At 35.6% G+C, this 144,179-nt stretch overlaps 1 protein-coding gene and 1 pseudogene across 2 annotated transcripts; one reads left to right on the forward strand and one right to left on the reverse strand.

Annotated features, from left to right (window-relative positions):
* Nucleotides 1-26,538: 26,538 nt before the first annotated feature.
* LOC149568036 (regulator of G protein signaling 1-like) lies at nucleotides 26,539-115,843 on the reverse strand (annotated as a pseudogene). Its single transcript, XR_016362482.1, has 12 exons — nucleotides 115,709-115,843; nucleotides 105,943-106,063; nucleotides 105,771-105,834; nucleotides 105,468-105,552; nucleotides 105,103-105,176; nucleotides 69,329-69,520; nucleotides 56,995-57,086; nucleotides 28,034-28,266; nucleotides 27,799-27,923; nucleotides 27,499-27,620; nucleotides 27,051-27,361; nucleotides 26,539-26,716 (listed from the first exon to the last, which is right to left on the reverse strand). The product of XR_016362482.1 is annotated as a regulator of G protein signaling 1-like (transcript).
* Nucleotides 96,265-99,062, forward strand: LOC149568037 (uncharacterized). Its single transcript, XM_089821041.1, has 4 exons — nucleotides 96,265-97,469; nucleotides 97,608-97,904; nucleotides 98,027-98,425; nucleotides 98,552-99,062. The coding sequence occupies exons 1-4, from the start codon at nucleotides 96,336-96,338 to the stop codon at nucleotides 98,936-98,938; spliced, it is 2,217 nt and encodes a 738-aa protein (XP_089677167.1). The 5' UTR covers nucleotides 96,265-96,335; the 3' UTR covers nucleotides 98,939-99,062.
* Nucleotides 115,844-144,179: the final 28,336 nt, after the last annotated feature.

Consider the following 144,179-nt stretch of genomic DNA (forward strand, 5'->3'; position numbering starts at 1 on the left):
TGAGGTAGTACCATTTTCCTTCATGTTATAAAATGTATTAGTCAAGCGACTATTTGTCTTCTCCCCAGTATAGTCGTCAAAAATTTGTGGGTAAACATATTTGTTCTTTCAAATTTTGACTCTTAGATGCCCTAATTTGTGAACAATATCTGATTACAATAGTTGGAAAGTTGCTTCTAAAAAAACTAACTTCCCTTTGAATAATTAGGTACAACTCCCTATTGTGGATTTGCAATGAATTTTGTTTGTTCCTAAATCTAAAAAGGTATGTATTTTAACCCAAGAATAGGAGAGGTAAACTGAGCCAAAACTATACAAGATTTAACTCAAGCAAGAAATGATTTCCTAGTATTAACTAAGTTTATAAATTCACATATCCTATGAACTCATAAGACTGAATAATTTTAAATTGTGTATTAACTGTTACTAAACTGAATTCACTTGAAACTGAAATGTAAAGAAAGGAAAACTAGTTTGCAGAAAAACACTTAAAAGATCTCTTTTGAACCTATGATGACAGTACTTACCATGTTCGATTCACTATCCCAAAATAGGGGAAGGAAGCTCTATTGTTTCCTCATTTTAATCCAGATAAAGAGAAGATAACCACTAATAGTTGACAAATTGGAATAGGAAATAATTGATACAAAATACTATTCAATTGACTCTTGAACACCAAGTACCTCACACAAAAAATTAGCCGGCCCTTTATTAATCTTTCAAGTTCATACATATAGAATTTTGAGATGACCATTATAAAATAAGTTCAATCGGTTCATCACCTTAAAAAATGACAAATGGCAAGGAGCCAATTTGTCGATTACAATGATTACATCGAAATATGGAAATAGGTGGAATATGAATCACTTTTCCTTCTTTCCCTTTTCCACTTTTGTCCTATAGGCCTTAGCAGCTACAATGATTGGGATTAACTCTTCATGCCTATGGACATGTACATTGGTGTATCTCAAGAGCCATTTAGCATGTTCTTGGGCTAGATCTTTGACAACACCCAACTGATCTTCTGATTCTTCCATGGCCATGTGCACACATCCGCCAAGCTTCTGAAGTTTGGAGACTCTATTCCGATGACCAGAAGCTATTTTTGTCAAACCATCTATGAAATTGGAGAAATTTGTTTGCATGACAGCTACTCCAATGATAGCCTTCCCTTGCCCACTAGACAATAAATCTATGTGCAAACCTCTTAATAGCTCATAATTTCTATCCTGCTCCTTTACTTTGGCTTCAGTTTCCTTTAGTCCCTCCTTTACTGCCATGATCATTTTGGACTTGAACTGCATGCTCTGAAACCATTCGACTAAGGGCTCATCTCTGCTAGGTAGAATATTTACTTCAATAGCCTCCTTTTCCTTCATTTGGATGATCATCTTCAATAAGGTAACATAATCATCACTATTGGTTTTTTCTGTGGCCAAGGTGGCTATATTTGATGATATGTTAGCCTTCTCTATTTCCGCTCTCAATATAGTATTACCAATCTACTCTATAATGGAGAGTTCTTCAACCTTGATTTTCTCACTCCACTCCCTATTGATTTGTCCAAAGTGCTTATCTTCTTGGAGCTAGGAGATGGATACTTGAACATCTATAGTGATGGGATCACTAGTTATAGGCATCCCGAAGATGCTATCCAATGGGGTAACCAATTGCTTGATGAAGCCATTCAGTTCTTGTATCTTCGCCTTCATTCTAACCTTTGACAACTTGAGGCTTTCCAATTGTCTTTCAATCACTTCATTTGTTGACTTCCACAAGCCAACCTTGGTGTCATGCCTGGCTTCTCCAAGATCTGTGGAATGCAGAGTGAAATCATCTGTAGACATATCTTCAAATCTTCCTTCCTTGGTAGGCTTCGCAATTTCCATGGTCAAATGCCCTATTTCAAGGTCTTATCCGAGGATGGACAAGGTCCTACCTTGCATAATGTCAATCCAGAGCGGATAGCAAGAGAGAGTATCTTTGTTTAGGGCTTCTTCATTTTCCTCCTTTTTCTATCTAAGGTATCCTCCAGCCATGTATTTGTGCTTATTAGGTTGGAGGCAGTCCCAATAGATTCTATGCTAAATATCTTTCTTTTGGCTGAAGTGATTGCTTTCACAATCGAAGAAAAAGAATTCTTTGGATTCTATGAAACAAGCTGCAAAGAACCTTGGCCCTTCACTTCTCAGACTTCTTTGTTGCTTCGTCAAATTCAGTGCATTTTCTCTGATTGCTTCCACCATCTCCCAAATCCACCACTTGTACATGAGGGCTACTTGGAAAGAGAAGTGCAAGACTCGCAAACAAGATTGGATTGCTATGAGGTAAAGGAGGAGGAGTAGCCGCATTGTCTTTTGTTTCTTCTACCTTCTTCTTCTCTGCCTCTAATGGGGATCCAATTACTAGGAGGGAGCTACCTAGAAAATTTTGAGTAAGGGGAATGTTCTTGTCAGGAGGTTGATCACCACCGCCTGATGGTTGGGTCGATCCTTGAGTGATAGCCAGCGTTACACCTGATGTGTCACCTTGAGAGGAGGCAACTATAGCAACTACTAGAGAGGCCTGAGCTGTGGCACTTTTGCTTCGGCTCTTCCCTGTTGTGGTCCACTAGATCCATTTTCCAGTCCTTTTAATAATTCATGCCATCATAACATCTAAATCTTCCCTCGCATCTTCATAAGGTTCAGAACTAATAGGAGTGCCTCTCAACTTTGTCAGATAGGTTTTACTATACATATTTTTCCCATTGTCTTCAACTCCTTCAACATCAAGATCAATTTCATACATCTTTACTTGATCCACTGTAAGCTTGGAAAAAGCACGGTCAAGGCTCTCAAACTCATCTCTACAGTTGGCCCAATAGTCTTCTATGGTTTTTATATGTTTAATCACACTTCCAATCTACAGAACATCTCTTGCATACCTGTTTGGATCAAACATAGGTCTCAAGACCTCATACATCTCCAACTTGTATTTCATCTCGAACACTTTTAGCATGTTCTCTACATTCGAACAAGACTCACAACTAAAAGTTCCCACCTTCATAGGGAACTTGTAACCTTTCTTCTTTAAACTCCCGCTCAGCACATTCAATTGAATTATTTTCCTTACGATCTTGATCAACATGATCATATCACTTAGATATCTTGGTAGCTTCAAGGGAAATTTGTCAAAAGCTACAAGACACAAACACAAAAAGGATGAGAATTGGATGAAAAAGCTCCCAAACTGACTAATAGTTGCCATAGCTTCAAGGTTGAATCTCCTTTTTGGGCATCCCTATAGCTCCTTGCAATTTCTCATGGTAAATGCGTCATGAACTCTCACATACTCTGCATAATTATTTTCCAACTGTAAACATGGGTAGAACTCATAAGATTTCACATCATCAGGGAAATTTTCCACCCTTGGGAGGCCTGGCTATAATTCCAGAGAAGCTAACATGTAAATGAGGAAAGAAGACATATAGAATGTGTTGTAGAATCTTGCAACACGAAGAGGATTGGATAGATTCTCGCTTACCTCATAAGCCCAATCAATATATTGGGTGCTAGAGCAAATTTTCACTTTACTAATCGGGTAGAAGAAGAAAAGTGGGGGCAACAAAACATTCAATGGTATCATGGATAATGCACTGGAGGGATCTTGTTTATATGCAAAAGTTGATATGGCTTCAAAAATTGGTTGTTTGACCTCATTACTAACCAGTTGAACATTCAAAACCTCCTTACCCTCTACACCCCTTGAACTAGACGCCATTATATGAGACTAGGGATTGTGAAAGTAGAAATAGCGTAGCTCGACACACAATAAATACCTTGCTAAATTTGAAGAAATGGTGTTGAATAGTTGTTCAGATCTTCTATAATCAGTTTTCATGAATTTCTTGATCGTCTTTAGCTCTCTATGCTCTTTCTCAATTTTGAAATGATGTAAAATGAGCTGAAAATTGATCAAATACCCTTTTGAAACACTACAATTAATGTTGAGTGCTTACATAGTTGTAAGCTCGTAACCAACTAATTTCAAGCTCACTCAGCATCCACTAGCATTTTCATTCATTTAGCAGCCATTTCGAGCTTCACATCAACTAGCAAGTTTGTTAGCTCGGTATCCTCTAGCATTTTGCTTGGCAATCATAGGAACATTTTCATGCTCGGCAATAACATGAAAGACTTAGAGATTTTTCTTTGATTCCTAATAACATCTTGCATCTTTATTCATGCTTATGTAGACTTTTTAGTGCTAAGTTCTTTTCGAACTGATATATGATATAACTTAAGAATATCAATCCTACATACCTCTTGATTACTTAGTTTGATGAGGTGTGATCACCTAACCCATTGGGTAAATGAGGTGTGATCACCTGACCCATTAGGTGAAGTGATCCCTTCTCCTCTTGGTGTGTTGCAATCCTCCTTTTTCTTTCATGTCTTGTTCATTTCATTTCTGACATTTTCAACATTTTCCTTACCTTTACCTTTACTATTATTTAACTCACAACTTGGTGCCTTTGACCTTGTTGGACAATATCGACTAATGTAACCAATCTTCAAACAGCTAAAACATGTGGTTTGACTCAACCGCCTTTTGTAGTCACTTCTAAAGTGTGTCCTAATGCAATTCCTAAGAACATGCCCATACTCTTGACAATAATGATAGTTATATCTTGTATTATAATCCCATTTGTAAGAGTTGTCATTGTTCCTTACCTTTGTTTGCCTGTCGAATGAACACAGGGGTTTGGATCTGCACTCAAAATCTCTATGTTCATACTTCTGACAGTTATAACAATACCGTTCAAATCTTTGTGTGTGCATGGTCATAGTTCTGCATTCATATGTTTAATGACCTTGTTTGTTGCACTTATGGCAGTGAACCATGCTCTTATGTTTGACATTATGATTTATAGTCTTGCACTTACACACATTAGCAGTATGTCCTTTCCTACCACAATTATGACAAGTAGGTTTGAAGTATTTACCTTTGTTGCTCCTTTCTTCAGCACTTTTGGATGATTATCCTTCTTCAATGCTTGTGTATCCGAGTCTAGATGTATCATTATTGGATCTAGGGGATCTCAATAATTGCTCAAAGTATTTGATGACTTCACTTGGTTTATTGAAACTTTCAGCAAATTCCTTTTCCCTTTTTAGATCATTTTTCAATTGTTCATTCTGCAACTTTAATGTTGTTATCTCAATGTCTTTGACAATCAATTCATAGTTGACACTCATCATTTGACTCAGAGTATCCAATTGCATGTTGGAAATCTTGGTTAGCTCTGATGATTTCTCTTCCAGTCTGTTGATCAAAACTCTTTTATCTTCTTCAATCATGGTTTTTTCTTCCATAGTTTTCTATTTTTGTTCAGTCACCTCACATAGTAATATGGCTTGTGATTCTTGCTCTAACTTGAGATTTTTTATTTCTTCAGTTTGGGATCTATTCTTTTCCATTAGATTTGCAACTATTGCATCCAATTCATTTGAGTCTCCATTGGCAAATAGCTTAGTGGTGTCCATCTCTGTGTATTGTTGTCATTCTCCTCAATGACAATTTCCTTTCTTCTCTTCAAAGATTTCTTTAAGTCTTCACTTGCTTCATTTAGTTGATGTAGAATGAGTTGTATTTCAATTCCCTAATTCTCAATTATCTTTCTTAACTTGTAGACTTTCATTTTCAAGATCTTTCCTCAAAGTTGCAAAGCTTCTCTTTCAAAGAACTAGGCTCTGATATCAATTGTTGGAATTACAATAGGAAAGGTAAACTTCTGAGAGGGGCGGTGTGAATCAATAGTTAAAACTTTGACCCATAGAATATTCACCACCCATCTATCTCATACATTCAATAAGTTAATTGAAAATACCATGTAAAGCATGTACATCTAAATCATGTAAACAAGCATTCACATGCACACACACACACACACACACACACACACACACACACACATGACACAAGATATGATTACCCAGAAACCCTCCATTTAGAAGATAAAATTTGGATGTGAATGACACCCACAAATCTTCACTACTGAAGTAATAAAGTGTATCTAATGAAGGTTACAATGTTTGATCATGAAACATGATCTACCCTGTGAAAGGTTTTCCTTGTTAGAGGCTCACAAAGATTGTTAGGTCTCACCCTGTTAAAGGATTTCAACACCCTATTAAAAGTGTGTCTTGCCAAAGGACTTTAACTCACAACTAAGTAAGCACCTTCTTAAAGGATTTCAATACAGCCTGTTAGGACTACTCTATTAAGAGATTTAATTGATTCAACTATTAGAATCACTCAGCATTGATCCTGTGGTTAGCACTATGTTTCTTGATGCTAGATCACCTCTAAACTAATGTATTCTTGATCGTTCTTGATCAAATGTCTCACTATTGTATACTATTCCCTTCCTCTGTTCTCCTTTAACTAATTCTGCAATGCAATTTCAATTCACAATTCCTTAGCCACCATGAAAAAAAAATTGCGCTTGCAAACTTCTCTCTTTGCTCCTTTCACATTACACTAGAAAGTTTAGGGATTGTCCTCCTTAAAAAGACTTAGATGAATTAGACTTAGGTATGAATCAACGGCTGTGATTCATCCATTTTTCACTTAAACCTTCCCTTTATCTGATTGGATGCATGCCCTTCATACGGATTCCAACTTAAGATTCGTCCTTATCTCCAAAATATCATGATTCAATCTGTAAGTCAGTTCAAAAATGGTTTACATAGTAGTTTGTGCCATTAGAAACAATTGTGTCGAAATTGTGTTACTCGACATCTAAAGTCTCTAATGATTAGCATATACTGATTTCTATATTGTGACTTGGCATTTGAATGACTCAGCATGCACTACTTGCTCGACTCTTGAATCACTCAGCATACACTATCTACTCGGCACTTGATTGACTCAGCACATGAGTGGCTCGATACTCACTGTGGACTTGGCATGCTCTATCTTATACATGTTGTGCTCGACATGTACTACTTGCTCGACATGAACTAAGTAAATGACTTAAGTGTATAGACACTCACTTGTCAAAACCAATCTAAGATCAACACCCAATTTGACATTGTGCTCAATGATCATTGTTATTCATCACAAGATAAACTCCTAATTCGTGTAGGCATGATTAGTGTGTACAAAATAAGATTTATGCCAACATTGGTAACCAAACTTCATAATGAACAAGTCGATGTTTCTACCTTTCATTTCTAGTTGACACCCTCCACTAGGCCAGACACGCATAACTCCAACAAAAGGAGTATAAATCAAATAATTCTTGTCTGAATTATCTTCCAATGTAATGAATAGATTTCCAATCTTCCACCCTGCTCTCATTAATCTGTTCTCCTTATAAATTTAGGGAATCAAGTATTCCTGTGAACTGCTCAGAACTAGTTTTTGGTTAAAAAGCTTAATAAGCATTAATTCCACTACATTAATAAAATACGCTTAACATACAATAAGATTAATTTATTACTTTCAAAAAAAATAGAAACTATAGATATTATTAATTAATTTATATTAGAAAGGAAAAACTAATATAAAATAACAAATATTTATTTACTTCTTGACATCCAAAATAAAGTCCTCACGGAGGGATATTATAGAGTCTAAAAAGAACCATACAGAAGATGATTCAACAACACAAGGAATGTTATAAACCTCATAACCGGTCGAGCGAATTGAACTCGAGTAAGCATAAGATGGCATTTGAAGGAGTTCACTCTAGACATTGATTCTTACCTAGATACAAATAAGGTATTGGGAGGGACAAAGGAACAATTCAATTCCAATGTTCAAGAAGTGATCAAGCTCAAGTCAATAAAGGTGGAAACTGTCACAAGAGTTGAGACAGGAAGAAGATATGAAGAAGAGAGATAAGAAAATCCTAGTCTGGAAAGAGAGGATGATGTTCCATAGGTAGAGGAACAAGAAAAGATTAGTGAGACTCAAGAAGACTCAACTATGCCTAAGGAAACTAGTATAGAAAGGCCACAACTAAAGCCAAAAGAGATGAACAACTGATAGTTTTCCCAGAAGTTACACAAGAAGGTGAGAAAACTACAAAGGAGAGAGTTGAATTGCCAGGAGACATGACTCAACAATAGATCAATTTAACAATCAAGATTGCAACCATCTCTATTGACTCACCACCAAAGAAGGATGAATCACCTAAGCCGGTACAAATACCAAATGGTGAACCCTTAGAAGAAAATTCTCCATAAATGGAAGAGGAAATAGATTCATTATCAAAGAAAGGGGAAGAGGCCAAAGAACAAGGAGAGCAACATAAAGAAGGTAAGGGTATTGCTACCAGACCTACATCTTTGAAATCAAGATTGTCTAAAAGAAAGACGCATGAACAAGAAAGAAAAAAAAAGAACCAAGTATATCAAGAACAATGGGTGGTGAGTATTCTAGGAAGAAGAGAAGGCCAATTAGGCACATGATGACATCATCATAATCCTCAAGCTTTCAAGATGAAGGGGAATTCTATGAGAAGGAATCAAGAGCAGCTAAAGGCAAGGAGGAACTCGATACAGTCATAGCTGCAAAGAAAGAAATGATAAATGGCATGGATCTAGAAGAGATCAATGAGTACAAGAAGCACTTTACGAAGAATGAAGAAGAATGAAGAACTTAAGAAGCATCAATTACAAAGGACACTGGTAATCACCAAAGACATTACTGTAGAGATAACTACAAATGTCTCATATGATCTTAATATGAATCTCATCAACCATCTCTCTACACTAGTTGAAAAGGTGAAAGATAATCAAGGAAGTGTATAAACACTAGTAGAGAAGAAGCTTGGAGCCAAGAGAATGATCACATAACAAAATATAGTAGAGCATAACAAGGTCACACTACAAGAAGCAAAGGACAATTTTATAAAAAATTTCCAAGCTTCAAAACAAGTAATGAAGGAGTCCTCAAATCCACGTACACTCTCAACAAATCTGGAATAGAAGTTATTGCGAGCTTAAGATGACTTGCATGATCTAAAAGATAATTTCAATATAGTTGATCACTCTGCAACTTACTATCTGTCCAAAACTCAAGGGATGCTAAATATCATTCATCAACTTAAGGATGAGCACGAGAAAAGAGCCATCAAACTCATGGAGGTACAATGCAAGCTATCCCCAATGAAAAGTGGCATCTAAACACACATTGCAAATGTTGATGCACCACTCAATAAAGCTATGGACAACACCATGAGTGAACTTCAAACACTCTAAGGGGACATAAATATTGAGACCATTTATCTCACAACTCTAAAGACATAATGAGACACCCATGTTGCCACCATATAGGGTCAATACCAAGGCATATTTAGTAATCTGTAACAATCTTGTTAAACCATTTGTCATTGATGACAAAAAGGGGAAGAATAAGAAAGTCAAAATATAAAGGGGAGAATAATAAGGGGGGAGAATAGACATTTAAGGAGAATATAAAAGATTCAACATCAAGGGAAGGAATATAGAAAAGGGAAGAATACAAAAATTGAATAGGGGAGAATTCAACCACAAAAAGAAAAATAGGAATAGAAGCAAAAGGATATAGAGACAAAAGAAGAATGGAGACAGGGATGATTTCTAGGGGGAGCTTCTAAAAAATATTGGCCAAGTCCATCTACCGTAAACATCTACCAATACAAGCAAAGGAATGATAACCAATTTTTCCATCAAAGAAACTTTGCAAAGTAGAAAGGGAGAGACTATTGACAAATCATGTTTTTCCATCAATGCCAAAGGGGGAGATTGTTGACCATACAAGTATCTTTGGCATTAAGAATGAAAGAAGTATGATGTGTTGTCATTAATGGCCAAAAGTATGTAAGTGGTAAAATGTGTGACAATCGATCAAAGGAAGAAGAAGATGAAGGAAGTCGACAATCAATCACGAGTCTCACCAGCATACACTAGCATATCCATGTTGGCACAAGTAGTTTGGAGTAAGTTTGATTTAATCTGAGTCATCAACACAATGAGCCACCAATAATGTAATAGAAAGAAAAAGAAAAATAGCAGAAGCACACAAGGGAAAAAGGCCACCATTAGTTTACAATAGGACAACTAGAGCTACCAATCTAGACCCTAGGCATAGGGATCATGAGTCTCCTATGAATGTAGAGGACAACAAATTCAAATTTTGAATTCAAGATTGACTAGGATATTATGGTTATGGGTAACTATGCCCTGACACTAAAGAAGGGTATATACAACTAAATTAGTCGTAGTTAAATGTAGTTGAAAAAGGAGGTTGTTATAACATGATAGAAGTAGAGAACTGAGAACAAAGAAAGAAGAAAGAAGAAAACCAACAAAGGAAACTAATATCGAAAAAGAAGGAATAACAAAAAGTTGTTACAAACAACCAAGGGAAAGGTGAAAACAAAACATTCACCAAGAAAATAGGAAGATTAGTGTATCTTCGAGGAGATAGAGAAGAGATCTACATGGTAATCCAGTGCCATATTCAAGGTCAAAACACTTAGTATGTTTTCTTATCATTGCATCGATTTGTAAGCTCCTAATAGGGAAACCTTCGTTGGCAAGCTTTTTGTAAAATCATCTAACAAGGTGTCTCTCAGAAGGAGACTTGTAAATCCTCTAACTAGGTATCACTCACACAGCTTTCGTAACCCTAACAGGTTACAGGCACTCCTAACAAGGTGCACTTCTAGAAGAATCTCTTGTAGCTCCTAACATGGCAACCCTTGACATGAATTATAAGGCTCAGTGGGCATATTATCCCCATTTTTATTTTCATCCTCTCACCAAGGGTTTCCATGTACAAAAATATCTAAGTCAACTTGATGAATGCCTTTTCATGTGAGTTTAGTTGTTTTTATCTTACTACATTTATCTTGGTTTCAGTTGTAAAGTGGATCACATTAAGATTAGTTGAAATGGTTAAAATACCAACCGATTTTGTGGATGGTATTGATTTACACCTCGTCCTCTCTTATGTCAATTGGGACCAATAGATAAAGACTATGTATTTTGCATCACTCTAAAATGCATCACTCTTCACTATCTCCACCCTTCTCCCCTACTCTATCTTGAACCCATCCCACAAATTCAATTTATTCGTCATAACCATGAGTAGTAGTGGCTATTGCGACATAAGAATTCTCTCCAAAAGAATCAAATAGGATGCATATTTGGTCACGTTCAAATTTTAAATGTCTTGCACTATGAAAATAAGTTTCCATCTCATCATGATGCAAAGCAGAGGGAAAAAGGAGTCATCACAACTATCCCCACTTAGAGTTACACACGGAAGACAACAAATAGGAGAAACCACAAGAAAGTGTAGAGGAATCAATGCAGGAAGGATCATATAAATTTCATTCAACATGCTAGGCATAAGGCCTACCAAGTTGTTGCCATATATAGTCGTATTACAATAAGAGACCTTAAGAGCTTGGACATACAGAGCCAAATTTTTGTGTTTTCCTTATATCTAACTTCATTTCTAATTTTCCTAATCTTAGATCTCTTCTTTTATAAATGGTAAGACCACAAGCTAGTTTGTGAGGCAAATTATTATAGTTATAGGTCCTGACCTAGAGGAGAATTCAATGACCTTTCAAAGAAGAAAATTAACTTCCATAGGGACAAGGATAGGTCCACACGTGATCCAAGAAAGGATTACCAAGTCCGTGGAATGTCATGATCTCACACAAAACCTTGTTCAAGGAAAACTTTCACGTTACTTGAATTGTCAGGTAATTAGCATGCCACAAACAAAGAGAAGGATAACTCTCGCATTTCATGGAATTAAGTTATACGCCCTTAGAAAAAGGATCCACAATATGGCCACATTAAGATACTGACTGTGCGAAAAGTGAAACCATGAATATAAATTGCTATTCTCCAAACAAGAAACAAAATCAAAATAAAGAAAATCCTTTTGATTGATGCAAGATTGCCAAGGTACCCAAGATGCTCTAACATCAGACACTTGGGGTAATAAAGAATTGATGTCTACATCAGGAAGCCCTGATACTCTAAGAAGTATCATAAAGATCCAACTCAACCTTTGTGATCCAATAATTGTCCTCAACAAGTTTATTCTTCCACTGAACCAAGTACTCTTTGTAATCTCTTTGGTGCTTACTAATTATGGATTAAAATTATTTTCAATCATTTCTATCTTTTTCTTAGGATGGTTAGGTTTATTAGTTGTCTCTTCATCTGACTCATGATACCAAAGAATGAATTTAAAATCCTAGTTTTTTAATCACTGAATGGCTTAATCATGATAGTGGACACCTTCGTGTTCCCAAAACACTTGAGGGACGTTTATACATCCCCCTTAGTTTTCTATGAACAAAAAAACATCTTTTTGTTTCCAAAGACAAGCGGAGTTTCTGATGGTGTCACTAAAGACATTTAAACATCATCCCTATGTCCTTGAACATTGGGGAATGGGGGGAAAGTGATGCATCCCTAAGGTTCACAACTTTCCACAAATCCTTAAAATCACACCAACACTCAAAAATGACATCAAACTATTTATTGGGCAGAAAGAGAAACCACAAACACCAACAGCTATTCTCCAAATAATAAACAAAATCAAAATAAAGGAAATCTATTTGGTTTATGTAAGATTGCCAAGGTACCCAAGATGCTCTTGCATCAGACACCTAGGGTAACAAAGAACCAATGTCCACATCAAGAAGCCCTAATGCTCTGAGAAGTATCATAAAGATCCAACTCAGCCTTTATGATCCAACAACTATCCTCAATAAATTTATTCTACCACTGAACCAAGTACTCTTTGTAATCTCTTCCTCTAGTGCTCTTACTAATTCTGGTATCCAAAATACTTTCCATTCCTTATGTCTTTCTTCTAAGATAATCAATTTTATCAGTCATCTCTTCATTTGATTCATGATACTCAAAGATGTTTGAAATATTAAACACAAGTGAAATGCCCATATCCTCAACCAATTCCACTTCAAAAGCATTGTCACCATCATGTTTCTTCAAGATTCTACAAGGTCCAAACTTTTTCACCTTCAGCTTGTTGTACATACCAACTGGAAATCTATTTTTCTTCAAGTGTACCATTACCTCGTCTTCAACCTCAAAATTCTTATTTCTACTCTTTTTATCTACTCTATCTGTGTATCCTTGATTACTATCATGTAGGTTACTTTTCACTTCTTTATGTGAATTCTTGAGCTCCAGCATTATTCTTTATTTCAGCATCTAATTTTCTCAATTTAGTAATTCCTCTAGGACTCATGTCATTGACAATCTCAGGAGTCTTCTCTATACTTCTATTCACGAAATTGTTATATGAAAACTTAGCTTGTGCCAAAATCAAATCCCAATTTGTAAGTCTATCTCCCATTAAACATCTCAAAAGGTTACCCAAACTTTTGTTCACAACTTTAGTCTTACCATCAGTTTGTGGATGGAATATATCACTAAAATTAAGATTAGTATTCAACTTCCTCCAAACAATCCTCCACAAATAACCAGTATACTTAGTATCTTTGTCTAAAACAATAGTCTTAGGCAATCCATGAAGTCTCGCAATCTATGTGAAAAATAAATCTGTTGTATATTGCATATGATGTCTTTTTACAAGGTATAAAGTGGGCTATTTTAGAAAATATGTCAACCACTAAAAAGAAAGAATCATTACCTCTTTGAGTTCTAGGTAATCCCAAAACAAAATCCATATTGATATCTTCCCAAGTCAAGGAATAGGTAAAGGTGTGTAGAAACCAACATTCTGACTATTTCCTCTAGAAACTTGACATATTCTACAACTCTTTACATCTTATGTACATCCTTATATATCTATGGCCAAAAGTACATGTCTAAATCTTTACTATTTTGTCAATCACAAAAATTCTAGCAAGTCCACCACTGTGTTTCTCTTTAACACTATTCTCTCTCATGGATCCTCTAGGCATACATAATTCAACTCATTTAAACATGTCTTCCCGAATGAAATAATCAACCCACTTGTATTATTCATTAGTCACAAGGTTCTTACAAGTTTTCTAGGGTACTTTAAAATTAGGGTCAATTTTGTACAAGTTCTTTAAATCTCAAAGCCAAGCACTTCAACTCTCATTTATGTCAACAAACTTCTTCTACTCAAAGCAGCTGCTACCTTATTAGATTGTTCGCCCAAATACTGTAAAGCTTGATGATTAGTGTATAGCACAAACTCTATAAGCATCAAATAATGTCTCCGTTTCTTCAAAGCTTGAATAATTGTGTAAAATTCTTGATCATAGACTGAATATCTCCTCTTACCATCATTCAACTTCACATTGTAGAAAGTTATAGGCTTACCTTCTTGACTCAAAACAACACCAATGGCATTACCACTAGCATCATAGTCAGCTTGGAAAACTTTGTTAAAATCAAGTAAAGCAAGAACAGGTAGTTTTGCAACTTTTTCCTTCAATGTTTCAAAGCTTCTATTTGCTTCATGTGTCTACTTGAATCCTTTTTATCACATCTTATGGTTTATGTCATAGCATTACAAATTGATCTAAATTTATGATAAATTTGACTTCCCCAAGATTCTCAAGTATAGGCCAGTCAAGAATAGCTTTTACTTTTTCATGATCCATCTTTGAACCATCAGCAAAAATCACAAAATCAAGGTACGCAAGTTCCCCCTTCATAAAAGAACATATCTTCAGATTCATCAACAACTTTTTCAACCTATGCAAAGCTTGTCTAATATGCTCAAGGTGTTATTCCTTAGTGTTATTGCAGATTAATATATCATCGAGGTATATAATCACAAACTTACCTAAGAATTGATTCATAACCTCATTCATCATCAAAAATGCCCATGGCAAAGGAATTGTTCCTCTAGGGTTGCAAACTAATCACTATGTGGAGGCAATTACGCAACACCAAACCATCAAACTTGCTCGGGACATGAGAGTCAAAAATCTATTGTTGGAAGGAGATTCTAAGGATATAATAGGTTGTCTTAATGGGAAGAATGAGCCTACATGGACGATTGTGAATATCGTTGAAGAGTGCATTCAAATCCTTAAGTCCTTTGATAATATATATGTGGTGCATGAGTATAGGGAAGCTAAGCAAGTGGCTAACTAGTTGGCCAACTGGGCAATCAAGAATGATGAAATGAAAAGATGGATGGATGGACAAAATATTTCGTTTTAAATCTTAGATTTGATAGAAAGGGAGAGGATCTCGAGCAGATTGGGAAATATTAACAGTTAATTATCAAAGGTTATGTGCTATGGGAAATTAGCCAAAAATTGATGCGTAAGTATGATAGCAAAAGTATGAAACACGTTATTATTATTCATCATCACACTTTGAGGCCTGATTTTGGGTATAATTTGCATAAGGCTAAAAGAAGATTTGTGAAAACAATACATATCAATTGGAACCAAGCTTCAAAAGATATCACAACCAGAAGAAGAGTTTGTAGAGAGGAAGAAAGAATGGTGGGATAAGACACAGGAGAGAACCTGAGGATGAAGCAAATAAATGGCATCGACACTCTAAGGTGTGGAGTATTTCGAAAATAAGATGAAGTTACCACGTTCATAGAACGGCTTCATGGATGGAAACCCTCTATTATGCATATCATAGTTAAGAGTTGGAACAAGGGAATTGTCAAAATTGATGGGGTGGATTTCACAGTGATGAAGGAGGTTATATCTGCGATGACGAGCATACCCATTATTGGAAAGAAATTCTACAGAGATAGACGTATTTTTGGGCAGGGCGTGATCGAATTTACCAAGGATGTGGAGAAAAAGAAGGCTTTAGTGAAGAAAAGTACCTATTACCTACCAAGCTCTATCAAGCTGTTGTGGAAGTTTGTGTTGAGGGTTATTATCAAGTACATCTCACTAGACACAAGATTTGACTGCCTCTGCACTCATCACTTCATGCTACTTAACCATTTTAAGTATGGAGTGAAGGTTTCAATTCCTTTTTTCCTATATTCATCTATTAATGAGAACATCAATGACTATAGGGAGAAGTCCATTGCTAATCACGCTTTCCATGAGGGGCTTTTGCTATTAATTTATGAATTTTTAAGGCTAAGACAATGGGGGAAAAAATTAAGAATAGGAAGGTGGGAAAAGAGGGTAAAGATGAGTCGAATGAGTTGGGAGAAGATTATATCCCATCTAATACTATGGAGAGTCAAGAGATGCATTTGGATACGGATGAGAATGCTACCCCATAGCATAAAAAGGGGAACAAGAAAATCAAAATGGAGAAAAAGGAGACTCCTGATCCTGAACAGAACATTGAGATCTCGTTTGACAAAGACTACAATGAGAGGGCAGAGGGCATCGATACAGAGGGTGACAACGCTAATGGGGAGGAAGATACAAACTTCAAAGAAGAGGAAAATAAGGAGAGGACAGGAGGAAAGAGAAACATTACTATTAAGATGCATGTCAACAGAGAGGAGGATTCTGTTGGTAAGCCTTTCAGGAGGCTGCAAAGAGGAAGAGGGAAAGATATCAAAAAAGAATCAAAGGGGAAAGGCAGGAGGAGAGGAAGGATAGGGATGAGGAAGAAGAGAATCAAGGGAGTGGGGAAGAGAATGAGCAAGTTTTTGAGGAATTTGGGTCTGGTCATTACACTTGCAAGATTTCGGGCAAAGACAGGAAGGTGGTTTGGAGGAATTGTGATAATGTTTCTACTAGGATAGGGATCAATAGAGAGATGATGAAAACTCTAGTTAAGCAGAATGAGGAGGGCAAAATTCAAAATGTAGGAGCTAATTTTGCCCTTGTTATTTTGAGCAATATCACTAAGAAGAACCCTCATATGGATGTGCTTAATAATGCAAAGAACAACGCAATTGACAAGCATAGAACCACAAAATGGATTTACCATGAAATCTAGGAGCTTATACACAGAGTGGGCAGATTGGAGAGGGATAATTGCAACAGTAAGAACAAGACCATCGAGGAGGAAAAGGATATGGAAAAAAGAGTGGAGGAAGTGAAGACGAGTTCAGCACGTGGAGGGCACCCTGCAAAAAATTGATGAACAAAGCTATAACATTCTTAAACCTTTTAATGACAACATAAAGATGTTGATAAACGAAATTGAGGAACACATGGTTAGTAAGGAGGATGACCATTCTCCCAATAGTGGTAAGGATAAGTCTCTTGAGGATGGCTCAAGGAAGAGGACTAGATCCAGCATAAAGAAAAAGGACACCTAGGAACCTGATAAAGATCTTTTTGACCTTAAGGAGGCTGGAAGAATGTCTGAGCTAGAGATTCGTGCTGCAGAAATTCTCAGTGAAATTGCTTGAGTTGTTCTCCTGGCTTTGGGTCTTTCTGTGTTTTTTGTTCTGTTTCCCTATTTTCTTTTTCTCGTTTTTTTGGCTATCTTGAGGGAGGCTATTTTTTTTTAGCCTTTGGCTAGTTTTTTTGTTGATACTTTTAGCGCTTTATCTTTGTTAATCTTTTAGTTATGTAGGTTTTCAAGGCCCTATCAAAACCTGTTTTCCTTAATCAATAACTTCATTCATCAACTTCATTAAAGTACTAGGTGTATTAGTTAAGCCAAAAGGCATAACCAGCCACTCATACAAACATTCATTAGTCTTTAAAAAAGTCTTCCATTTAGCTCCTTCTTTGATTCTAATCTAATGATAGCCACTTTTCAAATCAAACTTCGTAAAATATTTTGCTCCACTTAGTCTTTCCACAATGTCATCCATCCTAGGCAAAGGAAACCTATACTTCACTATTATATGGTTTATAGCTCTAGAATTTGTGCACATTCTCCATTCTCCATTTTTCTTAGGTTCCAATACAATAGGTATTGCACAAGGACTAAAACTTTCTCCAATCAAACCTTTCCCAAGCAATTCTTGTCTATTCAATTCTTCATTTTTTGCAAGTGTTAATCTATGTGGTGCTTTATTAGGTAAACTAGCTCCAAGAATCAAATCCATACGATGATGTATACTTCTCACAAGAGGTAATCCATCAGGAACATTATCAAAAATAATATCTTGGCTGAGCTCAAGTGCATCACTCCTCCTAGGAATCAAGGCAAAGAAAACATTTTGTTTCTCCATATCTTCCACAAACTAACTTCGTTTAATCAAGAAAACTCTTACTAAAGTACATTGACTTTCCTCAAATTTCTCAACCAAAGGCAACAATATTTGTTTCTTTCAATTAGCCCAAATAGTATATGAATTCAATCTACCATCATGCAAAGCTTTCTTGGCATACTACTAAGGTCTTCCCAAAAGTATATGACAACAATCCATAGGCATGATATCACACACAGCTTCATCAAAGTAATTCTCAATCTTGAATTTCACAAGGTATTGTTCACTTACTAGAAATTTATATTCATCCTTGATCCAAGTAATGTGATTAGTGTTAAGGATCTCCAACTTCTACAAATTCAACTTAGCCACTAATTTTTCAAATGTCAAATTCTTTATATGACCACTCTCAATGATCACATAACAACATTTGTCTTTAATTTTACATCTAGTTTCAAAAAGAATTTTACTCAAAACATTTTTGTTATCCAAACGCTCATTCCATAGAGTTCTCATCATCAAGTTTTCTCCATTCTCTGATTCATTAGGTACATGAATAGATTCTTCCTAATCAAAGCATTTCTACTACTATTTCCAACCTTCTTATCGGAGATGTTAAATCCAAAAGCTCTAAGTCCTTTACCACATTTAAAACAAATTCCTTTAAACCAAAATTTGTCTTCTCTCTTTCTAGTACTATTATTCCTAAAGTAACCAATATAATTATCTCCAGTGCAATTACCTCTTCCTTTGTTTCCACTATCTTCTTTCCATTCAAATTTACCTCTATCGTCAAGTGTGTCATTAAATATGCTACTTCTTCAATAAAATCTTCCCCTACTTCATTGATATCTTTCACCTCTTGTTCTATGCCTACTTTCTTGTTTCTTTGCTAACTTTTCTTCAGCCTTGAACACACAAATATGTTTTCTCAACACTTTCCATCTTTATAAAAATTAATTTCATCTTGAATAGAAGTCCTCAAACCACTCAAGTATCTAGCAACTTTCTCAACCTCGTCATATAACATGTCCAGATTCAATGTCCAACTTATAAAAGTCTTCAGTATAATCCTTCACAGTCATATTTTTTGTCTCAAATTTTTCTTTCTTCTCAGCAAATTAACTTGGTAATCAATAGGAAGGAATTTATTTTTCAACATACCAACCATCTTCACCCAATTCTCGATCTTTCTTTTCCTCTTCTATGTCTATCAATTAGCAAGTGTTACTACCAAAGAGAAGTGTGTCCTTTGAACTTTGTAGTCGCTATCATCACTTTCTCATCCACAAGAATACTTTCATACTCAAAATATTTCTCAATCTTAGAGATCCAATCCAATAAAGCATCAATATCAAGTCTTCCACCAAAGCTCTCAAAAGTCTTGTTCCACCTTATACCAGGGGTTGGTGTTGTTGCTTCTTCCTCATCACTAACATCTTCAAGATGTACATCTCTTCTCTAGGTTGTTTCAACAACTTCAAGTCTAGCACCAATCTGTCTTAACATATCCATAATAACATTGTATGCATTTCCTCTAGCTCGAACCATTTTGACAATAATTCTTGCAAGAACCACAACCTTCTACAAGTTATGCGTCAGAAACCAATTCTACAACCCGACAACCAATCTTCAAAAAGGTTCCACATGATCCCAAACTTTGCCAAGAAAGTAACTAGGCTCTGAAACCACCTAACACAAAACAGGGGTAACAAAAGACACCTCCCAACTATCCTTGCCGAGAGTTACACATAAAAGCCACCAAATAGGAGAAACCAAAGGAAATTATAGAGGAATAAATGCAACAAGGACAAGGTAAATTTCATTCAATATGTCAAGCATAAGGCCTACCTAGTTCCAGCCATATACATTCAAATTACAATTAGCGAGCTAAAGAGCTCAAGATTACAAAGAAAAATCCTCGTGTTTTTCTTATATCTAACTATATTTCTACTTTTCCTAATCTTAGATCTCTACTGTTATAGCCAACAATACCACAAATCGGTCTATCAAGAAAATTACTACAAATTATAGGTCCTGCCCCAAAGGAGAATTCACCGACCTTTCAAACAAGCAAATTAACTTCTGCGGGAGGAAGGATAGGTCCACACATGATCCGAGAAATGATTCCCAAGTGCGTGGAATGCCATGACATCGCACAAAACCTCATTGAAGCCAAGCTTGCAGATAACTCAATTTGTCAGGTAATCAACAAGCCACAAACAAAGAGAAGGATAACTCCCACATTTGATGGAATTAAGTTTTGCACTCTTAGAAAAAGGATCCACGATAGATCCACATTAAGATACATACTACATGGAAAGAAAAACCATGAATAGCAATGACTATTCTCCAAACAACAAACAGAATCAAAATAAAGGAAATTGTTTTCATTGGGGGGTGAATCAATTATCCAATAATTAAGCCAATTATTTTCATTAAACAAACTTAACCATTCAATCAAAGTAAACAGCAACCATACAAAGATGCACATAGAGAATTACACCAAATATGTTGACTAGGGAAACCCTTGCTCAAAGGGAAAACCCTGGTGGGAATGATGCCCACAAGATGATGTACTAATATAAATATTCCTTATTAAAGGATAGACCCTATTATGAGTCTTTTACAACATTTAGTACAATGAGTCCCTGTTAGGAGTTGTGGTATAATGTATGCAAGAAGACCCCACTACCCAAACATGTAATTTCAACTAGAAGAAGAGCTCACTGCTCAAACAAGTAATTTACTGGTATCTTCTTCTTTCCTTTGTACTTTCCTTTGTCCTGTCAATCAGACCAATCACAGTTAGACCTTGTAGACTAGGTCACGAACCTCGGATCCAAATACCAAACCTCGGATCACTCAAAAAAATCTCGGCAATGAAATTTCCTTCACTTCTGCACTACTTTGCTCAACTTTACATTTCGTACTGCTCTGCTACTTTCCAAACATTTCCAAGTCACATATATCCATATTATGATAAAGGAAAATATCCTTCCTTTCTATCGAGTCCATAAAACAATTCCTGAGTTGGTTGTTAGTCTTTCTCAACTAATTATTATGGGACCTCACTAAGAACATGTTAAACTTAGCGATAACATAAATCTTCCACCTTGCAACTTGAATAACTTTCTGTACACTCAATATTATGACGAGCGAGTTTATCCACGTCATCACCAACATGTCTTCTTCATGTCCTCAACCTCAATCATCAAGATATCAACTCTACTAAGAGATATAACTAGTTTACCAGAACATGCCTCTATAAACTCTTCAGAACAGGTATCACCAAAACTTACATAACTTCTTCTAGACTTGTCTTTTCTACTTCCAACGTTAACTGCATATACCAAATACTCAGAAGTATCTCTCATAACCTCGAGTGGTTATTATGCTCAACTAATTGTCTGTACTAACTTAATCTTGCCACTGTTCTTCTATCATATAACACAAAAGACATCAAACATGCTATGTTGACATCAATGACAAACTCAGTCATGACTGTAACATATCATCATCAAACCAATCCCAACAATCTTGCCAATCTCTCAACAAGATGCTCCTACGTTAGACACCTGAGGTTAGAAAGAATTGATGTCTACATCAGGAAGCTCTAATGCTTTAAGAAGTATCATAAAGACCCAACTCAACCTTTATGATCCAAGAACTATCCTCAACAGGTTTATTTTGCCACTGAACCAAGTACTCTTTGCAATCTCTTCCTCTGGTGCTCTTACTAATTCAGGTATCTAAAATCTTTTCAATCCTTTTTGTCATTTTCTTAAGATAATTAGGTTTATCAATTGTCACTTCATTTGATTCATGATACCAAAGAATGAATTTAAAAATCTACCTTTTTTAATCATTTAAATGGTTTTTTGTGACAGTAGACACCAAGGTGCCTCTGAAACACTTGAGGGGCATTGTTGCACCCCCCTTAGTTTTCTACATCTTTGTGTTTCCAAAGACAAACAAAGTTTTTGATGGTGCCACTAGGGACACTGAAACATTGCCCTCACATCCTTGATGTGTCCCCTTTCTGATTTCTGGGAACATTGCGAAATGGGGGGAACTGATGCATCCTCGAAGTTCACTACCTTCCACAAATCCTTAAACTTGCACCAACACTCAAAAATGACATCAAACTACTTAACAACTATATACCAGAAACCCACATCAAAAAATAGAAGTATTTCACCATTCCAAACCCAACATATTCCTAAAAGCTTCAAGAACACTGAAAAAACCTACAACTATGAAGAACGCCCATCTAGGGTGTCTTTCACCACTAAAACTAGTATTCCAAATGAGGAACTTTGCCCTCAACTAGTCCAAGATGAATCTCTAGATCCAATTAGATCCAATCCAACAACATAACAACAAATATAAATTTTAGCATACTAAATAAACAATTACCAAGACCATTTTTCAATAATAGAAAAATGGGCCTCAATTTGGGGGCACTATTGGGCAAGGTTGGAAAGGATGGGTGTTAATACTATACATATAAAATTTGAAATGCTAGTTATGAAATGATGTTTCAATATAGCATACCAAATTGATTCTTAAAATACTTGAACATGGAAAAATAGCAACACAAACCAAAATCGTTGAACAATCAACATAGTAACTACATAGTAAGTTGTAACATACCCAATAATATAGTAATATTCAAAAATCAAAATTCAAACTACCAGCAAATAGGATTTACATTTATATTAGTTCTATCAAAGATTCACATATCATAAATATGTGTTATGAGTAGCATGATATGATATCAAAGTGAGTACAAAGTCATCTCACAATGAGAAAATGTAGTGAAGGAAGGCCTCTAATCATCCCCCAAGCCAAAGTCCTTGTCACTAGAACTACTAGACTATGAGTCCTCGTGGTCAAGTTTCACCAAAGGAACACCAAACAGTCCACCATCAATCTTTGCAGCAATGTCATCCTCATTAATCATAGGTGGATCCTCTAGATCTACATCCCATAATGTTGTTGGGCTCTCTTTGTACACATATTGTGTGATACGCAAGACACTGTAGAACAACTAGCTTCTCTACTATCTTAGAGGTAAGTATATTCCTCTTAACATAGTGGATGAAGCTTTGAGTAGACTAGTTCCTCTCTATAGTTGAGGAAGTAGAAACTTGAGATAGAAAACAAATTGCCAATGTGAAAAAAAAAACTGAAACTTTTGAGTTTCCTTAAAAACATATAGGTTATAAAGCTAAGGAGCTTGAAACATGAGATAGAAATTGGACAAGTAGTGTGGTAATCTTTTCCCTCTATAATCCATTACATTTCCACCATACAAGAGGATGCTTTTGCGACATAGTTTTGATAACCATCTTCGCCAAATTCAAGTAGCCTAGAACATGATAAGATATAACATAATGTCATAAGCATGCCCAATAGTACAACTAAAGTTTTCAAACCCTAAATAGTAATATGTAATTTATTTATTTTTAAATGAGTTACCCATTACCATTAGAGTGGAAAATTTCATGCACTTTGAGCAAATCTCACTAACAGTAGTACATCAAACATCATACCAATGCACCTAAAAAACCCTACCTACACCTCATTATCCTAACATGTTGCTACTCTACTAGGCCTAGGCATGTACCACTTATGATTCAGTGCATATGCAACCACGGGCAAAGGAATGTTTAGATTGTCCCATATACAATGAATGATTGGTTGAATGCGCTCATTGTAGAATGCTAAAGCCAAGTCTCTCTCTCATACTACCAACCTCATTGGTCCAAGCATAGATTTGATTCACTCATAAACCTCTCCAACTGGAAGTACATCTCCATCATCATATTTGATCCTCTAGAAAATCGGACTAACAATGGAGACTGTATTTTGCATCACTCCAAAAACTCATCACTCTTCATTATGTTCTGTACCCTCTTTACCATGCTTTGTCCTTCTTGTGTCATAATAATGAGTTGCAATAGCTCTTGCAACTATCCTCTCCAAGTGAATGTAGTACAGTGCCTATCTAGTCTCAACTACTTGCAATAACTCCTTCACAAAAAATCATGTGCATGTGAAGTGTGTTGATTGTAGATAAACATTTGAACATCTCTTACATCATTGACCGATCATTTAATCCAATCAATCTTACCCATGTCCTTGAGTGCATTGTTCATGGCATACACAAATGGAATCCACCGAATATGTCTATAAGTTGCCTCAACAAGCTTCCCTACAAGCATGCACACATTTTGCATCTATCACTACTTGGACCACATTTTGTGGCCCAACCTCCTCAATAGCTTTCTTAAGAACGTGAAATTGAAATCAGCATCTTTGTGGTGCCCTCAACAACCAACTACCCTTGAAAAGTATGGGCCCTCAATGTGTGTGACCATGATATTGATGAGTGGATGATGTCTAATTTTTGTCCACCCATCCATAAGTATGTTGCAACCTAACTCACTACATCATGTTGTCATCTACTCCATCAAAACACAGATCTTGTTATGCTGCCTATCGAAGACCGTGGTCTTCAATTTGTGCTCACTTGCCGACACAAATGATGGGCCCCCTCCTTTGTCACCAAGGACATCATTGCCTTCTAATAAGGAAATCACGATACATGCAATGGTATGCCATTGGCAAAGAAGAACCTACCAATGACATCCTCTAACTACTTTATGCAACAAATCAGCTATGGGACTAATCCAACTTCTTGCTTTGTGTTTCCCCTTGTTGCCCTCCCCCAATGAATTATGAATCCATAAAAGTCAAGAAGTTGATTTTGACATGTTCCTACTTACTTCTTGACATGTTCCTACTTTCTGATGCATGATATAAATGGAAGTATGTTATTGATGTTGTAATTGTTGTTTGAGCTTGTTGCTTAATAGCCAAAGACTTGGGCACATGAATTGTTGTATCATCAAGAATGCCCCAAAGATTGTTTATCTTTATTTTGTACTTGACATTTTCAACATTTAACAAAAAATGCATGTAGTCACGCCATATCTTGTCCAAAAGAAAAAGTGTGCATTAACTCTAGTAATGCTCCCAAACAATTCTACACCACAAAAAATGTGTTCTAGTTTTTGTATGCTACCACTTGTAGGTGTTGGGGTTGATACTCTTATTGCAAATTGTTCGAGAGGAGACTTGTCATCATAAGGATCCTTAGCAAATTCTCTCAAAATTTGAGGGGCGATCTATAGCAGTTGGTCCTAGTGCAACATAACTAGATTTGACTTCTAAATCAACCCCATGCTCACTTCCTTTATGCTCATGTTCATCCTTTGATAGACCAGCACCCTCAAAATGCATTTCCATGTCGTATCCATTATATTCTTGATTGTGGGAGGCCATTTAGACACTATATTTCACAAAATGATAAAAAATCAGCCAAATTAGTAATTTTAAAAAGTAAAAATAGATTGTTAAGAAACTAATTGGAAGTGTCGAGCTAATTTAGATATTCAAATAAGTTGATAACAAGAAATAACAATAAGTTCGAACATTTAGAAATAACAATGTATTCAAAGTTCAAACAACAACATTGAAACTGAAAATACTTACAAGAAGAAACAATAGTACGAATTTAGAGATAACAATCAGTAATGCATTCAAGTTCAACATTTAGTTTTAGAAAAAAACATGAAAATCAGAAAATAAAACAAAAAAAAATTCTAAAAACCCTACCTTGTGATTGATGAAGTGTGCTTCTCTTGATCTTGCAATCACACTCCAATCACTCCCCAATCACTCTTTCAACTTCTTTCAACTCTTTTCACTCAATTGTAACAAAAATGCGAAAGTCAAATTTGAGAAACAAATGTAGTTAATGGGACCCGCAACATTTTAAGGATCAATTAGAACCTATTAAAGAAACAAAACAAAAAAATTTTAAAAATAAAAAAATTCATCCCCAAACACCGGTCACCAACAAGAGACGTCCAGACACCCCCTAGATAGTCAAGGGACTTTTGGGAGTTCCCTGGTTGTCTTGGGATGTCTTGGAGTCCCCAAGAACCCAACCAGTGTCGCAGGGGTGCGGCTGAGAAATGATGGAGTTTGGGTGGCGGAGGGGGTATTTGGGTAACTCCAAGTACCTGTCCCAAGGACATCCCTGTTCCACGTACTTCGGGGTTTTAGGCTGGGTGTGCATCCGTGGGATTCACTACAAACGAGAGCCCTAGTCTCCTTTTTATAACTGTTGACAGCTATTGTAAGGAAACATATTTTGCTTTTTGCTGCTTATTTGTAAAAGCACATTTTTTCGCATTTCTTTCAGAAGAATGTTTTTTTAGTTACTTTTCCCCAAGAAAAGGCATTTTTATTTTTTCATTATGAACAAATTTTTTTTCTATTTCAGAAAAGCACATTTTTCTTTTTTGCTCTTTCTTCTGGAAAAACACTTTCTTTTGCATTTTTTTAAGTGTGAGAAAGAGACATTACAGTGTGACAATCTTTATACTGAAACTTCCTCGATATACAATTATGTTGTGATAATGTAAACAATATCATTAGCCGAATCACAACTCTACCTGAGATTCTAAATTACATGGGTAATAGCCACATAGGGCTTTTGATAGAATTAAATATATTGTACAAAATGTTTGTTACAGTCCTCCAGGATTTTCTTCTCCTACATACCAAAACGTAATGAAAAAACTTAATTGTCAATTATATTAAACGACTACACACATTCCAGAATACTGAATATGCTGGTAATCTTGTACACGGAAAAGAACACCTGTTATAGACAAACAACTCAAATTGCAGCTTTATTAACTCATATAGAAACTTACTAGAAGTGCACTGAGCTAAACTTGTTAAGTTGACCATAGCAACTCCAACCTAGATTGAGACAGAATTCAAGCACTTAAAATTGTAAGCTTATTTGGTTTCTATTTAGCAATAAAGCAGACCATTCAAAAAAGAAAATTTCAAATTTCCAATCGAAGGATCATGTGCGATACCTCTTTCAATACTTGAAAAGTTTGCCAAAGAGCACCTTGAACTAGACAGAAAACTTGGTTTGAGAGCTTTGTGAACTTGTTTCTTCTGCAGAGTCTTTGTTGCTTTGCAAGGAAGATTGGTATCCTCCCTCAGAATTCTTGGTAAGGCTGTCCTGGTGAAATGGATCATCCGCAGCATTGACAGAGCTTACTTTAGGAGAACAATTCCAACTAGTTATGTTCTCCAAAGGCTCACTCAATTCAACTTCAGTTTTCATCTCTTCCTTGAATTGTAAATAGAATAGGGAACTCCAGTAGTCCTTTTCCAGGTTCTATTAGCACAATAGTATAAAAAGCCAATTCATGTCATACTTCTTTCTCAAAGTGTGTGCATGGACACAAGCCATAAGTGTAGCATAAAAAAAGAATGTTACATCTGAAGGTACTTGAAAAGAATGGGATCCATTACCATTCGTATTAATTGCAACATCTCATTAATTGCATGCTTAAAGAGATCAGGATGAGCTAGGTCAGTTGTATTCAAAACTTCTTGGCGCATCTGATGTGATATGTTGATTTCCATGGGTGAACCTACAGAAAAGAGGGTACAGATACTTAAGTAAACAATTGAAGTGGTACCAATTGTTACAATTCCTGAATCTCAATGTTCATTGGATATTATGATTTGAAAAATTAATTAAAAGCATTCTCTAAAGAATGACATTACATATATGGGGAAACCTTCCAAACCATTTCAGTTGATTCATACCAACAGATATATATTGTTCAATTATATGTCCCGACAAATATATCCTCCGTGCTGTATCAGCAATAGGAATTTTATTCAGCTCATGCACCTCATCATAGAAGTGCACACTCTCACCAGCCATTCGACTGAGATGAAAGAGATATTAGATATAGGTTACAATGATCTAAGATTTGAAACAAAAGCGTAAGTAAAATACATTCTGAAGATGCATGTAACAAGCAGTAGGGAAACCAACCTGTCCGCAAAAGCCATAAAAGAGTGTCGAAATTTTTTCTGGTCAAGCAGTTTTTCAATAGGTTCATCCAAATTCAGAGGCATGCCTGTTGGAAAAAGCAATCCACTATCTGGGATTCCTAGTACTTGCCCCATTGTTTCAAACTTGTCAGATTCTCGCTTCCTCGTGCTTAGTTGGTTAAACAGAGGCCGTGACATAGACATAAGAAAGAAAGATAGAACCACAATATTTGCCTACAAATAGTGAAATGCAGAGACAGGAACTTGTGTTTAGAGAAATATCACGCTTAAAATAAATGCCATTATTTCTTTTCAGCTGGAACATTTCCTTACATTCACTGCATATTTTGGCAGAGATGATAGCATTAAAAAAAGCAGAAAATAAGCTATCTCAGAAAAGCCTAATACAGCCCAAATTTTGAGTTCAATTATTAAGGCAATTACTTTGGTTCGAGAATCAATACCCAAAGAATGGAAACAAGAGAGTCACTACAACAACAAATACATATTTTTAATTATTTATTGTTCTTACATGAATGGTAAAGATAACAAACATTTGGCAGAGATAGTTCCTACAAAGCTTGCTTCTCTGGATGGCTTCTTTGCAGCAATAGACAGTACGAATTGTAGTGCATTAAGTTGTTTTGATATAGTTTTACTATATAGTATATATAAAATTCCAATACCTTGTCATTTGTTCCTCATCAGTTCCTTTTTTATAGATGTTTCACTGTGGCATTTGAAAAAAAGTATGAATTCTTCACCCTAAACTTCTTGAAGTGCACACCTAAGTATAATAATAATTAAAATATTTAATGATTGAGAAATAGTGCATTCAGAATTGTAATCTGTCGTATGAATAAAATATATGTTTGTGGCACGTATGACTTTGCATTGTTTATTGTTTTAGTATTATCTCTGATAGAGTATTAGTCATTTTTAGTTATAAACAGACAGGTTGATGGTCGTCTTAACTGACATCTGTTTATTCTTATAAACCACAATTTGAACATACGGAAAATGGCAACTTTTGAAAAGTCTGCCAAGCCTTGTAGTGTACACTACTAGATGCAGTAAATCTTGCTTTTCTCTACTGTCTAATCCCATATTCAAATTCAGGAAAAGTCAAAGTTGAGTGAAAGAAGAAGCTAACATTAAGTTTTAACCATTAATGACAAGGCATGGCATTATCCTGCAGGATCTCTATGCTCAATGTGACCACAAAGCCAAATGACAAAGAATTTACATCAGTATGGGGAGATGTATCGGTATGAAAAACAGGATAGAAATGACGACTGGTGTCCACCATGAAGGATTTATGCTAATGAACCCAAACAAAGGCTGTAGTAGGAGACAAAACAATCATAGAATAAACAATGAAATCAGATGGTATGTGAAATCGGTGGAAAAAAGAAGAAATTAAAAAAAAATGATTAAAAGAGACAACCAATTACAAAAATCCATCAAAGCAAGTTAGTAGCAGCTATGGAATCCCAAGTCAAAGCAGAATCCAAGGCTGAAGTATCAATACAAAAATGAGCTGATTCAAAACCAAGGGAGGATTCAATTGGAGCTAAAGAACAGTATACCGGTCATGAAAAATGGACTAGGCATGCATTGCACGACAGATGGCCTTGAACAAAGTTAACAACAGTAGAGAGACACTTAATGGTGACTGAGAGTAAAGTGAAAGAAACAGTATAGGCTTCTGAGTTAATTTTACTTTGAGTTCTTAAAGAGCTAGTTCTTTAAGATTCAAACAAAACCCCAACTTAACAATTTAAAAATTGCTACACAATCAAATCCAGAAGCTTATGCTAAAAATTTAAAAGCTATAAATGATATTTTTTGAATTGGTTATTTTTACATTTTACATTTTCCTCCAAGTTCTATTATTCTCAACAATTGTAGGATATTTTAAAATTAATCTTCTTTATTTTTATAAATATTAAATTTAATAGCACAACAATATTAAAATTCTTATTCTATTTGTAGGAATAGAAACCACCCTCTACTAGTTTATCTCATGGTAAATTTTGGCCCAATAAAAGATTAGAAAATAATTTAATAATGTAGATGATTGGCCTGTGCAGTAATGTGTGACAATTGATTCTGGAACGTAGACATCAGATCTTGAGTGTGTTCTCTATAACTGATCTATCTTTGATGTCTGCTCTAGTACAATTCTTTCTTCCCCGATGTCTGCTCTAGTACAATTCTTTCTTCCCCAGCATGGTCCTTGTTGTTTTTACAAGATTTAAAAGTATGGAAAACCCACAAATCCCAGATACCCACTAGAATGTAGTAACTATTGATGCAAATTGATCCAATGTGCTCTCTATTTGAAGATTCTAAAGTTTGTTGTATCCACGTTATTGTTTGTATTAGTCACTTTTGAGTCAAATCATTATCTGCATCAAGTTTTGTGAATCAGTGCCAAAACCTTCTCTCCCTTGGCCATAAATGTTATATTTGTCATCTCTAATCAATTTCTTTGTAGGGCCAATGAAAGGAGCTTTCCAATGTCTCAGGTAGGCTGAAGATCACATTTTCGATAAACAGGCAATAATGGTTAAGTCATGGAAACAGCCAAAAAGGTGGGAACAAAAGTGCCTGAGTTTGTGCCTAGCTATCCTTCGACCAGCATCTCCTCTCAGCTAGTTGGAACAGTTTGCAGTGTCATTGATCATCATTCCAAGTGTTTAAAGCAATATATTTGGGGCTAAAAGAACTTCTGTGCTTGAGCACAATGGGAGAAGTTTGTTGTCCACAATTTTGTATTTGGAAAATTGGACAATTCTATGCAATTTTCATGAATCCATAGCTAAAACTCTGTAAACTAAGCATTGTTAAGATGTTTTCCAAAGGCAATTGATAATACCTTGAATTGGCCTAAGTTGTCCATTCTACACAGACCATTTTGGGAGATTTCCAACAAGTTTTTCTTTGTTTTTCTTGCAAAATCAGGTTTTCATTTCCTAATTGCAAGTACTCAATTTTCGAAATCGTCAAATCTTTGTATGGTTATTCTTGATTTAATTGTTTGTTTTTGGTTTTCTTTTGGTCCTAGGTCTCTTGCTTTTTGAATCTTGGTCAATTCAAGGTATCACAAGCTTAATTCCAAGCTATCTTCTAAGAGAAATTAAAGAATTAAGTTACCTCCAAGAAGGGTTTTTAAAGCCCAACTGTATTAAAATCAATGAATTTAACTAAACTTTGAGTAGAAACTATGCTAAATGCTAAAACAACGCATGAAGATCCACCATATCTTCAATGAAAGTTGTATATTAGCTTAAACATAATCTTGGCAAAAATTTCTAATCTCCTCCCACTACTAGTTATAATACTAATCACTTTACAAATAAGGTTGAGCTATATATAGACCTCCAATTATATACAACAGCTAGGATATTTCAAAGCCCTAATTAGGGTTGAATACAGCTAACATTTACAAACATTAAATGTCATCCAATTATATGATTACAAATCCTTAAGGATATTTTCTTTCAAGGATGAACCAATGAGAAAATTGATTTATGCATTTCATTAAATGTCTTCTACATGTCTACCTGTGAAATATTTAAGTTGGATGAACCTGGACTCGCTGAAGTGGAATTCTTTAACTGGTTGAAGATGAGTAGGCACCAGCTGTATCTTGTGAAATTTATCATTCATTCAATGAAAAGATATCTCTTGGTACTCAGTATTATCTTTCTAGCCATCTACTTCTTGTGAATGATTGTGATGGCTCAGATTCCCAAAGATCTTTGTCTTATTCTTGTCCAACATTCTTTTTCATCCTCTGGAATTCTTTGTTGTTCTTGGGGTTCTTCCCCTTGGATGTCTTGACTTTGCAGTAATTGAGTCCTTTGTATTTCCATCTTCGTTGTTTGAGATTACTTATCTTCATCTTCATGGCAATCTTCTACATCTTTGACCTAAACGTTCTTCACCTTGTCACTATCCTCTTTTGTGATATTGATATTTGGCATAGTCCTTGACTTCACATCATCTTGCCTTTCTTCATCATCATCTTGGATGTTTCAATGCTGTCTTCCATCGATCATAGTAAGCTCTCCATCATAGGGCAATCTTCTTCCTCAATGTCTTTACTGTTGTAAAGTCCTCCATATTGAATCCTAGATTTCCAAAGGAAATCCAAGGGTCTTGTAGCATCTTTAACTTGTGAATCAATTTGGTTCTTTGAATGGCTTGATCTTGGAATCCCTTGCCTTGCATCTTCCTTGCAATTAAACTTGCAAAAGAAAGAGAAACACTTTGGATCAAATCACCAATAATAATGATCAATACTTCTTCAACAGGGACTTTATTGGGAACATGGATAGAATTCTGGATTCTTAAGTTTGGAGTTTTGAATTGTAGAATTTGGAATTGGACTTGGATCTGATCTTGTCCTTAAGGATCTGGAACGTTGTCTTGAAAAACCTTTGAAATACTGGATCCAAATCTGAAATGCCTTCTTCGTTCTGACTTTTGCACTTCCCGCTGATGGCAACTCACTGTTTTTGCCCTTGAATTTTGATGTGATCTTGCTCTTCAAGTCCGGAATTTCACCTTTCTTTGAGCGATTTCGCACTTGAAGTCTAGGATTGCCCTAAATCAGATCTGACTTTCACACTTGGTCTTTGATTTTCTCTTTTTTTGTTTTGCACCTCAATTCTGGAAATTCATCTCTAAATGCTACCTTAATTTCTGATTAAATTCACCTCTTGCTGAAGTTGATATTTTACTGATTTTTATTGACAAAATCACCTAAACTTGCTCAAATTCACACTCTTCTCTGATGGAAATCAGGTTTTTTCACTGAGGTTTGTAGATAAATCAATCCAATTAATGCTTGATTGGTCTTGATCGAATGTTATTCACCTTTTGTAAGAACCCCTGCTAATTCTGCCCTGTTTTCTCTATTTTAAATGTTTGATATTTTGTCAAACACTTGTAGTACACTTCAATAAAAATAGTTTTGAATAGTATTATCTCTACGATTTGTTTAATGCTTTCATTATACTTTCCACTTCATATAATTTATCTTGACTTTCATATAATCAAGGAGATATTGTAACAAACAGTTTGCAAAATATGCCTGAATATCTAAAGTTTAAACATTATGGACTGCCATATACAATTCAAAAAATCAGAATGATGCACATATAATGCTCTGACCTTAGTGAACAACAAAAATAAATAACTCAGAAATTGGAACAGCTGAAACAATGAATTTCAGTATAAATACCTTGTTGATGTATAGGAATTGTAATGCACTGATCCTACCATTCAGATAACAACAGCAAATAGACTTTCATTTATAGCATACAACTCCAAATTACAATAACACGCCAAAAATGATGCCCTTATAATTGTTTGGCAATTACAAAATAAATTCAAGCAGCACTTTAAACCTACATATCAGATTTCAATCTCCATTTCCCGACTATGTGAATTCATATGCAAAGATACCCAAAACAATATAGGCAATGACTTAGAACATATAAGCAAACATGAGGATTTTGTCTCCACTACAGACTTCATAATTTGCCTGTCAAACCATCTAGAGAGATTTCTAATTGAATCCTTGAGCAATTTGATAATGAAGTACAACGGTGAATTCTGGATGAATCCACACATAAGATGAATTTGGGTTTCCATCCAAACCACGGGAAAACTCCAAGGGCTTCCATCCTCGAATTTCCTGAAATGTCAAAGAAAAAATCTATTTCCCCCCTTCCCTCCTCTTATAACCTTCTTTTCCAATGTTTAAAGGATAACTTTATTTCTTCTAATTCATTTTTCCTCCAAAAGCAACTTTATCTTATTTTAGCAATTGAAACTCCCTAGTTGCTCAAAAAATGACTTTTTCATTAATATAATGAAATTTTGACACACAAGGCCCCCGTTGTATGTGCCCAAGGTTTAAAACTTCTTATCCAAAATCCAACAAGCTATAACAATAAGGTTCTCACTTGCAATTCTCATTTAAATAGAAACCTTAGTAAATTTAATTAAATAATGGCCAATGGTATGCCTGCCTTGCAAAAAAGACTGAAAAGCATCGAAATCAAAATCTGGCATGGCAATGATTCTAATGATGAAAGATGACAAATGATCCTAACTAGGTAACTTACTCAAGATAGACACTTCCCCAAGAATCTTGGAGCCCAAACTAAAAGCTAAAAAATAACATCTAAAAGCATCATTCAACTCCAATAAACCATTGTGTAATGTCCCCTTTTTTGAGACATTAAAAAATTTAAGGGACACACTCATATGATATTAAAATTGACTATGAAAGCATGGACTCAAATTATAAAAGGTCAATTTAATATTCAAAGTGGACTAAAAATGACAAGGAGAGATAAGACGAAAAGCCAACAAGGGAGTCAAAGAGTCACGGCTGTGAGGATAAAAGGAGAAGAGACTCATTCATTTGGATGCTTGATTTATGTATCAAATTTCAGTTTCTCTCTTGCGAGAGTTATTCAGAAAGTTTCAGCTTTCAGCCAATGTGAGGACGCAGCCCCTCGTGTCGACAGGCAGTGGACACAAACCCATTGTCCATGTAGACGTCACTTCAAATGTTTCATATGCACTTATAGGTTCTTCTCTTAGTGTTCCAATCTGACAGTAAAACTGTGTTTAAAATTGGAGTTTGAATGCTGGTTATTGTATTGCTGTTGTATAATGTGATAACATGTTTTAAAGGATTTTATGAGAGTTTACTAGTTTTATATTGTTGGTTTGTAAAACATTTTCATATGCTTGAATCCTGAATATTATTTTGAGAAAGAACGGTTTAATATCTATAAGAGAACCTACTAGTTTCTATTGTTGTTCCGTAATCCATTTGCCTATGTTTATGTTCTGAATGATATTGTGAGGAAGAAATCGGGCCAAGATCCATTTGGGATATTTCAGTGGTATCAGAGCTATTGAACCTGCCACCCTGTTGGGCAGAAACAAGTTTACCAGAAAAATTACCAATTTTTTGAATAGTGCTGAAACCTTCTCAGTGTTTCCATGCAAGTCTTGAAAAATTATCTTGAAACTGGATTCTGAAGTTTATGCATCAAGAACAGCAAATGGAGTCATTAGAAGAACCTTTCGAGTGTTCTTTTACAAAGTTCCAAATTGCCACATGTGTGTGAAGATTGTCATGAATGGAAATACCGAGAAGTTAAGTATTGGACATCTAAAGGAGTTGTAATGCCTTAGGAGCAGACGTGAGCAACTGCAGGAGCAATGCTGAAATACGCAGGGCTCATCATTCCCCCTCTCGCATGAGGTGTACACCAAGTCAAAGCACTTAGACAGTCATCTCCGACGGCAACTCCAAGGCTCAAAATTTACAGTCAACAGTAAATCTTGAACGCGTGAAGAGCCTAGTCACCCATGAAAGTATCAGGCAGGAGTTCAAACTGTGAAGGCATTACATAGACCTTCCTTTGTAACCATTATGAGGAAGACGGTTGAGTGGTAGGTAATGGTTTAATGCTCCCTTATCGCCAATGGCTTATAAATGGTTGTAACGCCCATTGATAATGGGAATATCAGTGGCCAGAACAGTTTGAAAGAGATGTGCCAACTTCAAATTTTGACCTTCACCATGTTCACTGTATACAAAATTTGGAGCGTTGCACTATTTGTGGAGACATGATTCCAAAATCTCGTGCAAAGGAACACTATGAGGATACTCACGCTCCAGTAACTTGATCAAAGTATAATGAGTCCATAAAACGTGAATTATTGCTTATCCATGAACGTGTTAAGTATCTTAAGCGGCTTGTTACATGTAGGTTTTGCGATTTCCCTACCAGTAGTAGAGTTGAATATACATCTGGAAATAAGTGGGAATAGGACAAAGTTATGTCACCCTTGCGGCAAACATCTCAAATTATGTGAGAAGCTTGACCATGATCTACAATTTCATGAAGAGAATTCTGAAGCCAGTGGAGTTTTGTCGAGAGATCAAAAAATGGCCATAGTTCATCAGAATTATCTCAAAGAATCCCTAGGGATAGAACCCTAGAGACTTAGAAATGTTCTTGGAATAGGCATGTCAAACAAAATGTGGGAAGGAACACTCGATCATGCTAAGGCTTGTGTGCTTGATAACAAGCTTTTTACTTATTATGTTGATGGGCAACACACACTTGGAGTAATAATCAATGTTCTCTGTGAACCAGTGGGAGTTGGTAGATACATTCTTGTGGATGAACTGTCAAAAACTCAAAAGGTTTTTGTGAGCAAGATGGTAAAATATATGTATGAGCACTAGAATGAAGTGGTTGAATATGATGCAAGCTTACCAATGGGTATGAGCATACAACAAAATAACTTTTTCAATGACTCAAAAAGGTATGAGACTAAACAAGGTTTTCACACAGTGAAGAAAGAGCTCAATAACAAAATGATAGTTCCAAAAAATCTAAGGGATGCTAGGAGACAAAGGCTGGGATTAGTTGTGCAACAAGCTCTCAAATGACTAGGAAATTAAAATCTTGATTTCCAAATGTCAACATAACATTGGAGGATCAATGCTATAGTAAATATGGAAAATTGGGAAGGTCATTTTACAACTATCAAGTAGCAAGCACAGTTCGGTGGCTCACAACCTCAAGTATGGAGGAAATTCAGAATTGAATAGAACCTGATGTTGTAAACGATAATAAATCCATGTCATCTTTACCTTTGAAGGAGAGTGATTTTTCAAAGCTAACAAATTCTTCTTTAATTTAGCACAAGACATGCAATATAGAGACAATGTGACACCCTAAAACAAAGCTAGAAAATAAAGCAGCTTCCTTAAAATTGGAGAATATTTGGGAAAAGAATGAAGATGCTTCACCAGTTGTGTCAAGTGTTCGGCAAATCAAATACTAGAAATGGTATTGCAAAACAGAGGTACTTGATATGTATGTTGAGTAAAAGAAAACTCCCTCCAAAGATTCAAAAAGAATTAGCCTTCAGTAATTTCATGGATTTCCATCCAAAACTCCAAAATAAGACTGATATGGCAAAAAAGAAGTATTTTGAATTAGCTCAAGATCTCCTTGCAAAAGACCAGTACAAAAATATGTATGAAGAATTTCCAACAGACCAAAATCATCTAATAGAGGGACTTGGAAAAAAAGAGCAGTCAACCACCATTGATTTGCAACCCTCTTGTGATCACATAGAAGATGTTACATAGGGTGCAAGTTTCTACGTTGGTGATTTGGAGGTTAGCCTTGATAGATAGGTTAATGAGATCGGTTGCACACGAGATAATAGCAGGTTGGAGTCTTTGTATGATGAGCCTTTATATACAAATCAACATGGCAACACTTTTGCCTTTGCATACAAATCAAAAGAACGGAGGAAAGGAGGCCTATGATTTTGAGAGGGGTGACAAACCATATGCTTCTTATGCCCATGACACAAATTTAGAGGAACAATCCAAGATGACACTGCAAGACGAGGAACCACTTCAACATGACAACAATGAAATGCATACCTTAAAGAACAAGTTGAATGTTAGTAAAGGTGTGGTTGTGACATCTTTGGTACATTATGAAAGCACTCACAAGATGATTGAGAATCTCTACAAGAAGGCTCAAAAGGGAGTGGAAGGAGATTGGCTTGTTGCTAATTTGCAGGTGATCAAAACCACTCTTGAAACTATAAAATCAGATTATTTGTGTTTACTTTCCAACAGGGATTATATTCTTAAGGTTGTTGGAATATATGTTGATCAGTCAAATAAAGAAAAGAATAATATTATGGAGCTCAACAGGGAGCTTAGGGATGCTCGTGAGGCATTAGATGATACTCTATTTTCTCTTTAGGAAGCAGAAAATTAGATCAAGATCATGAATCATTTTCGGGAATATGAGGAAAAAGAGAGGTAAGAGTTTTTCCAAGAAGTAATTGATGAACTTGATAGCATTCAGCAAACTTATGACTTGGACAGCTGTCCCAAAAGACAAAGTACCAACTCTTCAAATCACATTCAGCTTATAGAAAACCCCATGTTTGAAGTGGATGTTGATTGGACTTCCAATAATCCCCTTTTTGAGATAAACAAGGACACTCCTTTTGATTGCCATGAAGAGGATGATCCCAACTTGAGATCCTTGGATCCAATTATAGTTCCTAGCAGAGAATCTTGGTCACAGGATTGGTGTGGTGAATTGACTACATTTGCTCGCTCTTTTTTCAACCCAAATATGGCTCCCGCTTTCAACCCATTTAGGAGTTGGATGGATTTCATACATCAGCCATTAAATAGATCTTGGTGGAGAGTTAATAAGAGTTATGTTTCAATCACAAGGGATGGTTTTTTAGCTTCATTCTTGTTCATAGTACCTATGTACCCGAAGGTTCTCCAAATTGATGACGACAATAGGGTATTTGATGCGCCCAAGGTGTTATTTGCAGCTTTTCAACAGCTTGTTTCTTACATCATCTATTTAGGTCAAGTCATCACCATCTACTGGGTTATACATAGCCCCTTGATACATTTCTACCTCATCATATCAACTGGTCCTGACAACAGGGTTTGGGATCCAGGTGTTGATAGTATGTATCTATGACTTGTTGAGGATTTTGTTGTAGTTCTACTCAATTTGAGACTGGATGCAAGGATAATCAGAGTTGTACAGACTACATGTGCAGCGATATTTCATAGTTTTGTATGGGATCCAGGGATCTGGTTGATGGATGGGTTATAGAATGACACCTTGCTTCACAGTGTGGCCGGAATTGTTTTCAGATTGGGCCACAAGGCTACCTGCAGATTCATATGGGATCCTGGTACTAATTGCTTGAGGGCAAGCAATCTCGAGGGAAGATTTGTAATGTCCCCTATTTTGGGACATTAAAAAATTTAAGGAACACACTCATATGATATTAAAATTGACTATGAAAGCCTGGACTCAAATTATAAAAGGTCAATTTAATATTCAAAGTGGGCTAAAAATGACAAGGAGAGATAAGACAAAAAGCCAAGAAGGGAGTTGAAAAGTCACAGCTGCAAGGATAAAGGAGAAGAGACTCATTCATTTGGATGCTTGATTTATGATTCAGATTTCAGTTCCTCTCTTGCGAGAGTTATTCAGAAAGCTTCAGCTTTCAGCTTGTGTAAAGACGTAGCCCCTCGTGCTGGCAAACAGTAAATGCAAACCCCTTGTCCGTGGAGACGTCACTTCAGGTGTCTCGTATGCGCTTACAAGTTCTTCTCTTAGTGTTCCAATCTGACTGTAAAATTGTGTTTAAGATTGGGGTTTGAATGTTGGTTATTGTATTGCTGTTGTATAATGCAATAACATGTTTTAAGGGATTTTATGAGTTTACTGGTTTTATACTGTTGGGTTGTAATGCATTTTCATATGCTTGAATCCTTAATATTATTTTGAGAAAGAACGGTTTAATATTTATTGGAGAATCTAGTAGTTTCTATTGTTGTTTCGTGATCTGTCTGCCTATGTTTATGTTCTGAATGATGTTGTGAAGAAGAAATCAAGTAAATATCCATTTGGGATATTTCACATTGAAGCCCATTGGAAATATTAAAACACCCCTTGCATTTATTAAGGAAAAATCATCTCTACAAATGTAATAATACTACCATATTTCTATGTTCCGAATGTAGATTTGAATGTATATAAAAATGTGTAGAGGAGACATGTCTCTATGGTAAGTTTAAGTTAATAATCATTAAGACAATATTAACATTAACATATAAAAAATATCTATACATACATACATATATATATATATATATATATATATATACAAGAGTTTGTCTAATTGATGATTAACCAACAACCATAGAAGAATTATCTCTAGGTCAATTCAATCTGACTAAAGCTATAACATTAACATTCCCTCTTAGCTAGGGACATTTGTTATAGAACACATTATGCTCTCAAGCATATAGAGAGATCATCTAAATATGATATTCTTGAAATGGCATATTTAAGGATATCAACATATATCCATCAAATTAGATATAATCTTTTGATAACATTTGAAGTATAATTCAACAAGAAATATCAATCATATCATATTCATTGTACTAATATTCTCTTGGTATGTGCACTGGCATCATGTCCATGATGCCTACCAAGAAAATATTTTCTCTATATCATACCCTAGAGCAGGATAGGTGTTATTTGATCTCCGAGACATCTACTCAATGTAGTCCATTAGATTAATAATAGACTATTATGATCTCTAGGACAACAACTGAATGTAGTCCATCATGAATAGTAATTAGGTTGTCATGATCTCCAGGGCAACAACTAAATGTAGTCCACCACGACAAGTAAGTTATCATGATCTCCAAGGCAACAACTTAATGTAGTCCTTCATGATAATTGGTCAAGCCATTGTTAAGATGGTCACCTTACAATAGGGACCATAATCAAACATTAATGAAAGACTGTCAATTTTCATAATATTTTTCAACAGAATCGTGTAGTGCCTCGCATGATATCCACCATGAACCATGTCAGAGTGGATCCACCATAGCTGCTCCTGGAGGGTGGAGCAAGAGCTTTCACCCCAAACTTCTCTCATAGAGAAGAATGTGTTATGAGGGATTGCTCTTGGAACTTATTCTTCGCAAAGATACACTAGCCTTTTGACCTCCTTGTCATGGTTACTTCCAATAAGGTGTCAAAACTCTCTTTGAATTTAATATCAACATTTGAGCTCCTTGTTCAAAGTTACCTCTAATGAAGTGTCAAATGTCAAACTCCCTCAAGTTAACTGAAACATATCCTCCATCTGCTCCTCCTCTTTGTCCAAGGTTGTCTCTCATGAACTGTCATGCTCCCTCTTGATATAGAAGGATACTCATAATCTCAATCATCAAAGATATTTGCTTCAAAAGCCTCACATTATACAACATGATCAGCAGATGGCTAATGAATTCTAGATCAAAACTTCTTTGGAGCTACTGTCATAAAGTTGAGTTCAACAAAATATTTGGCAGCATGTGTAATGTGTAAAGTACCAACCTTCTTTTCCTACAAGAACAGCCTCAGAGACAAAGAAAGAGATCAAGGTAAATGACTCTTTATAGTACATATAGAAATACAATTAATAGAGAGAATACAGTGAGTAGATAAATTATAAATGTAATACTCAAAGATAAGAAATACTTATCTGCACATGAATGGAACATCTCCCCTTCAAAGACGGTTCAAGTGGGAATGGAACATTGTTTATCATTTTCCCCCACAATGTGGAGTTCCCACATTGCCAAACAATTTTGCATCATATTCAAGTATGGCAAACTTTTTAGTTATTTTGTCATGCTAGTAGATCACTCCAAACTCTATTCATAATTTAATGCTAATAGAATATGATTACACTTTTATCACTCTTGCCTTGAATGATGACAATTGGTGAATCAACTATTCATCATCATGATCATCAGAGATTGCTTCAAATGTAGATATCCATGCACACAAAATTAGTTACCAAGACTACCTAGATTTCCATGTGGCTACAAAAATGACTTGGATCGTCTCTTGATTAATTTAAATTTGCAAAATAAAATTTGTGTCTCTGAATAATCTGCAAGAGTTTCTCTAATGGACCTTCAAATATAATAAGTGGATGTGATCTTTGTTTATTGAAGTTATACTATCGTCCTTCTTGAGAGTCCTTGCTCTCTTAGGAAATAGACATATCCTTCCCCTCTAGACTTCTATTCAATATTGTTTCAATATATATTCTGCATCATTGGCACCAATGTTTGATATGTCAGTTCCCCTAACTGATTCATCTCCATGGGATATCAACCCCCACTGAGATGTCCATCCTAAGAATATAATTTATTTATCCAATAATTCCGAATTAATGTTTTAATTTTGCTTCCTCAAGATATCATAAAGTCCTTATTTTATATTTACACATTACTATTCTATGTTCCATAGTTAATACTTCTTCCTTAGAGATAGAGAAATTATACATAAGTCTTAATCTTCCATCCAATGCTAGAGATCGATCCTTCAATATGCTTCACTATACAGAGTTTCCAATTCCTTAAATTGACTGGCATCAGACTTTTCCTTTGGCTTCTATTCTTGAATGTTCCAATTTCATTTAATTATTCTTATCTTCAAGATATTGATGAGATGGCAATATATTTATTTGTAATTTAAATGAAGCTGACACAACCACCTTTGCGCTGTGATCTCCTGAAATATTTGAACATTAGTATTCAATGGTTCACAATGAAATGTGCTGCAGATATATTGAACTGATCCTCTTTATGATCAAGAAAATTTGTCTTTGTACTCCGCTGGTACAATTGATCGATGTAATTGGTCCTATTCTATAGTATAATTTAAAATTCTATTTTGTGGAGATATACTCTAATTAGATGTTGTAATCAAGTCTCTCTTTTAATTGTTGTTTCTACATAATAGTCATGTATCAATGATTTGATGGATATAGCTCAATCTGTGAACTCAGTTTCATCTTAATCTTGAGATCATCGGTCCTGCTCTAACCCTCTGGTCCTTTGAGTATATGTCTATTTTATTATACCCCCCAACCATTGTACTTGAGGGACGTTTTATCTCCTTTCATATTCGAATCCATTGATTGTTTGTTCAATGTTGTCTGTTTGGTATTCTTCCAGAATCAATGATTTGGGATGTGCGTATATGTTATAAAATTGTATCATTTTCCTTTCTTTCATATAGTGCCATTCTTTCATACTTGTCGACTCTCTTTTATCGAGGATGCTGCATGCCTTCACAGTAAGTAGACTGTTGAACCACTTTCTTTATATGTGCCTCTATCCTCGTTTTGCTCTCGTATTTAATAATTGAGATGTTGACAGTATATCTATAAAATGCTGATTAAGACTATTGTTTATCTATTTGACTTGGGCGTTGAACAGTTATTTGGTGCTGCCAGTATTTTATCTCTTGAATCAATGCTCCTTTGTGATGATCGTCCATCGGTCTGCAATTCTCCCTTTGCTTACTTATTATTCGATTCTTTTTGGCTAGGATTTCTATGCACTTAATATTCTGCAGCTCTGATTTCTGCATGGTCTTCACCAATGCACTCCTCTTTTCACTCAAAACTCAGCTCAGCAACCTTAATTTCAGCGATCAACACTGAATCACATAACGCTTCTTTCTGCAAGAGGTTTCTTATGTGAAAGAGAAGAATAGCCCTCCAAGAGGAAGCTATAAACCAAGCAAAATATAGATGCAGAAAACCAATGAGAATGGAAGCTGATAAGAAAGAAGCTCATGATGCAGTGGAGTCCACACTATTCAAATTATCTACAGCAAAACAAAATGACCAATACCTTAAAAACCTTCTTACACTTTCAGCAACATATGGTATGTTTCTGCTTTCATTTATGGCTGTCTCTGCAGCTAAACACTAGTCTCACAATGCTTCTTACATTTGTAGGCTAGCTTTGATACCATATTAAGGAAAAATCGTTCTCTGCAAATGTAATAGCACAGCCATTATTTCTGTGTTTCAAATGCAGATTCGAATGTATATAAATATGCTTAGAGGAGACATGTCTCTATGGTAATTTATAAGTTAATAATCATTTAGACAATATTAAAAGTAATATATAAACATATCTATGTGTATATATATATATAAGTAGATTTATGAGAGTTTATCTAATTGATGATTAATGAATAACCATAGAAGAATTATCTCTAGGTCAATTCGATTCGACTGAAGCTACAACATTAACAGCATCATGTTGACACAAACTCAGAATGTCGACAACAACTATGTTTCTAGATGGCTCAAAAATGGGGACTTTACATTTGAATAGATCCAACTTTCACCCTTCATGCTTAGTCAAATAACCTCTGAATTTTGCCTGTCCACTCAATTGGCATTTATCCAAATTGGGCTTGCAGTTGATTTATGTTTGATTTGTGTTTGAAATATGATTGCCATGTCTCTATTTATAGCCTTCAAACTTGAAGTCACACCTCTTGGTGTCGAAGGCCGACCTAGCCTATTAAACTTGCTTCAATCTTGTGAATTCCCAAATCACATCCCTTTTTTATTTTGCATTTTTTTAATTTCAAATTACCTCCTTAGGGTAGAAATCTGACCCCATTAAGGATTCTTTTGGTGGAAATAAGAAAGGGTCGGAGTTTTGGGTAGAGATTAGCTTGGGAAAGAGTGGAAAATGAAGTCTTGAATTTTTGTGTGGAAATTTTCTTTGTTCATGGAATTTTGGGGTGGAAATTCAACCTTGGAATGGAAAATGAGTAGAATTTTGGTAAGGTCAAGGAATTTCAAGTGAAAAATCATCGTCATGGAAGTTCGAGTGGAATTTCACCCTTGGCATGGATTTTATTTGTGGAAAATCAACCTTATCTAGAATTCGCAAGCTGAAATTTGATAGGCTTGTCGAAAAAATGGGTGGAAATTCAATCAAGCCATTGAATTGTGGGTGGGAAAATGCAGTCCTACTGGAATAAATTATAATGAATAAAAAGTCAACTTGAGCATGGAATTTTGATAAGAATTGGCATTTTTCACTTAGAATTCATTTCTCAAATTTTAATTTTTATCTTCATTTTAGTTTTCCACTTTTTATGTTGAATTTCAATTTCCTGTTTGATGGAAATTTGCTTAGTCTTGAAATGTGAGGGGGAAATTTGACTTCGACAAGGAATATTAGAGGAAATTCACCCAACTAATGCAATTGAATGTAAAATTGGAATCGTCATAAACAAAGTCGGTGGAGAATTAACCTCCTCATAGAATCTAAAGGGGAACTTCGCTCTAGTCTTAGATTTTCTTGCAAAAATATAAAATTTCAATTTATCCAAGAATTTTTAGAATTTTCTTGATTTGTTTTACCTATTTTCCCTTTCAAAGTTTGGAATTTCCCTATTTCTCCATATAGCATATTTTCAAAATACTGATTATTTCTTTTCCCCACATCACAACTTCACAAATTTCATACTTCAAACAAGGATTTTTCAAAACATCATCATCCCAACTTAAGCAAGGATTAAAGGGTTAACATGACCTAGAGGGGAATTCTCCTTAAACTCAGATTTTGAAATTGAGACTCGGCCCTTGCAAAACTTTCATCCTAGACCTCAAGCTAGTAACTCTTGACTCAACCCACTCATTCATTATTTACCAGTAGCCAAAGAAACCCAGAAAAAAGTTGCCAACCTAAGGATACTAAGCTAGACACTATGCCATACACTAAGCCAAAAAGTTAGAAAAGATGGGGATCCTGATGCAATAGGCTTTAGTGCCAACCTTAACTATGACATGGATTCAATCAGGGGTGTTCTTAACCTTCCCAAGGTCAAGCTTACTAGAGCCTTCCCAAGGCTCCTAAAAGTGGATTCTTTCCCTCCAAGGCCTATGGACTATCCAATCTAATCATAGGTTCCAAATGCACTAGGCTTCTCCAAGAGCCCTTGTCACTTCCACTAGCACTCCTACCCTTCTGCTATAGGATCTGATCTTTCTAAGGTGTCTGTTGGTTATCAAAATCACAGGTTAGAAACCTATGAGCCTTGCCTGCTCGATGTTGGGTATCTAACTGATTTTGGCCAACGTGACAGGATCAAATCCTCTGCGCTTTAGGTTCCGCTGGACCAAGGCCTGTTTACCCTAATCCAAAACTCAGATGCAAGATGTATTATAGCGGATTAAAGAAAAGAAATTCCTCAATTGGCAAGTATCAAGGAAATGTGTTGGATTATTTATCTTCAAACTTCGATTACTTTATTTAAGATGTTATATGTCGCTGAAACAGAAATAGACAAATTACTAAATAAATTTAGCTTGCCAAAAGAAAAAGACTACAAAAATGCCAGCATTGGGTTCAAACTTATGAGCAATTTTATGATCAGTGTTGAATTCTATTTGGGCGATAGAGTCAAAAATACATTCCTTACATACAACTTTACAATATTGTTGATAAAATATTTATTAGCAACTTAGTTAATTTGATGCTACTAATTGTCACAACTTAACACGTTTAGATTAGTCTATTGTAATTTAACCATCACACGAGCATAATAGATACAAATAATGAGAACAATATGATATTCTATACTATTTGTATTGATCAAATCCGAATAGTAGCGAACAATTTAATATACTTATCAAATCAATAAATTACAGACAAATAAACAACTCAACTATAAAGGACGAGTTATGTATAATTCAACTCTAAGACAAATGAAAATTTCTTACTGATTTGTTGTTGGACAAACAGTGATGAAGGCACTCAAAATCTTGATGCTTAATTCAACATAACTGAATACGTACACTTTCTGGAAAAAAAACTCAAAAATCAAACTCCCCTTTGCTTTGTTCGAATCTCCAACTCCTCTTTCAGACAAAAAGATATCAACAGTATGATAGGAAGTTTTACAAATCTGGAAATGCAGTAGTCTCAATGTCCCTTTAGGAAATATATAAAAATCTGCCCTCTTTTTACTTTTACATCTCCTCTTTATAATAAAGGGAAGGGTATGTTTAACCATCATACCTCTTCATAACTAATAACGACCAAAATTGAACTTTAATATAATCCTGTTTTAATATGATGGGCGGTTTATAACTTTGAGTATTATATTTTAAACAAAAGCTAGATTGCGCCCGATCATCTCTTTCCATGCGCAAACAATTGAACTCATACGCTGCGTATTCCAAACTTGGTTCCTCAGATGCATCTGGTGTAGATTTGTTCTCTCCTTCAGACGAACTTCTCCATGTGCTTGGTTTGCAAATAGTGCTCCTCGTCTCATACACTCATTTCCGCCCAGATGTGTCTGATTCGATACCTCTTCCTTCATTCGCGTGCACGCTCCTGATCCAGTCAGATACCCTTTTTGACAATGCTGTTACCAGAACGAGTTTATCTCTGATATATCCATTCATCGCGGAAATATGGTAAATAGTACAGACGCTTCCATGAACCTGCTGCTACACAACGTACAAACTGACGCCCTTCTCCGGTTTCTAACACTCTTTCCTCCCAACTGTGCTTGCACGTTCCACACTCCAGGCATTGCGAATTTTATTCATTTCGGTGAGATCCTCAGACCGCTGGGTGTATGCTGTCCGTGGTTTTCTTTATTTATCAATTGCTTGTTTGATGGTTATAAAACAAGGTCTGAAGATGAGATCTAAATTTGCTCCTCACTCGCTGATAGAGACCCCTGATTTATTCTTCCTTCTTTTAGCCTGAGATACTCATTGACATCCATTGAAGCTGCTGGAGGCGATCACCAAGAAATTGACTGGCATGGCAATGTGCACTTGAAGAGAGCATTGAGATCTGTCAACTGTGTACAATTGTATAGATTCCACAGGCACACAAAATGTTTCCAATCTTTTCTCTTTATATTTTATTTCTCCTGTCATCCTTTTATTGACAAACCATAATATTGAATATATTCCATTCTGAAAATCCTCATGACCTGGATTATCTGTGATTGAAACTGTTCATCATATAATGTTCACATACGTCCATCACTTTCTTCGCTAGAGTTTATTGTTTTCACTTACAAACTGTGAGCATTTAATCAAGAGGTTTCAAATTTTACTGCTGAAGAGACTGCTGAATCAAGCAAGGAGCACACACGCTGATTATGACCTATGATGAGGTCCCTGATAAGTTTGGACACTGATACCAGTAGTTTCACTGTTGGTCAGACCTTAGGAATACACCTCTACTATGTCTGTCAGATCTTGTGGGTATTTGACATGCTGTCAGTGCACAAATATATGGGGCACAGATAAGATAATCTGAAAAGAACAACAGTAGTTAAAAATCACTGTGATCTAAATGCTGCCCATCTGCTACTCTCTATGCTGGCTCAGCCTGTGTGTTCTATTCATTCCTCCTTTATGAATAGTTAATGATGGCCTGCGACATCCTCTAAATACTATAATGGCTGAATGATTAGTTTAATTGAAAGCTGCTGGAAGGAAATAGGATAATCTGATCATCTCTGGGTTGCTGCCAAAACTTATAACTTCCACTGCAGACAACAGAAGGTGCATTTTCCTTGGCAGCAACTGCTTTTGCTAGTAATGCTTTCCAGTCCCAGATTCCACACAAGAGTATGCCAGAAATTATATTGATATTGACTCTACTGCAGTTGGGTAAAACATGAGTAAAATCAGAAAACTTGATCTCATAAGCTCTGTTCTTGTCATGCCAGTTATACAGTGAACCACATTTGCATTTTCAACATCCTCCTTCAGCCAAGATCATGCATATCAATTATAATCTCCAACATATACTGTTCTAGACCTCTATGACCATAACTCTTTTGAAGCTCTCAATATCATAAATGGAAATCAAAACTTTGGTGTCCATCAGTGTCCAACACCTATACTAGTCCCTAATCATCTCAGGTTTCCATCCCCAACAATGGGTTTTGCTCATTTTCTCAGACTAGCTTACTAAACTAGTTCAATTAGGCCTAATCCAATTAGCCCTCTAAAGCCAGTTTTTTCGTTCTCATTCAAATTTGGCCTTAACAAGGTATGCATTTCTTTAAAGTTTCATTCCCATTTGGATGCGTCATACAATATACCCAAACCCAAATAGCCTCCTTAAACCTAGGGTTTCCTTGATTTTAGGCTTGTCCACAAAGTTCTTTGATTGAAACTTCCAAACCAATTTCAATACTTCAAAGACCATCACCCATGACCATCTATGTAGTTTGGTCTTGCATTCACGCCCACAAGACACTCCGGCTACTCCAGAACCTCAATTTGATGGCTTAACAATCCAAGTGATCAGCGACAATTTGGTTGCAAAACTCCCAATCAATGGAACTGATGCTCGGGCATTCCAAGTATTGCCTATTATGATTGGAATTTCCTGATGGCAGTCCTCCAAGCTTTTGGCTTTGATTCCCAGGTGTGTAAACTCATCTTTCAGCTTGTCTCTTCCCCCTCTTTGTCTGTTATGGTAAATGGTTCCCCATCAAATTTCTTTTTCCCTTCAAGAGGGTTGAGACAGGGTGATCCCCTTTCCCCTGTTCTCTTCATCATTTTGGCTGATTGCTTGGGAAGGATTATTTCAAGAAAAAGATAGGACCGGAGTCTACAAGGTCTCAAGCCTTCGTCTGGTCATCATTCTTTCACCCATCAACAATTTGTGGACGATACTATTCTGGAGGGAGAGGCTACTGTCTAGGAGGCCAGAGTGTTTAAGGGTTTGCTGAATACTTATACTAAGGGTTCTGGCCAGGCTATTAACTGGGATAAGAGTTCGGTCTACTTCATCAATACTCCGCTGGAGAGACAGAGGAAAATTGCTCGTATCCTGGGAAGTGGTATTGGAACTCTTCCTGCAAGTTATCTTGGAATGCCTTTGGGGTCCAAACCCCCAGAATCATTTTCGAACAGCATCATTGATAGATTCAACAAGAAATTAGCCAGCTGGAAAGGTGCTACCCTCAGCCAGGCTGGCAAATGCACTTTGGTGAAGTCTATTTTCCAAAATCTCCCCACTTATGCCTTAAGCCTCTTTGGGATCCCGTCTAAACAAGCTGACAGAATGGAGAAGATTTAGAGGAACTTTCTTTGGATAGGGGTTGAAGAGCACAAAAGATATCATGTCGCCTGGGACCTTGTTTGCCTTCCCAAATGTTATGGGGGCCTTGGTATTAGGAAAATCAAACATCTCAATAATGCCCTTTTAGCCAAACAGATCTGGCACATTTTTCACAGTACCGGCGAATGGAGGGAAATTATGATTGAGAAATACCTAAGAAGGTAGTCTCTCAGTTTTTTGCTTCATCAGACTGAGATTCCTCAAGCATCTTACATATGGAATGGGATCCTAAAGGCAAAAGTCTTGGCTAAGTCCAAGGCTAAATGGAAAATTGGTAAAGGTAAGAATATCTTATTTTGGCAAGACAATTGGACGAGTCAAGGACCCCTTATTGATCACCCAAATTAAGGTAGATGAGTAGAGCCATGTATGAGAAGATATGGCCTGAATGTCAGTGATTACAGAACAGGTAATGGATGGCATGGCCTGTCTATGATATCCCCGGACCTTAATCCTTTGATGATTGGCCTGAATGCGATTTCCATAAATAATAAGAGCGATGAAGTCATCTGGAGAGATAACTTAAATGGGCAATACTCTGTTGCCTCTGGGTATTTTTCAATGTGGGATAGAATGGAGAAACCCATCTGGGCTAAGGCATGGACTCTTGGCCTTACCCCAAAAATCAACATCTTCTTCTGGCTTTTGCTCCAAGACAAAACCCTTACTCTGGATAATTTAGCCAAGAGAGGTCAGATCATCCCCAATAAGTGCAGTCTATGTAAGCACAAGTTGGAGACGGTCAATCACTTATTTATTCATTGCTCCTTTTCCTCCAAAGTTTGGAACCTCCTGACCACGGACTTTGGGGTCAGCTGGTGTCCGCCGGCCAACATTCAAGAATTCTTCAGCCAATGGAAGAGTGCACACTCAAATTTGATCACTCAACTTATATGCTCCTGGTCCCTCCCACACTTCTACTAGGGCATTTGGAAAGAGCGCAATAACCAAATTTTTAGAGACAGGGAATCCCCTGAGTTTGTTATTGCTGAGAAAATTGAAGGATTAATGAAGGAAAATTTCGCCACCACAAAGGAAGGAAATATTGAAGGTGGGAACAGCAAACAAAGGAAAAAGGATAGGGACAGGAAAAGACAAGAGGCCAGATGGTTTTTTCCCCCTAAAAATTGGTACAAAGCCAATTTTGATGGGGCTACAAAAGGGAACCCTGGCCCTGCGGGCAATGGAGGCATCATCAAAAACAGCTATGGTGGAGGAGTTACGGCTTTTTCCAACCCGCTTGGACATCAAATGAATCACTTCGCAAAAGCCAGTGCTGCTAGTCACATTGTTAAACTAGCCTTGGCTTCTAGGATAGAGAACCTTGGCTGGAGGGGGATTCATTAAATATCATAAATTGTCTCAACGATAACTCTATGCCTTCTTGGACCATTGCGAATGTAATCGAGGAGTTAAAGTCTGACCTGGGTAAGTTCAGCAAGACCTATATCAACCACATGTACAAGGAGGCCAATTCTGCTGCCGATTGGCTCGCCAACAAAGCGGTCACCAAAAATTTGGAGATGACGTGGCATGTCGGCGACAACTTTTCGGCGGCAGTGAATAATTTAATACTGCAAGATCACATCCAGGGAAGTACAAAAGAAATCCAAAATTAATAATGGGAAGATTTGTAAGATTGCACGTCGGGGTGGGAGTTCATGAAAATCATGCGAAACTCTTTTCAAAACTTGATAGCATATACATATGGCACACTTCAAGGGTTGTCTTGAATACAACCATTAAAACTGGTAAATTCAAAAACATTTTCGAGTTTCACAGTTTGAAGTAGGCCGAAGTTTATAAGCAAATTGTGAGTGGGTGGAGGCTTATTGAATCAGAGGAAACCATGGTAGGGGAGAGAAGTAGGAGGTAGCCGTCGGGGGAGGCGAGAAATGGAAAGAGAAACCGAAGGTTTGGCATAAGTTGGAAAAGGGCGAAATCACTAGATTCCTAGAGAAGCTCCATGGATTTGATGTGGGGATCACCAAGATTATGGTGGACTCCTAGAAAAATGGAAGAGTCAAAATCGACGAGGTCACCCACCATGTCAATGCGAATTTGATAGCCTGGGTTGCGGAGATCCCTCTGGAAGGGAGTAACTTCTTCAGAGACAAGAAAATGTCGACAAACGTTGTCAAAGTTTTTGCGAAGGATGAAAAGGAGCTGGATAAGCTCGTCAAGGTGGAGATGTATTACGAGATGGAGTCAATTAAAAAGCTATGGAGGTATTTCCTTAGGATTATCATTGAATATATTTCCCTAGACCCCTGATTTGATAGGATCAGAATGCATCATTTTGTTTTGCTTAACCACTTGAGGCATGGAATCAAAATCTCTTTTCCTTTTTATCTTTTCACCTCCATGAGCAAGGGTATCAAGGGTTTTAAGAGGAAACCTACTACTAACCCAGCCCTTCACGAGGGATTACTCCTCCTGGTCTATGAGTATCTGAAGACTCAAACCAAGGGAAAATCTCTTGGTGATACTGGGTGTGCATCTGAGGAAACTGGGAGTTTAGATTCTGAGGATGTGCATAGCATAAAATCGGAAGAAGAAGACAATGTTTCCTCTAAAGGTAAAGCCCCCAAGGAAGAAAAGAAACCCTCTGCCCGCATTCCCTGCAAAAAGAGCCCCAGAGGACTACCCCCCATTCCCCCTAAGCCTAAGCCTTAGGAGGAGGAGGATAACGATGATGATGTGGACACAGACTCAGAGGAAGAGACGACGGGGGAGGATGATGAGAAGGAGAGGGAGAAGGGGAGGGAAAGTGAAAAGGAGGAGGAGGATTCTGCTGACGCATCAAGGAATCCCAAGAAAAGGAAAGTAGATGAGGCTTTTGATACCAATGCCCAGATCCCTGAGATTCCAGGCCCTGGCCCCACTACCTTTCTGTCTGTAGATATTCAGGGTAAAGAGAGTGGGGAGGTGATAATGAAAAATAGGATGTCTTGGAGGAATTTTAATTCGAATGTAGCTAAATTGGGGATTGTCAGGGAGCCGTTGAATATCCAAGTGATGGAGGACATTGATGGTAAAGACCACTATGATGAACTCATTGACCCTACTTTGGTCGTTATCTCTGATAATGCAAGGGAAACTGGGCTTAACCTTCTGAACAATGCTAAGAACAGCATGATAGACAATTTTCGGTCTATCAAATGGTTATTCCATGAAACTGAAGACCTAAAGGGGAAAAGAAGCCAGGAAGGAAGCCAAAAAATCGGCAACAACCAAGGACACAATGAAGAGGAGAGAAGCCAGGATGGAAGCCAAAAGCACTTCAACGTCCAAGAACACAAGGTTCACTAGGAGGGCAAAATCACCAAGGTTGAACAAAGAGTCTAAAGGATGGAGTTCTCTCATCAGAACCTGGCCAATCAAGTGATCGCCACTTTGAACGCCCTGAATGAGAACATTAACAACCTGGGTGAATTACTGATTAGTGCTGGATTTGGCAGGGAAAAGATAGAGAAGGCCAACTTGGACATTGGGCAGGTTGAGGATGATCCAAAAGAAACCAAGGACCAGGTGGATGCTCAGAACCAAGACCAGGAGGACGCAGACGACAGGAAGACCAATGAAGCTGCAGAGACCCTACAGGTTCTTGATAGAGAGAACTGATAGTTAGTGCTAATTTGTTGTCTTGTTTTTTTCCTTGTGTAGCTGGTTCTTTCTTGTTCTAGTGTAGCTGGTTTTTTGTTTCCTAGTCACAGGCCTGTTGTTTATGGTTGGCTTTTGTTATGCAGTTTCTCTGTAGCTGGACTTTTCTTAATATTTCTATTTCAGCTATGTTGTAAAAACTTTCGGGTTTCAGGATCCCTGTAAAACCTTTTTTACTTAATCAAAAACACCCCACAAAGCCATGGTTTGTTTCAGCCCGTGGAATGGCAGGACAGACCCATTTAGACTCAAAACCCTAGCTGCTAGGAATCTACAAAATCAACAAAAATATGTACAAATCCAATCTACCACAGCATGAATGGGCTCAAACCAATTAGATAAGCATCCACCGCCTATGTAAACCAAGAGTATTCAATTTCAATCTGCTACAAACATGAAATCAACAAAATCGTACAAAATCAAGATGTTGCTCAATAGCAAGAAATTGCTCAAACTATGCTCAATTGATTGTACTCCCTCCAAGTTGGTTACTTACAAGTTTTATATGACTCTTGGATTAGTTAGTGCACCCTCTAATTGATTGGGATCCATAACTTGGTGATTTGGCAACTTTTCACCAAAAACTTGAAAAGTTGCAATGTTTGCACTTTTGAGGAACTTTTCAACTTTTGAACAACTTTTGCTCTACAGTCCTCAAATCTCTTCCTCATGACTCCAAATCACATAGGAAGATGAATTTTTAGCCAAGATGGCATTTCCAAGTCTTAGTCAACCTTTGACCAAGCGCTGACCAGCAATGCCCAGTCAGAGCAACTTTGCCTAGAAACCAATATGACCTATCTAATGAACAACTAGTGTTCCCAACCTTGTCTAATTGTTCTCTAGGCTCAACCTAACTAGGTTTGTTTCCTTAAGGGTTTATTACATTCACACAAACTCCTAATCCTATTTCTACCCTCTAGAAACAAAATAGACTAGGTGCTCCTGCACCAGGTCCCTATTTGTAATGGGGCCTATGTGCTTACAACACAACAATAAGTTAATAACTAGACCTAATGTTAAGCATGTCACAAGTATTGGTGTTTATTATATTTAGGAATATGTAATATACACTTCAAGATATAAACCTTTCCTCTTCCTTATATCTTTTACTAGGAGCCAAACCTCTGAGCCAACAAAACGCCAACATGGTCAAGAACCTGTCCAAGCCCGCCAACTTCTCAAGGTTCAACTAGAACAGTGCAAACTAAATCTTCTCCACTATAAAAAGGGTATTCAACATCTTTACTTTGTTTCATCAATTAAACCCAAGATACAATCCAAGATCGCATCATCCCAATTATTAGTCTGAGGATTTCAAGAGGCAAAGAGACCTTGAAAGTACCTCTCAATCTCGGCCCCAATTACAATTTTAGTCCTTCATCGTCGGTCCATATGTATAATCCATTCTTTGGTACACAACCCACTAGTTATGTTTTATAAATAGTCGTTGAAATTCATCAGCACCCTTTGTTTTCTTTAGTTGTCCATTTCTTTCACTTGGATCCAAAATTGCATCCAAATCACTGCGTAGAATTATCCTATCATTGTTTAAATCCTTAATATTTCTACCCACATAATCCCAGACATCTTATTTTCCTTGGTTCCTATATGACCATAAATATTAAATAAGTCAAACTCAATATTCACTTAACACCTTCTAACTGAACATAGCATCTAGTTGTGGTCTGATTTAGTATGTGAAATACGTATGTTATTTGTATCCCACATTATCCCCATGTCTCTACTAACACCTTGGGCATCCTGGAAGTGCCCTAACCAGATTTTGCAATATTTAATGAGTTTTCCTCCATCCTAACTACATATCTTGGTTTCCTAAAGTAAAATAATATCCAGCATAAGCTTCTCAATGTGATGCCTAGCCAAGCGTCTTTTGTCAGGGGTAGTTAAACCCTTGACATTCCATTAAACGATCTTTATTGTTCTCTACTAGAGGTCATGGCTCCCTTGGATTTAATCAAAAATTCCTTGATACTTGGAAGGCCTTTCATTAATGCCTCCTTGTTTTGTTTGTTAGTTTTCTTTCTCTTCCCTTCTCCATTCTTCCCAAAAGCCCTTGTCACTAATTGACTTATGGATTGAGGATCTATCACCCAAAGCCCATCTTCTCCAAAAACAAATGCTCTGAATTCTCTGTCTGCAATTTCTTTCTCCTCCCCTCCTCTTGTTATCTCCATACCTTCTCTATCTACCAATTCATGTTGACCTTCCACAAACCACTCCAAACTTTCTTGTTTTTGACATTTCTCTGCTAACCATTTGTCAGGTTTAAATTGTTTCTTGTCTTTTGTGGTGAGTCAACCACATTCTAACCCAGCTCTCTCTTCCTATTGGTCCAATTTGACCCTGCCTATTGTGAGCCTTTGTTGCTCTTACCAATGCCAAGAGGGCATAAACCTAATTGTTTCTCCAAAGTCCCCAAAGATTTGTGCCACTCCATTCAATTTCTTTCCAAGTCTAGCACCCTCAAAATCGAGGATACCTCTAGCCCCTCCTGATTTAAATTTTTCTTAGGAGGTTGATTGTCAAGTCAAAGATTTAGGGATCCATTTTTCCAACATTTTGGGTTTTATTCAACAATCATCTTCACCAAGATAGATTTTCCTACATCTCATACAAAACATTTTCTCCTCCTTGATTTCTACTTTCTAGATCAAGTGATCTCCATAAACATATAACCATGGTTCCTCTAGCATCAACCTAACTGCCGCAATTTTTAGCCAAGCATATAAGTATGAACCGCTTTCTATTATATTCTTGTTTTATCCTAGCACTCCTAAGACCAATACTTCATAGGTATGTTGTGTAGCCAAATCTAACGTGGCAGATCATATGGTTATAGTTGTAAAGGGTTGAAAATGGCAAACCACTTCTGCATATATAATGGACTTTCTCCCACTATCCAAAGACCTCCCAGGAGAACCTTTTCTCTTTCTTCCTAAGAACCAAAGATAGCAACAAAAAAGCCCTTTAGCAGAAACTTGATAATTTATTGTATTTTCCATTTTCTGAAATTCATACGCTAATTTTCATCCTCTCAATATTTTCATCCTCTCAATCTTGGGCCCCGTAAATTGACAAACTATAGCCAATTCTTGTCACTATTGAAAGATACTACAATTCTCTATGGAATGTTGGAATCATATTACAGTCTATATTATTACAAATGCAGCAGGCAAGGAGAAGGTGAATAAACATGAATCACAACCGCTTTAATAATGAATAGCATGTCCCTCATTAAGAGATACAACTAATTTCACATAATATTGACTTCATATTTGGACCACCACCTTTACAAATAAAGTTTTCTACTTCAAATCAAAGATCGTTTGAAACTAAAGAATGATGCAGCTGGAATATTAGTGAGAAGCAAGAGTTACAGCTAACACAATGTAATTAGAATCTGCAATAAATAGTTTCAGCTGAGCCTATTACAACCACCCAAATTAAAATCCATCTTCAAAACTAAATATTTAGCACTGATACATGAGACGTGACTTGCAAAGTTGAAAGGAATTTGTGATGATTCAATTATTAATAAATACAGCCAGCAAATGCCACATTCAAAGCAATAAGATTAAATGCATTTCAAAAAATGCTTAACAGGTTGGAGATGTAAATTTTATTTTCTTGACAAAGTCAAAAATGTTACATACCGTAAGCATCAATGTAAATCTAGATGCAACCATAAGTGATGTTGTTTCTTCATGGCGCACTTCATTTGCAATGTAAAATGCAATCCAAACTCCTGAGATGAATTTTTAGAAGGACTGTATATTAGTTTTGTCAAATGAATATAATGAAGTACATCATACATGACATATTAATAAATGTAAAGCTAATGTAACCATAAGCCATGTCGTTTTTCAACACTACAAACTATTGTTTGCAATGTAAATTGCATTCCAATCTTCTATGCTAAATTTCTTACTGGACTAGTGCATTAGTTTTCTCATATGAATATACTATGATACATTATACACAAGAAAAAGATGGCATGAGATAAGTTACATTTTGGCGCATATGTTCAAACAAATTCAAACTTGGCTATTCCTATAAGGACATCTACTTCTTTTAAAATGTAAAAGCTCTAGTTAACTCCACATATATGCATGTACACATATTTGCTAAGTAGAAAATAAGCTATAATCGAAATCAACCAAAAACATTGTATGGTCATTGATAAGTCTCATGTGCATTGGATTAAACATTTAATGTCGTTTATAAAGAAGGCACAAACTTTCTTCACGAGTCTATTTTCAACAGTGAAACCTAATGATGCACACCTGGCCCAAACCTTGGAATACCCAAAACAGGGACATCCCCAAGAAGGGTACTTGGAGTACCTACTCCACGTACCCTTGTCACTGCATGAGCTCCATCGTTTCTCAATCGCACCCCCACTACACCAATTGCGTTCTTGGGGAATCCAAGACGTCCCGAGAGAAAAGGAATTGAAAGAGTGATAGGAGTGTGGTTGGAGTCATTGGAGTGTGATTGCAATTGATTGTAAGATCAAAAGAAGCAGGATTCATCAAGCACAAGCTAGGGTTTTCAGAATTTTTATTTTTATTTTTTATGATTTTCATTTTTATTTCTAAAATTAAAAGTTGAAATTGAATGCATAGTTGATTGTTGTTTCTAAATTCTTTTTCATTGTTTCTTGTTAAAAGTATGTTCATTTTTCAATGTTGTTTTGGAACTTTGAATACACTCTTGTTTCTAAATGCTTGAATGTATTGTTATTTGATATTATCAACTTATCTGAATTTCTAAATTAGTGTAATGCTCCCACTATTAGGGTTAGCTTGGAACGAATATTACCTGCAAAAAAAAGTCAGACTTAAACAATAACAAGTGTAAAGATATTATTCTACAACTACCCTCTATCTTAACCCCAAACCATAAAAGATGTCTCCAGATTGGGATAACTAAACTCCTAAGGATCTTTGGGTCCTAAACAATATATCAATTCTAGTATCATCATCGATTACTTCTCTGTCTTCTCTAGAATTCTCCCTCTAAGTTTCTTCCTAGAAGAGGTAACCTTTGTCCAAGGCCCTTAACACGTATGCATATGATGACATCAAAGAAATGTTTAGGCCATTTTATCAATCTAAGGCATGTCAATCAGGTGGAGATTATATCAATCTCACATACCAACATTATAGAGATGATATCAATCTCAGGCATGTCAGTCATATGGAGATTATAAATCTCGCCTACCAGCATTATAGAGATTCATTAGTCTCGAGTCTGTCAATTAGATGGAGATTACATAAATCTCACATACCAACATTATAGAGATTATAACCATCTAGGTGGTGCCGGCTGCATGGGGAGTTATGCCCATCCTTGGTACTAACACTAAATATTTTTAAGATTACTCTCTTCCCTTTTCAAGGAACTCTCTTGATATCTTCAATAAATAAATATTTTAATAAAATAACATCATCTATACATATCATCCATTTGAAGTTTCACACGTGTACATTTTATATGAATGAATATATATATATATATAGACATAGACATACATATGCATAATTTATTATCAGATATATTATGCAATTACAATATCTCATTTTATATTTGGCTATATAGAGATAAATAATTACGAAAGTAAAACTAATAATATAACATACCTTATATATGCATACCTTTACGATGCCTTTACTACCTTTTAGAGCTTCCTTTCTTCTCATGTTAAATGTATGCCAAGAGGTATGCAATCATATCTCTTTGTTTTCTTATTATAATTTCTCCTTTTGATACCGTTCTCTGTAATGTCTCCTTTTGGGACATTAGAAGATTCAAAGACATATTCATATAATATTAAAATTGTCTATGAGAGCGTATATAAATAGGGGCAATTTAATATTATAAGGTGGGCTAAAAGTGACAAGGAGGGATAAGACAAAAAAGCCAAGAGGGAAGTCAAAGAGTACAGCTTTGTGGATTAAAAGGAGAGAGGCTCATTGAGTCAGATATGCTTGGTTTATGATTCAAATTTATGTTTCTCTCTTGCAAGAGTTATTTAGAAAGCTTCAGCTTTCAGCCAGTGTGAGGACGTAGCCCCTCGTGTTGGAAGGCAGTGGACACAAACCCATTGTCCGTGGAGACATCACGTCAAGTGTCTCACGTGTGCTTACAAGTTCTTTTCTTAGTGTGTCAATCTAACTGTTAAACTGTGTTCAGATTGGACTTTGAAGACTAGTTATTGTATTGTTGTTGTATAATGCAATAACATGCTTTAAGGACTTTTATGAGAACTTATTGGTTTTATATTGTTAGTTTGTAATGCGATTTCATACGTTTGAGTTCTAAATATTATATTCAAGAAGAAACCAGGTAAATATCTATTGGGAATATTTCTTATGGTTTATATTACTGGTTTTTTATAATGCAGCTTCATATCTTTATGTTCTAAATGTTATCTTAAGAAAGAAAGTGGGTCAATACCCATTTGGAATATTTCAATGGTATCAAAGCCTATTTTCTTGCCAGCCTATAAGTTACAATAGAGCCAGATTTATAAAAGGGTTTACCAAGAAACATTTTATGCTAAGAGGAAATTTATAGAATTTATGAGATTGAGTTTTGAACATACAATTGCGTGAATCTGTCTTCTTATTTCAGAAAACCATTACAAACCAGAACCAAGAAGTTAGGCACCTTTTTGAGGTTCATGTTCTGACGCTTAAATCATCCTGAAAAGTTTGGCAAATATTTGTGGGAACTGTTCAGCTTTGGCGCTCTCCAATGAGAAGATTTTATTTGCAGTGTTAAAGTGGAAGCAAATATATATATATATATATATATATATATATATATATATATATATAGATATATATATATATATGTTTGGACTCTAAAGTTTTTATAGACAAACTTTTGAATATATTTCTATTGGGGCTCTATTGTTTACTCAAAAGCCTTTAGTTTAAAAATGGAATCGCATGTAAGCTATTTTATAGTGACTGGATTAAAACGAGGCTAGTTAAATAGGTGTTTGTACTATAGGGAACATTGGGCAATAGTAACAATAGGGTGTAACATTACTCTAATACCCAGAGCCACTTCTATGGAGCTCTAACCAGTATAGACAGGAGATGATAGCGTTGTACAAGTTCTATCGTATATGAGGCTGTAGATGGGTAGAGTGCGGGCAAGCCAACTCGCAGATCAATCCCAGCAGTAGACACGGGAAGTAGAGGCAACAAAAAGGTTGTTCGGGAGTCTTAGTCATTACTAAACAAGTCGACTGAACACCTATCGACATCTGCTCCTTCGCGGCTTCATCCCGAAGTGGGAAGGTAATCGTGAAAGAAACAGATGCTCAAGTGCAAGGCCTATGATATGTTGGCCTTGTCATTATACAGCTATAAGGATAGTCCCGAGAGCTTTGTTCTAGTGTACCGGGTGTGTAGATATACCCCAACACAAGCTATAGTGTCACAATAAATCATTTCAATTTTTGTGAAATCCGACATTCTTCATGGTAGAAGCACCATTTAAAAAATTGCAGATTCAAGGAAGCAGTGTCAGTGTCGTGATGTAAGGAATATAATGGAGGAGCCATTTTTGGTGTAGTGGAGGGTAGTTACAACTCCAAAACTCAACAGAGCTACAAACAGTATCGTTAGCAATTACCTGAGCTATCAAATAAATTCTTTTAATGGAAACAAGATTACATGGCCAAGACTTATATTTGAGCAATCAAAATAGTGAAGTGACACTTTTACATTATGCAGGGAAAAAGATTTTAAATATTTCTATATTATCGGACAGGAATGATCGATTGGGGGTTGGAGTGTTGTAACGGCAAGGATGTTTGTTGAAGTGCTCATATTCCATTACGCGGAAAGTTTTGGAGCAGAAGTAACCGCCATGAAGAATTTGAAACACCAGCTATTATTGGGTAATCGAGCAACAAAACAAGTGTTTGCGATCCAGTAAAACTATTTATGGGTGGAAGAGTTTTGTCGAAGTAGGAAATTCCACGCGACCGTCGACAGTAGAGGGAGATGCGCGACATTTTGGCATTAACAATTATGATGATAGTATTACACAGGCTCACTTCAATGGATTAAACCTATTGGTTCGAAAGAAATATTGTCTCATGTTTTTCAGACTAGAAGACCACGAATTTGTCGAGCATCATTGGGAATCTTCTAAAAGGCATGGATTAAGTTGAAAGGAGGAAATCAAATGGATATAACAATGATACCTACATAATTCATCTTTATACTTAATGTTAGAATTGTAGTTAGAAGAGAAGTTTCTATAGAGCAGAATCAATATTGGACTCTTCATGCTCAACCAATTGTAAGCATTACACAAAATTGTAACAGAGCTCCTTGAGTGATCGAACCTCTACAATTATTCTTATCAATTCGGATAGGAAACAGTTTTGTCTTGATGATTGGAAATTAATGAAGCATCTAGTGCTAAGAAAGTCTATACAGCAAGGAATGAGGCATTGATGTAGGAAGAAATTAAACCAAATACAGTTACAACTGCACCAGTGCTCTATTGCAAAAATATTTTATCATCTAGGGTGCGTGGAGTTTTAAATTTTAATTAATGCAAGTCAAGCAAATGCTACAACAGGTGATGCAAGCTATCAGGATGCCCTAGATTGTGTTGGAGCTATTGCCAACCTTCTTGAAGTTAGTCTAGAAGCGATTTTGATTGGATCAACTGGTGTTATAGGTCACCGCATAAAAAGGGAAGCTCTACTAACCTCACTTCCAAAATTGGTGTGTTCACTATCTTCAACTGTTAAAGGAGTTGATTCTGCAGCTGTAGCTATCACAACAACCAATCTTGTTAGCAAAAGAAAAGCCCTTGAGATTTAGATATGTGGAGCAACTATGAGAATTGGGGGGCATTGCAAAGGTTTTAGGAATGATTCATCCAAACCTGGCTACAATGCTCAATGTTATAACTTCGGATGCAATGGTATCCAATTAGACAAGGAGGAAGATGTTGGAATATCGATGCACTCCCTTGTAGTGTAAATGCATGCCTAAATTACCATTGATGACTCAATGAAGAAGTTGTGTTGAAATTATTGCAGTGTCGATGACAAACCTTCTACGATGAGTAGTGATAATAGGATACGAGAAACAAACACGCAAATTGTCTGACATAATTTCAGAGTATTTGAGTAGAAGGATAGAGGGTGAAGCTTGCAGCAAAGGATTTATGTCTATCTAAAAGTTGGATTTTGGTGTTGCTGAAGCAATCTAGTGATGTCGTGCGTCCACCAACTGTTTGACAACATTATTTGAGCAAATTGGAAGCTTTGGGTTGGAGTTGAGTCCATAATAGAAGTTGGGGAAAATGCCTAATCAAGACAAGAATATAAAAGAGCTTGCTCAAAATAAACAACTAACCCATAATCTCCAATCGGATATAAGGGCAGATATACTCTAACATTTATAACAAACATAACAAATTTCCAACAGGAGTTCAAAGCAATTTATTAATTTCTGATTAAATGAACTTCCATCAAAAACTTCAAAATAAGACTAATATCGCAAAAAAGAAATATTTTGAATTGGTTCAGGATCTCCTTGCAAAAGACTAGTGCAAAAATTTGTATGAAGAGTTTCCAGCAGGCCAACATCATCTAACAGAGGATCTTGAAAAAGAAAAGCAGACAACTACCATTGATTTACAGCCTTCTCGTGATCACATAAAAGATGTTACACAGAGTGCAAGTTTTACGTTGGTGATTGGGAGGTTAACTTTGACAAACAGGTTGATGAAGTCAGTTGCACATGAGGTAATAGAAGGTTGGAGTCTTTGTATGATAAGCCTTTTATATACACATGTAACATGGCAACACTTTTGCCTTTGCATACAAATCAAAAGAGTGGGGGAAAGGAGGCCTATGGTTTTGAGAGGTGTGATGAACCATATGTTTCTTATATCCATGACATAAATTTATTGGAACAATCCAAGATGACACTGCAAGACAATGAACTACTTCAACATGACAACAATGAAAAGCGTACTTTAAAGAACCAGCTGAAGGTTAGTGAAGACATGGTTGTGGCATCTTTGGTAAGTAATGACAGCACTCAGAGGATGGTGGAGGATCTCCATAGGAAGGCTCAAAAGGGAGTGAAAGAAGATTGGCCTGTTGCTGATTTGAGGGTAGTCAAAACAGCCCTTGAATCTATGAAATCAAATTATTTATGTTTGCTTTCCAACAAGGATTATACTCTTAAGGTTGCTGGAATATATGTCGGTCAGTTGAATAAAGAAAAGAATGAGATTATGGAGTTCAACAGGGAGCTTAAGGATGTTCGTGAGGCGTTGGATGATACTCAATTTTCTCTTCAAGAAGCAAAAAATCAGATCAGGATCATGAATCATTTTTGAGAACACGAGGGTAAAGAGAGACAGGAGTTTTTCCAAGAAGTAATTGATGAACTTGATAGCATTCAATAGACGTATGACTTAGATAGTTGCCCCAAAATACCAAATACCAAAACTTCAGATCACATTCAATTTGTTGACAACCCTTTGTTTGAAGTAGATGCTGATTGAACTTCCAATAATTCCCTTTTTGAGTTAAACGAGGGAACTCTTTTCGATTGTCATGAAGAGGATGATCTTGACTTAAGAATATTGGATCTAGATACAATTCCTAGCAGTGAATCTTGGTCACGAGATTGGTGTGGTGAATTGACTACATCCACTCGCCCTTTGATCAATTCAAATATGGTTCCTGATTTCAATCCATATAGGAATTGGATGGATTTCATACATCAGCTATTGAATAGATCTTGGTGGAGTGTTGTTGAAAGTTACGTTTCAATCCTAGGAAATGGTTTTTCGGCTTCATTCTTATTCAGAGCACCTATGTACTTGGGGGTTCTCCAAATTGACGACAACAGCATGATATTTGATATGCCCCTAGTGTTGTTTTTAGCTTTTGAGCAGCTTGTTTCTTACATCATCTATTTAGGTTAGGTCCTCACCATCCACTGGGTTACACATAGCTCCTTAATACATTTCTACCTCATCATATCAGTTGGTCATAACAACAAGGTTTGGAATCCAGGTGTTGACCAAATGTATCTATGGCTTGTTGGTGATTTTGTTGTAGTTCTACTCGGTTTGAGACTGGATGCAATGATAATCAGAGTTGTACAGCCTAGCGATATTTCATAGATTAACATGGGATCCAGGGATCTGGTTGATGGATGGATTGGAATTTGACACCTTGCTTTGTAGTATGGCAGGATTTGTTTTCAGATTGGGCTACAGAGCTACCTACAAATTCATATGGGGTCTTGGTAATGATTATTTGAGGACAAGCAATCTCGAGGAGGGGAGATTTGTAATGTCTCCTTTGGAACATTAGAAGATTCAAAGACATATTCATATAATATTAAAATTGTCTATGAAAGCATAAATAAATAGGGGCAATTTAATATTATAAGGTGGGCTAAAATTGGCAAAGAGAGATAAAATGAAAAAGTCAGGACGGAAGTCGAAAAGTCAAAGCTTTGTGGATTAAAAGGAGAGAAGCCCATTGAGTCAAATATGCTTAGTTTATGATTCAGATTTCAGTTTCTCTCTTGCGAGAGTTATTTAAGAAGCTTCAACTTTCAGCCAGTGTGAGGACGTAGCCCCTCATGCCAGCAGGCAGTGGACGTAAACCCATTGTCCGTGGATAAGTCACGTTAGGTGTCTCGCATGTGCTTACAGGTTCTTTTCTTAGTGTGCCAATCTAACTATTAAACTGTGTTTAAGATTGGACTTTGAAGACTGGTTATTGTATTGCTCTTGTATAATGCAATAACATGCTTTAAGGACTTTTATGAGAACTTACTGGTTTATACTATTGGTTTGTAACGCAATTTCATATGTTTGAGTTCTACATATTATATTCAAGAAGAAACCGGTTAAATATCTATTGGGAATATTTCCTATGGTTTATATAATTGGTTTTTTATAATACAATTTCATATGTTTATGTTCTAAATGTTATCTTGAGAAAGAAATCGGGTCAATACCCATTTGGGTTATTTCATTCTCCTCCTTTTTACTTAGTCAAAGGTATTTATAAATCTTGTTTTATTTTGTCATCTATGTCCTTCTGGAAAGTCTCAATCTTTTATAATCTTAATACTTTGAAAAGTCACAAGACTTCACTATTATGATATTTTCAAAAAGTCACAACACTTGATAACTACAACATTTTCAAAGAGTCACAACTATTCATAATTACAACTCTTTTGAAGAGTTGCATCCTTTTATCATTGCAACCCTTTGAAAAAGTTGTTTTCTTGTTTTCTTTGCTTTCCTTTCCTCTTCCATTCATCATTCTTTAACTCCCCTCTTCTCCTCTTCTTTCTTCCTCTTTAAAATGAACTTTCCTCCCTTTTATATCTTAATTTGACGGAGTCGGATCTCTTTATTACATATCTCTTGAATTTTTTTAATTTATATCATTCTATATTATATTATTTATTTTGTATTCATTATCATTTATTACTAAATCATTTTTAGAGGATTACATATTTTCTACAATAATTTTTCTTGTAGTTAAGTTTACTTATTCATTCATTCATTGTAATTTTATTATTATTTAATTATTTTATATCTAATTTTAGATATTATTTTACTGATAATAGATTATAATATTATTATTTCTTTTTTATATTTAAATATATGATTTCATTGTTCTTATTTATTTAATAATATTGTATTATGTAATTATTATTAAAAATCTATCTTAAAATGGTGATATGACAATCAGGCTGAAACATCAAACTAGTTTCTTAACACTTTTTTCAATTACTAATTAGGCTGAAACTTTATCATTTTGTAAAATACAATGTCTAAATGGCCTCTCATAGTCAATAATATAGTGAAAAGACATAGAAATGCATTTTGCGGGTGCAAGTTTAAGTATGAACATTAGCATGAAGAAAGTGAGCATGGGGCTAATCCAAAAGCCGAATCTAGTTATGCTGTGCCAGGACCAAATGTTATAGATTGCCCCTCTTAGAATTTGAGAGAGTTTTTTATGGATCCTTATGATGACAAGTCTCATCTCAAACAATTTGAAATAAAAGTATCAACCTCAATGCCTCTAGTGGTGGCACGAGAAAATGGAAATGCATTTTTTGTGGTGTAGAATGGTTTGGCAGCATTACTAGATTTAATGTACACTAACAATTTTAGAATCAGCTTTTGGACCTATGTCAGAATCAACTTCCCGGCCTTCATCTATTCAGAGTTTAGTAGGGGAGGGAAACAAATGAAAACACAAATCAAGAAGTTCAAGTAACCCCATAGCAGATTTATTTAATGTGCACCATAAAGATGTTGATTTTCGGTTTCACATTCTTAGGATGGCTATTGAGGAGGTTGGGCCACAAAATGTGATCCAAGTAGTGACAAAGCCAGCACAAGTGTGCAAAGCTATATGGAAGCTTGTTGAGGCAACCTATAGACACAATTGGTGGACATCATGTTGTGTGCATGCCATGAACAATGCATTCAAGGGCATCGGAAAAATACACTGGATTAAAGGAGTGGTCAATGATGCGAGAGTAGTCTAGATGTTTTTCTGCGATCACCACACTTCACATGCACTCCTCAAGATCTTCAGGAAGGAGTTCTTGAAACCAGTTAAGACTAGATATGAATCATATTACATTCTCTTGGAGAGAATGGTTGAGTTGCATGGGCCACTACAACTCACGGTTATGACACAACAATGGAATTAAGTGGGTTGAGGCCAAGAGAAAGAAGGGGACGAGGGTGAAGGACAGAGTGAAGAGTGATCAATTTGGAGTGATGCCAAATACATAGTCTCCATCCTTAGGCCATTTTTCTAAGTGATCAATAATGGTGATGGAGGTGTACCTACCCTTGGAGAGGTTTATGAGTGCATTGGTTCTATGCTTGGTTAAATGAGGGTGGCATACAAGAGAGTGACCCTACTTTAACATTCTACAATGAGCACATTCAGCCAATCATTCACCACAAATGGGAGAGATTAACACTCCTTTGCAAGTAGCTGCCTATGCATTTAATCCTAAGGGGTACATGCTTGGGCTTGGTAGAGTTACACCACTTCAAGATGATAAGGTGAAGGCAAGTTTCTTTAGGTGCATTGGTAAGATGTTTGAAGTTGATATTGTTGATGAGATTCACTCTGAGTGGATGGAATTTTCCACTCTTACAGGTAGTCGGTACTTCAATATTTATTATTCTTTATTTACTATTTAGAGTTTAGTAACTTCAATTTTACTATTGAGTATGTTTATAACATTATGTTATAATATTATGTTCTTATTACTTGGAACTAGCAAAGATGGATATCCGAACTATGGCACAAAAGCATCATGTTTTGTGGTGGAAATGTCATGGATCACAAAGGGCATAGATTACCACACTAGCCATTCGATTTCTATCTCAGGTTTGTTCCTTAGCTTTAGAACCTATTTAAGTTTTTAAAGGAACTTAAAGAGTTTTACTTTTCAAGTTTTCTCACATTGGTCATTTGTTTTCTATCTCAAGTTTCTAGTTTTTCAACTACAAAGAGGAACTAGTCTAATTATAGTTTCATCTACTCTGTTAAGAGGAACAAACTTACCTCTAAGAGAGCGGAAAAGCTAGTTTTTGTACACTTTCTTGTGTATTGTAGATTGCACAACATGTGTACAAAGAGAGCCCAGCAACATGATGGGGTCTAGATCTATAGGATCCATCTTAGATTCATGAGGATGACATTGCAGGAGAAACAGATGTACAGCTAATTGGTGCTCCTTTTTTGGAACTTGACAATGAGAACTCAAAATCTAGTAGTTCTAGTGATGAAGACTTTGGTTTGGGGGATGATTAGAGGCCTCCCTTCACTACATTTTGTCATTTTGACACGATCTTGTACTCATTTTGATATCATATCATGCTACTCATTGTAATCATCTTTATGATATTTGAATCTTTGATAAGTCTACTATAAATGGAAATCCTATTTGTTGATAATTTGAATTTCTATTTGAATTTTGATTTCTGAACATTACTATGGAATTGGGTACATTACAACTTACTATGTACAATGTTTCTATGTTGAATGTTCAATAGTTTTAGTTTGTGTTGCAATTTTGCTATGTTCAAGTAATTCAAGAATCAATTTGGTATGATATTTTGTAACATTTTCAAGTTTTATATGTATAGTATGTAACACCCCTCCCATCCCTTTCAAATTGAGGGCATTTTTTTCCCGTACCAAAAACTTGTCCCATTGTCCCCCTGTCCTGACGTCCCCCCATGCTAGTGTTACATTACTATTCAACAATTTGCAAAATATCATTACTAAAACAAAAACTGACATCACAAAGGTAGAAAAGTTTGAAAATTGAAATTAAAAAATTAAAAAATAAGAATTTTAAGAAGTTTATAATTAATAAATTCAATATTAAAATTTAAAAGGTTAACAAAGCAACATGTAACATAGTTGGAAAAAGTAAATAATTATTTAATTATAAAGTTATTTTGATGATCTAGTCAACAATTGTGACAAACGTTACTTGCATGAATTTACCTACAAAGACCATGGACAAAAGTGTAGCATTTTTAAAACACATAGCATAGACAGAAAAAAAAATGTAGATCCAGGTTAGGAGCTACAGTTTAACCTAAAACAAAGTTCAGGTCTCCCATGTTTGAAGGAAATGTGTAGTGTATAAGATAAAAGGTGGCAGGGATGGTGAGCATTTTGCTTCTCTAGAATTATAGATATTCCAATGTATGTGATCAAACCTGTTCAACATAGTCGAGTTTTTTATTAAGTAATTACAACAATTTGGATAACAAGAATCTTTTCATCACTTTTCAAACCAACAGAGATTGTAAATAGAGCAGAATATTGAGTGAGTCATAATTAACATGAATCTTAATCATCCCCAAATGCCTCAAGATCATTTTTTAAATGGAAAGAGTGAATAGTACCTAGGAAGATAAGAGTAATAGCTACTCCCTTAACCAGCTCTTTGAATTCATCAAATTTAAATTCAATGTGCCGAATCTTCCATGTGATGCCAATAAGTACAAATAAATAAATAAAGTGCAGCAGAGCCAATGATATAACCCACTCGATTCCCAGATGACAATAAATGTTGAAAGGTCTTTTTGCCTGAAAAACTGTTCAAAAGACAACTTAAGTGATACTGTAAGAGAATTACAAGTACTCAAGGTATAATACATTTCCACATCTAAAGTTTCTCATTAACATGGAATTGCTTTAATCTCCAACAAGTGCCAAAAGCTTAAATTAGCATCCATTACATAGGAAAAATCAAATAAAACCTTCGAGTAATTACTTATCGAATCATCAAAAGCATGCCGCCTTTAAGGTTTTACTGATTGAAAGAATATCAAATAATACAAGTTGATATTCAGAAAATTGAGAGCTAATAAATATATGAAGGGAAAAATGTATGTCGATAAAAAAAACTACAATAATATTTTCCAACTCCACCAGATTTACACATGCAAGTGGCATGAGATCTGCAAGAACTAAATGATAGATTTCATAAGAATAGAAGTTACTATTATCAATAATTAGTACAATTATTCTTACACGTAAATGTTCAGCTAGACAAGTGCTTAATGATCATTGTAACAGTTTTACAAAGAAAAACCAAGAATACTTCTTCCAATCATGCAGAAAAAATGGATTTATAATCAGTTCTTAACAGAAATATACCCATAGAAAAACCTAATAGAAGAGTCGATAGTATAGGTCATATCCATCCAAGAAACTTTAATACTGTGAAGGATAGTCCACAAATTATCACTTGATAGAAACTAAAACATTGCATATAAGAAAATCAATACTAAGCTACAGTAAAAGAAGAAGAAAAATATGAAATAATATTGAATCCAAATGAAATATTTCATACTAGAGTCTTAGCTTTTCTTGTCAGTCTAACAAGGTAAGTTACTAAATGCAGGTCTGTTCCTTCATCATCTTTAATCTTAGTTACTGGTTCGGATGCGAGTATCAGAACATGGTACGTGGATGCATGGCAACAAAATTGGGGGCTTGGATGCATTTGGGTATGTGTGTGTTTGTATATATACAAAAAAATTTAAGAAAAGTAAAGAATTGTAAAATTAAATCATTTGGTTGTATAATACTTCATCATTGATCAATGCCAATGCCAATGATAAATATTAGTTGCAAGTTGACGGGGGATTCAAGAGCCTACATTAAGACTCAACATTGAAGGTTGTAAAGCCCAATTTAGGAGTCTACAATCTGCCTGCTCTACATTGGTCAAATAAGTTTCTACCTCCTCCAATTTGGAGAGAACATCATTTAAGGATTCCATGTGTTCCAGTTGCAACCCAAGGGCGTATAACCGGCCACAATCTTTCTCTTTCTGCAAGTCTCTTAGCTGAGGACCATTGAATGTATTGTTAAATTCCTCCAAGAAAACACTGCTTTTCAGATCTTCCATGACTGTAACTGCAACTTTTGTAATGGGCTGCTTAAATCACCTGTTTGCAGATTTAAATACCTTGAAGATTTGTTTTTATTGTTTAAATATTCCCATATACCCTAACAATTATGAACATGGCATTTGTCAAACTGTAGGCATACTACCCCGAGTTAGTTGCCTGAAATCTTTCTAGGAGATTGTAGGCTGGGATTAGACTGACTATATCTGTGAACAGATTACTGGGATTTGTTACCATGCAGCAGTACAACTTCCTAATGTTGTATTCATCAATACCCAATAAGCAGGGCTCAGGAAATTCTTCTGAGCTCTCTAGGATTCTAAAGGAAGGGTGATACAGTCATGGGGTCCTTGATAGAAAACAAACAAAGCTAGGGACGTTGAAGGACTTCCCAGTAATGCGTGTTCTGTCTAAAACATTGTGTACATTCCTTCCACCATTATTCAAGAAAACAACTATGTATTATTGCACCCAAATGATATCCATGGTTCCCTGTGAGAAAGCCCTTGCTAGAATAATCACTCTCGGCAAGATAAAGAAAGATCCGATATGTTCTCCCCAACTCAAACTGTTGAGACCATCCCGAGCTTGCAAATTATGACAGCTTCATTTGGATTCTGGAAATGACAGCAGGGCACAATATATAAAATTACGAGTCAAATATTAATACTCCTTCAGAGAAAAGAGTCTCGGTACTGATAATGCTTCCAATACAAATAACACACACTTCGTTGCTACTAATGAAGACTACTTCTGCATAAGAATTTATTCCAAATCACACACTTCATTGCTACTAATGAAGACTACTTCTGCATAAGAATTTATTCCCAATCTGTTCTGAAACAGCATGAAATATCCCAAATATCACTATTTCTGGCAATACCTGATGGTAACTATGCAATCACCCATAAGCACTATTCACAATTTTCGCTACCACAAAATGGCTCCAAGAATTACACACGGCTTAGCTCCCGTGAAAATCCCAAGTTAATTCATTCGGTTTATTTGATGCCTTCTCTAACAATTTCTAAGTTTGTTCCTTAATATTGTCAAGGAAATCATATATTCATTGTAATGCTCAAGGAACTATGTTCTAAAGACACATCTACAAATATTAAAACAAATACTTGTAATGGTCACAATCATTCACGGCAAATGAACTCCTCCTCCTTATACCAAATGTTTATGCTGACTTTAGTCTAGCTCAGTATGATGGTGTGCTTACACTGACAGTTTGCATTCCAAACTTCAAAAAGAATATTCCATCTTGGCTTCAATACTACTCAATTTTTAGTAACGAAAACAATCTGCAGGGACATGTCGATACCAACAACTCGACATAACGCCAATCAAAAGTAGGAGTGTTTTCATAACATCTTTCTGTAACTGCCAAATTTCAGATTTTAACAGATTTTGTATAGCGTATCTCTTCGAGCCTAGATGATTTCATTACTAAAACCAAAACATCTGCTCGAAGTGATTCCAATTTCAGAAGTTTTGATTAAACGCCAAGATTCTCAGACTTGCGTTTACGAGCACACTTCACAACAAAAATCACCACTTTAAGCATTTCAACATTTGACTCATTTTGGCTCTTTCTTGGCACCAATAGCACTCCCGATGGTAGCAATTTGTGTCAACTTCCCCAATATTTTAGTCGCCAGCCTTTGTAATGCCCAAATGGCTCCAGATTCAGAGACCAACGATGAATTCTGTGAGTGAACCAATACTTGCAGATTGGTATTTCGTCCAATCTAGATTTCCCTCAAGGTTGTTCACAATCCAAAGATGGCACAATACTGTGTCAATTTTCTCTTCTCAATCATCCATATGCACCGATATCCGAATTTTCATCTCTCTTCTAACCAATATTTCACAATTTTTAACACTACAAAAATAGAACCTTGATTTAGTGTTTTCCCGACACTGTGGTTTGATAATGTTGGCAAATAATTAATGCCTCAATGGCCAACCAAAATGTTTATTCCCCTATTCTTATCGCAAACATAACAGTTTCATTGGTTGAACTGTGGCAACATCTTCCAACTTATATGCGTCCACCAGAATGAATCCTCCCCCCCTATAAATCTATTATGGTAATTTGCCGACGCAGTATAGATGGCTACGGTCAACACCAAGATAATGAAGGTCTCTTAAGCTATTAAGCAAGGCTTGAATCAGGCTAATGATGATAGATTGCTCGTGCAGGATCCTTGTGATAATTGAATGGCTTCCACTCAATCACCTAAGTGGCTCTTGGACGATAGAAAAACAGGACACAAACGACACTAAAGTTTATTAACAAATGTTTTTAATAAATTTTAACCAATTACCGCTCCACCAAAGTGGATTATTTGTATTTCTCCACAAGAAATATTAATTTCTTGGTAGTCTCCATGACAAGAAAATAATAATACAAGGCCTTCAAAGTCTCAATAACAATAAACATGATATTGATAATATTTGTGCGCTGAAGTAGTTCCAATACACTCCAAACGCTTCCTTACGGCAAATTTGATTAATTGTTGTTGCTATTGCCCTTGAACTAATATTCTTTGAACCTTTGAGATATTTGAGCCAACTGCCAAAATATTCTCCAAAATTTGGGAAAAGTAAGCAGAACTTATATAAACAATAATTCTTCAAGCTTAATATATTCACCAAAAATATTTCTATACCCATAGAGCAGGATTTGAACAGCTTCCTCAAACAATCACAACTGAAGCAAATATAAAGCTCAAGACTACAAATGCTCCTTAGTTCTATTCCTTTAAGAAAAAACAATTGTTCCTCTTGAATCGAACTTAGATATGCAAATTTGACCCTTCATAAATTTGTCTCTGTTATAACTTCACAGGCTGGAAGAAAAACCTAGCTTTGATACCACTGAAATATCCCCAGAAGATATTTACCCAATTTCTTCCTCAGAATAATATTCAGAAATTAAACATACAAAGTTGCATTATTAGCCACTGATATAAAACCAATAGATTCTCATAAAATATCTTATAACATGTTATTGCATTATACAACAACAATATAATAACTATTATTCAAAGTCCAATCTTAAACACAGTTTTACAGTCGGATTGGAATATTAAGAAAAGAACTAGCAAGCACATGCAAGACACCTGAAGTGACGTCTCCACAGACAATGGGTTTGCGTCTACTGTCTCCCGGCACGAGGGTTTTCGTCCTCCTGTTGGATGAAAGTTGAAGCTTTCCAAATAACTCTCCCAAGAGAGAAACTATGGTCTAACTAATAAACCAAGCATATCCTGAATGAATGAGTCTCTCTCCTTTTAACCTCAAAGTTGTGACTCTTTGACTTCCTTCCTATCTTTTCGTCGTAATCTCTCCTTGTATTTTTTAGCCCACTTTATAATACTAAATTGACCTTTTATAATATTAATCCACGCTCTAATAGTCAAATTTAATGTCTTTAAATTTTCTAATGTCTCAAAAAGGGGACATTATAGAAAAGCCCGAAGCCAAGTGATCAGGTTCGAGGAGAAGATCTACCCGCCTAGACGTAGCGAAGCCTGAAGTGCAGTGGAATCAAGGGAATTCTTGTTCGTTGGCCAGAACTTATTGCGGAATTCTATCGAAGAAGTGGCAAGTTCTTGGTTTCCAATTTGTGGTTTGGTAACCAATACACCATATTGGCAACAAATGGTAAAAGTAATTAATGTGGCTCCAAAAGGGTACAAGGGCCTAGATTTTGAGTAGACGTGTAGCATTGTATTGGAAAAAGAGGTGAAATTTGAAGTTTCAATGAAACCCATAAGGTATTCATGGGTTTCTTTTATTATCATGGAAATGAATACAAAGAATATTTGACCTACTTTTTCGAAAGTCTTTGTTCAAAATATCTCTACTTCCCCTCATTTTTATTTAGTATTTACTCAAATGACAATTACATTATATTAAATAGTTTAAGCTTTGATAAAATAGTCAGTTTTGATTAATTTGTTCGATACACATACATCTTTTTATTCGTTCTGCTTCAACAAAAAAGGGTTGGTTCCTATAGTAAGTGTTGAAGAGAGATCTTTATTCATAGAGAAGAGAATTATGATGCTGTTTCTATATAACCAAGTGAACACAATGTGGCATTCAAGGTGTGCTAGTTGTCTCATCCTAAATATCTAACATTTTATTATATGAAGAGACATGCAACACACAAAGAGACGTGAGCTTGAAAATATAAAGAGACTTTCGGTTATGATATAAAGAGTCTCTCAATTCAATATATATATGATTGCTTTGTTTGATAAGCATGGCATTCAGTTGAAAGCATTGTACTTAAACTTCTTCAGTTTCACTTTCAGATATTGGATGAACATTATTATCATTTAGTGTATGGTGTGTGAATGATATTGCTAGCAAGAAGTAGATTACAAGAATATATATGAATGTGTCTCCAGTCTGATTCATGTATTTTATCATGAGCATGTTGTGTGTTGTGAATTCTCAATTTTTTAGTTACTGTGTATCACGTGTTGCATATTCAGACTGTGTTTTTGCTATTGCTACATATATATGCAGTTTATTTTTCATGAATCTCTATGCTACGGTCTCACTTAACTTAGCATGTGTTGTGATCACCATACGAATGTTGATCTGTGTTTATTGTTCAATAGTGCTACAAGCGATATTCGTTTCTTGATCCATATTTGTGTGTGTATTGAGATCTTTTTTGAGGAAGATTGGACTACAAAGAGAAGTATTCTATGATTATACCTTTGAATATCGATCATGAATTTTTGTTATATCACTGCGATTAGTGTATGCTTTTAGCATTGATCTCTATATTTCTTTCCACGATAGGTTGATTCTATGATTATTATCAATCTCTCTTAATTGCAAGACGAGTTGGGAAGCAATGGTATGATGAGAGATTGCATGCACATTCATGTAGACTATAGAAATGAACATGGGAACACTACTTGCAATCATGGGATTGAATTGATCGAGTTGTTATTATGATTAATTTCTTCGAAGAGGAAGAAATGATATTTAGAGGGAGACTATTCTGTTGCAGAAATCAGATTCAAAGGGAGCTTGCATGACAGAGGGAGAATGCTTAATTCTTGCTAAGGTTGTGTGCCAGTTTGACTACTAAAGCTTCCTAATTGGTGAACTTGGAATCACCTCCCTTATCTAGATAATCAAAGCAGTAAGAATGTTACTCCTGCTAAGTGGGAGTCTCTATTAAGAAAGAATCTCAGCCTTTCTTATGCATGTTAATGCATTCTTCTCTGGGAGAGGTTTGAGGTGAAAGCCCTTGTTGCACCCCTTGCGAGTAGGTATGGTGGATCTACCCGTTGATGTGTGTTTTATGACCCACCGAACAATAGAACAAAATACCGAAATATCTTATCCTCTCTTGAATAAAGGCTTGTGTATGCTAAGATCGCTAGAAGATCATACAATGACTTCAAGGTTCCTTTAACATCAGGTCTTGACTGTGGATTAGCTCGGTGGTTGATGTGATTTACCAATGATCACAAGGGGCTTTACATGTTTACTCAGATTCATTTTAAGCCATACTGAATGTGGGAGCTATCTTAAAGTTTTGCAATGAAGTACTTCTTGGATTTTCACAAAATATGTGAAAATGAAATAGGATAGGGTTTAGAGATTCTAATCTATTCGTAAGGGAAGTGATGACAACAGATAGTACTCTGGTGGACAAGTTCCTCAATTTACCAAGGTCCGCTTCGCCAAGTTATACTACAACTACGCATGAACTGGTGCAATCTTCAAGGGTTATGCAAAAGATTTTCATACCACCACATCCACCATCATAAAGAACAATGTATATGAAAGATAGAAGTGAAATATATGCATGGAAGGTGTTCAGGCTAATTTTGCACAACGATTTACAATCACTAAACCATCAAAAGTATGAACCAAAGAAATTCATCAAAACACCATTGCATTCTCCATTGCAATTGAAACACTTTAACTAAGCTAAACTTAATCTAAATGAGGGAATTTAAGAGAACAAGCAAGCACCAAGGCACATAAGTATTCACCAAGCTTCAATGAAAACTCTATAATCTCAGTAGCTCATAGCAACAATCTCAAAAAAAAAAACCCCTTTTACAAATGAGAAGTGAAGCCTTTATATAGGTCCTTGATTACAACGGGTGGCCCAGATGAAGACAATAATCGATGGCCCAAATTGTGCCACATCAACCCTAATTAGGGTTAGGGCAAAGAAAGGGAATATAAATTAATGCAAGATGGAATCCACTACTATAGTGGGTGATAAATGCCTACTATGCATGTCCATTACTCGATAAATGCTCAATCTTCCTTGAATAGATTATTCTTGATTCCATTCCTTGAATGTAGAGAAGTTTGACTTGGAGAACTAGACTCCTCAATAAAGATAATTGGGTGCCACAAAAATATGATGGATGTCATGTAAGCTTGATTCATTTCCAAACGCATCATTTCACAACTAAGATCCAGCTTTGACTGACGTTTTTGAACATCTCTCCTCAAACATTCCCATCCTCCATGTACTTGCTTGGAAATTTATCGCCCTAAAATGGATTGGAATCCCTGGCTGATGATTATGTCACTTCACAAATTTGTCATATCGAACTTCCTTTGCCATATTCTTGGATTTTTGGATTTGAACTTTGATCTTTAAACTTTGAACGCTTGGGGCTGAATCACTCGGTACTTGAATGTCTTTGATGCTAGGACTAGAATTTGGGACTTGAGCGTCTTTCTTGAATTTCTAGAACTGGAGTTTTCTCCTCATACAAAATAGATATAAGCCATCTAAGAATCATGCAAAGAAATTCAAAATAGAACATATAGACCAATAACATTTTCTCTCTTACTACAAAGATATTTAGTCAAATTTTCATACTTAGCCAAATTTTATCCATGGAGAAGAAATTTCAACACTTAGCCATCTTTTCATCACGAAGGAGAAATTTCCAACACTTAGCCATTTTTTCATCCATGGAGGAGAAATTTTCCAACACTCACTTTTTTCCCCATGACAAAGAAATTTCCAGCACTTTAGCATTTTTCTTCCATGAAGGGGGAATTGCCAACACTTAGCCATTTTTTCTTCCATAAATTGAAATTTCCAACACTCGGCCATTTTTTCATCCATGGAGGAGAAATTTTCCAACACTTAGCCTTTTTCTCATAAAGGAGAAATTTCCAACACTTAGCCCTTTTTCCTTCCATGAAGGAGGAATTTCCAACACTTGGCCATTTTTTCCAGAATTTCTAACTTTATTGCTGACGGAAATTTTGAATGGCCATGGATTTTGTCCATGATGGAAGAATTCCACAACAACCATTTTTCTCCAAAGCAAGATTTTTTTGAGTGATCGTGAATTTTGTCCATGATGGAAGAATTCCACAACAACCATCTTTTTCAAGGCGGGATTTTTGAGTGGTCATGGATTTTGTCCATGGTGGAAGAATTCTGCAACAACCATTTTTCTCCATGGCAGGATTTTTTGAGGGGTCATGGATTTCGTCATGGATTTCGTCCATGACAGAAGAATTTTGCAACAAATCCAAGGCAGGATTTTTTGAGTGATCATGGATTTTGTTCATGATGGAAGAATTCCGTGACAACCATATTTCCTGATGTTTTCATACCTTTCCACTTTTGGATATTTTAAAGGTGATTCCAAACTTAACCATTTTTTGATTGATTGTCTTACTCACTCATTCTTTTGGATATAGAAACAAGTACCCTTTTGGCTCTTTATCAACCAAAGCTCACTTGTTGCCAAAACAGACTTGCCAAAAATAGACTATCTAAAAATAGTAAGTTGTCCCAAAGTCAAAATAAGGTCAATCCAAGAGGTAGTGAAATTTACTAAAAATAGACTTTCTAAAAATAGTAAGTCAAGAAATTCAATTCTCAAACAAGCAAACGGTTTTCATTCTGGGAGCCACATGCACAACACTTTCCAAACTTGGCCAATTTCACCAATTCTCATTCGAAAGAGGGGACCTTAGAAGACCAAGCCCAATACTACCAAAAACTAAAGCCAAAAGGACAAGACCAAGAGACAAAAGGGGGTCCCCATTTGTAATGGGGCGATGATGTGAAAACCCTTTTATGCATGTTAATGCATTGTTCTCTAGGAGAGGTTTGAGGTGAAAGCCCTTGGTACACCTCTTGCGAGTTGGTATGGTGGATCTACCCTCTACGAGTAAGCATGGTGGAAATGTATTCTTCTCTCAGAGAAGTCAAAGGTGAAAGCCCTCATTCTAGCCTCTACGAGTAGGTCTAGTTGATCCACCCTGTGCGAATAGGCATGGTGGAAATGCAATCTTCTCTGAGAGAACTTTAAGGTGAAAGCCCTCATTCCACCCTTTGCGAGTAGGTATGGTGGATCCACCCTCCAGGAGTAGGCATGTGTGTGACTCATAGTTACATCGCCCAGGGGGACGATGGGATAGGGGGAGAGAGGGACCTCAATTTGGGGACGACAAGGGGACTGCAGCAAGGGATGGGGGAGGGGGGTGTATATACTATATACTATACATGTGGTACTTAAAATGCTAGTTATGAAAAAATGTATAACAGTATAAGACATAAAGATTTCAAATATTGATTTCCTAAAACTTGAACAATTGAACATTAAACATGAAAGTGGAACATTGAACATTAAAAAGTAAATATTAAAAAGTTAATAATCCAAATCAGCAAAAAGGAGAGTGCTAACTTCTATTATATATATAAAATAACAGTCAGATATCAAAAGTATGAATATCTCATCATAAAGATGATTACATTGAGCAGCATGATATGATATTCAGTATGACCACTAGAATATTAAAAAGTGTTTTATTTTTTTTAACAAACTCCATTTTTTTGGTTGGACAGGGAATGCTTGATCGTCCCCTAGAGAGGTTGAGGGTCCCATTCCCATCCTCCTGTCCCCTCAAGGGACAACAAATGTCCCACTGTCTCCACCCAAACAACAACGAACTAGTGGTACTGTAGGAGATGTTGGAACAACGTTCCCTCATCCCTGTTGTGTCCCTGTCTCAGAGACATTGGATTTTCTTGGGGGGGGATGCGTCCCCATGTTACTATGGTGTGACTCCATGACTTCAATCTTATGCTTTTATGGTTCGCCCTCTAGAAGTAGTGTGATGCTGAGATAACAATGCTTAATTGAGAAAATCTATGATGAGAAATTGTTATTGACATTTTTAATTGCAGCTATGTGTGCTTGCCATACTAAAGATTTGTCTCTTGCTAAGAGGGAGTGTTGAAGATTATAGCCGCACTAGAGATCTTTTATTGACATTGTTAGAGAAGAGATTTATGATGATACTTCTAAACAAAGTGCACGTGATGTGGCATTCAAGGTATGTTAAGTGTCTCATCCTAAGTATCTCACATTTTATTATACAAAAAGAGACGAGTTTGGAAATATGGAGAGACTTGCATTTGGAAAATGAAGTGACTTTTGGTAATGACATGAAGAGCCTCTTGATTCAATAGATATATATATATATATATATATATATATGATTGCTTTGTGTGATAAGCATGGCATTCAGTTGAAAGAATTGTACTTGAACTTCTTTTCAAAAATTAAAAAATTGGTATGGCTGGGTTTTTTCCCTCAAGGTGGAGGGTTTTCCAAGGATAAATTGTTGTCTCTTTGTGTCTTATTGTTCTTCATCTTGGTTATTGTTGTTTATCTTTATTTCTGGGCAAAACATTAACAGTGAGATCCTAAAACAAGAAGGTTATTTGACCTCTTACAGTTTCAAGTCAGAACAATAGACAACATTTTTCAGTTAGAGTTGTATACCATGGCCATATTAAAGGGATTTGATTTTTCTGTCTTCTATCCACATGTCACTGATTAATAATCATGATAATTTCTTATGCACCTTTCATGATTGAATGAAGTCAAATATAGGGATCTGCAAAAATCAAGTGGAACCTATTGGTCACCGTTGCATATTGAACTGAGTACTAAACATTACAAGAAATGTTATGTACACTACATGAAATATGAAACAATGTACAAGAGTGATGACCATGATAAGGTACAGAGCTCGAAGTGCTCATAAAGAATTATTTTGAATCTGGTAAAGAGATTTAGAGAGTTATCCAGTTAATAATTCATAACAATAATTTGGAAACTAAGGTAAAATGTAAATTTTAAGGGAGATGCTTCCAACTTCTGTGAAAGAGATTTTAAAGCCTTCAAGGTTGATCTTCAAAGTCAAGTTTCAGCTGGAATGGACATATTAATGCAAGACTTGGACCCTCTTCAATATGCTGATTAAACATGGATTGAACATTATTTCCTTCATTGTGAAATAAAAGCCAATATTTAGACCAGATGCTAATCCATGTGCTCTATAAAGTTCTTGTATTGTCCTCTACAGTAATATGAGAATATGTCTTCCCAGAAAGAGTTATAAGAAAACAATTCTGAAGCAATTATAAAACAATGATTAAATTTATTTTCTAACAACAAACTCGTCAACTAAAGTTTCAATCTGAATTTCAATCAATGCTTGGATATGCAAGAGGGGATGTGTCTCCTACCCTTGTATTCCTAAGGTGAAAATTTTACTAACAAAAGTGGCCAAGTTGCCTAAGGAAGATTATTCATGGCCAACATGTGGATGAGTTTATTAAATTACATTTACAATGCCATTTATTCTTGATTACGTACATAGAGAATAAAAAGACAAAAATACAGCTTATACAATCTATACATTCCTAAACATGGCTCTGCAGACCCAATATTCCATTGTCAACCATAAGCCCTAGGAAAAAAAGTGTTGCATTCAAAGCTTGCTAATGCCAGGGCTGATCAGCAAACAATTTTATGATAACACGAGAGCTAAATTCCATATACAAGTCAACTTGCCTATTTATTCCAGTCTCCAGCACTTCCCATATTGCCTATAACTTATGAACCGCTCTCATAATCCTTGTTCCCAAATCAGCCACAATCACCACGGTCACCCTTCTAAAATCAACCCTACTCACTGGCAACATATCCTGAGGGAAATATCATTCTCTGGATGCCACTTCATCTAATCCCAATGTAAATTTTTCCCCCACAAAGTCTTCCCCAGCTTTCACCAATGCCTCTATTGAGCACAAGAGCAATAGAATGCTCACCAAGAAATATGAAGAAATCTTCAAGTAGACATTGCTTCACATGTCAATCTCCATGTGATCTATTCCAGTTATTTCCCTGATCACGTTCATGATTTGTGAGTTATTCATGTTGACTATATGAAATTTTCTGTTCTAAATTGGCCCTTAGAAGGCCATATCACTTTGTAAGGAATGAATAAATAGAAGGGTCTACATTCAGAATGAGTGGTAGATAGGATTATTTTATAAGTCAAGGCTTCACTCTGTTATATCATTGCAGCAAGTATGTGATGCCATTTGTCTTATATGATCCAAACACTATAGCTATTTATGCCAAAACTAATATTTGGTGCAAAGAACTGTAAGTTATGGAAAAGTATGCACAAATGTTTTTGTCCAATGATAATGTTGTGCATAAATTCCTTCCAGGGTCATAGAGCTTAATTCCATACTTCTTCCCATGCTTTGCTTAGTCCTTCCCATTCATTTAAATAATTCCCAATATTTTGTTCTCCTTTATGAGCAATTCCAGCATTTTGCAAGGTGGTTGGCAAGTACCTTAAACTCTTGGAAATAATGTTGGCTTATGATGTCATCGAATTGATTCAGATACAACCAAACATGGTGCTAAATATTTCTATTTCTAATCCTCCACTTTCGACATCTTTTTGTTGATGCATTTACAATTATTAGTGAGACAACTTCGAGTATGATTTTCCTAGCTCCCTTGCATATTGTCTTTTTATCTTTTATGGGTTCAACCCTAGAAACCCCTTGAACAGGGAACTGAGTTTCAAACTTGATTTTTCTTGAAATATGAGCAATGTAAGGTGTCAGATCTTAGAGGTGCATTATGGTAAACTCAATAATTGAAGCACAAGAAGTTTTGTGGACAGAACTGAAATCAGGAAATAATATAATACAGTAGCTGGTGGAAAAATTTGTTAACCAAGATAAATATTCTATCTATTTCCTTGATAAGGTTTGACATCATACATTCTTTTCTACATCTGCCACATGTTACTCCCTACTATTGTGATCAACTACGTTTGGAAAAAGAATTATCTATTTCCTTGATAAGGTTTGACATCATACATTATTTTCTACATCTGCCACATGTTACTCCCTACTATTGGGATCAACTACGTTTGGAAAAAGAATTTATGGGTTCAACTCTAGAAACCCCTTGAACAGGGAACTGAGTTTCAAACTTGATTTTTCTTGAAATATGAGCAATGCAAGGTGTCAGATCTTACAGGTGCATTGGTAAACTCAATAATTGAAGCACAAGAAGTTTTGTGGACAGAACTGAAATCAGCAAATAATATAATACAGTAGCTGGTGGAAATATTTGTTAACCAAGATAAATATGCTATCTATTTCCTTGATAAGGTTTGACATCATACATTCTTTTCTACATCTGCCACATGTTACTCCCTACTATTGGGATCAACTATGTTTGGAAAAAGAATTTATGAAACTCGTCTCAGTTTTTTATTCTAAATGCACTGTGTTCCTTTAATTGCCCATGTGTTTTTTTTTTGATAGGTAACATTATTGGTATTATATTGATATTAAAGAGAGATTACAATATTTGAGGTATGGCCATATACCTTACTACCATATATCTACCAAATGGCCATACATTTGACATTACAAAAAAAAAACTGCACAGTATGAACACCCTGCCTTAAGCATAGCCACCCAAACCAAAGACAAAACAAAATAGAAGATGCCCGCATGCTAACATCGTTGTCTCCACCATCATCCAATTGCTACTCCTTAAACCAGCGCGCTGCCTCCTCGCATGTGAATGTAGGCATTGAGCAATCGTCCAGCACCAAAATCCCCTACCTCCCCCGACAACGCTTGCTACTACCTTCCCCCCTCCTCTTCAAACAGCAAGGCATCCACCCAGACACCCTTTGTCATGGAAGCTCCCCCCTCCTATTGATTCTTCTTCACGAGTTGGTGGCACAATGGTTGCCCTGGAGCGAGCATGCTCTTTCTTGGTGTAGCCTTCATAAAGCCTCGCTTGCTCTCCGCCGACACCCAAATTTGCCCAAGCAAAAAATCCAAAATCTTTATCCAACCGTGCTATGTCTTTGGGAGATGCACTCCTTGTGGATTTGCAGAGGACCACACTACCAGTGGCTACACAGACGATTCCCCACCACCGACCAGTCTCCAAGGCTCCTCTCCCATCTCTATGCCCACGCCCAAGACAGCTCGTTCAATTATTTCCTCCAAACCCAAAAGCCATTGCAAATCCACACAAGCTATGACTACACGGCGAACCTCTTCCTTAATTTCCCCCACCATAAGTGCCAGCGCCAAAAACAGAGATGCCACATCCAAGTTCGATCGTCGCTTCCAATATGCATCCAAGTACTCCGGCCCAAACATTTGTTGAACTCCTTCCAAGAAATCCAGATCGTCAAACACAAATATGTTCTTAAGGTGCCGAGCAATGATCTCGCCCTCATATGTCTACCTCTAATTCTAAGAGCCTAAATCAATATTTGCCTCCATTTCTGTCGCCTTTGAAAAACCTGAGTTTGGCTTGTCTTCTGCCTGAATTTATCTTGCTTGGAACTTTTTGGAAACAAGCAAACATCAGATTTCCAAGAAATGATTTCACACAAGCTGACAGGCGCGGAGGATTGGGATCTCTACATGCCGTAAAATGATAAATGCCATCAGGGGTTGGAGTGGCGATGCCTTTCCCAAGAAATCGGCCAAGATGTTTTAATTTGTAAAGTTGGCCAAGGCAAAATTATTTTTCTCTTTAATCTAATACAAGGTGTCTCAGGTCCTCAAAAATTGCATTTTGAGATCCCATTGCTGCATTTGCACCCATGTTTGCCACCCTGTTCGCTTCTCGAAATGTATGGGAAACCTTGAAGTCTTCAAACCCCATTAGCAAGCCTTTGATCTACTGAATACATTTATCAAGGTGCCAAGCCTCCATCTTCCCTTTCTTTATGCCATTTATGATTATCTCCGAGTCCCCTTCTGTTGGGTAGATATTTTGCAACCAACAGTTTTCACTGAAAATCCAGTCACAAAATAGGATGACCAGCCACAGTGTGTGAGACAGTCTCTCCTACCTTAAAGGGAAGGCTCCCCTTTCTCACCATTCCTTGAATCAACTCAAGCTAAGCAAGAAGTTGAGAGATTTTATAAAAAGGGTGTTACCAATATCCTTTCTTCTTAACTTTCAAAAAAGAATCCACTTACTTGTGGAGTAAGTAATGGGCAGGATGAATCTCTAACTACACTTCTATCAAGAGCTGGAAACAGTGATACCGATAAACATTCACTAACTCAAAGGCTAGCTAAAAATGTATCGGTTTGGCTCTAAGTCCAATCCTACTTCTATATGAAAAGCTTTACAATTAGGACACAAAGACTCCTAAAAGTAAGAATACTTAGCGATTTTGCAAATTAAGAAGAAAATATAAGCTACAAACAACGCTTCTAGCTAAATATTTTCACAATTGCTCCCGGTCAAAGCTCTAGCTTCAATTGCTTCTTAACTCTTTTCTATTCAATTCACGAGATACAACTACCAATAACACAAGATAACATGAATCAAAGACAACTTGGATGAATTATAAAGAAAGCTTACAACTCACACAAATAGCAATCTCACTTAATCAAAGTTAAGTCTCAAATGCTCCTTTGTATTCACTTCCTCTCAATATAGTGCTTACACAAACAAAGATTTGCTGGCACAATTTCTCCAAAGCTCACTTGCATAAAGATAATGATGATTTTACAATGAGGAGGCACTCCTTTATATAGGCAAAGAAGTTGAGAAAAAGGTGGAGGAAAAAGTGGGAGCAACTCAACCAACTTTGACCTAGTCTAACTACAGAAAATAAAGGGTTACATGCAACTCACATTACATCCTTTTACATACATGTAACTCGCATTACATGTAATTATGCTTTTTTATGTAATGTGTTATTTACAACTACTAACATGAAATAAAAACAAAACAACAATCTTAGAGATTGTTTCTCAATGCCTTGAATTTGACAATGATGTCACGCACAGTTGGAAGATCGGCAATTTCCATAATCTTCGATATGGCTTCAACTCTTACTGCATTTGCATATGCTGATTGCACAATTTTGGAATTTTTTGTTGTAGTATCTAACAAGTGTTTTGTCAAGGATTTATACAAAACAAACTTGTTCATCATATGTGAACCAAAATCTTCAGAATCTACATCAGCATTGATCCTATTGGTATATTCTGAATTTACTATCTCTGTTGCACTAAAATTACTAGATTCGTCAATAACATGACATCCCATTTGTTCCAAATCACAAGTAACACTCGTTTCAACTATTTGACAATCCCCAAAAGCCACCTGCAACTTTGTGATCAGCTTCTTTAATGTCTCCTCCTTGTAACCAATGAACCTGTGAAATCTGAAGAACATTTCACATGACGGAAGAATGTCACATGAAACCAAGGCATCCAAATCAAATTTCACCATTTCATCCCACTCATCGAGGATTTCTTTCAAGTTATCTGCTTCTAAAGTCAAAAAAGAAATTAAGTTTTACTCCATTTCATTCATCTCTTTGACACACCTTAGAACTGCAAATGCCTCTATGATGGCTCAAACTCCTTCAGAAATGATTTCTTGTATCCAAGACTTAGCAGCTTCAATCAGCTTTCTCTCTTTAGACGTTTGAGACATAACAACAACACTTTGAGAAGATTGTTTCTGGATAACCTCATTCAAACGAGAGATCTCCTGTTTTAGCTAATTCTTCTTTTCCCAAAGCTCATGATTGCTTTTTGATACATTAGCCAATGCATCTTGAGCATCTTGCAAACAACCCAAATGTGATTGCTTTCCAACTTCAACCTTAGTAATCTTGTAGTCAGATTGAGTAAGTTCCTCAACAGGTTTATCTACCAAGGGCTCAGCAACCTCAACAAATTTAGTTTTATCAGAATCAACCAAAATTCTAGAAACAATCTTATCTTTCAAAAATTTGGATTTAGTCTTCTTAACAGGAAGATTGTCAGGAGGAACAACAATTTTCCTTCTCTTTGTTGTTATTTTACTCAACCATGCAGGCAAGCTGAGACTTTCATCTACGGAAGTAGGCATAGTGGAGACCATTGGCATTGATCCAGATTGTATATCCGTAGTGACTGAGCAAGATTCAATCTATATTGCTGAAGGCATAGGAACATGTTGAGAAGACTATCATGAAAAGTTCAAATCCTGTCAAAGATGTATCAAGTGGGGAAACTTGACCACTAGTAAGAGTCGGAAAATCTTCAAACACATTTGCTAAGTGATCATATTGTTCATGTGCAGGGAGGTGAGGAGTAGCAGAAGAAATAGGAAGAGCCATGATATCAAACTCCGAGGCTAGAATGGAAGGAGTGAAAATAGTGGAAAAAGAATCCACATCATCATCAACCTCATGCAAAAAAAGTTCTTCATGTATAGAAGACGTACAAGCTTGTGCAGGCTTTGGAATTGGAGGAGATATGATTGTGATTTCTCCTTCATCTGAATCTCCTTTATCAGATTTTGTTTCCAATTTTTCTTCTAATTCTGCTACTAATTCTTGAATTGGCTCAGGAGCTTGAGATGATTTAGTTCATTTTCCTCCCTTCAGTTTGAATTTGAAGAAACCCTTGGCATTTGAAGATGACGCTCCATCTTTCCCTGTAATCTCCAGTTGTGATTTCCTGCCAAGAGGACCAAAACTTCCACAATCTAGGCCCATCTTAGGTTTTACTCTTTTAAGGCCTTTACTTTTCAACCATTTGTTGGTGTTTACTAGGATGGATTGAAATCTGTCCATGATAGATGTACCTTCCTTTTGTTGCCATTGAATAGGAAAAGGGCACTTCTTATAAAAACTGGCCTAATGAAACTACGGATCAAGGATGTCGCCATCATCTTCAACTTGAAAATTTGAAGGGATTTCCAACATGTTAAGAGCAATTATTTGCTGCAAGGTTAACCTACAGTAATCCATCTTCATGATGTCAAGTTCTGTTCTCATATCAATCTAAATGTCCTCAATGCAATGAATATGAATGTAGGCTTTTATCTGAGAATTCATCTCTCGATAGTCAAAATCAAATCTGGCCTTGAACTTCTTCAAGGTAATCAACTGCAATTCTGCTTCCATATTCTTTGCTTTAAGCACAAAAATGATTGAATAATTACCAATAGCCAAAGGCTTAGCTGAGGTAATGCCAAAACCATGCCTATGTGAAGCATGCTGATCACTCTGCACGTCCATGAGCTTTCTCGCTAACTCCATCAGGATGATTCGATCTGTAGCATACTTAGGTAAAGTATACGGCTCTCCCTTAAAATATCCAACTCTCAAGTATGTGAAAGTGGGAAACTAAAGAAAAATACAGCCGTATTAGTTCACTTTCTCCCATGTTGCATCAAACACTCTTTTGATGGACAACTGCTTATCAAACAAGCATCAAAAATGTCCAAAGAAGGCATATTGGTCTCTTCTGTAATGGAATTTACTATTTGTCAAAGTGATTTGATCATAGTAATCTCAAATAGGAACTTGAAGACGATCTCCTTTGGTAGAAAGACCAGAGAAAAATCCGATGGCAGCAGCGATGTAAACTAAATAAGAATTCATATAGAAAGGCACTGATGTTCCCACAATACATATCTGTTGGCAGAGTGCAGTACTGATAAGTTCTCCCCAAAAGATGTGTTCTTTATTCTCCATGATCTAAAACATGAACTTATACATCCATGGCTCAAAATCAGTTGAATTTTTAAGGCCACAAATCCTGCTGAGAAGGATGATGAGATCCTTATACTCTTGTTTGAAATTTGACTAATGAACAATCTTTGGCCATCTGGAAAAATTGCTTATTTTATTGTCTAACCAGTAAAGGTTGACATACTTATGATAATTACTCTTTTGCTCATTCCAACTGGCCAATGATGATTCTTTAATCAAATCAGCACATTCCGATTTATGTGAAACCTTGAAAATTTGTTCTATAACCTCAGGATCTAGGCTAACGATAACCTTGCTGTTAGCATCTTTGATAGTTTTCGTCTTGGGAGTAAACCGTCGTGCACATCCATAAATGAAATCAAGTTCTATAGCCGCCATAGGAAATGTGGATACCAAATGAATGTTGCTTCTCCTAATGCGCTTCATTTCATGACTAGCCAGAGCTTCAACTCTTTGTAAAAAATCAGCCACGTCTACATGACCAATCTTCGTGTCCAACACGTTATCCAAAACAGATATGACTGAAGAAGGAGCTGTATGAGCCAATTCTTTATCATATTAATATTTCATTTTGCCTTTGGATTTGGTTGACGAGGACATATCTTGTGCTTGTGCTGCAACACAAAAATCCCAAAACATAAATACATCATCAGAAGGAACCTCCATACAAGTGAATTTCGAATCAGCATTGAAGATTCGAAAATGGATTGGAGACTTCACAAATCCATCAAAGTAACTTCAAAAAGAAAGCATATGCATATGCAATGAAATGGAAAGTGGAATGAAATGAAATGCAAGTGAGAAAATGGAAGATGCAATGAAATGGAATGGAATGAGAATGCATGAAGGTGAAACACATGGGAATGCGTGCAAATGAAAATTGTTGATTTCAAAAGTGACTTAGCATTTTCAAAGCATTATTGCATGAAAAATGAATACATGTAAATGCAACATGTAACGGGAGATGGAGGGTGAAATAAGATGCAAATGCTAATGAAGGATACACTTCACATGTATGTGCGAATGAAGGATGAGATGGAAAACATGAAAAGATGTAGAAACATGTATTTGCTCACGAAAGCGCAAATGCATATGAAGGGATGAAAATGGAAAATGGAAGTGAGATAATGAGTTTTATAATCACTTTTGGTGAAAAGGAGAAGTCAACGTATATGGGAAGTGAAAATGACATCTTTTTGACTTTTCAAAATGTGACTTTTAGTCAAAATCGGACCCTTTTGGATCCAATTACAAGTAAGATATTTTGTGTAATCGTGTCGTGCGAATGGAAGTGAAAAGTGAGATAGCTAAAAATGGAAGTGGAAAATGGGATTACATGCATGTGCGGATGGCGAATGGAATGAAAAACATGTAATCGCATTTCATTGAGTGAGAGATGAAATGTTGTGACATGGAAACAGAATGTGGAATACGACCATGCTTTCGCATGAAATGAAGCAAAAACAAGTTCTTGGGAAAGAACTTGCAATTTCTCCAAGTGGAGAAAACTAGCAAGCAAGCACAAAACACAAAACACAAAAGAAACAAAGTACCTTCAGAAAATAACTCAAACATGCCAAGATGCAATGCACTTCAAAACTCAAATTCGAAATTGGGACTTGGGAAAGAACCAAAAACATGAAAATGAATGAAAACTTCATAGTTAAAGGAAAAATGCACTTTTCATGGCAAAGATTTTCACAAATGGCAATCATTAAGTAATTTCATGCATAAAATCACCAAGATAAGCATGAAGTAAATAGCAAGGAGGATGAAGTCTGTTGGGTGGATATTTTGCAACCGACAATTTTGGGTAAAAATCTAGTCACAAAATAGGATGACCAACCACAACATGTGAAACAGAGTCTCTCCTACCTTAAAAGGAAGGCTCCCCCTTCTCACCGTTCCTTGGATCAATTCAAGGTAAGCAAGAGGTTGAGAGATTTTATAAAATGAGTGTTACCTCATTTCCTCTTATCTTTCAAGAAAGAATCCGCTTACTCGTGGAGCAAGTAATGGACAAGGTGAATCTCTAACTACACTTCTATCGAGAGCTAAAAATAGTGATACGATAAACCTTTGCTAACTCAAAGGCTAGCTAAAAATGTATCGGTTTGGCTCTAAGTCTGGTCCTACTTCTATATGAAAAGCTCTACAATTAGGACACAAAGACTCCTAAAAGTAAGAATACTTAGCTATTTTGTGAATTAAGAAGAAAATATAAGCTATAGATGAAGCTTCTAGCTAAATACTTTCACAATTGCTCCCGGTCAAAGCTCTAGCTTCAATTGCTTCTTAACTCTTTTCTATTCAATTCACAAGATACAACTACCAATAACACAAGATAACATGATTCAAAGACAACTTGGATGAATTATAAACAAAGCTTACAATTCACACAAATTACAATCTCACTTAATCAAAGTTAAGTCTCAAACGCTCCTTTCTATTCACTTTCTCTCAAAATAATGATCACACAGACAAAGTTTTGCTGGCACAATTTCTCCAGAGCTCTCTTGCATAAAGATAATGATAATTTTACAATGAAGGGGCACTCCTTTATATAGGCACAGGAGTTGAAAAAAAGATGGACGAAAAAGTGGGAGCAACTCAACCAACTTTGACCTAGTCTAACAATAGCATAAAAAATAGGGTTACATGCAACTGCACATGCAACTTGCATTACATATTTTACATACACATATAACTCGCATTACATGTAATTACACATCCTCATGCAATGCATCCTCTCCAACTACAAACATGAAAGAAGAAGAAGACGGAAGAGAATTGAAACAATCCTAAAGGGCCTTGTACTTGACGATGCAATCCTAAATGATCACAAGATTGGAAGTTCTTGTACTTTGTACCGCTGCATTACTTTGATAACCATGGTGTTGCGTCTTTTGAAAACCTCTAACTCTCTTGGATGAATTGTCCATTGTCATTTAAAAACTTGATGTGATCTTGCTTTTCTCGCTCAAGTTGTCGTAAATTCTCCTTTGTAAATCGGCACATTTTGGATTCTCTGACACTTTGAAAACTTTCTTAACGATGTCCGAATGTAAACTTGGAACAACTTTCCATCAGCACCTTTAACTCTCTTTTTTTGAAGTAAAGTGCTTGACGCATGTGAATGCGTGCAAATGGAGATTGTTGATTTCCAAAATGTGATTTGGGCTTTCAAGATGTCATTGCACGGAAAATGGATTGCATGTAAATGCAACATCTAATGAGGAATGGAAAATGAGATGACATGCAAATGCAGATGGAGGACAAGCTTTTACATGTAAATACGAATGAAAGATGAGATGGAAAGCATGGAAAGATGCGGAAACATGTATTTGCTCATGAAGGCACAAATGCATATGAAGAGATGGAAAATGAAAAATGGAAGTGAGATAATGAGTTTTATAATCACTTTTGGTGAAAAGGGGAAGTCAAAGTACATGGGAAGTGAAAACGACATCTTTTTTACTTTTCAAAATGTGGCTTTTAATAAAAATCGGACCTTTTGGGTGCAATTACACATAAAACATTTCGTGTAATCCTGTTCTGCTAATGGAAGTGAAAAGTGAGATGGGTGAAAAAGAAAGCAGAAAATGGAATTACATGCATGTGCGGATGATAAATGAGATGGAAAACATATAATCGCATTTGTCGGATGAGATGTGAAGTATTGTGACATGGAAATGGAATGTGGAATATGAAAGATGACGATGTTTTCACATGTAATGAAGCAAAAACAAGTTCTTGCGAAAGAACTTGCAATTTCTCCAAGTGGAGAAAACCGGCAAGCAAACACAAAAAACAAAACACAAAAGAAACAACGTACCTTCGAAAAATAACTCAAACATGTCAAGATGCAATGCATTTCAAAACTCAAATTCAAAATTGGGACTTTGGAAAGGACCAAAAACATGAAAATGAATAAAAACTTCATATTTATAGGAAAAATTCACTTTCCATGGTAAAGATTTTCACAAACGGCAACCATCAAGTAATTTCATGCACAAAATCAGCAAAATAAGCATGAATTAAATAGCAAGGAAGAAGAAGTCCACTTACATGAAGATAAAGTGTCAAATATGAATGAAAAAGATGCTCCAATGTTTGAAAAATTCTTCAAAAATGGTAAGACCTTATCCAACGTTGCAAATTCAAATAGGAGAGGGCAGCAAAGAAGGAGAAACTATTGAAAGATGCCAAAATGAGCCCTAAAAACTCTCCATATTCCAACGTTTTTGAAGTTTCATGCTTGCAAGACGTTTTTGGTAAAAAAACGTTTTTTCTCATGTTGCAAAATCAAAACGTTTTAATCATTAAACTTCAAAATGTGAACTCCAATGCAATGTAATCCCCAAAAGATGCCAAAACGATTTAGTTGGGAGGAAAAACATGCACTAAAAATGGATTGTTTTTTTGCATATTTCTCCAAAAACATGATCTATCATGAAAGTTTCAAAAACGTTTTTGAGGCAAATGAATCCATTTTAGAAGCAAGGAAACTCATTGCCATCTAAAAACGTTTCAAATAGATCAAATCCCATGCAAATCCATTGAAAAAAACTCAAGTTATGAGCAAAAATGAAGGAACTTGAAAATTTTCTTCAAAAACGTGTCCTAGGATTGATCTCCAAAAACAATTTTCAGCATGCTAAATCCATTCTTGATGCAAAGAAAATCATTGCCAAGGAAAAACGTCTTGAATGGAGAAGATTTCATGCAATTCCACCAAGAAAATCTCAAGTTATGGGCAAAATCAGGTTCTTGGAGGCCAAATGCATGCTTTCCTCTCAAAATTGAACTTTTTGGGATGCATAGCATATTTTAAAACATGTTTTCCTTCCAAATCGGATCTTTTTAGGTGCAATGCATGTTTTAAAATATGCATCAAGTGAAAATAGGACCTTTTTGGGTACAATGCATATTTTAAAATGTGCTTCCAAGTGAAAATCGGACCTTTTGGAGGAGAATGCATATTTTAAAATCCATCTCACTTTTTAGATGCATAAGCATGAAAACTTCACTTTTCATGTCATAGCATCAAAAAGGTCCACTTATGATGAGTTTTGATGTAATGACATCAAAAATGTCCACCAAAATAAACTTTATATGCAATATCATGTAAAAAGTCCACTTTTGATAGATTTTACATGTAATTGCACATAAAATGTCCACTTACGAAGCCTTTAAGTCATTTAATTCACTTAAAATTATAAAAATGTTACAAAATGAGTCAAAAACAATATTTATTTATCATATTATGAAATATAATACATAAACATCATTTTAAAATAACATTTAAATAAGCATTTGATTTTTTAAATCAAAAATTAAAATGAAACTATATAGTTATATAGTTACTTTAAGTGAAAAATTAAAAAGTAACTCAATTTAAAATTATAACATAAAGTGCACTATAGTCACTTTAAGTTATAAATTTAAAGTAAAAGTAACTTAAAAACATAACAAAAAGTGAATATAATGTTATATTTTTCAAAAAATGAATGTCAATTTGAAAATATAACATCATATTTTTATTTTGTGCTGTTGCACCTAAAATGTCCACTTTTGAGGCACTAAAACGGACATACCTCTTGACTAACAGCTTTGATTGACCTCTAGGTTAGACCGAATCGAAAGGAAAAACGAAAGGCATGACATGAGCAAAATCAAAGGACTAAAAACAAGCAAACACAAACTCAAAAGCAAAGAACGGACTGTGAAGGCTTCAAAAATCAAGCAAAGGCTTGACAAAAAGTAAAACGAAAAAGACTTGACGAAGGCCTTCAATAAAATGATTTGATATACAAATTGAAATGGATCAATTGATCAACATTAAACAATTGAATATCAAATTCCTGCTTAGAGAAACGCGAAACTAGCTTGAAAATGTTTCGTGCCTTTACCAACATTTTGTGGTGACAAAATGCAGGACAACAAAGTCCACTTACATGAAGATTAAGTGCCAAATATGAAGGAAAACGAGGCTCCAATGTTTGAAAAAAACTTCAAAAATGGTAAGACCTTTTCCAACTTTGCAAATTTGAAAGGGAGAGGCCAGCAAACAAGGAGAAATTGTTGGAAGATGCCAAAACGTGCCCTAAAAACTCTCCATATTCCAATGTTTTTGAAGATTTATGCTTGCAACACGTTTTTGGTAAAAGAACGTTTTTCTTCATATTGCAAGATCAAAAAAATTTGATCATTAAACTTCAAAATGTGAACTCCAATGCCATGTAATCTCCAAAAGATGCCAAAACGATTTGGTTGGGAGGGAAAATATGCACTAAAAATGGATTTTTTTACATATTTCTCCAAAAACGCGATCCATCATTAAAGCTTCAAAAACATTTTTGAAGCAAATGAATTCATTTTAGAAGCAAGGAAACTCATTGCCATCCAAAAACGTTTTAAATGGAACAATTCCCATACAAATCCATTGAGTAAAACTCAAGTTATGAGCAAAAATGAAAGAATTTGGAGTTTTCATCAAAAACATGCCCTAGGATTAATCTCCAAAAACAATTTTCAGCATGCTAAATCCATTCTTGATGCAAAGAAAATCATTGCCAAAGAAAAACGTCTTGAATGGAGAAGATTTCATGCAATTCCACCAAGAAAATCTCAAGTTATGGGCAAAATCAGGTTCTTGGAGGCCAAATGCATGCTTTCCTCTCAAAATCGGACTTTTGGGGATGCATAGTATATTTTAAAACATTTTTTCCTTCCAAATTGGACCTTTTTAGGTGCAATGCATGTTTTAAAATATGTATCAAGTGAAATTAGGACCTTTTTGGGTGCAATGCATATTTTAAAATGTGCTTACAAGTGAAAATCGGACCTTTTGGAGGGGAATGCATATTTTTAAATGCATCTCACTTTTTAGATGCATAAGCATGGAAACTTCACTTTTCATGTCATAGCATCAAAAAGGTCCACTTATGGTTAACTTTTAATGTAATGACATCAAAAATGTCCACCAAAGTAGACTTTATATGCAATGTTATGTAAAAAAGTCCACTTTTGATGGATTTTACATGTAATTGCACATAAAATGTCCACTTATAAAGCCTTTAAGTCATTTATTTCCTAAGTTACCGGATTCGCACCCTGGAGCTCGGGTCCGGGTCCGGATTCATTCGGGTCCGGACCCTGCCCGGACCGGTCGCGGACCCGGGCGGACCCGCGGCAGGTGGGGCCAAAAAGTGGCCCAAAAAAGCAATAAAATAATGTTTTTTTCATTATTTTTTTTGCCAAACCCTAAAGTAAGGCCTATTAGATGCATTTCATTCATCTAATCTCTCATTTGCTTTGTCATTTTGCTCTCTCATTTTGGTGTGGCCATTTTGCAAGTTTGAAGAGAAGGTTGTAGAGATTATTTGTGGAGTTTCAAATCCTTCAAATAATCAGTGTTGAGTGTTCCAGGTATGCATTTGATCCTTCCTTTTGCTTCTTTCATAGTTTGTTTTTAGTTTTTTAAATTTTTTATATTTATTGTTCTAAATTTTTATCAAGTTTTGTATAAGTTTTGAAATATTTTTTTAAATTTGTTTTTATAGATTGCAAGAATCCAAGAATGAGTAGTCAGGGTTCAGTGGGTGGGGTGGGATCCCAAAGATTTAAAATTGATAAAGGCTCTCCTTTGTGGAAGTATACAACAAGAATTGAGCAATGTGCTGGTGGGGGAGGGTATATATGGAAATGCAATTTTTGCCAAAACCAATATAGAAGCTCCTATTTCCGGGTTAAACATCATTTGATAGGTCCACCAGGTCAAGGGATTTCCATGTGTGAGGGGCCCCCAGAGGGAGGTAAAAAAGGGTTGTCAGCTCCTCAAATAGCAGGCATGTTAAAAGAACAAGAAGAGGCTGATAGGTTAGTGTCAAAGGTAAAAAAAGATAAGTCAAAGCAAATACCACCAACACCACCCTCTCAAACAATTAGTAAACCACATCCCTTCCTACCTACCCCATCTATGGATGAAGATGAAATAGAAACACCCGCATCCCGCAAGAGAGGCCCATTAGATACGGCATTTGAAAATGACAAGAGAGAAATTGCTGATATAAAGGTTGGGCGTTGCCTCATTACAAATGGTGTTTCATTCAATCTAGTGAGATCCCCTTATTGGAGAGAGATGGTGAAAGCAATAAATGATGCACCTCATGGTTACCAATCCCCTGGATATGAAAAGTTGAGAACCACCATATTGCATAAGGAGAGAAAGAATGTAGAAAACCTCCTCAAACCAATAAGAGATTCTTGGATCCAAACGGGGGTGAGCATTGTCTCTGATGGATGGAAAGATTGCAAAAACCGTCCTTTAATAAATGTGATTGCTGTTTGCCCCAAGGGGGCAATGTTTTTGAAGGCGGTTGATTGTGAAGGGCAAGTAAAGGATGCAAATTTTATTGCCCAACTTCTCATTGAATCCATAGAGTCCGTGGGAGTTGACAATGTTGTCCAAGTAATAACGGACAATGCTAAAGTTTGTAAGGCTGCAGGTGCTTTGGTAGAAGCACGATATGAGCATATCTTTTGGACACCATGCACTGTCCACACCTTGAACTTGGTGATGAAAACAATGGGCAGCCAAATTGAATGGATGAAAAATGTGTATGAGGAGGGTGAGCAGATCCAAATGTTTGTGACAAACCACCATATGTCACAAGCAATTTTCAGAACTTTCTCCCGCTTGGAATTATTGAAGGTAAATTTTAAACTTTATTTAGCTTCATTTATCATATTAATTTTTGTGTCATACTTTACAAAATTTAATACATATTCTTAAATTTTTGTGTTATCAACTTATCATATTAACTTACAATTTGAATTAACATGGTAATAGGTTGCTGAAACAAGGTTTGCTTCACACACAATCGTCCTTAGACGACTTGTGAGGGTGAAAGAGGCATTGGGTCAAATGGTTATTAGCAACAAATGGGGTGGATGGAAGCAAGCTGATACAGAAAAGGCCAAAACTGTAAAGGATTTGATCTTGAGTGATAATTTTTGGAATAGGGTGGAATATGCATTAGAACTCACCGAGCCCATCATGTCTATGCTTCGGTATGCCGACACGGATGAGCCTTGTTTGGGAAACATATATGATGCCATGGACTCTATGCTAGAAAGAATGAAATCAGTAAGTTTAAATTTTTATACAATACTTTATCCTTATTTATTGAGAGATTTTGATTTTTGATTTTAATTAAGTTATTAACACTACATCAAGATAACTTACATGTACATCATTTGACATCCCAGGTCATTCAGAGGAGAGAGCAGGATCCTGATACCTTGTACACTAAGGTGGAGAAAATTGTTCTACATCGTTGGAACAAGATGACTACACCTTTGCACCTCTTGGCATATGCACTTTCTCCTAGATATTATAGCAGTGAGATACTTGCGATTCCTGGTAGAGTGGCACCATATAGAGATCCTGAAGTTGCTGCTGGGTATAAGAGGGCACTTAACAGGCTCTTTAGTGATCCTGATGTGGCATCAAATGTTAGGAGAGAGTTTGTTGATTTTGTCTCAAGCAAAAATGCAGAGCCTGATGCAATCAATGACCAAAGTAAATTGGATGCCATTGGATGGTGGTACTTACATGGGGAAAGTTACCTGTACCTCCAACCTCTTGCCATTAAGATCTTGTCACAAGTATGTATTTAAGTTTTTTTTCCTTTTCTTATGGCTACTTAGCTTGTCGAATTAGCACTCTTAAATTCCTATTGTATTGTAAAATTACTTAGCTAATTTTTTAAAATTTGTTGGTTGTCTCTCTAGGTTGCAAGCTCTTCTGCTGCTGAGCGGAATTGGAGTACATACTCCTTTATCCACTCAGTGAAGCGTAACCGGTTGGGTTCAAAGAAAGCAGAGGACTTGGTATTTATTCACAACAACTGGCGCCTCTTATCACGCAAGGATCCAGGATATAAGAAGGGACCAGAGAAGTTGTGGGATGTACTACCTGAGACTTCTAACTTGGATATGACTGTCCAAGATATATCTAGAATTGCCTTGCTAGATGTTGAGGAGAACGAGGAGGAGGATGTGGCTGCATCTGGGGCTAGTGGAACCGGTTTGGGTTCCAATGATGTGGAAAATGTCAATGATATAGATGAGGATGAAGCCATTGATCCCTCATATTTTGATGACCCATTTGACCCTTGAAGGGCATTTGCATCTTTGATAAACTATGTTTAAACATTTGTCATTGACTCATTGAGTCATTTATGATTTATCACTATGTTTCACAGTTTCAAACTTTATTAAGTCATAATTTATTATCTATCAATCTGATGAAGTAGTCTATGTTTTGAAATTCCATTTTGCATTTTAGTAATTCAATGTATGATTTTATTTACAACATTAGCATAGATTAATGAGTGAGTATTTAATGTTTATCTTTGACATTTGGCATTGATCAATAATCAAGTAACATTGATATATTCATACTATGGAATGACTCAGTTTTACTTTTACAACTATATGAGTTTATATTTTTTTTGCATATATATATATATATATATATATATATATATATATATATATATATATATATATATATATACACACTAACGAACCCACCCACGAACCCAAATGGGGAAAAAAAAATTGCCCGAACCCACGAACCGAACCCCGAACCCGAACCCGTCCCCGAACCCGAATCGGCAACTTAGTTTATTTCACTTAAAATTATAAAAATGTTACAAAATGGGTCAAAAACAATATTTATTTATCATAATATGAAATATAATACATAAACATCATTTTAAAATAACATTTAAATAAGTATTTGATTTTTAAAACCAAAAATTTTAAATGAAACTATATAGTTATGTAGTTACTTCAAGTGAAAAATTAAAAAGTAACTCAACTTAAAATTATAACATAAAGTGCACTACAGTCACTTTAAGTTATAAATTTAAAGTAAAAGTAACTTAAAAACATAACAAAAAGTGAGTATAATGTTATATTTTTCAAAAAGTGAATGTCAATTTGAAAATATAACATCATATTTTTAATTCATGTTGTTGCACCTAAAATGTCCACTTTTGAGGAACTAAAACGAACATAACTTTTGACTAACAACTCCAATTGACCTCTAGGTTAGACCAAATCGAAGAGAAAAACGAAAGGCATGACATGAGCAAAACCAAAAGACTAAAAACAAACAAACGCAAACTCAAAAGAAAAGAACGGACTGTGAAGGCTTCAAAAATCAAGCAAAGGCTCGACAGAAAGCAAAACGGAAAAGACTTGACGAAGGCCTTCAGTAAAACAATTTGATATTTGAATTGAAATGGATCAATCAATTCACATTAAACAATTAAATATCAAATTCAAGCTTAAAAAAACGTGAAACTAGCTTGGAAAAGTTTTGTGTGTTACCAATATTTTGTGTTGACAAAATGCAAGACAACGCCTTCCAAGTGGACACTTCTCATGCCCATTTTGGCTCATAAAACAAGAGCCTCTTTTGTTGCATAACATTCAGCCACATTGTTCGTGCCATCATGTCTTCGTTTAGCCACAAAGGCAGGAGTATTGCCCTTGTAATCTCCTGCTACACAATCAGACCCCGAGACCCCCGGGTTTCCCCTAGCCGCCCCATCAAAGTTATTTTAGCCCATCCTTCCTTTGGTGGTGTCCAACAAAACTTTACTCTTTTTTGAATAGGATTAACCCTACCAAGCCAATAAACGATCCTAATTGCCCATGTGTTGATTATAAAGAATTGTGATGGATTACTTAAGTGCTCAAAATAAGTAAAGACATGGTATTCTACTCACTGAAATTTTGTAGAGACCGGGAAATCTCTTTTTATGTAAATCCTTTTAACATCGCCATATACATCAGCCAATGGCAATACCACTCACAACGTATACTATGTGATCCCTCTAATAATGCACCACTCTTATTTACCTTACGTACAAATCTGATCCTAATCGTCAAAGAAATGTCCAAGGACATGTTGGGCGGATATTTTGCAACCGACAGTTTTGAGTAAAAATCCAGTTGCAAAATAGGATGACCAGCCACAACGTGTGAGACAGAGTCTCTCCTACCTTAAAGGGAAGACTCCCCCTTCTCACTGTTCCTTGGATCAACTCAAGGTAAGCAAGAAGTTGAGAGATTTATAAACAAGGTGTCACTATTATCCTTTCTTGTTAACTTTTAAGAAAGGATCCACTTATTCGTAGAGCGAATAATGGGCGAAGTGAATCTCTACCTACACTTCTATCAAAAGCTGGAAACAGTGATACTAATAAACTTTTACTAACTCAAAGGCTAGCTAAAATGTACCAGTTTCGCTCTAAGTCTGGTCATACTTCTATATGGAAAAAGCTTTACAATTAGAGCACAAAGACTCTTAAAAGTAAGAACAATCTAACTATTTTGCGAATTAAGACAAACATACAAGCTACAAACAAAGCTTCTAGCTATGGATTTTCACAATTGTTCTTGGTCAAAGCTCTGGCTTCAATTGTTTCTCAACTCTTTTCTATCAATTCACAAGATACAATATCAATAACAAAAAATATTACGAATCAAAGATAACTTGAATGAATTATAGAGAAAGCTTACAATTCACACAAGTAACAATTTCACTTAATCAAAGTTAAGTTTCAAATGCTCCTTTGTATTCCCTTTCTCTCAAAATAATGCTCACACAAACAAAGTTCTACTGGCACAATTTCTTCAGAGCTCTCTTGCATAAAGATAATGATGATTTTACAATGAGGGGGGCACTCCTTTATATAGGCCAAGAAGTTGAAAAAAAGGTGAAAAAAAAAGTGAGAGCAACTCAACCAATTTTGACCTAGTCTAACTACAGGAGAAAAAATAGGGTTACATGCAACTTGCATTGCATCTTTTACATACACATGTAACTCGCATTACATGTAATTACACATCTTCATGCAATGCATCCTCTCCAACTACAAACATGAAAGAAGAGGAAAGAAGATGGAAGAGAATGAAACAATCCTAAAGGGCCTTTTACTTGACGATGTAATCTCGGATGATCACAGGATCAAGAGTTCCTGTACTTTGTACAACTGCATTCACGTTGATAACCATGGTGTTGTGTCTTTCTATAACCTCTGACTCTCTTTGATGAATTGTCTGCTGTCATTTGAAAAGTTGATGTGAACAAACTTTTCTCGTTCAAGTTGTGAATTCTCCTTTGTAGATCAGCACAAACTGGAATCTCTGACACTTTGAAAACCTTCTTGATGATGTCCGGATGTACACTCGAAACAACTTTCCATCAGCACCTTTAATTCTTTTTTTTTTTTGGAGTAAAGTACTTGGCGCATGGGAATGCATGCAAATGGAGATTGTTGATTTCTAAAATGTGACTTGGGCTCTCAAGATGTCATTGCACGGAAAATGGATTACATGTAAATGCAACAAGCAATGGAAGGTGGAGGGTGAAATGGAAAGCATAGAAAGATGTGGAAACATGTATTTGCTCATGGAGGCGCGAATGCATATGGAGAGGCAAAAATGAACTTTATAGATGCCTTTGAGAAAAAATAAGGTCAAAGTATATGGGAAAACATGCACATGACATGTTTTTGACTTTTTAAAAAGTGACTTTTAATCAAAATCAAACCTTTTAGATGCAATGACATGTAAAACATTTTGTGCAATCGTGTCGTGTGAAAGGAAGTGGAAAGTGAGATGGGTGAAAAGGGAAGTGGAAAATGGGATTACATGCATATGCGGATGGCGAATGGGATGAAAAACATGTAATCAAATTTCATTGAGTGAGAGATGAAGTGTTGTGACATGGAAATCGAAAGTGGAGTGAAGTGAAACATGCTCAAGTTCTTGGGAAAAAACTTGCAATTTCTTCCAAATGGAGAAAAAACCGAAATGCAAACAAGCAAAACACAAAAACAAGCACAAAATAAACACATGCTTTTGGCAAAAGGCTCAAACATGTCAACAAGGAGGCCACTTCAACATGCAAATTCGAATTTGGAGTTTGGGAAAATTCGAAAAGTGTTTTCATCCTTTTTAAAGGAAAAATGCATTTTTCATGGCATATATATGGACAAATGGCAATCATCAAACAATAATATGCATAGAAATAGCAAGATAAGCATCAATTGACGAGCAAGTTAGAACGAGTCCACTTACGTAAAGATTAAGTGCCAAAAATGAAGGAGAAAGAGTCAAAATAGCAAGTTTTATAGACTTAAGACCAATTCTCCCTTAAATCCAGATTTTCAAACAACCTTTTGACTTTTTCCGCACTTGCCTGTAATGGACATTCAATAGTCGAATTTGACATGAAAGTGCCAAATAAATAGTCTCCAAAGACAATATCATGCATTTAAAACTCAAAAACAATCCCTCTTGATCAAAGATATGGGTTGGAAAAGCATTTTTTTGAGTTTTTTGAACAAAAATGACTTTTTTATGCAAAAATCTAGGCCGTTTTTGCAAAAACGTGGCTAAAAAATGCATGTTTTTGAGTCATTTTTGACTTGTGAATGCAAAAACGACTTCCCCAAATGCATATACATGGATCGAAATGCAAAAAAGTGACTCCAAAATGCAAAAAAGTGGATTAAAACCCTAATTTTATGGACATTTTAAGCAAAAACGTGATTCATCATGAAAGTTACAAAAACATTTTTAAGGCAAATGAATCCATTTTAGAAGCAAGGAAACTCATTGCCATGCAAAAACATTTCAAATGGAACAAATCCCATGCAAATTCATTGAGTAAAACTCAACTTATGAGCAAAAATGAAGGAATTTGGAGTTTTTCTTCAAAAATGTGACCTAGATTTGGAGATACAAAAATGTTTTTCAGCTTATTAAACTCATTTTTTATGGAGACAAAATGATCACCAAGCAAAAATGTTTTGAATGCAAGAGATTTCGTTCAAATCCATAAAGAAAATCTTGAGTTATGGCCAAAATCGGATTCTTGGAGAGCAAGAAAATATTTTCTTCACAAAATAAGACATTTTCATGTTCATTACATATTTAAAAACATGTTGGAACGCAAAATTGGACCTTTTAGAGTCTATTGCATGTTTTAAAATATGTCTTTATGCATAATCTCACTTTTTGAAGCTCATTGCATATTTTAAAATGTGTTAGACTCCAAAATCGGACCTTTTGGAGTCACTTACATGTCTTAAAAATATGTCTCACCTTTTTAATACATAAGCACAAAAACTCAACTTTTCATGTCATTGCATCAAAAAGGTCCACTTTTACAAGTTTTTGATGTAATGGCATGAAAACTATCCTCAAAGTGAGTTTTTATATGCAATAACATGAAAAGTTTCCACTTTTCATAGTTTTTTTACATGCATTTTGCACATAAATAGTCCACTTTGAGGATTTTAAGTTATGTATTTCACTTATTTTTATAAAAATGTCATCAATATGGATCAAAAATAACATTTATGCATCATATTAATTAATATAATACATAAACATAATGTTAAAGTGACATTTATATAAGCATTTGATTTAAAAATCAAAAATTTAAAAATTAACTATATAGTTCTATAGTCACTTTAAGTGAAAAATTAAAAAGTAACTCAACTTAAAATTATAACATAAAATGTACTATAGTCACTTTAAGTTATAAATTTAAATTAAAAGTAACTTCAAAACATAACAAAAAGTGAGTAAATGTTATATTTTTGAAAAAGTGAATGTCAAAATGAAAATATAACATCATTTTTTTAATTTGTGTTGTTGCACCTCAAATGTCCACTTTTGAGGCACTAAAATGACCATATCTCTTGACTGACAACTCCGATCGACCTCTAGGTTAGACCGAATCGAAGGGGAAAACGAAAGGCATGACATGAGCAAATCCAAAGGACTAAAAACAAGCAAACGAAAACTCAAAAGCAGAGAACAAACTGTGAAGGCTTCAAAATTCAAGCAAAGGTTCGACAAAAAACAAAACAAAAATGACTTGACGAAGGCCTTCAGTAAAACAATTTGATATTCAAATTGAAATGGATTGATTGATCAACATTAAGCAATTGAATATCAAATTCAAGCTTAGAGAAACGTGAAACTAGCTTGGAAAAGTTTCGTGTTGTTACCAACATTTTGTGGTGAGAAAATGTAGGACAACAGGACACATACGGGATCCTTTGATAGGGTATTTTCACACATAATGACAAGAATTCACTAGATGACAAACATCAGTTACATACTAACATAACACTTTTCATAGGAAAAGCAAAAATGATTTCAAAATGCTAGTAGAATTGTTACTTTCCAAAATTCATTGTTAAATCAAACAAGGAAAACATATGAATAATATGATGAGAAAAACTTACGGGAAGCCACACCAACCCATGGTATAAGTATTAAGGGAACCAATTGATATGGCTTGAATGGTGGTAAACGCCTCCTACATAATCAGAATAATACTGATGAAGAAAAAGAAAACACATGTAAAATAGCTAATAATGAACAATAGTAAATATAACCTGAAAATTAATAAATTGGTAGAAAGGCAAAATGAGATATTTGCAGTCACATGATGTATCATACCCTATCAAAGATAACCATAAACTCACTCTAACTCCAAGCCAAAATGAACAAAGTAATTCAATATCATTTGGCCAACATTTATTCCGATATACAAAGAGAAATATTCAAAAATGAAAACTGTAAAATGATAGAGCTGTGAAAGCATTACTTGACAAACAAGTAATAGAGTCGATGTGCTTGAGCAATGCGGCAACCCATCAGCAAACCAAACCCACATGGACCTTCCAGCCATACTGCACACATTGTTCAATTGAAAACCTTCCAATTAAGCATACTTTGTTACTGGATTTTAAAGAGTACATCTTGCAAGCAAAGTTTTAAAAGACCATTCACCAATAATTGATAAATGCATATATGATTAAATACAGGAGATCTGAATCAAAGGCTATAAGGAAATTATCAATGCAAAGGGCTAATAAAATCATTATAGGAATCCTGTTTTAACTTGAACCTGTCCAAAGATAACAAGAGCGCCACATACGTCTGTGTTTGGATATAAAAAGATTGAGTGAAATCTGCACACAAAACATCATACCTCAACCTGTTAACATCAGTTTTCGAGCAATACCCATGACATATTAAATCAGTATATTAGATCTCATATTTTTGTAATGGAAGCATACCGCCAGTGATAGCAAAAAAATGATGCTGGCAATAGTTTGTAGAACAAAAAGCTGAATTTGCTTTGTTTTGATCTCTCGGACTCCATGAATCAAGCGAGAAAAGAATGTACCGCAAAGGAGTCTGCAAAAACAAGTTAGCAAATCATTACAGCAGAGTTGTTCAACCACAACCTCAGAAAACACAAGGTAAAACTACTAAATAATGATTTTTTTTGCTACATATTATTGAACCATATTAATTGAAACATAACCAGTAACAATGGTGCATATATAACATTAAATGCAGGTATAGTAAATATCACATCATTATTACAGTCTCTTAGGACTAGTCACAAGCTTTTCCTCTTGTACACTAAATATACAAAATACAAGACATTGATTAAAAAAAGCACACTTGTGATGAGAGAAAACTCTTGTTGAACTGCTTCTGCCAGATTAATTTTGCCTCTGTAGACAACAATATAAGGCAGCTATTATTTCTGCTGCTTTAGAGATACGCAGAAACTCCACTAGATTTAATGTGCGCCTAGGCACAACATAGTTTTAAGAATATAGTATCCCCTATTTTGTGCCTATGCCTCTAGCCTATGTATTAGTTTTGTAGGGATAATATTTTTTCATGTTATGGTAAAGCATTATCATATAACGTAATTACAGTTCTCTTTCTTTCTTGACTGTATAACGTAATTACAGTTCTATCTTTTACCACTTGACATCTCTCTAATACAAAGTCATCTTTTTGGATCTCTTTTGAGGCTTTATCTACACAAGCAATTGTAAACCATATTGTCTGTGCAAGGGATCCATCTTTTACAGTTCTTTGGCATATAGTCTTCAAGCCATATTTTGCATATCGGTTTCCATTTCCTTCGAGGATGCAGAAAGTGGTGTCAAAGTTGGTCAATTTTCACAACTACAAAAACCTACATTACCCATAAATGAGAAGAGAGATAAAAGTGGTGTTTCTCTAAGAATACTATCTAAGTTTTTTTACAAACAAAGAATTGAATGGATTAGTTGCAAAGTTACCACATAAATGAGAAGGTAGATAAAATCTAGACGAAAGAATTCTGATCCAACATTCCCAATCCTTAAATATACACTTTTTGAGTTAAATGAGGAGGAAGCACAAGTGAACATGTAGTGAGGAGATATTGGCCATCTATCATGCTATGGCCAAATGGCACCAAGTTTCTTACTGGAAGCAAATTTTCAGTCAGACCTAACCACTTCACCTAAAACATTTTCTAATATAGGGGCACTTGAGTGACAAAATAGATTGATCAATCATAGATTTGTGCCTATGAGGTTATATATAAGAAGGCAGAAAAAGAATGTTGCAATAGATGCACTGTCCCATCAAGTTAGGACCCATATTTCCCTTTAGTAGTGAAGCTTCATCAAGACTACAAAGCATAGATAAATGAAAGGGGAAAGCTTGACTACTTAAGAAATGTAGCATCTTCATCAAATATCCTAAATATTTTAGAAATGGGTTCCCTAACATTCAAAAGGGGCTTGAAAATGGGCAGTATTTCCCACAAGGCATGTAACTTGTCAAAAGACGCATAAAAATATGACTACCAAAGTTTCCAGCAAAACATGAGGGAAAACATTATAATACTTGTAATCTACACTAGTTACACTCTATGCTAACATTATACTAGATAAGCATTTGAGATCTTATATCAGGTTAAAATCGATAGCTAAATCAATTAATGGTGAAAGACCTTATGAATCAATGTATGGTGGCTGGTGGTAACAATGTTTTAGAGATCAAGCACGATCATAATCAGCTAAGGCATAACCGATAGCAATAGAAGTTATCATATTAATCGATAAGGTTTGGATCGATAGCTAAATTAGTGTAAACACCAATAATTAAATCATTATTGATTATCATCTCTACACACAATCGAAATCATAGGAATAATACACATAAATGAGATAAATAGAAAATATGGGAGATTATATAGATACGTTAGGTATTGATCACATAGGAGGAAGAGAATCATGAAGGAAATATATATATATATATATATATATATATATATATATATATATATATATATATATATATATTTCTAAGAGATCAAATACGTATTATATATGTAAACGAAGCATACATCTGAATAATCTATAATATCTTTGAATGATCTAATATATATTACATATATATCAGAAAGAATAATATCAGTTATATTGTACAACTACAGATGTATATATAGTCAATGCCTATTACTATTTTAATATGAGAAGAGAAGGAACGGATGTGTCCAAGGAGGGGCTTGTATAAAAGCAAGCAATGGCTATCTGTCCCAAGATAGGCTACGGGCTTGGATCTATAAACTTTGAGGGAGCCCATTGCAGTTGGTATCTAGGCACCTTAGATAACACCTACACCTTGATGAGGCCTAAATTTGGTCTCCATTTTTTATTACGAAGAATAAGCAAAGGTGGAAGTATCTTCAAAGTATTCAACTGTAGATTTGATTGCTATCTTGTTTATCTTTTAAATGAGTTGTCTAGAAGTACTACAATGGTTTTCATTCGTACATATGAATCTACAAGAGGCCTTTTCTTGATCCTGTGTAGGCTTGGACTTGATGCCATTCCTATGAGTGGTCAAATAAGTCAGCCAAAAAGAATTCAAGCTCTAAACAAGTTCAAGGCTGGGGAATGCACAGTGGTGTGTAAGTGACATTCATCACATGAAGCCAGTCAACAGCATTAATAAGATTAATCAGAAAATGTGCTGTGTTTGGACTAAGACTTAAGCAATAATGTCCAAACAATACCAGACAAGGAAAACCATGAACATTAAAAGGAAAGACAGGGAACTTCATTGCAGTTTGGAACAATGAAAGATGCCACTGTCAAATAAAATCATGTGTCCCTGTTGTTATGAAGGGATATTAAAAGACATATGGTAGGACTGACAGTTTCAGACATTAATAGAAGCAAGAATATATAAATCAGTAGCAAGTATATGAGCAATGGCCATCTACAGGTTTGACCTTGGGAATATAGTACCCATGACTAAATGACACAAACATGGTAGAGTTTTCCCAATGGAGATGGTCCAACTATGCAGCTAGAGACAACACAGCAGTATCACAAATAATACAAATAATCCAGATCAGCAAATATGCAGAGGATCTTCTCATTATGATAGCAACAGGAATTTACATCAAATTGGCCTGCAAGTGCAGCTTACAAAATGTTGACAAGCATGCCACATTACTAAAGACACTAACTACCTTCCCCAATCTATCACCACACTTCATCACCTCTTCCCTTTCGTAACTCCTTAACAAGAGTTACTACAACACTTATATACAAGATTGCAAGCCACAAGTTGGCCATACCAAACACAATCTCCAAAGATGAAGAAAATGTATTACAACATATAGGTCAGGACCCAAATCTATAAGAACTCCTCCAGATAAGGTTGATATATCGTGTGATTCTACATGGAGGTCCACCAACATATTAGCATAAAAACAATGTTTCATTGATAGAACAGTTGAGGTGATTGAATGTTGCTTTAATGATTGTGTTTGTCATTGATGTCAACATATTATTGTTTCTATAAAGATTGGCAGAGTAGCAGACATAGAACGAGGTCGTACAGACTATGTATTTATGATGAGGTTAAGCGAATTTGAGGATATGTTCTACATTGTGTCCTGAAGACGTGGACAAGTGCGAATGCAAAAAGTCGAAAAGATTTGAAAGTTATTTATGACTTACAAAAGACAATGTACAGACAGAGTACCTAAGAAGTGGTTTCTGGTGTTTGGATTGTATCTCTTAATAGAGAGAGAATCGTGATGAGGGAAGTTAGACAGTAAAAGTAGATAGCCTGACGATGATGTCAGTGAGTGCGCGCGGTCCCAAGTCGCAATGTGAAAAGTTGTAATTACTGTGAGCTGACAGTATCTTGTAATTGTGAGTAATATCTTAATGAGGTCCTATTATAATTAATTGAGAAAGTCTCAAGGCCGACTCAGAATTATTTTGAGGATATGGTATTAAGAAAGGTTATTTTCCTTATGATGGTAGATGTAGTTGCTGTATTAGCAAAGTTGGTAAATGCGAGTAAGCAATCAAAGGGATCGAATTGATTCAAATTTGAAGATCTAGTATTGAGATCTGAGAAGGTATTTGGTGTAGTGTTAGCACGGTAAGAGGACAAAGAAAGAGTTCGAGTTGCGGAGTTCAGTTTCATTTCTATTATTCTAAAAGGAATAATACAGAGGCCAATTGGCCAATGAGTTTGGTGGTCTTTCCCTTGAAGCTATTTGGACAATGGGTCCATCTACCTTCTACAACTCCTAACAGGGTTGAAATCTCCTAACAAGGATTCAAAGTCTCCTAACAGGGACTGATATGTACTGAATGCATTTCATTGGCTCCTAATAAAGTCCATCCTCTTACAAGGAACTTTTATATTAGTACATCATTTTGTGGGTTCCATCCCCACCGGTGTTTTCCCTCTGATCAAGGGTTTCCCTAGTTAACATATCAAGGGTTTCCCTAGTTAACATATCAAGTGTTATTGTGTATGTGTATCTTCTTATGGTTGCTGATTATATTGTTCACATGCTTAAGGTTTAATAAGGTTGATATAAGTTATATTGATCTAATAACTGATTCACCCCCCCTTTTAGTTATCTTGGTGGACTTTGCTTTTTAACAGATACAAGATTGTCAGTTGTTCAAGGATGTTCCTACATCAAACACCCTAAGTGAATAGAAGATGCTCCATAAGAGGAACTTGTGAATATTTGATAAGATTCATGACATAAATCCCATGCTCATTCTTGATCCAATTATCGTCTTTGTTTGCAACAATCATATTCTGCAAATGGGTACTCCTACTATTGTTGTATCTAGACTTCACAAACCGAGTAGTTAACCTTTCCTCTCCAAATAATACTCTGCTATTACTTCCACTACCCTTGCTTTGATCATCAAGCTCATGCAACTTACCTTTGCCTTTGATTGTAAATTGATTACTTATCATTGTTTGCTTCTACTATGAGACTACCTTTTTGTTATCAGTCCTCAACAATACCTTAGGTTTAGATCCATTCACCAGATCCTCCTTCAAGTGTATAACTTTAGATACATCCTTAGCCACCTATTGCATATCAGTCTCCATCTGATCTCTAGTAGTCAGATCCTCTAAGGTGTGGGTCTTCATCATACTCAAGTTCTTTGCACTTCTTCCTCCCTCCTTCAAAGGAATAAAAGTGAACTTCTTTCCATCCTTCACAATAGTAACTATGTGCCTTCTACAATCATGAATAACACTGCTACCATATTGCCAAGGTCTCCCTAAAAAAACATGACAAGCACTTATGTTAACATCACACAACACCTCATCCTTGCAAGATCCAACATTGAAATTAACCCAACATTGCTCTTTTACTTCTAATATATGATCATCTTGAAACCAACTTATCCCATAATGACAAGGGTGTTTTAAGTCTCCTAAATCCAAGCTTTTGTACCATTACCTCTGATACAAGGTTATTACTATATTGTCCATAATAACCTTACAACATTTACCTCCTGACTTGCAAATAGTCCTAAACAAATTCCTCGTTTGCATAGGATATACTTCTTACTCAACAAGATTCTTCTAGACATCATAGATTCTAGTATCTCAGATGCAGCTATACTCTCACCAGGGCATCCACCACTTGCTCCTTGTGTACTACAAGGCTTTGTTTACCCATGCCCTGCTAAAATCCTCTGAAAATTGGAAAGCTCTATGTCAAACATTCCCACATTTGAAACAAGTACCTTTGAACTCTCTCTTGTCGCTACCTCTCCTAGAATCACTTGCTTCTCTTTATTTATCTTACCAACTTGTGTGTCCCTCTCTCTAGGGTTGCTTTGTCTTCTCTTCAACCTATACTTTGCCTTCAGGGAATACTGATAAGCACCTTTAACTGCATTAATCCTTAACATGCTTAACTCGTCCTCAATGTTAAGTCTTAAGCCATTAATGTAGCTAGCCACCTTCCCCTTAGATGACTCTCAATGTCTAATTATGATTGTCCTCTTGTAGAACTCCTTTGTATATTCCTTAACACTCAAATCTTGTACCAAGTACCTTTGAACTACTTCTCTATATCTTACATTCCCATTATTGAAGCAAGTAACTTTGAACTCTCTCCTGCCACTACCTCTCCAAGAATCACTTGCTTCTCTTTATTTATCTTGCCAACTTGTTTGTCCCTCTCTCTAGGGTTGTTTTGTCTTCTCTGCAACCTATCTTCTGCCTTCAGGGAATACTGAGCAACATCTTCAACTACATTAATCCTTAACATGTTTAACTCGTCCTCAATGTTAAGTCTTAATCCATTAATGTATCTAGCCACCTTCCCCTTAGATGACTCTCAATGTCCAGATATGATTGTCATCTTGTAGAACTCCTTTGTATATGCGTTGACACTCGAATCATTTTCCTTCAAGTTTTGCACCTTCTTGAACAATTCCAATTCATAATCCTCTGGTATGAATTTGGCTTTAAGTCTAGAAACCATAACCCACCATCTAGTCATTTTAGGTTCACCATTATCTTCCCTATCTTTTGCAATTCTTTCCACCATCAGGTAGCACAACCTTTCAACTTAGATTGCACTAACCTAACCCTTTGTGGCTATTTTCATCTCAAGCTCAAAGTAATCCTCTAGTTCACCAATCCAATCCATCAAATCACTTGGATGTAAAGAACCGAAAAAGTTAGAAGCATCCATTCTATGACTCTTACCCTTTAGGCCCCGTTTGGTAACAAGAATTCGCCAAGAATTAGAGTGCACAAATTCTTACATTAGCACATTCGATGTTTGGTTGTCAAATTTGAAATCGAAATTAGAATGATGGTGTCCTCATTTTGATTGAAAATGAGCATCCAACTCTTCCATCCAAAAGGGTGGAATATGAATAGCTATTCCTATTCCACTTTTTTCTTAACCATATTGTAATTTCTGTCAAGTCTGCAAATGGGTCAGTAGCATCGTTGAAGTGATTTTTGACCTAAAACATTGTTGTGCGTATCATTTTCTGTGTTCATCTTCTACCTTTGTGCCCTTATTCCATTGTATTTGCATCGACAGAGGGGAGTCCAACTCAAATCGATGGATGCTTGAGGTTTTGGAGCTTGAATCTGGCCGCTCAAAGTGGTGATTTGGAATGCTAGTTGACCCAAATCAAAAAGATGTATGCTCTGCTAAATGGTGTGAAATGCAGATTACCATTACCAATGCGCTTGCTGTAGGAGATTGGAGGATTGTGGTGCTGCTGGTTTGTGCACGTTAAAATCGGTTTTGCATTTGAAAGAGTCCAAAGATTTTTGTGGTTGACAGAAAGCCATCGCAAAGAGAACGCTGGTGTTGGTTTTGGCTTGCAATTGCATTTAACCACGACTTCCAATTCTTGCAACCAAACAAAGAAAATATGTTTTCCCACTCCTCTTCCTGGTTAACCAAACAAGTTGAGAATTTATTCCAGAAATTATTTTAAGAATGGGTGAATTCAGGAATGAACTTATTCGAGCATAGTTGATTGCCGCATTCGGCAATTCCTGCAACCAAATGAACCCTTAGGGTCATATCTTTCAAAAAGTTAGAAGCATCCATGCTATGACTCTTACCCTTTTGTGTCATTTCTTTCAACAATCTTTCTTCTTCAGCATGGAGCTCAACTTCAACAGTCTCAAGATCATCAGCAGCTTCCTCATATTCATCTTCAGCCTCCGGATTCCTTCTAAATCCAGTTAGGGCATTGCAAGTCTTAGTCTTCATCACAAGGTTTAAGTTGTGAGGGCAACTATAGCTCTAGATTATTTATCCTTATAACACTTCTAATGCACAACCTTCGTTAGAAGGTACCAGGTGGAATAAGTAACTACAGCATGAGGCAAAGTCAGCATGTGTCAATTTTTGGTACTAAAACAACATTTTATTTATTGTTGTGTTGAGTACTTATTGGAAGTAGTTGATCACTGTATTAACTATGTTAAATAAGAAGTTTTTATCCTCAAGTTCTCATGAGTTGAATAGGCCATAGTTCTTAGATGTGGTTCACTTATTATTGGAACAAAAACAAATTTGGAAAAGGATATACTGCAGTGTTTTATCTTATGTGGGGATAGATGTCAAAAATGAAAAGAGTTGTAAACTTTTTAACAGCTTCATGAGGACAATTAGTCTTTTTAAAGTCATTTGATGCCTCCAATAAACTAAAAATGCAAATACTTTGTACAACTCGTTAGATGAGGTGGTGATGGACTATCTTCGACCAATTCTAGATCTTGTGCATTGTACATAAACAACTCCGAAGGTTATAATACTTCTGATGCACAACCTTCATAGGAAGGTAACCATGTAGAATAAGTAACTACAACATGAAGTAAAGTTCGTATGTGTTTATTTTTGGTACTAAAACAAAATTTTGTTTATCGTTGTGTTGAGCACTTATTGGAAGTAGTTGCTCACCAGATTAACTATGGCAAGTAAGGAGTTAAAAGCCCCAAGTTTTCATGAGTTAAGTGGGCCATAATTCTTAGATGTGGTTCACATATTATTGAACCAAAAAAAAATTTTAAAAGGTGATACTGCAGCATTTTATCTAACATGTGGATAGATCTCAGAAAAGAAAACACTCGATAACTTTTTAACGGCTTCAAGAGGACGATTAGTCTATTTGAAGTCATTTGATGCCTACAATACAATAAATGCAGGTTGGTGCCAATTAAGCTGATAAGATATGTTGAGGTGAATCCAAGTTGAAAGATGAAAATCAGATAGCCAAATTAGTGATTCAAGTTCAATCCAATAATGAATTGGTATGACGAAGACATGAGAGCACGAAAATATGAGGCCCACACAATCAGATCTGAAATGATCAAGTTGAAAGCATGTGATTGCCAAAAGAAGAAAATCAAGATTCCAAGTGTAAAGATTGAACAAGGGATAAAGAAATCAAGTTGTAAGCCAACGAAAGTCTAAAATAGCAAGGGAAGAAATTAATGTTTGGATGAATGAAACTTTAGAACTTGTTGAGTGCAATCATGTGTCATGCAAGAGACACGTCTCTCCATATGTGTATCAATTTAAAGATCTTTGTGATTCATTTATTTGATAAAGAGCAAATCTCTACAATTTCAACAATTTTATCTGTGGGCTGGGCTCAATTTCGTTTTTTGAAACTATCTAATAGTTTCTGATTCTTCAATTGTCAAGGAACCATGACTTCGTGGCATGTCCGATCAGGCCACAAGTCAATTTTCCGTTTCAATCTTTTGGAGTCGGCACAAAATCTACTTTGGATACCACACATCATATTACTTTACAATGAAAACTATGCATCGTCGATTTAGGTTCAGAAAAGCAAATGAGGCCCAATTGAGGTAAGATTGCAAGCTACTGGAACTGATGGATGGAAGTTATTTGAATGTTTAAATCAAAATGCTATATGAAGAAACAGCTTGATCTTTTCAAACGAACCCACGTTGAGGCCTGGAATTTTAGGTCTGTTGGCAGACACCACTCAAAAAGCGAAAGGCTCCAAATAAAACCACAACCATGAAAAAAGCTCATATGGATGGATTTAACACACTTCTCATCTTCATAATTGTTTACGAAGGGCATGAAAGAGTATACTGGCACAATTCGCAGAGCCTACAAATAAAGGCGGATAAAGTCACGTAAGATCAGAAGAAAGTAAAATTAAGATACCGTGGACTTACATAAATATTGTGAGAGCAGAGATCCCCACTGCAACATAATCGGTGGGTGAAGCCACCTTTCCCTCTCCGTAGACATGGTCGAGAGTCATTTTCACCCTCTTTCCTCCATTTTCAGTTTCTGTGAGCACTGAATATGAAAAGTTGAAATTCTGAAATGGTACTCAAGTCAAGCAAGTCCTAATCATGATCTCCCCATTAGTCAAGGCTGTTGAAACTATAAACCTTTAAAATTGCTTTTATCGGGCTTGTTTATTTCTCAGCCTTGGCAGGAATGCAATCTAGTTTCGCGCGGGTTTAAATTTGGTAGGAAAAGGTAGGAAAAGGTAGGAACAAATCTATATCCTACTCAAAGCTTTTAAGAACCCGTTTACCATAAAATTTTGCAATTAATATTTTAAAATAAATTATATGTGCTGAAAGATAAAAACATAAATTGTACATAAAGACAGAACAAAATAGAGTTGTCGAAAATAAAATATATTAATCATTAATGATTTCAATCTTATAAAACATATATTTATATGAAGTTAATCATTGTTTGAAAGAGAAGATTAAGGTGAGAAGCATCATTTAAAGTTGATCTTCAATGCACAAAGATTTATCAATGCATGAACGGTTAAAAACATACCACCAAAGTTACATGAAAAGGAATGCAGATCCCCTAAATTGTTGGAAGGCTTAATTTCTAAACAATTAGTTCTAGATCAGTTTGCATGCACCAAATAGAATAAGGAAGACTTCAAATATGATAACAATATGTAGCAGTCATAGCAGTCATAATTTGAATGCATTTCTTATGCATGAAATAAGGAGAATCTCATCTCGAAGTTAGAATTTTAGAATCTAGAATTCATGGAAATTTCAATGTGTATCAAGAACTGGAGTTACTAATAGTTAATAAATTATACACAATAATTTGCATGAACACTTGCCATAGGTGGTGTGAGGACTTTTATGAGGACTTTTATTAAGAAATGCAATGTAATCAATTGGAGAATTTGATTAAAGAATTTCTTTATTTTTTGAGTATCATTTTTGTTTAATATTTGAATGCTATGTTCTACCTTGTTTTCAAATAGTCGTAAATTACGTGCAGATAATGCTACAATCCCAGCTATGAGTATTAGATTGTATTTAAGATTATTGTACTCGACCATAGCCCACAACTATATTAGATTTTCCAAATTAAAGATTTGAAAACTAGCTTTTAACATTATTAAATTTGCTAAAATACCCCTTTCCAACTAATTTTTTAAAAAAATCACATTATTGAGAATAACATAAGCCCTCCAATTTGATCTGATTAAGCCTTTTCGTTCAGTGATTGGAATTCTAGTTGTAGTAGTTTCAATTTAGTCTCCAGTTTATCAGCTCCTATAGAGTCATCCTTATCCAGCCATTCATTGGTCTCTTCACAGATTTGAGAATTCCTTCTACGCTACCTTTCATATTGTAAAGGTAACATTGAAGCTTGTGTCTTACCCCCAACTTCTTCTTTACAGCTTCATCCTCACTACAAAATTGGTGTGCTTTAGCTACCATTCTACCAATCTCCTCCTTCCTCAAACTCCTGTCATTGCAAATGTTGATCCTGATATGATCTCCAATCCTTGTTTGCTCATCCATGGTAGAAACAGTGAGAAATCCATCATAACCCACTTCAAAACAGAGTTTGATATTTGCAAGTCCAGCTTTGAAGGCAAGAGGCTTTGAAAGTGCTTTCTTTGATTTTGTCGAGGCTTCAAAATATTGAGTTGGGGACAAAATGGTCATTAGAAGCTTTTAAAGAAAGAACAAGTCATTAGGTTTGTCGTAATGTGTCTTCTCCCAATTTACATGTTATATTCTTTAGAATGATTTGGCCTTCAAGAATGGGCACTTCGTGTGCATCTTCTTCCATGAATCTTATGAGGTGTCTTCCTTTCACTTAGCTCTACTTTACATCACTGACTTCTTCAGGTATCTACAACTTTTGGTGCTTTTTATTTATTCTAAAATGGCCATAAATTCTATGAAATCATGTTGTCCAATTAACTAGTTTCTCATGAGTTGAAATCATCTTCAATGAGTCTCCTCTGCTATGACTCGCTGACATACCATGTTGTCTTTAGTTTTGCAACAACATTTATTTCAAATTTTTGCATATCTTGTAATTATTCCATGAGACAACGACCAAGGCAATGTATGAAGTAGCTCATGCTCTGTTCGAGCTTCCATTTTAGTCTCGGCAGAGAAGAGGTGGTTGTCGAATTTGACACACAATTGCTTGCTTTTTCTTTATGGGTCTTATTTTTAACTAAGCAAATCTTGTTAGCACATTTTTTATAGTTTATTTACTACATTCCATGCACTAACATCTCTTTGATGCATTATGTCCAAGGGCTCATGTGCTTTGTCTATGCTTTGGCATTTTGCATGCATGTCGAGCAAGATACCTTCAAATTTGCATTTGTTTAATAGTTTCAATCCTCTGTTTTGCACACAACCACTCCTTGAAATGACATCTTTTTAAGGCATTTCTTCTCTATGAAATTATGAATATATTGCAATCGTGGCATGCCTCAAATGATATTTATTTGAGATATTTTTCCAAACACCTCACATGCATCGTTGGGTTTCACACATTTTGTAAACATATTTAGTTGATGCATTTTGTCAAACGGTTGACACGCATTGTTTATGGTTGACAATATGTTACATTCTTCTATCAATGAATACCAACTGAAACATACCAATGTAGAAATAAGAAAACCACCAGACCGCTTATCAGTGGCTCCAAATTCAACTTGATTTTCTAGCATCTTCTCATAGGGCGTTTTAATGTCAGTTGGCCTTGTAGTTGTGTACAAAACATGCTTTGCTATCTGATCCAAAACCACCACAGTTTCTGGTGAGCTATCAACTTTCAGCTTCAAACAAAACGTAAAATGCACGCTGTCAACTTCAACTTTCTGCACTTAATTATTAGTAATCCTACTCAAAAACTCGTTGAATGGAACACTAACATGGCTAGTCAAAACCCTAAAGTCTAATCCCAGTAACGAAAAACTAGTACTCAAAACCACGCCTAATTGCAAACACATTGTTCCAATTTCACTTACTTGACTTTGTAGGGTTTCCTTCCATTCCCACTTGCGGCTATGTTGGCATCACTCGAAGTAGTTTTTGGGTTTCGTAGTAGGTTATTAGCTTTGCTGCTTTATTTGCGGGTGTAAGACAAATTCTAGCAAATTCTTGCCGGTATGAGACAAATTCTAGTTGGAGTGAACTCTAATGGGAAATCCTATCGGCTAAAAAATCGCTACCTAGGTTAAAGACACTTTTGAGAATTGTGGATCTTTCATTTTACAAAATTCATCGTTTTTGAAAAAAATATTGTAGACAAATATTGAAGTGTCTCACATAGGGGAGAGGAGTTGATAAGTGTATAGGGTCTTAAACATGTTAGCAGAGCTTATAGGAGTCTACACATAAACATGGAGAGCTCATTAGAGGAAATGAGCAAGTTGTTGTCCATGTATGCAATGTCATCGCGTTAATTGTTACCTTCCCCACAATAATGCCCAAAAAAAAACCCTAGTATCTACACACAAGCATGTCGAAAATTCACAATGAATACCAATAGTTGTTTTCTTTTTTTCATTTTTAAGTTCTCTTGGTTGCTAATTAGTCCATTTGTACAAAAAGTACTATTTTTTGGGTGAGTGGTTATTTGGGGTATAGTTGCGAGTTTTGAGCGAACATTTTAAAATGACAGTTTTAGACCACCTCGCACTCTACAAGTTCTACAAAAAAATTTGTAAATGTGGGAAAGTCAAAAGATTAGCTTTAAGCTCTTCACTCATTTATAGAGATTCACTGAAAAAATTGGCAACTTTTGACATGCATATTAGGAGTTGTAGATGTTTGAAGTTAGCTTGGGCAGTTACTGTTAGAATATGTAGTCTGATGATATAATTTAGGGGGGGGTGGGGGGAGGGGGGAAATCAATTATCCAACTAATATCACAAATAACAACTTTAAAAAACCTTAACCATATGAGTAATATAAACTAAAACCACAACAAGATACTCATACACAATAACACCAGATATGTTAACTAGGGAAACCCTTAATTAGAAAGAAAACCCTAGTGGGGATGATACCCACAAGATGATGTACTAATATAAATATTCCTTGTTAGAGGATAGACCTTGTTAGGAGTCTATTACAACATTCAATACATATGAGTCCATGTTAGGAGACTTTGAATCCTTGTTAGGAGTTGTGGAAGACAGATGGACCCACTACCCAAACAACTTCAAGGGCAAGACCAACAAACCCACTATCCAAATGATCTTTTTATTATTCCTTGCAGAATAATAGAATTGAATTGTACTTCCTCAATCTTTGTCCTATCAACCGGACTTCTACTCCTTCAGATCATGTAGCTAGATCATGAACTGCACATCCAATAATCGCTTGGATCACATACTAGCATTCCTCAAGCATTATGCTTCTTTTCACACTTCACAATTCATACAATGATCACAATACTTTTAGCACATAAAAATCAAGGAAAACATCTTTCCTTTATACCACATCTTCATAATAATTCCTTGAGTCGATATTGAGGCTTCCCGAATTAATTAAAATAAGATAATTAATTAATTACAATTAGAATACATTGTCGGCTCATAGTGTTTAAAAAAATTCACATGTGTAATACTAAGGCTTGCACACTCATTGATTTCATCATCTGACTATCCTTTGTCACTACCTAACTGCGCATGATCTATTCATTACATCTCAGATGAAAGATAGCCAACAAACATCGAGAATTGCTTTCCCAATACTATGTCTCTGAACTGTTCTCTGTAAATCATGTACAACTTTTGTATGTCTTGGACTCAGGCTCTGGCACTTAACCACATCATCAGGACACTATGTTGAACATGTCCCTAACTGTGCATCTCCAAACAATCAAACCATTGTCCATACCATCAAGATCTCTGTTTGGTACTCTTCCAGTCTTTATAAAATCAATGTTATGTTGACATCAATGACAAACATAGTCATGAATGCAACATATCAATATTCTCCAATGCTCAGGATACTCCCATAATGTAGTATCATCAACATTCATCTAACAATCTCTCCCTTTGTTATTGAAAGCAACATAGATGAAAAACCATCTAAGTTCCAAGAATACCAAGTAAACTTCTAATGTTTCTTTTGTTCATATCTCTCCCCCATTACTTAGGAGTTTTCTCATGTGTACTCTCCCCCATGCCTTATAAGATGTTTTTCATGCATATTCTCTCCCCCATTGACATCAATTTCAAAGGTGTCAATCTCAATGTTACCAATTGTTAGATGCCAATTGTTAATTAGCTGCCCCAAGTCTTCCACTTGCTCAAGTGTCCAAAGACATTGTTCAATACCAAATACCAACTATCAAATGTCAAATACCAAATACCAAGTCCTCAATTACTTAGTACACACCAGATACTCCCCCATATGGAAAGCATCAACATTCCATCCAGTCAAATAATAGTGTTTTGTACCACTAGACTGATGCACTCTTTGCATCACCTACTCAAAAGTAGGTAGGGGCATAACCCCAAGCATACATCTTAAGTACTCAAAAGTATATTTAAGCAAAGGCTTCATAAAGATATCTACAATCTGATCCTTAGTACTTACATGCTCCAATTCAATCTCCTTTTTTGTTGCTTTCTCTTGTAGCACATTGATACTTAATAGATATATGCTTAGTTTTAGAATGCAATACACGATTCATAGACATACTTATTGTACTTGTGTCATCATAATAAATGATAACAGGTTCTTCAATCTCAATTCTAATATCCTTCAACATCTACTTCATCCATATAACTTGATTACAATTGTTTGCTACTACAACATACTCTGCCTTAGTAGTGCTCTGTGAAATGCAATCTTGCCTCTCGCTTAACCAAGAAACCAATTTGGCTCTAAGAAAGAATGTTCCACCACTAGTACTCTTTCTGTCATCCATACTTCCTACCCAATCAACATTAGTATATGCACAAAGTGTGAAACCAGTTGATTTGTCATACCAAATTCCATAATCGGATGTCCCTTTTAGATATATGAATATTCTCTTCATTGATGCAAAAAGATATTCTTTAGGATCAGCTTGAAATCTAGCTACAATCCCAACCGAATTTGCTATATCTGGTCTGATGTGAGTGAGATACTACAGACCTCCAATCACTTATCTATATTTCTTCTATTCTACTACAGGTGTCTCATCTTTGCTAGATAATTTGTAACCAGTTATCATAGGTGTGCCAACAAATTTACAATTTTCCAAACCAAACCTTTTCAAAAAATCTTTTAGGTACTTAGCTTGTGAAATGAATATGCCATCATTATTCTGCATAATCTGCAATCCTAGGAAAAACTTCATTTCTCCTATCATTCTTATTTCAAATTCACTCTTCATCTCCTCGGCAAATTTATCACTAGCTTCATCATTACCTCCAAAAATGATGTCAACAAAAAATATTACAATAATCAGCAATCCATCTTCAATTTCTTTTAGATACAAGTTATTGTATGTCATACCTTTAGCAAATCTAAGCTTTCCAAGTAACTGTCCAACCTCGCATACCAGGTTCTTGGTGCTTTCTTTAGACCATAAAGAGCTTTCTTCAATCTACATACCATGTGTTTGTCTATTGATAATAGAAAACCTTTAGGCTACTCAATATAAACCTTTTACTTTTCCATAGTGAAAATTTATGCTTGTTTAGCTTAGGAACCTCTCTCTTATACGTCTTTTGATCTTTAGCTTAAGTCCATTTAAACTTTTTTCTCCAAGCACTTATCTCCAATACCAATTGTTAGATAATAGAGAGGTGGGGGGGTGAATTAGGTGTATCTACCATCCTATAGATCCATAAACACTTCACACGGCTTTATAATTCAACAACTTAGCTCAGTAACATATTTGAACTTCTCAATAATATCAAATAAAACTTTTACTAGTAAACTATTAACTTCATATATCTTCATCTATCAAGTATTAAAGTTAACTTTCTATATATATACCAAGTTTTAGAATTAAACAATAAATATAAAAATAACTTGCAACACAATAAAAATTCACATAATTTTGACATAAGTATTTAACGTAGAAACCCCATTAAGAAAAAATAACCTAGGAACTAGCAACCCAAAAAACATACTCTTTTAAGGTGAGCTCTATTAGGAGCCAACCTTGTAAAAGATTACATACACATTGTCAAATGGAACCCTATTAGAGGGTTTATGCCAAAGATCATCTAGACCTTATCACTCATTGATATTTAGAGTGGTTTTCTCTAAATGACTTACAAAACATGCAACTTAATGCTACCATACAAATGAATTTTAGAATCAAGACTTTTAAGTCTACTAAGTAAAGAGATTTTATTCTATAACGATTAGAAAGTAATAGTGAAATGATTTATTAATATTTACAACTCACTTTGCTTGTTCAAATCTTTGTTTCACTCAATCTCTTTCCTCTGTGCATCCTCTATCTCCTTTCTGCTCTCTTTTGGCAGATCCACTCACATTCTCATCAGCTTAGAAATTCCTTTGCTTGATCTTCACAATGCAATTATGCTCGGTTATCCCTTCGCCATCAATTTACTTCTTCAACTTGATTAGTAACAATGAACATTTCGCTCTTTCCTTAAATATAAAACTTTTTTGGATGATATCATTTTAGGGGGTGAGGCCTTGGTGAGAGAAGCTAGGATTGTGAAAATAATCCTCAATACTTATTCCAATGCCTCTAGATAGCTCATCAACTGGGACAAAATTTTGATGTTCTTTTTCAACACCCCTTTAGAGAGAGAAGAAAATTGTTGGCATTTTGGGTTGTAAAATTGGGGCCCTCCCATTTATTTGGGCCTCCCCTTGGGGACTAAACCTCCTAACAGATTTTGGGACAATCTCATTGACAAATTCAATAGAAAGTTGGTGGGATGAAAAGGCATCACTCTCACTCAAGCTAGCAAAGTGTTGTTGATTAAATCCACCTTGTAGAACTTACCCACTTATGCTCTTAGCCTCTTCTCTATCCCTTCCAAGTTGATGGATCATCTAGAAGCTATTTAGAGGAATTTCATGTAGTTAGGCATTGATGAGAACAAGAAATATCCTCTAGTGGCTTGGGAAAACATCTGCAAACCAAAGAAGAAAGGGGTTCTAGGGATTAGAAAGCGAAAATAGTTCAACTATGCTCTTCAAGCGAAAAATTTTTGGAGACTCTTCAATACCAATGGTGAATAGAGAGATATATTGAAGATAAAGTATGATGCTAATCTCAATCTAAAATAGTTCATCAGCAAGGATCTTAACCCTAGGGTCTCTAATATCTAGAATGACCTCCTGAGGATGAAGAGTTTAGCCTTTGAGAAATTGAAATGGAAACTAGCTAATGGTGAAGATATTTATTTCTAGCATGACGACTGGCTTAGATCTAGACCTCTTTGGGACATAAAGCCTTTTAAAAGATGGGCTAATGTTTGTATAGAAAGATTTGGGAGCAGGGTGAGTGACTATAAGATCCATAATGAGTGGATTGATCTGGCTGAGATGTCATAGGAGCTCAAGTCACCAATGGACATGATTAGGCATATTCCTTTGTCACATAACAAAGATTCCAATATCTAGGGCCAGACTATGAATGGCATTTATACTATGGCCTTTGGCTATGATACTTTGCAAAACTTTGACCCAACCCCTGTGTGGGCCAAAGCTTGGTACCCAGAGCTCATCCCAAAAATTAATATCTTCTTCTAGATTATGCTCCAAAACTATATTCTTACAATGGATAACCTCACCAAGAGGGGAAATATGATGCCCAATAGATGCATTTTATGTAAAAATCACTATGAGAATGTTGAGCATATTTTTATCCATTGTCCTTTCATCAGCACTATCTAGTCTATTTTCTTGTCTTTTTTTAACATGTCTTGGTGCTTCCCTTCCAAAATTTTGGGTCTCTTTGAACAATGGCACCTTGGAATGTTATGGAGACTATGGCTTTGTGGAACTGGACCTTACCTCATGTGTGTTGGGGGGTTTGGAAAGAGCAAAACAATATAATTTTTAGGGATAAGGAAATAAAGGTTGACATTGTTTTCCACAAATGCCTTAATGCCTTGATAGAAAACTACAGCAATATCAAAGGTCATATCCCCTCTCCTAGTACAAAGGGCAAGGATAATAACAAAAGGGATGGATGCAGATGGACTCTTCCACCTGAGGAATGGCATAAGGCTAATTTTGATGGGGTAACCAAAGGCAACCAAGTAAAGGCTGGGGTGGGAGGCATCATCAGAAATGCTTTTGGCAAAGGGATTGTTGTGATTGTTGCCCCCTTGGAATACAAACTAATCATTATGCAGAGGCTATTGTGGCTCACCATGCTATTAAACTAGCAAGAGAAATGGGAGTGAAATATCTCTGGCTCGAAGGAGAATCAAAAAATATTATTGATTACCTAAATGAGAAGAACAAGCCAACATGGATGACTGAGAATATCATTGATGAATACATTCAACATCTCAAGACCTTCAAAAAAACCTATGTGGCATGTGAATATTAGGAAGCCAACCAAGTGGTGGACAAACTAGCTAACTAGGCAGTCAAGTACAATGAAGTGGCTAACTGGACGGATGGTTATAATTTCTTGTCATAAATTAATGAGTTGATCGAGAGGGAAAGGATCCTGGGTAGATTGGGTATCATAAAAAATCCATAATGATTAATAATGAGTTATGGGGAGTGGTTAGATATAAAATGTGTAGATTTATTATTATTGTTAGTGATTTATGGGGAATGTGCAGAAATGTGATGTGGAAGTATAATAGAACTTGTACTTCTCACATCAACCATATCTATCAACTTACTTCAAGGATTGATTTCGAGCAGAAAATTCATAAGGTGGAAAAAGTGTCCAAGAAAATGAGGAGTGCCAAAGTTTTTTTGGATATGAAGGGATTCAATACTAGATATGGAGCTTTCACAAAGCAAGATATTATGGTAGGGGAATACACAGGAGGGAACCAGAGGACGAAGCCCAAAAATGGCTTAGACGTTTCAAGGTAGGGAACATTTTGAAAAAAAGGGAAATCATGAATTTCATTGAATGACTCCATGGTTGGAAACCCTTTGTTACCAAGACTATGGTTAAGAGCTAAAATGAGGGAATAGTTAAAATTGATGGGGTGGATTTTATGGTGATGGAGGATGTCATATCTGCTATTACTGGCATTCCCATCTTGGGAAAGAAATTCTATAAAAACAAAAAAAATTGGGGGAAAGTGGTGGTGGAATTCACAAAGGATCAAGAGGAAAAAAAAGAACTAGTGAAGAGAGGAACTCATTATCTTCTGATCGCCATCAAGCTACTATGGAGATTCGTGCTATGGGTTATCATCAAATATATCACCCTCAACACCAAATTTGACCACCTTTACACCTACCACTTCGTTTTACTCAACCATTTCAGGTATGAGGTGAAGATTTCTATCCCTTCTACCTCTACTCTTCTATGAATGAGAACATTAATGATTATCAAGAGAACCATACTACGAATTTGACACTCCATTAGGGGTTGTTACTGTTAATCTATGAATTCTTTAAGGCTAGGACAATGGGAAAAAAAATTAAGAGTAGGAAGGAGGGCAAGAAGGGAAGAGGGGACTCCAAAGAGTCAAAAGAGGACTATTTGCCTTATGTTATAGAGGAAATCCTTGAGATGCATACTAACTCAGTGAGGGATGATTCTCCATAGAGCGACATTGGTAAAAAAAATCATCAAAATGGAAAGGTAGGAGAAAAATGATTTCCTTGAACCCAAGCAAGGCCTTGACACCTCCTTAGACAAGGACTATAATGAAAGGGAAGATGACATGGATACGAGGGAAGAAAGTGCAGAAGGAGAGGAGGATCTTAGAGAAGGGGAGGGTTTGGAGAGGAAGAGGGGCAAGAGAATCATAACCATCAAAATGCTGACAAACAAAGAGGATGATGTCAAGACTTCTTGGGGCTGGAACAAAAAAATCTTCGAGGCCAAGGAGGATAAACAAGGGATGGAGAAGGAGGGGGTGGAAGGGGATCTTAATTAGAGTGAAAGGGAGGAACAAGAGCAGGGCTATGAGGAATTTAGAACTAGTAAATATAGATGCTTGATCACATGAAAGAATAGGAATATGGTGTGGTGGAATTTTGATACATCTTTTGCTAAAATGGGGATCAATAGAGAGTTGATTAGAACTCTAGTCAAATGGAGTGAAGAGGGTAAAATCCAAATGGAAGAGTTGTTCGACCTTGCCCTGGTTATTTTTAGTGACACCATTAAGGAAAACTCGAAAATGGATGTCCTCAACAATGCCAAAAACAATGAGGTGGAAAATTTCCACACCACTAAGTGGATTTTTCATGAAATCCAAGAGCTTAAATACAAGGTGAGTAGCTTGGAGACAGAGAACTACAACTTGAAGAATAGGATATCAGAGGAAGAAAAGATCATGGACAACATAGTGGAGGAGGTCAAGAATAGGGTTCAAATGATGGAGAGCTCAATACATATTATAGTGGAATAAAGCTATAATATTCTCAAAGAGGCCAATGAGAATATTAAGCTACTCATTAACAAAATGAAGGAGCAAAGAATCAGTAAGGAGGAGGACCCTACCCCCCATAGTACAAAGGATAGGACCCTTGATGATAGCTCGAGGAAGCATACTAGATCCATCTCGAGGAAGAAGGACACCTTGGACCCTGACCAGGAACTCTCAAACATGAAGGAGGCAGTGGGTAGATTGTTAGAATTGGAAATCAATGTAGCAAAAATGTTGAGAGATATCTCTTGAGGACTTTGGCTTTTCTTGGCTAGTCCTATTTTTTTCTCTTGACTCCCTAGCCTTTTACAAGTTTTTTACTTTAGTGTGGGGAGCTATTCCAGTTGGTTGCTTTTAGTTTCTTTTGATACTTTAAGCATTTTTTTTTTGTCAAATCTATGTATTGTATGGGTTTCAGGGACCTCTTAAAACCTATTTTCCTTAATAAAAAACTATGACAATTTATGGGAAAAGATTTTGCATAAGATGATGCTCATGCTGCGTACTTTACTAGGGAAGGAAATTATGAATGATTTTACAACATGCAGGGGTTTATAAAAGGATAATTAACTTTTGCATGCACTAAAATTCTCTTTGTTATCACTCCTTCCTTGTCAATGCATGTACTTTACCCTTTTTGATTTATGTCATTTCATGATGGTTGGTAGACACATATCTTTTGGTAGTCTTGTCAATACTTGGGAATTGTGAACCTTGAACCACTAAACTTAGGTTCAAGAGTTCAACATCCTTCACTATAGAAATATAGGATTGAATATTTTGAAAACTTATCTTCTAGACACATACATAGAGAACTATGAACTTTAAACCATGAATAGTGAGGCTCAAGGTTCATGTTCAAAATATTATCGTCTATTGTGCCACAAAGAAAAGGAAAGACATTACCTATCTATAGTTTTATACATGATGTGGGATGAACCTTGAACTTTGAACCTCATGATTTACCAATTCAAGTTCACAAGGAAAGTGGGTAACATTCTTAGAGTAATGTAAAAAAAATGATAACAAGGAAAGCATGGACAACCTCTATTTAACTTTAAACTTTGAATTTTGAACTATTGGGGTTCAAGTTCAAGGTTCAATCAATAGGAGGGGACTTAGTAAGTTGAATATTTGAGAAAAAATTGACAAGGCTAAAACATAGGTAATAATTTTATGCAGAGGTACAAATTTTTAAAACTTCTTTTGGAATTAAAACTCAAGAGACTTCAACAATGGGCTCTTACCCATCATATATATTTATATAACCAAATTAATAAGCTAGAACAACATCAAAGTACCTTACATATACACTCATAAATTTTGAAAATGATTATATATTGAGAATTCAGTTTGGGATATTGAGCACAAGCGAGTTAAACATATTTCTCCCAATTTATATCTCAATCCAATAACTAGAATATAAGTTATTAAACTTTTCCCAAAATTGTTTACACAAAAATCAAATTGTAACCAGTCTATAGTAAAACCACCATAACTTTCTCAAATCATGGTGAAACTTGATCAAACAAAAATAAAAAAGAACGATAACTTAATTAAATTTCCTCAAATATGAGTTTCAGATCTATAGCTATTCGTATGTACTTGTACTAACACAAAAAACAATTGGATTTCTGGAAAAATTAACTCATAAATTTATCATAAAACTCACAAAAATAAACTTCTCTTTATTTTGCTTCTTCTTTCGACTTCTCTAGCCATTATATTCTAAAAATAATAACCAATACATGATATTTTAATTCCTTCTCAATTTCTTTAACCTATTGTCTACCTCATATGACTCTTGAGCATCCTCTTTACATCAACTTTACATATTCTCAACTTTTTATGACAAATGGATTTCTGGAAAAATTAAATCATAAATTTATCATAAAACTCACAAAAATAAACTTCTCTTTATTTCGCTTCTTCTTTTGACTTCTCCAGCCATTACATTTTGAAAATAATAACCAATACATGATATTTTAAATCCTTCTCAATTTCTTTAACCTATTGTCTACCTCATATGACTCTTGACCATCCTCTTTACATCAACTTTCCATATTCTCAACTTTTTATGATAATATTTTATTATGTATTTGAAATCTTTTGCATTTTTCTGCAAATGACCTTTAAACTTTATAAAACCCCCACTAAGATATCAAAATAGCCTATATATGAAATTTTACCATTCCATTGGTTTATTTGCATGATTTGACCATACTAGACAACTTAATCAATCTATTACAAATGACTTTGTTTAGCCTTACATATTGACTCAAATAGATTCAAAATATATTTAAAAAATCACAATAAATTATTTCATCCTAATGGAGCCTCTTGTTGTTCCTTTTTAATAGATGCCCCTGCACCACAATTAGGAATTTTTTTATCCATAAGTCTATAGTCATGAAAAAAAACACTATATATAGTTTGGAAAGTCTTAAAATGAATCATAGGATCAACCTTTGATAAAGGGCCAGCTCTGATACCACTAATGTAGGTACGCTCTGATACCACTGACGAAGGGCCCCACCACCCTTACCAACTCACAACCAAGAATGCAACAATACGAAGAAAAAGAAAATAAAATGCTTCCCAAAGAACTCTTTTATTATACTTGAAAATCTAATTACGACAACATTTTTGCAAGATCTTGCAAGATCCAATCCAAACCCAAGCTAGTCCAGATCCACACTCTAGGAGAAACCTTTGAGATCTCAACTTGTGCTCGCAAGCCACCAAGCAACCTCCTTGTTTCTAAACCGCAGTCACTAGCTCTTCTCACAAACTTAATCCAAGATCCAAGTGTAAACTGCCTCACATTTGGCGCTCTGTCTACATTCACAAGTCCATCACAATCCTGCTGTAAACTGCCTCACATTCGGCGCTCTGTCCACAGACTCAAGAAAACTCACTCTTCACTTCCTCCTTCTCTTTCACACTTTCCAAGTTTCCACTTCTCGAGCTTCCACTTCTAGAGCTTCTACTTCTCAAGCTACTCCTTGAGCTTCTACTTCTCAAGCTACTCTTTGAGCTTCTACTTCTCAAGCTACTCCTTGAGCTTGATTTAGAAATGCTCATATGCCTTGCTTAAATAGGCACTTACCACCCCATGCATGACTTATCCACAACCTTCTAGAATTCCTCCACAATCTTCTACAACTTCCATAACCTTCTACAATATCCACAACTTTTTACAATATTCATAACTTTCTAGAATTCTACCCACACACCTTGATAAATGGAATGACAACCATTTATTTTTTATTTTTCTGTTATGCCACCTATGCACCTCGAAAATAGAAATCCTCTTTTTCTTTCTTTTCTCCTTTTTCCTTTTTTTATTTTTATTTTTTTTTATTTCTCCTTTAATTTTCGTCACTTCTCCTCCACAATTTTTTTTTTTTTTTTTTTTTTTCAATTTTCCCATGCAAGATGCTCCTGCATCAGACTCCCCCGGTAGATAGAAAAGTGTGTCCCACACTTTGACGCCAAAAAGAAAGATCTACGACCATCTTCATCTTCACCAAAGGTTTCCACTTCAACAGGGACAAGAAAACAACCATGCAAATCTTCCACATCTGCACTACTCTATCAAACACCCAAATCTCAAACATCCAATCAACATGCTCACTTCCAGGAACAAACTAAACATAATGCTTCAATAGAAAACTCTCATCCACATCAACAACTAGTGAATCCACACCCGTAACAACAAACCCCACATCAATAGCCACATGTAGATCTCCATCAACACATGCCAAACTCTCAACACCAGCAACCTCATTGCTCACAACAAGATGCTCTGCAATACATAACTCACCTCCAACAACAATCGGATCATCCATGACCAAGTGCTCTGCAACATACAAGTCACCACCAACATCAACTAGATCATCCATGACCAAATGCTTTGTAGTCTCCATGTCAGACTCAACCAACTGATCATGAAAACCAACCTCTGTCCCAACATCAACAAGGTTATGAATATCTTCAACAACAACCCCTAGTTGCTCTGCAGGTTCTGTATCAGACTCCATAATCTGATCAACAAAACCAACCTCTTCCACCTTGACCTTCTTAGCTTGATTAGCCAATCTAGCATCCAACCGAGAAATCATCTTAGAAAAATTCCTCTCCACTATATCATGGATTTTCGTAATCATCTTAGGGTCCAATCCTCTTGGAGCCATCTCCAAGATCTTCGTAAACCCTCTGCAACAAATCCTTCCCACGCTCCTTGTGACAACCTCAAATTGTTTGCAAGTTAGATCGCAACCTGCCACCTCGCACAAACAATCAGGAACCACATCACAAGTCTAGGACAACAGATTTGCAGTCCACCAGCTCTGATAAACTTTGCCCAACCAAGGTCCTGGTACAAACTGCCTCACACTTCGGCGATCTGCTTGTACACTCAGGATCTCCTGCTCTGATACCACTGATAGAGGGCCAGCTCTGATACCACTAATGTAGGTACGCTCTGATACCACTGACGAAGGGCCCCACCACCCTTACCAACTCACAATCAAGAATGCAACAATATGAAGACAAAGAAAATAAAATGCTTCCCAAAGAACTCTTTTATTATACTTGAAAATCTAATTACAACAACATTTTTGCAAGATCTCGCAAGATCCAATCCAAACCCAAGCTAGTCTAGATCCACACTCTGGTAGAAACCTCTGAGATCTCAACTTGTGCTCGCAAGCCACCAAGCAACCTCCTTGTTTCTAAACCGCAGTCACTAGCTCTTCTCACAAACTTAATCCAAGATCCAAGTGTAAACTGCCTCACATTCGGCGCTCTATCTACATTCACAAGTCCATCACAATCCTGCTGTAAACTGCCTCACATTCGGCGCTCTGTCCACAGACTCAAGAAAACTCACTCTTCACTTCCTCCTTCTCTTTCACACTTTCCAAGTTTCCACTTCTCGAGCTTCCACTTCTAGAGCTTCTACTTCTCAAGCTACTCCTTGAGCTTCTACTTCTCAAGCTACTCTTTGAGCTTCTACTTCTCAAGCTACTCCTTGAGCTTGATTTAGAAATGCTCATATGCCTTGCTTAAATAGGCACTTACCACCCCATGCATGACTTATCCACAACCTTCTAGAATTCCTCCACAATCTTCTACAACTTCCATAACCTTCTACAATATCCACAACTTTTTACAATATTCATAACTTTCTAGAATTCTACCCACACACCTTGATAAATGGAATGACAACCATTTATTTTTTATTTTTCTGTTATGCCACCTATGCACCTCGAAAATAGAAATCCTCTTTTTCTTTCTTTTCTCCTTTTTCCTTTTTTTATTTTTATTTTTTTTATTTCTCCTTTAATTTTTGTCACTTCTCCTCCACAAATTTTTTTTTTTTTTTTTCAATTTTCCCATGCAAGATGCTCCTGCATCAACCTTACCATTGTAAGTCTCAAGATGAGGTACCTCAACATCTTGTGGTATACCAAAAAAAATTATATCTAACACAAGGGGATACATAATGCCGCATGTATGAGTATTGTACATATATTGAGTGAATTGAGCCACTTTTTGTTGCAATGTAGTGATTGTTTGAAGCAAACTACTAGTGGAGGGATCTGAAGATGCGATAGTAAGCATAGTCATGTTAGGAAAATTGTAGGAAAGGAAGGAAGATGTAAATATGTTGGTGGAGGATTAGAAGGAATGGGTAAAGGATTGGAATACATGAAAGGAAGCACATTATATGAAGGTAAAGACGAAGGAATGGAAATATGAGGAACACTAATGGGAAGTTGAAAGGTTTGGAAGACCAACACTTAGAGGAGTGGAGACTTTTGTAGAAAATGTCATAAGAGGTGGCACATATATAAGAATACTAGGAAGTGTAGTGGAATTTTTGATATAAGGTTCAATGGCTATGGAAGGAGGATTATATCCTAAGTCTTGAGTACATTCCATTGAAGGCTTAGCATGAGTATAAATAAAGTGATATATACCACCTAGAATAGATATATTATTGTCATTTTTATTAACAATCTTCTTAATAGCCTCAATGGCAACAACACTATCAGGACTTTGAGGTTCTTACACAAGAAAATTTTCAATTCGTTAAGCTCACGAGAGAGATTATCAAATTGGGAAGGAGGAACTCTTAGGACTTCATCTTCATCTTGGGATGAATGAGAAGAGTTATGCTCCACTAAGATCTTGAGGAAATATATTAGTGTCATCATGATTCCTAGGAGGAAAAGAGGAATCATGATAAAAGGAGCCCATAAGTCTTTGTCTTCTCCTAATTGCAATACTATAGGTTAGACTTTGTGTAATTAAGTTCATAAAAAGGAAAGAGGAAACTCTAATGAGATCTAACCATACAAATGTAAGAAAGACCATAAAAAGAAAGATATGATCACACAAAGTATAGCTATATCTGACTCCAAAAGAGGGAATGCACAGGTTCACCAAAACAAGGTAAAACCCAAAATAAACAATCTAACTCCAAAAAAAAAGAAAGGGGGACAAGTTGAGCCCACCAAAATTTTTAGTGGTGAAAAATGAATGTGCTTTAATAGGATGAAAACCTCCACTTTTCTAGACTAAAACATTCAAGTATGTGTGTAGAGAGAGAGAATCTACAAATATGATTCCTTATTGAATCCAAATTATATTATCAAGACCCAATGAAGGAGGGGACACAAATACTAAATTTGAATTGTGCAAATGAATTCAATACAAGGAAACACTTTTTGCCCCATGTGTGATAATGTGTATGCAAAATTAAATTAATTGACAAAGTAATATAAGTCTAGATGTCAAGTGTACACATCAGCCAAATTAAGATACAAAATTATGCTAAAATTATGAATGGAAACAAAAGATACAATAATCACCTTGAACTGTAATAGAAAGTATTCTTTTTCTTTTAAATGTGTAGATTAAGATCTATGACTAAAAATTTAACTATAGATCTCTGATTAGAATTAAAATCCTAGAAACTAATTTTTCGGTCAAGGCTCAAAGAATAGGTTGATTTGGTGAAAATCCTTTAGGAATTTTTTCCATGGAGTCACCATCTTCCCAAGGGATTGTAAAAATCTTTACCTAGATTCGTCATAAAACTTCTGCTGAGTTATTTCTATATCTAAAACCACAATTCACTATCCTTCTCCTGCACATAGTAAATTCATATTTTTGTGTTGGGTGGATGAGTACTTACCTTGGTTAAACCCTAGATTTGAGGAATAAACCTTGAATTAAAATATAGATGTATGTAAACGAAACAAGATAAATGTAAGTATTCACCTTGCTTGTAAAAATGCTTGTCAATAAGGAATGTTCCTTGTTATATGTTGTAGATGTTGAATTTAGTATGTAAAATGTAGGATATCTCCACAAGTTGCAATGGATATACGTAAACACATCATGGAACCATGGATGTAAATATTCATCAATAAAGAAGATGATGAATGCCTCAGTCTAGATCTCCTCCCTTGATGGCCAACAATATGCTAGATATTGAAGAGGAAATGCTGACAAATAATCCTTCAATGCTTGATGAAAAATCCTTTTCTTGAACACTTGAATGTCTTAATTTCAAAGTGTAGGTGTATTATGAAGGCATAGGTTAAAAACTGAAGCCTCTAAGTCTCATTATACTAAAAGTTAGGTGGGAAAATAATACAAGCTAACCAAAGAATGGGAAATTAATATTTAGAACCCCAAGGAATTTCAGACCTCATACCTTGAAATCAAAGGGGAAGATGTCAACCTAGTCAAGCTATTCTAAAGAGAAAGGGCCTACAAAAATATTAGAGGAAGTGTAGATATATTTTTAAAAAGGTGGAAGAAAATAGGAGAAAGAGCACACCAAGCACAAATCTATCCACAACCCAAGACATCACTATGGAAAAAGTGCTAAAAGGTCTTGAAAGATGGGTGATTCCATTTTAAGAGGGTACAATACTATGGTTTGAGAAAATATTGGAAGGGATCCATGAGAAGGTACATGAACCTAATGTTATTAATTTAGATAACATATAAAAGAATCCATTAATGTAGCCAAAGACTAAGTATATAGCTATAAGGTATCATTTTCTAAGAGAGAAAGTACATGATAAAGAAGTAAGATTGGAATACATTCCTACTATGGAATAAGTTTTAGATATATTCACTAAGCCACCACCTAAGGAGAGCTTTGAATATCTTAGAGGTAGACTAGGGGTCCCAACCCTATATGATGTATTAAGGAAAAAGATGCATGTTGCATTAGTTCATAGCATACCATAGAAAATTTGAAGTATGAATTGATCATGTAGAATACCCCATAAAGGGAGAATTATAAGGAATTTAAGAAGAGGAAAAAAGGGTAACACATCAACAGAAAGTAAATGAAGAAAGATTTATTGCCTTTCAATTTTTTGTCAAAGAGGGAGAATGTGCAAGAAGGAGAGAATATTATGATTAAAGTTATATATATAATTGGAAAGTTCATGGAGAGAGTATGTGAGAAAGTGTATAGATGAAGAAGGAAAAATCAATAACTAGATTTGGAAAGTATAAGAGAAAAGAAAAATAGTTTGGAACAAATGAATAATCTAAGAGGGAGTATTGGATTAATCTTTGGATCATCTCAAAATTACTTGCAAATAATGCTTAGGTAGAATGGAGAGGAAGATGTTTCTACTTCTTTATATAGTATCAAAATAAAAGAAAAGTATTTACAAGAAAGTATTTTTGATCAATGCCAAAGGGGGAGAATGTTGGCATAATTAATTAGTTGATTGATTGTGATGTTGATTGATAAGGAAAGATGTTGATGATAATTGATGATGATGATAAAATACAAATTGAAACATAATTAGAATATGATAATATATTATATTGTTGTCATTGATGCCAACCTATTTATCATTTTTTTTTTTACTTGAACATGCCACATATTCATAAGAAAAAATAGCGAGTTATCAATTTTCTATAGTATAGAGATGTTAAGTTATGAAGATAGGAATCAAATTGGATAATAGTTGAGATAGACAATGATGCATTGTTGAAAGATTTTATTGTTTATCAAAATTTGTAAATGAATTAGTTGATTTAATTATTGGATATGATTCATGAAGATGTTGAGAAGATATGGTGAAGACAACAATCTACAATGAGCATAGGTGAAAGTGATTTGATAAGTTAGAAGTGATGTAGAAATCAAAAGTCTAATATGTAAATTGAATAGAAAAATAGATGAAGGAAGTATCTTATCAGTTAACTAAGAATCGTAAGGCCTTAGTCTTATTAGTGAAGTGGAAGACTAAACATATGAAACAATCATATGGTTTCGAGGGAAAAGAGATTATAAAAATAAAGGATGAAAATGTAAACAGTAAAAGCTTATTAGAAATAGAGAAGTCTAGTTGACAAATGACAAATAATTGATGAAGATTCAAGTCATGATTCTAAATTCTGATTTATTATTGGAAAGTGTAAATTTTATTGGATAGTTTTATGGTTGAGGCATAAATTAACATAAGAGGTAATGAAAAAAAATCAAGGTAATGCATTTGATGATGGATTTGTGTAGAAGTTTCTACAAGGAAAAAAAACCTATGAAATAGAAGGATGACATGATCAAGATTTGTAAAGTTTAATCTAGAGAATTAGATTTAGGTTTAGGGTTTGTGATATAGGATTTTCTACTTAAGCATATGACATATAAGATGTTTGGTATTTCATGGAAGTTGAATATTGTGGCTAAGTATTTTTATAAAGAAGAACGAAGAAAAGAAGGAAGTTTCAATCATAGATGAAGTCACATAATTAACGAAAGATAATAATAAAGAATCAATAATCATATATTGATGTATTAAGGAATTTATTGGATCTTATTAATTAGGGATAGTGTAAAATATAGATAATTTATTAGTTTTCTCTCTCTACCAATTGTGATGGATTGATCCCTTAATCGAGTGGCCCTAAAAGCCCCTTATAAATCATCTAACAAGGTGACATTCTCAAAAGAATATTTAAAATCCTCTAATAAGGTGACATTCTCAAAATAGTATTTAAAACCCTATAACAAGGTCACCACTGATAGGGTATAAGACTTTAACAAAGCTCTGGGGAAATCCTTTAATTGGGTAGCATTGAACAATGCTTTTGTAACCCTCAATCAAGTACATGCCTTACATGGTGTATTCCAAAAGAGTACAAATATTTGTGGGCATCATTCTCATATTGTATCTTTCACCCTAATTGGGTTTTTAGGAGATATATTTGGTGTTATTATTGTGTGGAATTTTCATCTGTTGAATGAATCATTAAAGTTTGCTTTATTGACAATGCTACTAATAGGTTAAAGAAGTTTTATTTGCTAAAATTGTTTGGTAAAGTTAATTAAGACTATAAGATTTTTTGGGTTCATGATTACTAATTCACCCCCCCTTCACCCATCACCCCCCACTCCCTCTTAGTTATCATTCCTATACCTACATACTTATTATCATATTCTTACTCATTTTCTTTATAATATATTGGCAAAAAAAAATTAATCCCTTTTTGCCTAAATTTTTCATATATTTTTTTGTTATATTGCACTCCTCATAAAACATTTTTTTTCAAAAAAAAATCTTTTTCCCCCTATTTATGACCCTTATCCATATTTCAAGATCCTCGAGACTTATTTCCATTAACTTATGGTTGTTTATTATCTAGCCTATCAATATTTACCAAAGAATGACATAATCAATTACACTCACACTACTATAGGTTGTATATTTAATCCTCATTGTACTTCCATCCATCTATTTTTTTATATAAATAAGATATAAATAATAAGTAATACGTAAGGTTAGTATTATCATAGAAGTTTACACCCTTTCTGGGTTATCAACTCAATAGAATCCTAAAACATTGGATGGTCTAATAGATGGGCTATGATAGTTGAGAGTAACTTTAAAGAGGGTTATTTGCATGTGTTATCACCTATACTAAAATCTATTTTTTCCTCAAAAAGAGACATAAATATGATTTGAAATTAAAAAAATGATATATTGTGATGATGCATTAAATGCACACAATCATGAGAAACTTTACCCTTACATTAATCATATTTTGACATATTTATTGTAATGTATAAAGTGAGAAACACCACATTGTAATGTAACGCACCCCAATTACACACAAAGAATAGAAGGAATACAAAGATTCATCTAAGAGGGAGATCCGATTAACATAAAGAAAGAAAGAATGTGTGATCTTCTCAATGTAGAAGTCTCTTGGGTTTTGTTCCCCCTTTCCTGAAGAGAAGGAATCTCAATGTAATAAAAGTAGATTAACCAATTGACATGAAAGTAATATAAAACCACATATTATATCTAACAACATGAAAGGATATGATTTGATACATTGAAGTAAGTGTTATAGAATGATAAATGAGGAACCAAACTCACCTTGAATGCTAATAAGAAAGGTTAATTCAAATCTTTAAAACTATATATCATACTATGTTAGAAGCTACAACAGAGCTAGATCTGGGACCCTAAACTTAGATTTGTTGATACTAAAAATTTGCGAGTGTAATGCCTCTCATGTTTGCAGTCTGTACCTCATTATATTTTGATCTGAGAGATAATTGTTATTTATATTATTGTTTACATTTGAGATGACCTGAGGGTCAGATGTTATACTTTGATTTTAGTATCATAGATGTTAGACTTCTATGCTATTTAGTTGATCATAGTTGAATGATGATGCTAGTTTAAGATGACAGTATGTTTTATGATGATATCTAGTTATCCGATATTAGGACTTATCTCTAACTATGTTAGATGTGGATTTAATGCTATCGTGATTTACTTCATTCTTGCTTTGTTATGCTTTATGTGATTATGAGTGATGTAAATGGATTATTTTAATATATTTGAATAAATGGTTAAATTAGGTATTTAATGCATTTATTGCTTTAGCTATCTTATTATATGCAATTGCACTTGATCGTGTTTTAGTGTGTAGGATTTATATCCTTGGTAGTGGCATATGGAGTTAGTGATTCAATTGTTCACATTTACCAATGTCATCCCTATATGGTTGATGTATCTTATTTAAATGTTTAAATTAAACCTTCCAGTGATTTTGTAAATCTGGACTCATTTGTATTATGTAACTAGACTTGTGAATGTGTCTATGCATTTAGAGTTTCACATTATTGTGAAGTTATTAAGGAAAATTATGTGATTTTGGGCTTTATTTTAATTGATTTATATTTATGACAAATTTTCCATAGATGAATTCCAATTAATTGGAATAGCATGTTTTAGTTTGGTTGATTCAATATTTAACTAGGTTGGCTAGTTATTTACCCTTATCAATTATTCACTCGAAAAATGAATAAGTATCCAAAGAGGAAATTAATTCCTCACTTCTCACTTTTGGAAATTACTTTTCCAAAATCCTCTTCTAGAGGATGGTGTTTCTATTCATTGTGAGAAATATGGTGTGGGATCTTCGCGAGGTTGGTCTCATTGGATCCAGCTCAGGGAGACCTTGTTTTTTCATGACTTTCGATAGCTTCTGTAGCTTATTTATTTTATTGTGTTGATTCTTGTTTATGTCCTTTTGGCTATTAGGTAGGGCTCTCCCATTTTTTTATTTCAGCTCCATTTCTACTTCTATTTCTGGTAGTTGTATGTTAGGAGGCTAAGAACTAGTGTTCCCCTCCATTTCTGATTGCTAGTTCTGCCCGTTTGATGGGTATGAATGTTTCCCTATTTTAGGGATGAGGGTTTGGGGTTTCACACTATTATGTTGGCCATTTTTGTATACAGTGTCTAAACATGAATTTTATTGGATTTTCATGGCTTTTGTGCACATAGACTAAATGGGTTTCCATTACAAAGTTTTTGAGTTTTGGAGTTTTTACCTCAATTTGCATACCACCTAGTTTTCTCAGGTTTTCTTGGCATGATGTGGGTTATGGATCTAGATCATCCATAGGATGTTAGCTAAACCATTTTTGCACTTTTATTTTGCATTTGGATGCATGTTGTATCTGTTCTCTTGAGTTTGTTATCGGTTGAGTGTGATTTTTGCTTGTATTTTCATCTAGCCCTTGTGTTTTGACTTTTGTGATGGTCTTGTGAGCACTCATGAGCACATGCATGTATGTTTATTGGGTGACTTGCGAGACCTGAACTCCCAATGGTAATTCAGTTGAGTTATGACTTTTGGAGTTGGGTTGGGAATATGCATGCCTACACATGCTCATCATGGGATGGGTATGGTTAGGGTAGGGTAGCTTCATGGAGGGGCTTCTACCACAACCCTGGTGACTATTTCCTAGGTTGATGGGGAGAAGGATTGATTAAGTGATAACTAAATAAATTATTGGCTATTAAACTTAAGATAATAAAATGTGTGAGCACCCAATTAAGTTTGAGGATACAGTGCATGACCTTCCATTGGGAATTTGATTCCACATAACACTAGCTTGGGCTACTTGATGCCAAGCTATTTCCCCTCCAGGTGAGTCCCTACATAGTAACCCATTGAGTGTTTGACTAGGACCTATTGTACTTGCATTATCTCATGATCTTGGTTGCAGTCATCTTGTTGTGTGGCATGATGTTAGCCATGGATGTTTTCTTTATGTGTGTTTGTGGTTGGATCATTATCGCCATCAACATGATGGGAGTGGACCTACAGGTTTCACGTTGTTGGGAGGTATAGTTACCTATACTACTACTAGGGAATGGTGTATAGAGATGGTCTATTATTCTAGTGCAATTGGTGCTTGATGTTCACTTGGTATCTTTGGGATTCTAGAGTATGCTTCCTTGTAATTTATGCTTTCATTGGAATGCTTGGATATCATGTTTAGATGATGTTAGTTTATTTGATGCATTCCTATATTATGATGTTTAACATATGATTAAATGACATGATTTGCTTTGTTGGAGTATCTATTGCTTATTGATTTAGCATGTTAGATTTCCTATTCTTATGATGTTTTTACATTTCAGTAGTGATGTCCTCATAAGACAACTCCAACTATCTAGTTGGCAGTTTGGGATGTTACACATAGGGGATGGTTAGGAACTTTGATGTCTCATGATGCTATTATGGTTGGGAGGAACCATGCATGAGTTTTTTTGTTTTCATGTACATTGTGATGTTTCTTTCAGTACATTTCCTTTATTGCTATGCTTTAGAGGGTTAGTTGCTTCCATCTTTCTGCTCTTGTGTTCGAGTGTTCTAGCCTCAACTCGTGGATCTAGTACTCTCTAGTGTGGAGGTTCTAACTCTCTATTTTATCCCTCTGGGGATTCTTGTATCATTTCTTTCATTTTTTGGGCAATAATGTTCTAGCACTGAGCGATACTTATAAAGTATCACATGCCCAAAGAAAGAATATTGTGTGATATTGGAAAGTATTGCATGCCTTAAGAAAAAATGTTGTGTGATACTAGAAAGTATCACATGCCCATTGGAGAAATGTTGTATGATATTGGAAGAGTATCGCATGACCTTAGAAACTTTATTGTCTAGTCCCTGAAAGTATCACACAATTTCTTGAGAAAAATCGTATGCCACTAGAAAGTATAGCCCATGCTATTTGGAAATGTCACATGTTTTTGTTAGGAAACTTGTTCATGTGACTAGCTGGTACTTTTTGTCTTGACCAAAAGTTTTTTAGATGTGTTTGGGATACCCTATGTAGAGTTCTTGAAGTTTTTAGTTTGACTTTTTGAATTCAGAATGTTTTAGATTTGAATGTGTTTTGTGACTTTTGTAAGTTGTCATTTTTGGTTTATAGTGGCATTTGGAGATTCGTTGGTATTTGGATGTTTATTTAGTCTTCTATTGTGATCTTTGTGATCCTTGTATGTCAATTTTTGTGTGCATCCATACTTTAAAATAATAATATCTTGGCTTTTATTTATCATCATTCTAAGATCTCCAAGCAGGGCATTACAGGGAGATTCTAGTAAATGATGACTTAAAGGGTCTAGACTAATTTAGGGTTAAGGAAGACCTAGGTTGAGTTTGAGGTTGACCTAAAACTGCTCTTAATAAAATAACCTAAGATTGGACAATGTCATACTTCTAAATTCTAAATTCATTGATATGAAAACCTATAAATATTCTCTTACACAAAATAAAAATGTTTTTTTTTGGTGGGGGTGGGGGATGGGGGGTTTCTGTTTTCAACTCCTCATTTAGGTAACAAAACTTAAAATGAAAAGGAATGTAAAAACAAGACAAATACAATATTTATCTTACTTGTCAAACACTAGAGTAGTAGATGTGAATTGGTGAATACAAATCAACAGAGCAACAAATGCAAATAGGGGTCATTCTCCCAAGTAAGGTAGTAACTGATTGTGTGAAAGTATTAAGAAAGAGAGGGAAAACATCCTTGCAAGAACTACATCTAAAATATGGGGGAGCTAAGGGTTAGATTAAATTAACCGATATTCTTAATGCTAGGAAGGGGAAGTTCCTTCCCTAGGCACCATGAATATCTTAACTTGGGATGTTGGGGGCCTTAATTCCCCTAACAAGTAACAACTCCTAAAATAATGCATTACTAATACTAGAGTTGACCTAATTTTTCTCCAAGTAACAAAACTTAATAATGAAGTAATGATTAATTTCAAAAGATCATTAGGTTGGAAGGAGATAAAAGATTCCCCACTGAAGGGACTTCTAGAGGTCTTTCCATTAGATGGGATTCTAGAAATGTATCGATTTCATCTATAGAAACTCATAAAAAATGGATGAGTGGTATGGTGAAAGGAATTATATCTAAATTTTACTATAGGTTGTTTAATATCTATAGTCCAATTCACAATGGGGATAAAGCGAGGTTATGGAAAGAGCTAGAAGACATATTAACATTAGAACTTGAAGGTCTATCTATTGTAGGAGGAGATTTTAATGATATTCTTTGATCGTTAAAAAAGAGAGGAGGCAACAACACCCTCTCATTAGCATAAAAAACAAAAATTTAATTGGGTAGATAAGTTAGGTACTCTTTTGGAGTTGGCCAGATCATACAACACCTTCACTTGGAACAATAGAAGGAAGGGATTTAGTAATATTGCACAATGACTAGATAGGTTTTTAGTTAGGGAGATCTATCGACATTATCAATTTCATTTCAATCTAAAGTAAAACCAATATCAGGACCAAATCGCTATCCTATGAAGGTTAAAATTGTAGAAAACAAACAACCTAGTAATTTTCCTTTCAAATTTGAGCAAGTGTCACAAAAAAATGGCAATCATATTAATCTTGTTAGGAGATGGTGGGAGGAAATAGAAGTCTCAGGATCCAAGATGTTCCAGGTAGTTAGTAAATTGAAAGTAATCAAATGCAAGTTAAAATAGTGAAATTTAGAATTCTTTGGAAATCTCTTTGAGGATAAGATAATTCTGGAAGACAAATTGGAATTGTTAAACAAGGAAGTTATGGAAAATAGAATGGGAGAGGCTCAATTCCTTGAAGAAGGAAATCTTGTGCAACAATATGAAGAAGTTCTTGTTAAAGAACTATTTTGGAGGAAAAATTCAAGAGAAACATGGTTAGGAGTTGGGGATAATAACACCAAATATTTTCATAGTAGCTCTAAGAAGGGAAGAGATATTAACCAAATTACTTCCATTAAAGGAATGGATGGAAATACAAAGAACTTGGATGAGGATATCAACTTAGAAACCATTTCTTACTTTAAAGGTATTTATAATTTAATGGTGTAAGTTCCAGTCTGATAGCTTAGAGGATTGTTCTCTCTTATAAGATTAGTCTCCACAAAACAAAATAACATCTTGTTATAGAAGATA

This window comes from Cupressus sempervirens, chromosome 3 (genome assembly GCF_028749045.1).
Source record: "Cupressus sempervirens isolate cs-2001-9-10 chromosome 3, ASM2874904v1, whole genome shotgun sequence".
Lineage (NCBI taxonomy): Eukaryota > Viridiplantae > Streptophyta > Pinopsida > Cupressales > Cupressaceae > Cupressus > Cupressus sempervirens.

Bases quoted from the DNA above. Each gene is read 5' to 3' on its own strand.
- LOC149568037 (XM_089821041.1), top strand. From the start codon at position 96,336: ATGAGTAGTCAGGGTTCAGTGGGTGGGGTGGGATCCCAAAGATTTAAA. The intron at 97,470-97,607 runs GTAAATTTTAAA...ACATGGTAATAG, and splicing joins CCCGCTTGGAATTATTGAAG to GTTGCTGAAACAAGGTTTGC. The intron at 97,905-98,026 runs GTAAGTTTAAAT...TTGACATCCCAG, and splicing joins TGCTAGAAAGAATGAAATCA to GTCATTCAGAGGAGAGAGCA.